This window comes from Euleptes europaea, chromosome 5, assembly GCF_029931775.1.
Source record: "Euleptes europaea isolate rEulEur1 chromosome 5, rEulEur1.hap1, whole genome shotgun sequence".
In the NCBI taxonomy this organism is placed as follows: domain Eukaryota; kingdom Metazoa; phylum Chordata; class Lepidosauria; order Squamata; family Sphaerodactylidae; genus Euleptes; species Euleptes europaea.
In genome coordinates, this window is record NC_079316.1 from 112142574 (window position 1) to 112265198 (window position 122625).

General features: G+C 45.3%; 3 protein-coding genes and 1 pseudogene across 5 annotated transcripts; 2 read left to right on the forward strand and 2 right to left on the reverse strand.

The window, feature by feature from the left end:
* The first annotated feature begins 45488 nt into the window (after nucleotides 1-45488).
* MAPK8 (mitogen-activated protein kinase 8) lies at nucleotides 45489-65206 on the forward strand. 3 transcript variants are annotated; one of them, XM_056849355.1, is made up of 11 exons: nucleotides 45489-45648; nucleotides 50144-50273; nucleotides 52631-52689; nucleotides 52799-52937; nucleotides 53932-54097; nucleotides 55128-55199; nucleotides 59575-59757; nucleotides 60895-61019; nucleotides 62578-62641; nucleotides 63772-63849; nucleotides 65061-65206. In XM_056849355.1, the coding sequence occupies exons 1-11, from the start codon at nucleotides 45527-45529 to the stop codon at nucleotides 65204-65206; spliced, it is 1284 nt and encodes a 427-aa protein (XP_056705333.1). In that variant the 5' UTR covers nucleotides 45489-45526. The 3 variants fall into 3 exon arrangements, with proteins under 3 accessions (XP_056705333.1, XP_056705332.1, XP_056705335.1); XM_056849354.1 differs by lacking the exon at nucleotides 55128-55199 and adding an exon at nucleotides 55582-55653; XM_056849357.1 differs by lacking the exon at nucleotides 55128-55199 and adding an exon at nucleotides 55582-55653 and having other exon boundaries at nucleotides 65056-65192.
* Nucleotides 65207-68008: 2802 nt separating this feature from the next.
* On the forward strand, nucleotides 68009-68200 carry LOC130477415 (small nuclear ribonucleoprotein G-like; annotated as a pseudogene).
* Nucleotides 68201-68486: 286 nt separating this feature from the next.
* Nucleotides 68487-87489, reverse strand: LOC130477412 (cytochrome P450 2J4-like). The gene is made up of 9 exons (XM_056849352.1): nucleotides 87289-87489; nucleotides 83712-83874; nucleotides 82238-82387; nucleotides 80791-80951; nucleotides 79572-79748; nucleotides 75776-75911; nucleotides 72336-72523; nucleotides 69993-70131; nucleotides 68487-68662 (listed from the first exon to the last, which is right to left on the reverse strand). Exons 1-9 carry the CDS (start codon nucleotides 87487-87489, stop codon nucleotides 68487-68489), a joined length of 1491 nt encoding a protein of 496 aa, XP_056705330.1.
* Nucleotides 87490-96570: 9081 nt separating this feature from the next.
* LOC130477410 (cytochrome P450 2J2-like) lies at nucleotides 96571-118401 on the reverse strand. Its single transcript, XM_056849350.1, has 9 exons — nucleotides 118201-118401; nucleotides 114869-115031; nucleotides 112109-112258; nucleotides 110117-110277; nucleotides 108368-108544; nucleotides 102320-102455; nucleotides 99855-100042; nucleotides 97534-97672; nucleotides 96571-96746 (listed from the first exon to the last, which is right to left on the reverse strand). Exons 1-9 carry the CDS (start codon nucleotides 118399-118401, stop codon nucleotides 96571-96573), a joined length of 1491 nt encoding a protein of 496 aa, XP_056705328.1.
* Between the last annotated feature and the right edge of the window lie 4224 nt (nucleotides 118402-122625).

Genomic DNA, 122625 nt, shown 5'->3' on the forward strand with positions numbered 1-122625 from the left:
TGGTTGCCCGGCCTTTGCTCGGTTGTGCAAAAATGTAGCCTGGGACTATACCTCAGGAGCGCAAGTCCCCATTTCTGCTTGCAAAGCTAAGGCGCCTAACCACAGAGCGATCTCGTCGCTGCAAAGCAAGCGCTCCTCCAGGAGGTCTTTCCGAAGCTGCAGGTAATACTGGTGCCTGGTCAAGCCCTGCCTGCAAAACAAAAGAGAGCCAGGAATAGCAAAAGAGACGTCCACCTCCAGTAAGGGCCGCAGGGCTGCCCAGGGTGCTGCAGAACTCACTGGATGATGCTGAAGTTATCGACGAAGAATTTTATCCTCAGGAAGAGAGTGAAATTGATGATGGACGTTTTCTTTTGGGGTTGGTCGCTCCAGCCTTCTGGAGCCACTTTGTAGAGCTTGGCGTCATCATCCAGAAAGAAAAATTCTTTCCCTAAGGAAGGAAGATTTAATGAAATGAGCAAAACTGGGAACTTTCCCCTAGAACTCTCCTTTTCCCCTTTCTTTACCCTCTCCTAGCTCTACTTTCATTCCCATCCCACCCCACTGGCCTTGTCCTGCAGGACCTTCTTTTCAACCTGTAGGTTCTACTCCCTTCCCCATGGGCTCCCCCCACCCCTACTATCTCCCCACCCCAACAGTCTTCTTCACACAACGCATTGTCAAACTGTGGAACTCCCTGCCCCAGGATGTGGTGATGGCTGCCAAACTGGAGGACTTGAAGAGGGGAGTGGACATGTTCATGGAGGATAGGGCTACTCATGGCTACTAGTCAAAATGGATACTAGTCATGATGCAAACCTATTCTCTCCAGGATCAGAGGAGCAGGCCTATTATATTAGGTGCAGTGGAACACAGGCAGGACAATGCTGCTGCAGTTGTCTTACTTATGGACCTCTTGACCTAGAAGCACCTGGTTGGCCACTGTGTGAACAGACTGCTGGACTTGATGGGCCTTGGTCTGATCTAGCATGGCTCTTCTTATACCTATTCTATATAGTCTCACAGGAGCATGCCTATTATATTGGGTCCTGTGAACATAAGAACATAAGAAAGGCCCTGCTGGATCAGACCAAGGCCCATCAAGTCCAGCAGTCTGTTCACACAGTGGCCAACCAGGTGCCTTTAGGAAGCCACAAACAAGACGACTGCAGCAGCACCATCCTGCCTGTGTTCCACAGTACCCAAAATAATAGGCATGCTCCTCGTGTCTGTTCATCCCAGTTCTTCGGAATACCCCCTCCACGTGGTCTGCCTGCCTATACATATTATCTAACAACTCCTCGTCTCTGTAGAGCTTTTTGCTTGGCTAGATTGAATGCTAACCCTTCTACGGTAATGCAGGGCAGAATTCTGAATATACCATACTCAGACAGGATCTGTCCTCGCTCTTCTGGCTCTATTGACTCATTAGCCCATGCCCTTTTGGAATGCCGTTTTTACGAGGAACTTCGATCGCACTATATTTCCCCCCTTTTAATATACAAATCCAATGCCTCTGTGACTGACATAATGCCTTTTTTACTAAGTGATAGGGACCCCAAGGCTACATTGTCAGTGGCAAGATTTGTTTCAGTCCTTATATCCCTCCAACACTAGATATATGCTGCTCAAGATCAATTGATCAACGAGCTTCTAAGGGATAAAAAGAAAGGATACTAGAGAGAATAGGTATGCAGCATGACCAGTATCCATTCTAACTAACAGCCATGAACACCCCTCTCCTCCATGAATATGTCCACTCCCCTCTTAAAGCCCTCCAAGCTGGCAGCCATCACCACATCCTGGGGCAGGGAGTTCCACAATTTAACTATGCGTTGTGTGAAAAAATACTTCCTTTTATCTGTTTTGAATCTCTCGCCCTCCAGCTTTAGCAGATGACCCCGTGTTCTAGTATTATGGGAGAGGGAGAAAAACCTCTCCCTGTCCACTCTCTCCAAACCATGCATAATTTTATGGACCTCTATCATGTCTCCCCTAAGCCACCTTCTTTCCAAGCTAAACAGCCCTAAGTGTTTCAGCTGCTCCCCATAGGACAGTTGCTCTAGGCCCCTAATCATTTTGGTTGCTCTTTTCTGCACCTTCTCAAGCTCTGCAATATCCTTCTTTAGGTGTGGTGACCAGAACTGTACACAGTATTCCAAGTGTGGTCTCACCATAGATTTGTACAAGGGAAGTATGATATCAGCAGTTTTATTCTCTATTCCTCGTCTAATTATGGCCAGCATGGAATTTGCCTTTTTTACAGCAGCCGCACACTGGGTTGACATCTTCATTGAGCTATCCACTACCACCCCAAGATCCCTTTCTTGGTCTGTCGCTGCCAGCACAGATCCCATCAGTGTATATGTGATTTTTTGCCCCAATATGCATCACTTTACACTTGCTCACATTGAATCTCATTTGCCATTTTAATGCCCATTTTTCCAGTACGCAGAGATCCTTCTGGAGCTCTTCACAGTCCGATTTTGTTTTAACCACCCTAAATAATTTGGTGTCATCTGCAAACATGGCTACTTCACTGTTTAACCCCAACTCCAGGTCATTGATGAACAGGTTGAAAAGCACCGGTCCCAACACAGATCCCTGAGGCACCCCACTGCTCACATCCCGCCATTGGGAGAACTGACCATTGATTCCTACTCTCTGCTTCCTATTTTTCAGCCAGCTCTCAATCCATAAGAGGACTTGTCCTCTTATCCCGTGACTATGAAGTTTGCTTAGCAGTCTTTGGTGGGGGACTTTGTCAAAAGCTTTTTGGAAATCCAAATACACAATATCCACAGGCTCATTCCTGTCCACATGCTAATTGACGCTATCAAAAAACTCTAATAGGTTAGTGAGACAGGACCTACCCTTACAGAAACCATGTTGGGTTTTGCCCAGCAGACCTTGCCCTTCTATATGCTTGACAATTCTATCTTTAATAATGCTTTCCACTAATTTACCCGGAACGGACGTTAAGCTAACTGGCCTGTAATTTCCTGGGTCCCCCCTGGAACCTTTTTTATAAATGGGTGTTACATTGGCCATTCTCCAGTCCTCCGGTACAGAGGCTGATCGAAGGGACATATTACATATCTTTGTTAGAAGTTCAGCAATTTCCCATTTGAGTTCTTGAAGAACTCTAGGATGAATACCGTCTGGTTCCTGTGACTTGTTAGTTTGCAGTTTATATAGACGTTCTAGGACTTCCTGCCTTGTTACCACTATTTGCCTCAGTTCCTCATTTTCCCCTCTCGAAAATCTCTGTTCAGGAGAAGGAATCTGCCCTGTATCTTCAACAGTGAAGACAGATGAGAAGAATTCATTTAGTTTTTCAGCAATCGCTTTATCCTCCCTTAGAGTTCCTTTACTCCCATTGTCATCAAATGGTCCAACCGCTTCCCTAGTTGGTTTCCTTCTCCTAATATACTTAAAGAATTTCTTGTTTGTTTTGATGTGTTTAGCAATAAGCCCCTCAAAATCTTTTTTTGCATCTCTAATTAACTGCTTGCATTTCCTTTGTGCAAGTCTGTGTTTGCTTCTGTTCGCCTCGTTTGGGCAAACCTTCCAGTCTCTGAAGGAAAACTTTTTTTCTCTAATTGCTGCCTTCACCTTACCTGTTAGCCATAGTGGTGACCTCTTGGACTTATTACTACCTTTCCTGACCTGCGGTATACAAGCTAGCTGAGCCTCTAGTAATGTGGACTTGAGTAACCCCCAAGCCTTTTCAAGAGATTTAACCCTCTTAACTGTTCCTTTCAACTTCCTCTTTACCATTTTTCTCAATTTAGAGAAGTACCCTCTTTTAAAGTCAAAGGTAATTGTACGAGATTTCCCAGTCACTTTCCCACTTACATCTAAATTAAATTTGATGCCATTGTGATCACTATTGCCAACTGGCTCAACTACATCCACATCCCGCACTAAGTCACCGGCAGCACCACAGAGTATTAAATCCAGGATCGTTTCCCCTCTGGTTGGGTCTATGACCAACTGTTCAAGGGCACAGTCATTTAGGATGTCTAAAAATTTTATCTCTTTGGCTTGTCTGGAGCATACATTTATCCATTCAATATGAGGGAAGTTGAAGTCTCCCATTATTACTACTTCGTTACCTTTACATGCTTCCCTAATTTCATTTTCCATCTCAAGATCACGCTGAGCCATTTGGTCAGGGGGCCGGTAGAACGTCCCCAGTACTAAATCTCCTTTGGGGCCTGGAATCGTCACCCATAAGGATTCTGTGGACGAGTCTGCCCTTTTTATGGTCTCTAGCTTATTAGACACTATGCCTTCCTTGATATACATAGCAACACCCCCTCTAATACGCCCTTCCCTGTCATTTCTATACAGTTTGTAACCAGGGATGACTGTATCCCATTGGTTCTCTCCCCTCCACCAGGTTTCTGTAATGCTCACTATATCTATGTTTTCTCTTAAAACCATGCACTCTAATTCCCCCATTTTTGCTTGGAGGCTTCTAGCATTAGCATAGAAACACCTCCACACTGTTTCTCTTTCGACTTGCCTGGCATGTGCCTTTGGGCATCTTTAAGTGGCTATACATCATTTTTCCCCATTCCCTTTCATGTCTAAGTAATTCCTATGTGGGCAATCTGAAGCAATTTTCCCTTTGTCCGTATGCACTGAGTTTGCTCGAACCGGATGCTTCTCAGCTCCTGTCGGCTTTCCCCCCAGGTTCAGTTTAAAAGCTTCTCTGCCACCTTTTTTATATTATGCGCCAGCAGTCTGGTTCCATCCTGGTTCAAGTGGAGCCCATCCCTTTTGTATAGGCCCGGCTTGTCCCAAAATGTTGCCCAGTTCCTTACAAATCTAAAGCCCTCTTCCCTGCACCACCGTCTCATCCACGCATTGAGACTCACCAACTGTGCCTGCCTAGCTGGTCCTGCACGTGGAACAGGTAGCATTTCTGAGAAAGCTACCTTGGAGGTCCTGCCTTTCAGTCTCCTGCCTAGCAACCTAAATTTGGATTAAAAGACCTCCGGACTACACTTCCCCACATCGTTGGTGCCAACATGCACCACAACCACTGGCTCCTCCCCAGCACTATCTACCAGACTACCTATATGACGGGTAATGTCCGCAACCTTCGCACCAGGCAGGCAAGTCACCATGCGGTGCATGCACCCGCCAGAAACCCAGCTATCTACATTCCTAAGGATTGAATCCCCCACTACAAGAAGCCCCCCTCTCCTCTGAGGCATATCCTCGGTACGAGAGGATATCTGTTCATCCACCAAGGAAAAGGTCCCTTCTAAGGAACCACATTCCCCTACCTCAGTGAGATGGCCTCCTTCCCCAAGGGCTCCATCATTTGTGACTGGCAGGTTGCGGTTGTGGCGAGAATTCTGCAAATTCTCTCCCTTGAGCTCTTTATTTTTTTTGGACTCCTCTGCCTGCTACTTACCAAGCAAAGCCAGAGTGTGTAATAGGAAAAATGTACTTAGGACAGTCTCAGATCACTCACTCATAGCAGTAAAGCATATAGGTTTATTGAACTTACAAAGGTTGTATGGCATGGAGAGGAATAATATTTAGACAGATTTAACAGCATTCCACATAGAGACTGATACACAGACAGACAGACAGACAACAGTTAGCAAAGTACTTTGGGTCACTTCCAAAGAGAGAGACAGAGATGGCAACCTTCAATGGGTCTGTGGTCTCTCTGTGGAAGGACAAAGGACTGGACATTTGGACCGCCCTTTTATAAGCTGGACCGTGAGGAGAGGGTCTCAAATGACCCCTCCCTATCACATTCTTTAGGAAATAAGTTTCCACAAATCATGACTAAAATTGTTTAGAAATATCCCCGACAGAAAAGAGGAATAATCAAAACATTAATGGAACGTGCAAGACGGATCTGTGAACCACAGTTTCTCAAGGAAGAAACTAATCATCTAAATCACGCACTGCTAGCAAACAGCTATTCCAAGAATGAAATCAGAAGGGCCATTAAACCAAATCAGAAAAATCAGAAAACTCAGGAAAAACAGTCTCCCATAGGAAAGGTATTCTTGCCATTTATTAAAGGAGTCACTGATAGGATGGAGAAACTTTTGAAAAAAACATAACCTACAAACAGTGTTTAAACCCACCAAGAAAATACAACAAATGCTACGATCAGCCAAAGACAAAAGAGACCCCCTCACCTCTGCAGGAGTATATCGTATACCTTGCAGCTGTGGACAAGTTTACATCGGGACAACAAAACGCAGCATACAAACAAGGATAAAAGAACATGAAAGATACTGCAGACTGGGCCAACCTGAGAAATCAGCAGTGGCTGAACATGGACTGACACAAACAGGACTCAGGGTCTTATTCCAAGACACTGAAAGACTGGACAATTCTACCAACTATTTTGTCAGATTGCACAGAGAAGTCATTGAAATTCATAAACATCAGCACAGCTTTAACAGAAAAGAAGAGAGTTTAAGAATGAATAAGGCTTGGCTTCCTGTCTTGAAAACCTCCAGACTAACAAAGACTACAGTCAACAATAGCCATACAGATTAGCTTTGGATTTCACACATTAACAGATCACTTCAGGATACAATGGTTCCATATTAACATACCACACCCTCATTAGCACATTATCTTGATACTTACAGGACAATGGTTAGCACATTACCTTTGTTACTTTTTGCAGGACAATGATTCAGCTCAAACCCAACCCCTTTCTGACTATATATTACTCTTCCTACACACTTGACACTGAGAGACACTGTCCTTCAGTGTTACTCCTCTGAAGATGCCTGCCACAGCTGCTGGCGAAACGTTAGGAAAGAAAATACCAAGACCACGGTTACACAGCCCGGATAACCTACAAGAACCAATGAACTCTGACCGTGAAAGCCTTCGACAATATTTCAAATCAATATTGTCTATAGACTAATATTTTCAATATAGATTAATGTTCAATACAAACTTTTTCTCACCACAGCCGTCACCTTGGGACTGGGATGTGACTATTTCATCCCCGGAGTCCTTAGTCACCTCTCTCTCTTCCTGCCTCAGCTTCTCCAGCTGAGCTACCTTGGCCTCAAGGAAGTGAACTCGCTTCCTGAGAGCCAGGAGCTCCCCTCACCGAGCACATACCCACAACTTCTGTCCAGCAGGCAGATAATCATTCATGTGACACTCCATGCAGCACACTGGATAGCCCCCCGACCCCTGCTGGCTTTCTACCTTCATAACTGGTATTTTATTTATTTATTTATTATTATATTATTCTTTGGGGTTGTAACCCTGCCTTTTACTCTCTTGCACTCTTCCTGTACCAAATAAGAACTGAGTGCCGAAGTTCCTTGCCCTGCAGCTATCTGCTACTAATTCACAGGGATATTCAAGGTGCTTGGTACTCCAACTGGATGGAGCGAGTTACTCTGCCAAGATAACAAGATTTTATACTCACCCTACAGATCCCCAGTCACGATCCACAGGCTAAGAGCCACAGGGCAAGAGCTCTGGCAAGCAGGAGCCTTGGAATTTATATGCTCACAGCCCCCACCTCTCTCACACAAGCTCCAATCACAACAGCCCCACTTAACAAGGTAACAATCAAGCTTTCAGGCAGCAATCAACCTTAATCACCCACTGGCAAAACAACCAGAATCCTCTCCCAGCAAACCTCAATTAAATTCTCAGTTTAGTTAGGCTTCCCAGCGTTTAAAAAAGGCAAAGTTTAAACTCACCCCTGCCTGTAGTCCCCAGCTCAGCTCAGCTGAATCCTGGAACACAGGCAGGATAATGTTGCAGTCGTCTTGTTTGTGGGCTTCCTAGAGGCACCTGGATGGCCACTGTGTGAACAGACTGCTGCACTGGATGGACCTTGGTCTGATCCAGCAGGGCCTTTTCTTATGTTCAGTCCCCGTCCTCCCAGCATTGGAGTCTCCGTTTGCTTCCACTGGATTAGCTACTTTCCCCCGACCTCTTTCTACTGATCATCACCAGTGTTTGCATACCATTTGAGGCTGCTATGACAACTCAAAATGCATTTGAACTCTGGTTTGTAAGTTTGTTTGTTTGTTTTTTGGTGATGTCTGCACAAAAGTTTGCTATCAACTTTCTGGTTATCCCCAAATTAGGGCTTTTGGAAAATTCAGATTTTTCTTCCAACCTGGGGATTCCAGTTGTGGCTGGCCCCATTGTTTGGATTTGTTCATCCAACACAGATGAGAATGAAAGTAACTAACAAAGCTGAACATATGGTTTTAGACTTCTGGTCCTCAAATTTTTTTTGCCATCTCAGTTTCCCCCACAAATCAATAACTGGAAAGGATGCAACTTTTATTTTATTTTATTTTAAAATTGAAATTATGAAGAAAAGTAAATTAAAGCTGTGCTAATGAGGGTGCCTATAGACATCAAATTAAAAAAAGCATTTTAAAAATCCATGTTGACTTGGTGCCACAGTAAGCGGAATTCTGCTGTTCTAAGCCCATTGACCTCAATGAATTTAGAAGGATGTAATTCTGTTTAGGATGACAGTTTTGGTCCTGCATCCTGAAGATCAGTTGGCTTGGAGTGGAGGCTGAAATTAATTTGAATCCTGAAGTCCAGGAGCAACCTATGGTTGCCACCTCCACATTTTTGTTTTTAAAATGGTATGTGACACTTGCATAATACATTAATAAAAATTTTATGTTGTTTAGCTGTCTCCTTTTGATTGCAGGAAATAATATGGTTTACAGTGGATTTCTGAGGCAGGCATGAGGGGATCGATCTCATTACTCACTGCAGCATGTTGCACATTTCTGTAATGCAGCCAGTTAAGTCTCCCCCCACCCTTTCTACATCTCCTACTTAAAATATCTGCTTAGTGAGGATCTACTCATTGTATCCGAAGTAGGCTGTGGTCCATGAAACCTTATGACGGAGAAGCACTTTGTTAGGCTTTAAGGTGTCCAAAGAATCCTGTTTATTTTTGTTTTAGTTACAGTCACACTGCTCCATAGTCTTTATAGTGTTAAGACTATGTAAACAGTTCCTGGAGTTTCCTGGGCACTTTTATCTCTTGCCTATGGACTATTGCTGGGAGGGTGGGTGAGAGAGTCTCAAGACGGTATCTTCTCATGATATGTTCTCAAGATGCTTTCTCACCAAGAGCTAACACAAAGTAATACCCCCTCCTCACCTATTCTTAGCAATGGGAGAGGGAGACTCGGTACCTACCTCTCATGTAGGCTAAGGCGAAGTAGAAAGGCTCTGCAAGGCTGGCGTAGGCCACAACTGTCTCAAAGACAACTCGCACCTTCGTTTTGATGTCACACTTCACCTCTAAGCACTGCCCATTCGGCAGAATCACGTTGACGTCTCGTTGAGAAAGGAAGGATTTCCCTTTCTTGGTCTAGAAAACATTTAAGGAGGAAAAAAAGTTGTGTATTTCTGCTCAGCTTGGGGCCGGGATGGGGGGAGATCTGGATTTATGCAGCCTGTTTCTTTCCGAAAGAAAAATCTGTCATGTTAGTGAAGCCCAAAGCTGCTCCCATGAGGTGATGATTTTCTGTAACCATCTTGGGATGGATTTTCCGGAGAATGGCTGCAACCCTTGATCCAGGGCCATGCTCACAATCTCATGTTCTGTTTTAATGCTCTTGGTTTTATAAAACATAGAAACCTGTTCCAAGGAAACCCATAAAAGCCTATTCCTATTGTGTCGCAATCTTTATTTGCGGCTTTTAGGTTAGCCTGTCTTTCTCCTGTAATAATGATCGGTTTTGCAATATAATTCTATTATCCCTTTAAAACAAAGAAAGCACCAATAACCACGAGAAAATGTGCCGCAGAGCCACTGACCAAATATTCTCTTAAAGACTTATTTATTTATTTATTTATTTAGTGATTTCTTAAAATTATACCAGCAATATTAAAACTTATAACAATAAAACCCAATTTTAAAAACAAGTGAAATCCAAAGATGGCGCAACAACTCAAACGTATTGGCCAACCCAACCGGCAGGCATCCCCTCAAGTCGATCTCATATACCCGTAGGAGGAGGGGGGAGTGTAGGGAGGCCAGCAGTTGTAATATCCGTGGCCACCCTCAACTGTAGGCCTGGCGGAAAAGCTCTGTCTTATAGGCCCTGAGGAACTCTTTAAGGTCCCGCAGGGCCCTGATGTCATCAGACAGAGCGTTCCACCAGGCCGGAGCCAGGGTCGAAAAAACCCCTGGCTCTCATTGAGGACTTCAGGTTTAACTGAACCCTAAGATTTTTAAAAAGCGTGTGCCTTCTTGAGTGATCCCTAAAACCAAACGAAAGTGGGCGCCTTTCTGAGACATCGGCCTTTTATGCATGGCTGTTTCACTCACCCCTGCCATTACTTTGGGTCTTTGTGTTGATTACGCACACGCCATTTCCGATGGTCAGAGTTAGTGTTTTCACCAAAGAATTGGGATTTGGGAGCAGAGCCCTCGGCAGAGCCAATTTGCTCCTTTGTGCTTTACCACAACTCACCCAGAGGTTGGCACAGGATTTTTTGGCCATGTACAAAAGGCGCTAATTCTGGGTTCATGCTACACTAAACCTGATGAAGTGACAATGAAGCAAAAGGATCAGGGGGCATTAAAAAAACATTAATGCCAGTGCAGCTGCATTCAGACTTACCATGATTGACCCAGGCAGCTGCAGAGCGACTGGAGGCTCACTGGACAGAATAATGAATTCTGGGCCTGCAAACTGGGAACAGAAGGAATTTAAGACCAACAGGTAAAGCAAGGAATGCCTCATCTTCATAGTAGTTCTGCATTCATAGTATCATAGGAGAATCATAGAATCACAGAGTTGGAAGGGACCACCAGGGTCATCTAGCCCAAGCCCCTGCACAATGCAGGAAATACACAGCTATCTTCCCCCCACACCCCCAGTGACCCCTACTCCATGCCCAGAAGATGGCCCAAAAAACGCCCTCCAGGATACCTGGCCAATCTCGCCTTGAGGAAAATTGCTTCCTGACCTCAAAGTGGCAACCGGCAATACCCTGGGCATGTAAGAAAGGGCCATGTGAGTCAAACGCTGACACAACCGTTCCTACCCTCCCTCTCATGGTCTGCCTAAGTTTATAGAATCAGCGTTGCTGTCAGATGGCCATCTAGCCTGTGCTTCAAAACCTCCAAAGAAGGAGAGCTGACCACCTCCCGTGGAAGCCTCTTCCACTGAGGAACCGCTCTAACTGTCAGAAAGTTCATCCTAATGTTTAGCCAGAAACTCTTTTGATTTAATTTCAACCCGTTGGCTCGGGTCCAACCTTTTGAGGCAACAGAAAACAACTCCATACCATCCTCTCTATGTCAGCCCTTCAAGTACTTGAAGATGGTTATCATATCATCTCTCAGTTTTCTCCTCTCCTGGCCAAACATACCGAGCTCCTTCAACCTTTCCTCATAGGACTTGGTCTCCAGATCCTTAACCACCTTTTTGTCCTCCTCTGGACACGCTCCAGCTTGTCTACATCCTTCCTGAATTGTGGTGACCAAAACTGAACACAATACTCTAGATGAGGTCTAACCAGAGCAGAGTAAAGTGACACCATCACTTCACATGGTCTGGCCACGATACTTCTGTTGATACTTCTTCTTATGATCTGCCTAAGTTCACTGAATCAGCATTGTTGACAGATGGCCATCTAGCCTCTGCTTAAAACCTCCAAAGAAGGAGAGCTCACCACCTCCCAAGGAAGCCTGTTCCACTGAGGACCTGCTCTGGCAGCAAGTTCTTCCTATTGTTTAGCCGGAAACGCTTTTGATTTAATTTCAACCTGTTGGTTCTGGTCTGACCTTCTGGGGCAACAGAAAACAATTTGGCACCATATGACAGCCCTTCAGATACCTGAAGATGGTTATCTTATCACCTCTCAGTCTTCTCCTCTTCAGGCTAAACATACCCTGCTCCTTCAGCCTTTCCTCATAGGACTTGGTCTCCCAACTTTGGTTGAAAGGATCTTGTGATCTTAGCAACCATTTAACAACCATCCCTCTCCTGATCTGTCTAAGGTCATAGAATTAGCATTGCTGTCAGATGGCCATCTAGCCTCTGCTTAAAAACCGCCAGGGAAGGAGGGCCCACCACCTCCCAAGGAAGCCTGTTCCACTGAGGAACCGCTCTGACTGTCAGGAAGTTCTTCCTGATGTTTAGCCAGAAACTCTGTTGATTTAATTTCCTCTCAGATCAAAGATTCTCATGGACTTAACCTGCAGACATTACCTTTGAGTGTCCTGGACCCTTGTACTTCTTTTAGCCTTTTTAATGCAGCACCAACAGGTGTAGAGGCCCAGATAGACCCCTGTCCACAATGCAGCAGCAAACACCTGCTGAGCCTTCCCCAGGCTGCACCCCCAAAAGCTCACACTGACAGACAGCAGAATCAGATCATGATGGGTAGCCATGTTAGTAGGGTTGTCAGCTCGGGACTGGGAAACACCTGGAGATTCTGGGGGTGGAGCCTGAGAAGGGCGAGGTTTGGGGAGGGACTTCAGTGGGGTACCATGCCATAGAGTCCACCTTCCAAAGTGGCCATTTTCTCCAGGGGAACTGATCTCTGTCGCCTGGGGATCAGTTGTAATAGCAGGAGATCTCCAGAACCACCTGGAGGTTGGCAACCCAGGTCAGGGTAACACCTTCTTAGGAGAACAAGCAAAGGTCCCAATTTGTCCTTTCCAAAACCTCACTTTCAATGGCTTACCTGTGAGGCATTCAGACCCATGCCCCCATGATGGTCATTTGTTTCCTCTTTCTTGCTGTTTGCACGAGGCGAGTACCATGTGTGTATTATGGACAGTTTACCTTTTCCTTTCTTTGGAACAAGTGCCTTGAAGCCGCAGGAGCTGGTAAAGGATCCTTCTGGAACAGAGAGCAGATGGAGAAGGAGCCCAATCCAGGGAATCTCTGACTGCTGTTCTTCTGGCCTCCGCTTGGGTTTCCATCCATGGCACTGACTGATCTTTTGAAAAGAGAGTGGGCAGAGAACAGGCATTCTTTAGCCTAAAGCAAGGGTGTCCAACTGAATTGTTTCGAAGGCTGGATATGACATAAATGTCACTTGGTCAGGCGGGGCCATGCCTCGCCAGCCCATATCATAAGAACATAAGAAAAGCCCTGCGAGATCAAACCAAGGCCTAACAAGTCCAGCAGTCCGTTCTCACAGTGGCCAACCAGGTGCCTCTAGGAAGCCCCCAAACAAGACGACTGCAGTAGCAGCATCCTGCCTGTGTTCCACAGCACCTAATATAATAAACATGCTCCTCTGATCCTGGAGACAATAGGTATGCATCATGACTAGTGTACATTTTGACTGGTAGCCATGGATAGCCCTCTCCTATATGAACACGTCCACTCCCCCTTTAAAGCCTTCCAAGTTGGCAGCCATCACCACATCCTGGGGCAGGGAGTTCCACAATTTAACTCTGTGCTGGGTGAAGAAATACTTCATTTTATCAATTTTGAATCTCTCACCCTCCAGCTTCAGCAGAAGACCCTGTGTTCTGGGATTATGAAAGAGGGAGAAAAGATCGAGAGTAGGGGCACTGGCTGCCTCGACTGGCTTGCAGGCTGGATAACAGCTCTTAAAGGGCTGGATCTGGCCCACAGGCCTTATGTTTGACACCTCTGGCCTAGAGCATCATAATTATGTGTCATGTTAATACTTATGCTTTGGTTCAGTTACCTTTTTCAGATTTCCATTTGGTTCAACAATAGGGCAGCCAGCTCTGGGTTGGGAAACACCTGGAGATGTTTTGGGGGTGGAGCCTGAGGGGGTGGGGTTTGGGGAGGGAGGGACTTCAATGCCATAGAGTCCAATGGCCAAAGTGGCCATTTTCTCCAGGTGAACTGATCTCTGTCAGCTGGAGATGGGTTGTTAGCAGGAGATCTCCAGCTAGTACCTGGAGGTTTGGAAATCAGTATGAGGGCAAATGACGCTCTATTACTACAAAGTGTAAATTTACTACAAAGTGCAAAATTGTATTAGGTGCTACAATGTCAAACAACAGTATGTACAAATACCAATACCCTAGTGGGAGGGGTTTATTCTTCTCTGTTTCCTTCTCAATTTATGGCAATATTTCTGCCCCGCCACTACCAGTGCACAGTTTAGGAGGAACATTTGTTCCGTTGACTGCCTTGACTGGCAGGTGGGCCGGATAAGAGCTCTCAAGGGGCCGGTTCCAGCCTGCAGGCCGTATGTTTGATACCCCTGCTCTATGGTAAAACCAATGTCACTTCCAGGTTTTCCTGGGAAGTGACATCATGGCACATGCAATGGTGACTTTTAACATTTTTTCCTCCTGCTGTCACTCAGAGGAGTGGCAGGCAACAAAGCAAGGGGGGGGGGCTCACACCATCATGGGAAGCCTAAAAAGCCTACCAATCAATAGGGTTGCCAGTTCTGGATTGGGAAATACCTGGAGCTTTGGGGGGCAGAGCCTGAGGAAGGTAGGGTTTGGGGAGGGGAAAGACTTCAATGGGGTATCATGCCATTGAATCCACCTTCCAAAGAGGCCATTTTCTCAAGGGGAACTGATCTCTATTGGCTGGAGATCAGTTGTAATAGCAGGAGATTTCCAGCCAGTACCTGGAGGTTACAGCAAAATTGCAGCACATATCTTAGTACCTGGAGGTTGGCAACTCTGTTCAACAACCCTAATTCTAGCATTGCATAATGAACGTTCCGTCCTGTCGATTGTATTGACTCACTCTATGTAATCCGCTTTGAGTTCCAGTGAGAAAGGTGGACTATAAATAATGTAATGCAATTTTTTTAAAAAATAGTGCAACGTAGCTTTGTGAGATGGCTGACTAAGTAGTTTCCAAACAGGCCAAGCTGGTACTTCTTCATACAGAGGTCTTCTGGAATTTGCTGTGGTGGAAACCACTGGCTCCGCTAATTTCAAAAATAGAGAAGACCCGCTCTCCATGCCTTTATCTGGCACCCTTTCATTAGCCATGTTAACGTCAAGCATCCTGGGGACAACATTTCCCAAGACGCAGCTGGGATGTTGGTTGCTGTGGAACAGTCCCCAAGGTGCCCAGAAGGGGTGTGTGTGGAAGAATTGGAAAGCAAATAAGCTCTCCCTTCCTCCCACCACCCTGCTTGCAACCCAGGGCCAACCACCTTCGCCTTTAAGCCAGATTTGTTTAGGATATTTAAGTCTAAATAAATCAGCCCATAGAGAAGGGGTGTCAAACACAATTGTTACGAGGGCTGGATATGACATAAATGTCACTTGTTCGGGCTGGGCTATGCCTCGCCAGCCCAGATTGGGACTGGGGGATGGGTGGCTGCCTCAGCTGGCTCGCGAACTGGATAAGAGTTCTCAAGGGGCTGGATCAGGCCCGCGGGCCGTATGTTTGACACCCCTGCCATAGGGGCTTTAAGGCAATTTAATTGTACAAATAACCGATGTTTATCTACATTATGTGGCTGATGCAACCAAAGCAGGCCTGAAATAATTATGTACCTAAGTGCAATCAAGTCACAACGGACTTATGGTAACCCCAGCAAGGGGGTTCCAAGGCAAGTGAGAAGCAGAGAGTGGGTTGGCCATTGCCTTCTTCTACAGAACCTTCCTTGGTGGTCTCCCATCCAAGAATCGACTCTGCTTAGCTTTCAAGATTGGGCGACACCCCTCCATCTTCCCTCCCCTGAATCATTACCTGTTGACTAACGGCTTGTAGCTACTGTGGGCTTTCAATCCACTGTGGTTTGAATCCCATGGCTGCGGTAGCTGTGGAATTCTGCCTAAGATGGAAAAGAGAATATTAGAACCAGTGTCCCACAAACAGTATCTGGGGGTCAGGAAAACAACTTAGCGGAAATCTGTGGGGCTCCGATTTTATATCCTTGCTTGGTTAGTCCTGTCAGATCTGTTCGTCTCTAGGAAGCTTCTGAAATTCTCCAGATACCAATTTCTCCCAAGATTTTGGGCAGCCAAATTACCTCGTCTTGTTTCTAAACTAGCACATTAAAAAATCCTCCATTTGTCTGTTTTTATTTCTGAATGGGGCACATACACAGTTTTCCACAAAGTTTCAGATCCTTCGCATGCATTTGCTTTACCAGTGGGCAGAGAGCACTGATAAAACACAGCATAAAAAAAAATCAAGATATAATTGGGTAAGTGAAGTGGGGGCATTTTTTAAAATGTGCATGAACATGGGCACATCAGCTAAACACCTATCAAAGAGCATGGTGTAGTGGTTAAGAGGGGCGGGCTCTAATCTGGAGCCCTGGGGTTGATTCCCCACTCCTCCACATGAGCGGCGGGCTCTAATCTGGAGAACCAGGTTTGATTCCTCACTCCTCCACATGAGTAGCGGACTCTAATCTGGTGGACCAGGCTGGTTTGCCCACTTCTCCACATGAAGCCTGCTGAATGACCTTGGGTTAGTCACAGTTCTCTCCGGACTCTCTCAGCCCCACCTACCTCACAAGGTGTTGGTTGTGGGAGGGGAAAGGAAGGCAATTGTGAGCCATTTGAGACTCCTTGAAGGTAGAGAAAAAGCGGGGTATAAAAACCAACTCTTCTTCTAATAGCACATACGATAATCACAAATTGATTGCTTTTTTGCAGTGTTTTATCAATGAACCCACATGCAACAATGACATAATAGGGTGGGGAAATGCCAATGGGATGAAGGAACTCAAACTGTGCCAACTGCAGCAAACTGTGCATGCGCCAATTCTAGAATTAACTTAAGAAATCCTCCTTGTTAAAAATCAAAATGAAACACAGCAGGGAGAAACTGCAGAATAACAGAAAGGGAGTAAACTGCTCACTCTCTCAGTCTAACCTACCTCACAGGGTTGGTGTGAGCAGAACAGAAGAAGCATATGGGCTGCCCTGAGCAACTTGGAGGAATGGTAGGATAAAGAAAAATGTAAGATACATGAGTAGGGTTACCAACCTCCAGGTGATGGCTGGAGATCTCCCGCTTTTACAACTGATCTCCAGGTGACAAAGATTAATTTACCTGGAGAAAACGGCCACTTTGGAAGGTGAAGTCTATGGCGTTATACCCCACTGAAGTCCCTCCTCTCCCCCAAACCTCGCCCTTTTCAGGCTCCAACCCCCAAATCTCCAGGTATTTCCCAATCTGGAGCTGGCCACCCTACACATGAACATGTTACCCAGGATGCAGAAGATTTAAAAGGCAAACAGGGCGATGTTTGAGCAGCCGCCCTTGAGGCCTTGGCCAGCAACCAAACTGGCTCTGAATTTTCTGTTCAGTCAGCATAACTTCAGAGAAATGGAAAACGGCTGAACGATGATTTAGAAATGCAGCCCTCTGAATTGAAGAATAAGTTAACAGAATATGCGACTATGGCCAAACTAATTTATTTGATACATGATAGATCAATGTCAGAATTCCAAGAAAAACTGAATATTTTTTTTAAATTATATAGTGAACCATTAAGAATAGTATTAAACTTTAAAATATGACTAAGGATATGTATGGATTTACAATAAAAATATATTAGATGTGAAAATTTATGATGATATAGAGCAGAGGTTCTCAAATTTTTTGAGTCATGAAGCACTTTTCAGGAGAGAAATTCGTCACAGAGCACTAATTTTCACCTAGCACCTATATACTAAACTGAATGACTGTAGTATTTTTCTTTCCAACCTCTTCACAGAGCACTAGGAGATGTTTCGCGGAGCACCAAGTTCTCCATGGAGCCCAATTTGGGAACCTCAGAACAGAGCATTGAGATTTAAAGAGGCTGATTATTAAGCTGTAACTTTTTTTAAAAAAAAAGTAAGCTCCATGCAAACTATAAAGTGATGATAATTGTGTATATGTCGTTAGGTAATGTTCTGTTTGCATGTTAGTTTATAAAAGAAATAAAACTATTTTTAAAAGAAAAAAAGGAAATGCTGCCCTCTGCTGGGCTGAACAAGAAAGCCAGGCGTCAACCTGAGAGACCACCCTTAGCCCAGGGTTGCCAGCAACAGGTTGGGAAACACCTGGAGATTTTAGGGGTGGAGCCTGAGGAGGGCGGGGTTTGGGAAGGGGAGGGACTTCAACGGAGTATAATGCCACAGAGTCCAATTGCCAAAGAGGCCATTATCTCCAGGGGAACTGATCTCTGTCGCCTGGAGATCGGTTGTAATATCGGGAGATCTCCAGCCACCACCTGGAGGTTGGCAACCCTACAAAGACAGTTTTATATGATGCACCACGGTGCCAACGGATACCTCCTTTCCTATATCAGATGTGGAGTGGCTGCTTCTTTCCAGCCTTTAGAGATTTATCTGTTGCAACAACGAAGCAGGGAAGCAGAGCTAAGATGCCAGAACCTTTCCCTAGCAAACATCCGAGGTGTACAGGGGTGAAAAAAGGAGGTCTTAAACTAGTCACAGGTCACTTACGCATGGGAGTTTTACCTGAGGTTTGTTGCTGGCTAGACCCACACTTTTCTGTTAGGAATCTGCATCAGCAGTATCCAAGCTAAAATCAAGTCTCTGCACCTTTAAATGCTGCTTTGTAACTGGCTTACTTGTAGTGCTTACTGTGAGAGAAAATCCCCCCCAACCCAATTGCTGCATAAAAAAGCATTTTAAGAACAACAACAACTACAACAACGGATGGGGGGAATCCAAGCCTCAGTTTTAAAAAGCTTCTCTTCTGCTCAGAAAGAGCTCCGAGAAAGCAGGAAGCATTTGAATCCCCACCTCTTTACACGCTGCTTTGTAATTGGCTGTGAATGAATCTAAGCTTGTGTGTCCCGCACTTTGCCTTATGCGTGGGGATTTCACCCGGGCTTTGCTTAGGGAAGATGGAAGAGTCGAGTTAACAGAGGAATGGGAAGACCCGGACATTGCGAGGGCTGGCAGCGAGGTAATCTCTAATGAAAGGGAAACACTTCCATAACTCCAAGGAACAACCCATTCATACTGGGGGGGGAGGGTGAATGTGAGTGAAAGTACCCATGCATAAACAACCACAGTGACACAGCGAGAAACCAAAGCCAGAAGTGGGTTCTACCTGGGTCCAGATTCAGTGGGGGAGGCAACGCTGAGGTCTCCGCTGGTTTCTCGTGGAGCCTCTTCCGGATGGCATCGCTTCTGCTAAGAGGGACGGGAACGTCGTCTTCAGGGACTCCCGCTTCTCCCTAGAAATTGTATAACGTTATCAGCCTCAGGAAGGCCAGATGAACAGAAGTGTGTTTGTTGCTACCAGACTGATGCTTTGGTCAGCAAATGTGGTTTCATTTGCCACATTCTGATAAGAACAGATTCCCAAGACAGACGTTGCTGTTTACACCCTTATTTGATTTGACTGAATCGTAGCATCAAAAAGTTGGAAGGGACCTTCAGGGTCAGCTAACCTCCTGCACAATGCAGGAAATTCACAACTGCCTCCCCCCACAACCCCAGTCACCCCTACTCCATGCCCAGAAGATGGCAAAAAAAAAAACCCAAACCCAACCTCCAGGATCTTTGGGCAATCTGGCCTGGAGGAAAACTGCTTCCTGATCCCAAAGTAGTGATCGGCATTACCCTGAACATGTAAGAAAGGGCCATAGGGTAGCCATAAGTCGGAGGCAACTTGATGGCACATAACACTTGTTTGGAAAATGTGTGTGTATAGCATGCGTTACAAATTGATTTAGAACTTTTTGAAGATGGCATTTTAAAAATGATTCACAGAAGAAGTCTGTAATTAGCAGCTTAAACACTAATTGAAAGGACACATCATTTGTCACTGCTGGTGAACCCCGAATTAAATTCTCGAGACCCAAGTTACACCCCAGCTCTGTTTGGGCTGTCTGAGCAGACTTGGAGAAGTCCTGTTTCTCTCCTGCGACTGCAAGGGAAACCTTCTGTTGAGCAGATGAAGAAGTGGGGGAAATGGTGAATTTAACCATTGGGTGGATAATAGATCAATAAATAAAACGAGTCCAACAAACAGGATGCTGTTCAAAGTCCAAAGTGCAATTTGGGCTTTCCTCAAAAGTTCTCTGAAGTCTGAAAGGTGCATTGCTGGATGTGGGAACAAATGAGGTTCCAACTTTGGGCTTCAGAACCGCAGTGCCTGAGAAGCATAGGGTTGCCAGGTCCCTCTTCACTACTGGTGGGAGGTTTTTGGGGTGGAGCCTGAGGAGGGCAGTGTTTATGGAGGGGAGGGACTTCAATGCCATAGAGTCCAATGGCCAAAGCGGCCATATTCTCCAGGTGAACTGATCTCTATTCGCTGGAGATCAGTTGTAATAGCAGGAGATCTCCAGCTAGTACCTGGAGATTGGCAACTCTAGACCGGAAGCTGACGTTTTTCTGCTCACAACTATGCTTCCTGTCAGAAAAAAGATGTGCCACACTAGCAGCCACCCTGAGCCCAGCTTGCCAGGAATGAGGGCGGGGTATAAATGTAAATAATGGAGGGAGGGAGGGAGAGAGAGAGAGAGAGAGAGAGAATGAAAATCAGACGAATGCCCAGATACAGAGGACTGGAAGAGTAAATTAGCAGAATATGCGGTGATGGCAAAATTGACAGACTTTGTGAATGGAAGGCCAATTAAAGAATTCCAAGATAGAATCATACAATCATAGAGTTGGAAGGTACCACCAGGGTCATCTAGTCCAACCCCCTGCACAATGCAGGAAACTCACAACTACCTTCCCCACACACACCCAGTGACCCCTAGAAGATGGCCAAGATGCCCTCCCTCCCATGAACTGTCCAGGGTCATAGAATCAGTATAGATAAATGGAAACTCTACTACATATATTCCTTCCAAAACATGGGTTGAGGGGGAAGATGTGACCTGAGAAATGTATGCGATCTGAGAGATAAAATTTTAGATTAAGTAAGATTATCTGTTTTGCATAATGCTCAGATATTATAAACAAGATAATTCAAATCAGATTATATAACGGGTATTACAACAGGTAGTTCAGGATTATATAACAGGTATTATGTAATAATACATTTGTATTATGGTTATAATATATTAAGAAACTAAGAGGTGGTAATTTGGGTTTATTGATGCTAAAGATGGTAATTGTCAAATACCTTTGTTAAATCATGTGAGTTCAATTTTGTGGTTGGAACAATTTTAATGGTTTTTGTAGGTTATCCGGGCTGTGTAACCGTGGTCTTGGAATTTTCTTTCCTGACGTTTCGCCAGCAACTGTGGCAGGCATCTTCAGAGTAGTAACACTGAAGGACAGTGTCTCTCTGACAAAATTCGACAAAATTTTAGTGGTATTTATCTTAACCAGCTGTTTTTGTATTTGCTGTATTTTATATTCTTTTTGTATCTATGTTTTTCTGTTTTTTCTTATTGTATCAATTGTTATTACAATATAAAATTAAATAATAATAAAAATAGGATTCAAAAGCCACCTGCCCACTCAATGAGTTGTTTCTCACAGGTTCTTCTGATGCTGAATAGTCTTCTGTTGTTTTTTATAGATTTCAGTGACCTCATAGGGTTTTCAAGGCAAGAGACGAACAGAGGTGGTTTGCCATTGCCTGCCTCTGAGCAGTGACCCTGGACTTCCTTGGTAGTCTCCCATCCAAGTATTAACCTGGGCTAACCCTGCTTGAACACATGAAGCTGCCTTATACTGAATCAGACCCTTGGTCCATCAAAATCAGTATTGTCTACTCAGACTGGCAGTGGCTCTCCAGGGTCTCAGGCAGAGGTCTTTCACATCACCAACTTGCCAGGTCCCTTTAACTGAAGATGCCGGGGACTGAACCTGGGACCTTCTGCATGCCAAGCAGAGGCTCTACCACTGAGCCAGCTCTCCCCAAAGCCACACCTTCCGAGATCTGACGTGATCAGGCTAGCCTGGCCTATCCAGCTTACCGCCTCCATAGAAGACAACAGAAGTCAGGCCGGGGACATTAGAAAAACATGAGTGATGCCCACCTCTTTGATGCTTCCTAGTGCACATTGGACCAGCTGCCGGACAAAGATATTTGCTGGCCCTGCCACCGGCGATTGCTGTTGGCGCATTTTGCAGGCTTCCAGGACAGATTCTGGGGAAGGCCTCTTATGTGCCAGATCTCCGCAAAGTGCTAGCAGCAGGGTATGTAACTGATCACTTAGCTGAAGAGGCTGAACGAACGGGAAAAACAATACTAAGTTAAATTCAAACGCTGACATAAGACTTGCACATGGGGGACAGTCTTTCCTCCAAAGATCTGTGCTGCTCGCATGCCGCTGGCACAATTCAGCCACAGTTAATTCACACACCAGATCTTTTCAGAGGGCAGCCGCGTTAATCTGCAGTAGAACAGCTAGTCCAGTAGCACCTTAGAGACCAACAAGTATAAACACCAGCACTCTGGTTTCTTACGGCTGAGAATTTTCAGCATGTGCTTACCCGGGTAGAGTGCAGAGTTTAAGAGCGGTGGTGTGGTGGTTAAGAGCAGCAGACTCTTATCTGGAGAACCGGGTTTGATTCCCCGCTCCTCCACATGAGCGGCGGACTCTAATCTGGAGAACTGGGTTTGATTCCCCACTCCTCCACATGAGTGGCGGACTCTAATCTGGAGAACTTTTTTGGACTTTAAGGTGCCACTGGACTCAAATTTTTGTTCTAGGAGCCTCAAACCCCTCCTTTTTTCCATTTGGAAAACCCATTCTGAGCTCTCTGAGAAGTTCTCAAGCCAAAATACCAGACCTGGATAATATAACAATTCAACGAATTCCTGTCCTCACTGATCACGACTCCATCTCTATCACTGGCTCAACCATTCCAGAAAGCTGTTGCAAAGTTGGCTGTCTAAACTTTAGAAAAAATTTGGAGAATACTTTTCAGTGGTTCTTGTAAGTTATCCAGGCTGTGTAACCGTGGTCTTGGAATTTTCTTTCCTGACGTTTCGCCAGCAACTGTGGCAGGCATCTTCAGAGTAGTAACACTGAAGGACAGTGTCTCTCAGTGTCAAGTGTGTAGGAAGAATAATATATAGTCAGAAAGGGGGGGGGTTAGGTTACTCTTCCTACACACTTGACACTGAGAGACACTGTCCTTCAGTGTTACTACTCTGAAGATGCCTGCCACAGTTGCTGGCGAAACGTCAGGAAAGAAAATTCCAAGACCACGGTTACACAGCCCGGATAACCTACAAGAACCAATGAACTCTGACCGTGAAAGCCTTCGACAATGTACTTTTCAGTCTTCTGAAATATTTTTTAAAAAAAGAAAAAGAAGAAAAGCCCTGTAGTTCCTTGAAGACTGACACAGTTATTGAGGGATATGCTCTGTGGAGTGTTAAATTCACTCTCTAAATTGCCTTACCTGGCTGAGAGGAACACAATAGTCTGCTGACCAGTAGAGTGTCATTCCTAAGGAGTACATCAGCATCTATGAGGGGGGAAAATATGAAATTAACTTTTCTAAAGGAGGAGGACGAGGAGGAGAAGAAGACGAAGAGTTGTTTTTTATACCCCGCTTTTCTCTACCTTTAAGTCTCAAAGCGGCTTACAATTGCCTTCCCTCCCTCTCCCCACAACAGACACCTTGTGAGGTAGGTGGGGCTGAGAGAGTTCGGAGAGAACTGTGACTAGCCCAAGATCACCCAGCAGGCTTCATGTGGAGGAACAGGAAATCGAAGCCGGTTCACCAGATTAGAGTCTGCTGCTCATGTGGAGGAGCAGGGAATCTCTATTACTAAAATTAGAGGAAGCAGAGGTGGAAGGAAGCATAGGTGACCCTGCTTGTTTCAATGCATTACGTGGAAGACATGTATGAAGGTATCAGGAAGCAACAATCTCCAGCAACTGTCTTCAGTCCAGAAGCAGTAAGTCCCAGGCAGGCCTTCCTGGTAATTCCTCCAACAGTGCAGCTGGCTTCAGCTTCCTGGTCATACTTGAACACATGAGGCTGCTTTATACAGAGCCAGACCCTCAGTCCATCAAGGTCAGTATTGTCTACACAGGCTGGCAGCAGCTCTTCGGGGTCTCAGGCGGAGGTCTTTCACATCACCAACTTGCCTGGTCCTTTTTAACTGGAGATGCCGGGGATTGAACCTGGGACCTTCTGTCTGCCAAGCAGATGCTCTACCATTGAACCACTGATGCAGGGGATATAACTATTCATTCACAATGTGGGTGGCATGGGAGGAAAATAAAACCAAACCTACCTTTGTTAGTCCATAATGCTTGCTTTTACTGTGTCCACAAAACTTCTCAGGTGCTCTAAAAGGGGCAATGTCTGCCTGGGGCACGTTGTCTCTGAAAGACAGAGTTCCTTCTGCAGACAGCACCACTGACCATGGGCAAATCATGGCGATGGGTGACTCTGAAAGAGAGGTACAGTTAGATCACCCAATTTTGGGGAAAGACGGAATCAAGAAAGGGAAGGTGCCGCTGTGGTTCTTGACTATCCTGCTGAGAAAGGGTTGCCAACCTCCAGGTACTAGGTAGAGATCTCCCGCTATTACAACTGATCTCCAGCCGACAGAGATCAGTTCACCTGGAGAAAAGGGCGGCTTTGGAAGGTGGCTCTATCGCATTGAAGTCCCTCCCCTCCCCAAACCCCACCCTCCTCAGTCTCCACCCCCTAAAACCTCCAGGTATTTCCTAACCCAGAGCTGGCAACCCAATGCTGAGACCTGTCAATGAAAGTGGAACTGTGTGTATAGGGGTGCCGGGTCCCTCTTCACCACCGGTGGGAGGTTTTTGGGGTGGAGCCTAGGAGCCAGGGTTTGGGGAGGGAATTCAATGACATAGAGTCCAATTGCCAAAGCGGCCATTTTCTCCAGGGGAACTGATCTCTATCAGCTGGAGAACAGTTGTAATAGCAGGAGATCTCCAGCTAGTACCTGGAGGTTGGTAACCCTAGTCAAGCACCACCCCCTGTGTGGCTTGTAGCCTGTGGCCCAGAAACGTTCCATCATCCATGCCAGTCTTAGACCTGGCTCTGCAAAATCCCTCGTAAGCGTGGGAGACAGCGCCAGGGCAACGACACGTCTGCTCACCTTTGCCCAAGTCCTCCAGAAGGCATTCAGTGCCCAGAAGCAAGAGTGCCCAGATCTCCTCTTCCTCCAGAGGACTGCCTTTCGCTTGTAGGGCCACCGCCAGCGTCACCGACGCATTCATCTCTACAATGAGAAAATCCAGTGGATCACATGACCATGCTGAAAGCACTGAATTCTAGCCCACAGCCCACCGGGTTTGCTTACTGGAAGGGAAAGATTCAATCACTCCCCACCAAATTTTGTTTATCATCGAGACTCCTGATTTCTCTCGGCTATTTAGCGTTGTTCCCACCCTACGCCTTGTATCAATATGTCCAACTCCTCCCTCCTGACTTGAACACATGAAGCTGCCTTATACTGAATCAGACCCTCGATCCATCAAAGTCAGTATTGCCTACTCAGACTGGCAGCGGCTCTCCAGGGTCTCAGGCAGAGGTCTTCCACATCACCTACTTGCCTAGTCCCTTTAACTGGAGATGCTAGGGATTGAGCCTGGGACCTTCTGCATGCCAAGCAGATGCTCTGCACATTGAGCCACAGCCCCTCCCCTTTACCTTTCCTGCTGAGTGTAGGGCAGAGTCAGGTTTGGGGAAACAAACATGATCATTAGGGTTGCCAGGTCCCTCTTCACAACCTGCGGGAGGTTTTTTGGGTGGAGCCTGAGGAGGGTGGGGTTTGGTGAGGGGCTTCAATGCCATAGAGTCCAGTTGCCAAAGAGGCCATTTTCTCCAGGGGAACTGATCTCTATTAGCTGGAGATCAGTTGTAATAGAAGGAGATCTCCAGCTACTAACTGGAGGTTGGCAACCCTAGTGATCATCTCAAGGAGGCCGAAAAGTAAAGTAAAAAACACATGATACAAAAATCACATTTTAAAACCATTAACATCAATTCCTGAAACACACAACATTAAAAAACAATTAAAAGACAAGTTAAAATGCATAAAAAACATTAAAAATTAATTAAAACTTGGGTTAGGAAGGAGGGATGAGTGAGGGAATCCCAAAAGAAACAAAAACGTTTACAGCCTCTGGTAAAAGACAGCGACAGAAGAACCCCCCTGCGGAGAGTTCCAAAGTTTCGGTGCCCCGACCAAGAAGGTCCTCTTCCAGGTTGCCACCCACCCAATCTCAAAAGGTGGAAGCACCTGAAGCAGGACCTCCGAAGGAGACTGTAGTGGTCATACCGTCACAGTGTCCCACTAAACCCAAGAACAAGGGGTCACCCAATGATGCTGGCTTGCAGCCAGTTCAGGATAGGCAAAAGAAAAGTCTTCAGCACGCCTCACACAATTAACTTATGAAACCTGTTTTCTTAAGATGTGATGACGGACACTGGCTTAGGGGGCTTGAAAAGGGGATTAGACAAATTCCTGGAAGAGGATATGGCTCTTAGTCAAAGGGGCTAATGGACCCCCCATGTTCAGAGACAGCCTACCACTGGATTCTCAGTGCCGATGGGCATCTGACAGGGGACAGCTCATGATCTTTGTGGAAACAATTCACAACAGTGACCCAAGTTAGTCCGGGTTTAAGAAGGGGAAGAAGAGTTGATTTTTATACTCTCCTTTTCGCTACCTTTACAGAGTCTCAAAGCGGCTTTCAACCACAATTCTTTCTGCTCTCCACAACAGGCACCTTGTGAGGTAGGTGGGGCTGAGAGAGTTCGAAGAGAACTGGGACTGGCCCAAGGTCACCCAGCAGACTTCATGTGAAGAAGTGGGGAATCAAACCCAGTTCTCCAGATTACAGTCCACCACCACTCAAGTGGAGCAGCAGGGAATCAAACTGGTTCTCCAGTTCAGAGTCTGCTGCTCTTAACCACTACACCACACTGGGTCTCCCAACTATCTGAAGTAGTCACACAGGTCTCTCTGAATGCAGGCTCTGAATATAGGGGACTTCAGTGGGGTATAATGGCATAGAGCCCACCTTCCAAAGCGGCAATTTTCTCCAGGGGAACTGATCTCTGTCGCCTGGAGGTCAGTTGCAATAGTGGGAGATCATCTCCAGCCACCCCCCGGAGGATGGCAACCCTACTCACCAAGTAAATAACCGTGAAATAATAAATTGCAACTAACTAAGGTGGTGGGAACCAATTCAGAAAACAACCCAGGGGAGAAACCGCAGCAGAGGCCATTCCGGTAGCTGACGGGTTAACTGAAAGACTGTGAACAGAGGACACCCAAGTGACTTAGATTAAGAAGCTTTGTTTGTCCATTCTAATTAAGGCCAGGTTGTTAAGCAGCTTTCCCGATCTGACCACTGGACAAGTAGTTCAGTCCATAATGGGCGTGGAAGGAAGGAGAGAAAGGACGCTTGTCTTTGGGAAGCGTGGAGATGGGTTTTGGAGGGGAACAGTCTATTTGCATTCCCTGGCTGGAGTTTGCTGGTGGACTCAATACTTAATGGGGGGGGGGTTACTTTTGTGGGAAAGCTGTTATTGCTCTGCAAACCTTGGGGTGGGGGAGAGAGAAGATTTGCCCTCATTCAGTGGTGGGGATACACTTTCCTTCTTGTTCCTGCTTAAGAATTCTGGGGCATGGGTACCTTTTTGGGCTATGTTCTCGGCAGTTGCCCTAGATTTCAGCCAGAGACTTTCTGGGTCACAATTCAGTAGGGTTGCCAGCTCCAGATTGGGAAATACCTGGAGATTTTGGGCTGGGGCCTGAGCAGGCAGGGTTTGGAGAGGGGAGGGACTTCAATGTCATAGAGTCCAATAGCCAAAGTGGCCATTTTCTTCAGGGGAACTGACCTCTATCGCCTGGATATCAGTTGTAATGGTGGGAGATCTCCAGCTGCCACCTGGAGGTTGGCAACCCTACAATTCAGCCTCTGGTGGGCTGCTTAAAAATGCACTTTCTAATGTCAGTTTGCCATCAAGGCATGCCCTTGGAGTTTTCAAAAGTGTTCATGTAGATTAACTTGCACCTTACACCATCCCTAGAAGGTAGACTGATATTGTTCCCTCAGAGGGTTGGAGGGGACATTTGACTTGCCTAAGCTGCTTCTGTGTTTGTGCAAATGCTCTAGGGTGAACTCATCATTCATCCCAGCTCACCTTCATAGGATGTTCTCTGGATTTCTCTAGGGAGTGGTGAATTTTTCCAATCTGGGATACCAGCCCTGTTCTTGTTTTCCATGACCATTCATCCTGGGATGAAACAGAGAGCGAGACATAATCATATACAAGATTTATTTCTTGAATAGGTGCGCAAACCACTGGTGGTTAATTTTGGATAAATGAAGTTTCACCTCATGGGGTTTTCAAGGCAAGAGATGAGTAGAGGTGGTTTGCCATAGCCTTCCTCCACGTAGCAGCTCCGATCTTCCTTGGCCATCTCCCTTCCAAGTACTGACCCTGCTTAGCTTCCAAGATTGCTATTGCCTTCCTCTGCAAAGCAACCCCAGTCTTCCTTGGCAGTCTCCCATCCAAGCACCAACCCCACTTAGCTTCTGATATTGCTATTGCCTTCCTCTGAGTAACAGCCCCAGTCTTTCTTGGCCATATCTCATCCAAGCACTGACTCTGCTTAGTTGCCGAAATTGCTATTCCGAGATTGCTATTGTCTTCCTCTGTGTAACAGCCCCAGTCTTTCTTGGCTCCCATCCTAGCACCGACCCTGCTTAGCTTCTGACAATGCTTTTCCCTTCCTCTGCATAGCCACCCATCTTCCTTAGCCATCTCTCATTCTAGCACTGACCCCGCTTACCTTCCAAGATTGCTATTGCCTTCCTCTGCGTAGCAACCCATCTTCCTTAGCAGTCTCCCATCCAAGCACCAACCCTGCTTAGCTTCCAAGATTGCTATTGCCTTCCTCTGCGTAGCTACCCCAGTCCTCCTTGGCCATCTCCCATCCAAACACCGACCCTGCTTAGCTCCCAAGATCTGACGAGATCGGGCTGGCGTGGGTTATTTAGGTCAGGGCAAGTATGCCGTTGAGTCACAACTGATCAGGCTAGTGTGGACTATTAGGGCTGCTACAACACCCCTTGAGTGATGCCCTAACATTCTGGGTCTCCCTGGTGAGTAGAAAGCCGGTCTACTCTAGTGGCTGTGTGAGATTTGGCAGGAGCCCTTTTCAAATAAAGCATTCCCCATGAACCCACTAGACAAACTTGAACCATATCTCGGTCTCACATCTTCAACAGAAAGGGAGCAGTGGCTTGCGCAACCCAGACCTCACGTTATGCAGATCAGAAACCAATGGGGGAGGGATGTGTGGGGCAAAACCACACATTTCCTGGGATGACAATGTAGTGGGCAAGCAGTATTTTAAATTTAATTTAGCTTAAAAGGGTGGTTTTTTATGCAACAGTTGCTAATTAACAGCTTGTTTTCATGTTAGCAGGAAGAAAAAACTCCATGCTTTCGCTTCATGGTAGGCTAGAAAGAAAAAGGGTGAGCCGTTACCGGGCGCATAGCCAACAATCTTGGTTAAAACATAAACATCCAGATAAGAACGAAATATTCTCGTCTCTTTGAATTTTGGAATGCTGCCAGAGTGGGGGTGCTTGGCTTACACTGAATTCCCTTTGAAAGAGGCTTATAACACCTTTCCTGATACTTTTCACACCTAGCATAAGTGATGGATTTGACATTGGAAATCTGATAACAGCCTTATCAGCAGCAGACATAGCCCTGGGGCATAGGACCTTCGGAGGTGGGAAAGCAGGTGGAATGGATTAAGATGTGTTTTGAGAATGTATGAGAAACCTTGGGAAAGGTGTCATAAGTAAATCCCCAAGATTACAGTTTCCCAGGGTAATTCCTATATAAGGGGCTTGGAAATTGAGAGAAATTGGGACACTAACACCCAGACATGCTGCGTGCTGTCTGTATGGGACTTAGATCCCTGGCATGATTATTGATAGGTTGATAATTGATTTATAATTGTGTTTTGTTGGATTTATATTCATTTGTTGTATTCTGTCATCTTTTCATTTCACTATTTTACTGAAGTATTTTGCAATAAATAGAATTGTTTTACAATTTGAATATGTTGCACCACCACTTCCTAAGGCAAGTTTATTAAGGTAACGTGGTTTTAAATAAATCTAACAATTTAGCCACAAAAGGTACAGTGCTGGCCACTTCAACTGGCGACCGCGAAGGGACTCGAAGGGTTAATCTTCTTTTGATCCGAAGGGTTAATCTTCTTTTGATCCAATAGCGTGAGATCTCCAACCACCACCTGGAGACTGGCAACCCTAGCCATTGCCCCTGCCAGTAGAGTGACCGATGCAGTTTTCTGTGACAAACCTAGGTTCAAGACACCAGATTAAAATTGAGCTAGAATAATCAGAGTTGTATAAAATTCTGGAATTCAGCTCCTGTCAGATCACTGCTGTCGGTGGGGAGATCTGGAATCAGCCAATAGTCAGAACAGTCCTCCAGGATCTTAGGAGTTTTGTGCATGCACGTTAGAATGCAGAAGTGAAAACCAGGAGAGCAATCCTAAACAGGTCTGCTCAGAATGCAACTCAGATCTACTCAATGGGGCTTACTCCTAAGAGTGTTCTTAGGATTGTACTGTAAATCTTACACTGTGATGTTGGTGAACAATAAGTCCAATGGCCAAGGCTTCTGTATGTAACAGGGTTGCCAGGTCAATCTTTGCCACTGGAGGAGCTTTGTGGGCTGGAGCCTGAGGAAGGCAGGGTTTGGGGAGGGGAGGGACTTCAATGCCATGGAGTCCAATGGTCGAAGCGGCCATTTTTCTCCAGGTGAACTGAACTTTATCGGCTGGAGATCAGTTGTCACAGCAGATCTCCAGCTACTACCTGGAGGTTGGCAACCCTACTATGTTACCAGTTTGAATTCCTCCATTACTCAAGGAGAATACTGGGGGGGGGGGGCGTGTTTCATTTGCAGTGGTATGCATTCATCGAAATGACCAACTTTCCTGGTTTTGAAATTGTGGTGCCTGCAGGGCCGGTGCCAGGCATTTTTGTACCCTAGACAAGACTAACTACTTGCACCCCTACATTGCAAACCAATTTTCAAAAACAAACATCTTGTAGAAAAAAATAAAAACACAAAACTTGAAACTGCAATTTTTTTAAAAAAATTGCCCCTCAGGTCAGTTTTGCACTCTTTTGAGGTCTGCGCCCTAGGCGACTGCCTAGTTCGCCTAATGGTAGCACCGGCCCTGGGTGCCAGCATGAAAGCCTCTGCCAGAATACTCAGGGTTGGTTAATGTAGTTAGGCCTTAGGCGCTTACTTCCCAAGTAAAAGAACAACTCGTTTTCTCTTCAGATCCAAACAACTGTACTCTTTAATGTTTAACATCAACTTACATACAACATATGTAATGTACAATTATATATACACATAGAATCATGGCGTTGGAAGGGTCCCTAGGGGCCTTCTAGTCCAGCCCCCTGCTCAATGCAGGATCAGCCTAGAGCATCCCTGACAAGTGTTCGTCCAGCCTCTGCTGAAAGACTGCCAGCGAGGGGGAGCTCACCACCTCCCTAGGAAGGTGATTCCACTGTCGAACAACTCAATTGTAAACATTTGTTTTCCTAATAGCCTAATAACCTTTCTGCCCACAATTTAAACCTATTGTTGCGAGTCCTTTCCTCTGCTGCCAACAGGAACAGCTCCCTGCCCTCCTCTGTGACAGCCCTTCAAATACTTAAACAGAGCAATCATGTCCCCCTTCAAACTAGTGTTGCCAGTACCAGGTTGGGATACACCTGGAGATTCTGAGGGAGGAGGGCAGGGTAAGGAGAGGGGAGGGACTTCAATGCCATAGAGTCCAATTGCCAAAAACGGCCATTTTCTCCAGGCGAACTGATCTCTATTGGCTGGATATCAGTTGTAATAGTGGAAGATCTTCAGCTACCACCTGGAGGTTAGGAAAACAGCACAGGAGAATATGTTTACAAGAGTAGCAAAAATCTTTTTGAGTGCTTAGACATAAATGACAAAACAATAATGGAATACATAAACATGAACTACTCAACTACTGATATATACTATACAAAGTATGTATGATGCAGTCTCTATGCAACAGAAGTCTTCTTGGTGTATATGCTTCTTGATATTGACAAGTTCTTAAAATAATCCAATAAATGGTATATAATCAGAGTAACCCCAATAACACAATTAATGGGAAAAGATGGGGGGATGGCCGTTTCATTCTTTTCTTCAGTCCCAAATCCAATCAACTTTTATGTTTCCATATTAATTCTCTGCCATATTAATTCATCATCAGGTTAGTTCACTGGTTCCTCGAAGGATACTCCAAAGAGGAAAAGAGGAATTTGCTGCCACACTTTGGAGTATCCTTCGAGGAACCAGTGAAATAACCTGATGATGTATTAGGCAGAGAATTAATATGGAAATATAAAAGTTAATTGGATTTGGGGCTGAAGAAAAGACTGTGAAACGGCCATCTCCCCATCTTTTCCCATTAATTGTGTTATTGGGATTACTCTGATTATACACCATTTATTGGATTATTTTAAGAACTTGTCAATATCAAGAAGAATATACACCAAGAAGACTTCTGTTGCATAGAGACTGCATCATACATACTTTGTATATATTGTATATATCAGTAGAGTAGTTCATGTTTATGTATTCCATTATTGTTTTGTCATTTATGTCTAAGCACTCAATAAGATTTTTGCCACCCTTGTAAACATATTCTCCTGTGCTGTTTTCCTAACCTATTCGGTACAGGCACGGAGGTGCCCCTTTCTTTTGACTTGTAACCACCTGGAGGTTGGCAACCCTACTAGTAGGGTTGGGTTGATGCAAACTACTTCATATAGTTATGTCTTTAAACTAAAAAACAACCACTTAAAGAAGTGCTTTCATTTAGAAGAAACTGCACTGAGGATCGTTAAGGAAGGAATAATTTCAATTAGTTAATGGACAGCTTTTTGCAGTACATTCAGAAAGCGATCTAAGCATGAGTCAAAATACCAAATGCCACACTAAGCCAGAACCAAGTCTCAGGAGGTTCCCCCGCAAGCAACAGGGTTCATTTTTCACATAACAGTGTCAGTTCTTTGCTTGACTATACCAAAAAGTAAAAAATACAGGAATCTACCTGCCAGTGCTGGTCAGACAGTGTGTTCAAAGCGCTCCGCATATTTTCCCCAGAGCCTATGTCTTCTTCATCCTTGCCAAAGCAGCAGTACAAAAAGGACAGCTGGTCGCTCCTTTTTTCCTCCTCGCCTTGTTTCGTTCACAACTTTGTTTGTGGCTGGTAGCTAAGCGCTTGACGGCCTGGGAAGAGGTTGAGCCACTTCCTGGCCCTGGCTTGGAAGCCCAGCCAAACACCTCCCGGCCCAAGCGGAGGGCAAGACCATGGTCGGGGGCTTCTCTTTCTTTTTGGACAGATTTTCTTCTTCCTCCTCCTGCGGTAGCCAATCTCCGATTTTAGCAGCTGCAGCATGAAGATTTGTGGAGCAAGAGGAAGGTAAGAACTCAATTGGATTATTTGCCACACGGAGCTGCTGCGTTGCTCTGGATGAGCGGCTCATTTGCTTGGCCAGGTGATGTCCTAGTTCTGATTCATGACCCTTTCCAACAGGGAAAGCAATGTTACAGGACCAGTTCCGGATTTGGGGGGGACCAGGGCAGAGAGCCCCAGGGCCCCCCATCCACTCCTCTGCCCACCACCAGGCACTAGCACCTTCCTTCCCTCCCACCCGCCCGCCCGCATGCCCCCACCTGCCTGCATGCCCCCACCTGCTTGTGCAATCTCCCCATATCTGCTCAGAAGAAGAGTTGGTTTTTATATGTCGATTTTCTCTACCTTTTCAAACGTTTACAATCACCTTCCCTTACCCTCCCCACAACACATGTGGAGTGGGGAATCAAACCCGGTTCTCCAGATTAGAATCTGCCGCTCATGTGGAGGAGGGGGAATCCAACCCGGTTCACCAGATTAGAGTCTGCCCCTCATGTGGAGGAATGGAGAATCAAACCCGGTTCTTCAGAGTCCACCACCCTTAGCGTGAGGCTGTATATTCATTAGAGTTGAAGCTCTGGGTTAGGAAATACCTGGATATTTTGGGGGTAGAGCCTGAGGAGGGCAGGGTTTGGAGAGGGGAGGGACTTCAATGCCAGAGTCCAATTGCCAAAGTGGCCATTTTCTCCAGGGGAACTGATCTCTTTCACCTAGAAATCAGTTGTAATAGCAGGAGATCTTCAGCCACCACCTGGATATTAGCACAGGATTATAGTACATAAATGCACATAAACAGGTAGTAAATAACAAGTGTATAATAAGTGCTGAAAGACAAGACAAGTGCAGAACACAAAAACTAAGCAATTAATTATGTACAAATTCTCAGGTAAATCTGAAACAGTCCTTGTCATGTATCTGAGAGTAACAGTCCTCTTCTGGATTTCAAGATAGTCAATTCCACAGGATATCCAATATCGGTATAAATCCAAAGAAATGTGGGACAGCCGTTTCACATAAGTTTCTTCAGTCCCAAAATACGTCCTACATTTAAACACATTATTTAAAATAGTACCAAAGTATTAACTATATTACTCAATTCATCATATAAAAGATATACTTACATCCATGTTGAAGTAAATCAATTACATAGAAAAATAATCCAATTCCAATTCGACAGTCTGCAGCAGTATTGTCAGCAAGTTCCCAACAGGATACAAGTATAATAAAATCTACAGTTCCTCACTCACAGTTAAATACAAAACAGGTGTTAGCTCACAGTTCCCGAATGCATCTCCTTCCTGGGTTACCGTATATACCCTACTAAAAGGAAACCTACTGTTACAGACTACTAACATATGTCATTAAATAAAACAAGAAATATCATTTTAAAGATTCAAACCTCTAGGTTTAACTGAATCAAAAAGGTGGATGAAAAAAGCCTCTTTCTGTCTTAAAATTCTTTCTGTATTTCTCGTCAAAACGTTTGCCTTTTAAATGCCAAACAACAAAGAAGCGCAGGTCGTTCTCAGAATGCCGAGCCGTAATGAAATGATCTACAACCGGGGCATTTAAAAGCTTCGCACGTATGCGCGCCCGATGTTCTAATATTCTACTTTTAATGGGTCTAGTACTGGATCCAAGGTACAAAAAACCACATGGGCAAAGGAGGCAATAAACAGAATGTTTTGTATTGCAATTGGTGAAGTCACGTAGTTTAAAAGTGAATTGCCTATCAGTACTGAAATCCAGAAGAGGACTGTTACTCTCAGATACATGACAAGGACTGTTTCAGATTTACCTGAGAATTTGTACATAATTAGTTGCTTAGTTTTTGTGTTCTGCACTTGTCTTGCCTTTCAGCACTTATTATACACTTGTTATTTACTACCTGTTGATGTGCATTTATGTACTATAATCCCGTGATAATTTCCAAACCTATTGGTACAAGCACGGAGGTGCCCTATGTTTTGTTGCTTACCACCTGGATATTGGCAACCCTAACATTCATGTTTAAATGTTTTGGTAAATAAATTCCATTAATCCATTCACCATGTCATGCTCTTCCAGAGGTTTCTGTAAGATTATTTTGGGCAGTTGTTCTATCTAGAAGACATTATCACAGATGCTTGGTTTTGTAGTTCTCAAAATTGTGAATTTGTGTCTGCAGAGATAACATGCCTCTTCTTCACGGCAAAAATGTTATAAACATACTGAGCTGAGAAAATGACCTTAATCCCATTGCTCCTTTGCAAACCTACGTACACATAATCAGCCCCTTACCTCTTAAGTGCTAAGTTTCAAGAAGTTCAATGAATTGTAGATTCTTTGCAGTGGAATAGATCTGCATAAGGAGCTCAGTGTGAGGAGGGAGGGGCAAGAAGTAAAAATGAAAGTGAAAGTTTTTGAGCAGAATACTCTACAAGTCTTTATGTCGAAAACCATGATTTAAATCTAGCCTTACTGACTAGTGGTTTAAATCCTAAATACGCTTAAGAAGAAACTCTTCAAAATTAGTCCCTCTGTGCATCTTGCCATCCTCCTCTGAAGCAAAAATAACAGAAATGAACCCGTGCACCAAAATAATATATATATATTTTAAAAAACCAGCTTCGAGCACACAAGGGCGAATTTGGAAAGATTTTGGTTTTGTTTTTCTCTAGTTAAACTGCCATCACAAGTCAATCATTAAATTAAAGAAAAAAAATCCAACACGAGACTTGGGAGAAGCTGCAGCCTGAAGGTTTGGACATTCATTTTATTAGTGAAGACCTCGGCTAGGGAACCCACCCGCTGCTGGGGGAGACGTTAGGACTGTTGAATTAAAAAAAATTCGGTATAGTTCGGATTCGGCTGAATTCGGCCCGTTTAGCTTCGGGATATGCCGAAGTCCGAACTCCCCCGCTTCGGGTCCGTGCAATTCGGTGGGAATTCAAAGTTCGGGGAAAAAATTCGGCCGAATAAAGCCATTAAAAACACAACCGCACCTTTCCGTGGCTCTGGGGGGGCATTTTGGGGGGTAGAGGTCCCAAACTTTCAGAGGAGCTTCAAAGGACCCTTCTTGCCAGACCCCCCAAGTTTTGTAAAGATTGGGTCAGGGGGGGCTGAGATATGGGCCCCAAAAGGGGTCCCCCCACCCTTAATGTGCATCTCTGGGCAGAGCTTGCCGCCCATGCACAAAGCTCCCAGCCCCGACAAACAGCTGATGAGAGCAAGGGCCGGGCAGGTGCTAAGAACTTTGCAAAGCAATACAACTGCAAAGCAACACCTTTGCAAACATGCAAAGGGCGGGGCAGGTGTGAAGAATTTTGCAAAACAATACAACTGCAAAGCAACACAAGCACGCAATGCAACAGTGCAAAGCAACACAATACAACTGCAAAGCAACACAAGCACGCAATGCAACAGTGCAAAGCAACACAAGCACCTTTGCAACAGTGCAAAGCAACACCTGACACCTGGGAGTTTGCAAACCATGGAAAGGGACAGAGGCAGCTAGCTATGCATAATGAGCAGGAGGGGGTGGAATTTCTCCTTTTGCATTGGACTTGGGACCAGGCAGATGCATTCTTTAAGTCACCATTTGAAAACCAGTTTTGAGCAAGCATCAAAATAACCTAACTGATCTTATGAATGAGGGAAAACCTGAAGACATAAAAATGAAGCCCCCCCTCAAACCAGGGAGAGAGAGACTGGAGGGGGAACACACACCCCAGGCAGAACCGGCAAAAGCCCCCTTTGGCTTCCCCCACCCACCCACAGAAACTGTTCCCTCCCCACACACAGACAGACTCTGCTTTCCCCCACACACACAGAGAGAGAAAAGAAAAATTACAGATTAAAGCCTCCAAAGGGGTCTTACTGTGGCTGTCTTCTGTTCCATCAGGAGCGGCTGGGAGGCTGGGTAATCCAATATGATTCCATTTGTATCCAATATGAGATCCATATGTATGCATCTCTCGAGGGTGATCCATTCATCCCAATAGGGAAAAGGGGAAAGCCCATATCTCGGGGGGCCCTGACCCAATGTTTACAAAACTTGGGTGGTCTTTTATGAAGCCTTGTCTGAAGCTCCGCTGAAAGTTTGGGATCGGCACACCCGAAAATGCACCCCCTGCAGCCACGGAAAGAGAAAAGGGGGGGAGCCGATATTTCTGCCCCCACTGAACCCATCTTTACAAAACTTGGGTGGTCTCTTAAGAAGGATTGTCTGAAGCTATGATAAAAGTTTGGGGGCTGCACCCCCCAAAAAGCGCCCCCTGCAGACACGGAAATGGAAAAGGGGGGAGAGGAAAAAGGGGTGGAGCCCATATCTCGGGACCCCCTGACCCAATGTTTACAAAACTTGGGGGGTCTCTTAAGAAGCCTTGTCTGATGCTCCGCTGAATGTTTGGGGTTGGCACACCCAAAAATGCGCCCCCTGCAGCCATGGAAAGAAAAAGGGGGGGAGCCCATATCTTGGGACCCCCTGACCCAATGTTTACAAAACTTGGGTGGTCTCTTAAGAAGGCTTGTCTGAATATCCCCTGAAAGTTTGGGGTTTGTACCCCAAAAAATGCGCCCCCTGCAGCCACGGAAAGGAGCAAATGTGCACAAGCACTCCCGCACACACACACGAAGATTTCCCTCTCTCTCTCTCTCTCACCGGCCCGGCCGCACATCAGCTGATTCCTCCAGTACTCAATCCTGACTGATTGGCTAGAAGAAGACCCAGCTTGGCCACCAATTGGCAGGGGGAGGAGAATGCTGCTTACTGACGGCCGAATTTGCCGGATTTATTCGTGAACTCCCGAACTCGCTGAATTCGGCCCCCCCGGTTGCCCGCCATTTTTGAGTTCGGTTCGTCCCGAACTAAAAACCACCGAATCAAGGGAAATTCGGCTGATTTTCAGTTCGGGCCAAACCAAATCAACAGCCCTAGGAGACGTTCCGTCTTCAGTGATGCACAAAAGAAGGGCCATTTCTTTAATTTTTTTAAAAAAAAACCTTTTTAAACTTAACATACAAATATACAAACACAAACATCAAATTGTTACATTGTATTGGAAGTTACTCTATGGTTATAATCCAATCATCCCTTTCTTTGACTTACATTTTTCTATTTTCTATTTGCATATCTAACAGGGCATTTCTAACTTAAATTCTCACGTTGTATTTCTTTTATTGGTGATCCCCTGTATATTCAAAGAATATTTTCTATGTTTTCATGGATCTCAAGAGATTGGTCTGTTTATGCACGAAATATGTTAATTTAGCCAGTTACATATTCTGCTAAATTGGTTTACCCATTCAGTTACATCTGGGTATTCCTGTGCTTGAAGGAAGGGCCGTTTGTTTGTTTTTAAAGTTTTTTAAAACTTAACACACAAACATGAACATCAAATTGTTACATTGTATCAGAACTTACTCTATGCTTATAATCCAATTATTACCTACTTTGATTTACAGTTTTCTATTTTCTGATTATATTAGCATACCTAACAGGACATTTCTGACTGAAATCCTTACATCCTATTTCTTTTACTGGTTACCAGCTGCATATCCAAAGACTATTTTCCACTGTTTCATGGAACTCGGTTGATTGATCTGTTTATGTTAAATTAAAATTTTAAAGTAATAGAATGGAGACTGATCTTGTTTATGAATCAACTTTAAAATTTTAAAGTAACAAAATGGAGAGTGATCTTGTTTATGCACTGAAGATGTTAGATTTAAAATTTAAAAGTAACAGAACGTAAGGATTTAAGTAAGAAACGTCCTGTTAGAGATGCAAACATAATCAGAAAACGGTAAAAAATTGTAAGTCAAAGAAGGTGATAATTGGGATTATAGTTGCATATTCTGCTAATTTGTTCACCCATTTAGTTACTGGTACATCTGGGTGTTCCTCTGCTTGGAAGGGTCTTAAAAAAAAATTAAACTTAACAGGAACATCAAATTGTTACATTGCAATGGAACTTACTCTATGGTTACAATCCAATTATCCCCTTACTTGACTTACAGTTTCCTATTTTCTGATTATATTTGCATATCTAAACAGTACCTTTCTTAAAGTTTTACATTCTGTTTCTCTTACTGGTTATCAGCTGCATATCCAAAGATTACTTTCCTCTTTTTTTCCCGTGGAACTCGGAGACTGATCTTGTTTATGCACCGAAGATGTTAAATTTAAAAGCAATAGAATGGAGCTTGATCTGTGCACTGAAGAAATTAGACTTAAAACTTAAAAGCAACCGAATGGAGGCTGATCTTGCTTATGCACTGAAAACGTTAGATTTAAAAGCAACAGAATGGAGATTCATCTGTGCACTGAAGATATTAGATTTAAAATGTCAAAGCAACAGAATGGAGACTGATCTCGCTTATGCACTGAAAATGTTAGATTTAAAATGTACAAGTGACAGAATGCAAGGATTTAAATAAGAAACACCCTATTAGAGATGCAAACATAATCAGAAAACAGGAAAATGTGGCCATTTCTGCGCGGGAGGTTTTGCCTGGGGTTTGCTGCTATCTAGATAGATGCGTTTCAAGGACTTGAAACGACTACTGCTGAAAGTTAAAAGAGAAAGTGCCAAAGCAGGACTGCAGCTGAACATCAAGAAGACAAAAGTAATGACTACAGGAGAATTACACAACTTTCTAAGGTTCACAACGAGGAAATTGAAATGGTTCAAGGCTTTCTATTCCTTGGCACCACCATCAACCAAAAGGGAGACGGCAGCCAAGAAATCAGGAGATGGAGACTGGGAAGGGCAGCCATGAGGGAACGAGAAAAGATTCTGAAGTGTAAAGATGTGTCACTGGCCACCAAGATCAAGTTAATTCATGCCACCGTATTTCCTATTACTATGCATTCTATGTATTCTATGTATTCCCTATTACTATGCATTACTATTCCCTTGTACTATGTACAAGAAATCAGAAGGAGATGGAGACTGGGAAGGGCAGCCATGAAGGAGCTAGGAAAGGTTCTGAAGTGTGAGGATGTCTCACTGGCCACCAAGATCAAGTTAATTCATGCCATCCTATTCCCTATTACTATGTCTGGGTGTGAAAGCTGGACAATGAAGAAAGCTGATCGGAAGAAAGCAGATTCCTTTGAGATGTGGTGTTGGAGGAGAGGGTTACGGATTCCGTGGACGGCCAAAAAATAACAACAAATCAGTGGGTTCCAGATCAAATCAAGCCTGAACTGACCCTAGAAGCTAAAACGACTAAACTGAAGTTATAGTTCTTGTAGGTTATCCGGGCTGTGTGACCGTGGTCTTGGTATTTTCTTTCCTGACGTTTCGCCAGCAGCTGTGGCAGGCATCTTCAGAGGAGTAACACTGAAGGACAGTGTCTCTCAGTGTCAAGCGTGTAGGAAGAGTAATATGTAGTCAGAAAGGGGTTGGGTTTGAACTGAATCATTGTCCTGCAAAAAGTATCAAAGGTAATGTACTAACTTTAACATACCACACCCTCATTAGCACATTATCTTGATACTTACAGGACAATGATTACCACATTACCTTGGATACTTTTTGCAGGACAATGATTCAGCTCAAACCCAACCCCTTTCTGACTATATATTACTCTTCCTACACACTTGACACTGAGAGACACTGTCCTTCAGTGTTACTCCTCTGAAGATGCCTGCCACAGCTGCTGGCGGAACGTCAGGAAAGAAAATACCAAGACCACGGTCACACAGCCCGGATAACCTACAAGAACCAAAGTGTGCTCTGTTTATGCTTTGTAATCTCCCACCGTTTTCAAGCTTTATATTGCCAACTAACGAGCAAGACCCTCATAGCTGTCATCTTATCCTTGATGCACTGTAATGCCTACTTGACCAGTAAAAGCCATCTGCTTGGATTCTGACTGTCTCTGTGGTGATTTCTGGTTCGATGGGTCAAGAGCTGACATTTATGCAAATTTATGCAAATGTGACGAGGGTCACAGGTCACTTGGCAACTGTAAAAGGGGGTCGCGACTCGAAAACGGTTGAGAACCCCTGCTGTCCAGGAAGCCGCGGCCCTCCGTTTGCAAGGTCTGAGGGAGGCTGTCAAAGGCAGGGCGTTGTGGAGGACGCGGGTTCCCGTGAGGGGCTGCTGGACTCCCGCCCTTTTCTACACGCACAGGCAGGTGCCCATCCCCCCACCCATCCCAATTCTCCTCACGCACGAGCGCCGCCTCCTGGGCCTGGGCCTAGGGACGGAGGGCGGGCCTGGTCGGGGCCTACCCGCCGGGCGGGGGTGAGGTGCGGGAGGCCGGCCTGGGGCGCCCGCCGGGCGGGGCCGGCTGCCGGGAAAGGCCGAGGCCTGCCGCCGTGAGCGGGACAGGAGGAGGAGGAGCAGCGCTGAAGGAAGGGCCGCCCGCCGTCGCTCCTCCCCGCCCGGCCCGGCAGAAAGGCGGCGGAGGCGGGCCCGGGGGTGAGTGAGCGAGCGGCGGACCGGGCCTCGGGCGCTCCCCCGCCGGCTCGCCCGGCACGAGAGGCCGCGGCGCCTGCGGGGCCTGAGGCGGGGGGGGGGCGGGCCTGGGCCTCGGGCCTGCCGGCGATCCGGGGAAGGCCCGGCGGAGGGGCCGAGCCGACAGGCGGCCACCCCCGGCAGGAACTGGGTCCCAATCCGTTGCGAGCGAGGGGGCTCCGGTTTCGCTCCGGATTGGGACCCAGTTCCTGCCGGGGGGGCTGTCCCCACCCACTCCCCCCCCCCAGTTGCAAGCAAGGGCGCTCCTGTTTGGGCTCCGGATTGGGGGGGGTCTCCTGGACCGAGGTCCTGTTGGGGTACCTGTTCCCCCACCCCACCCCCCCAGTTTCAAGCAAGGAGGCTCCTGTTTGGGCTCCGGATTGGGGGGGGTCTCCTGGACCGAGGTCCTGTTGGGGTACCTGTTCCCCCACCCCACCCCCCCAGTTGCAAGCAAGGGCGCTCCTGTTTGGGCTCCGGATTGGGGGCCCTTTCCTAGACCAGGTTCCTGTCGGGGTACCTATTCCCCACTCCCCCCCCCCAGTTGCAAGCAAGGGGGCTCCTGCTTTGCTCCGAATTGGGCGCGCTCTCTCCTGGACCAGGTTCCTATTGGTGTGCCTATCTCCCCCCCCCCCCCAGTTGCAAGCAAGGGGGCTCCTTGGCAAGCCTGTTGTGCTCCGAATTGGGGTCTCTCTCCTGGACCAGGTTCCTGTTGGGGGTCTGTCCCCCCCCCCCCAGTTGCAAGCAAGGGGGCTCCTTGGCAAGCCTGTTGTGCTCCGAATTGGGGTCTCTCTCCTGGACCAGGTTCCTGTTGGGGGTCTGTCCCACCCCTCCCCCAGTTGCAAGTCGGGGGGGGGGCATCCCAGGGGTGCATTTTTAGCAAGAAACAGGTGGCACCTGAAAGGCTTTAGTGCCATTTTTTTATTCCAGCCTCCGCTTTCTTACCCACGCCTTTGGGGGCAAGGGAAGGATCCCTCTTGAGCACTGGTTCCCAACCAGGGGTCCGTGGACCCCCAGGGGTCCGCAAGAACTAAATTAAGATCCGCAAAACAAAGTTATAAACCCATAATAAATTAATATTTTCAATTAAAACTTCTCTATTATAAAAATATATATTCAAATATTATTCTAAGCTTAATGTTTAACTAACAGTTATGATTAAAGTTTATTTTCAAATCCTCGGAATTTTTATTTTGAACCTTGGGGTCCCTGCACCGAACAAAAAAGTCCTAGTGGTCCCTGGTCAAAAAAAGGTTGGGAACCACTGCTCTTGAGGAAAGAAGCTCCTTGGCTTTTTCCTGCGATTTCTTCCTCCTCCTACATTTCATGCTTGACTACCTTAGGACTGTTAGGTTGGTTGTAGTGTGTGCCTTACTTAGCGTTTTTCTCCCCTTATAAAGAAGAGCTTCTGAATCGATTTCTCCAGGCGTTATAGTCTTTCTGTTATCTGTGGCTGGTTGCTTTTGGTGAGAAATTGCGAATTTCAAGGTTAGACTTAAGCTTTTGTGTGTTTTATTTTTTATATTTTTACTTCATTGTACCCTGCCTCTCTCCGCAGTGGGGACCGAAGGTGGCTTCCATCTTTCTTCTCGTCTCCATTTTATCCTCACAACAGTCCTGCGAGGTAGGTGAGGCTGAGCGGGTGTGATTGGCCCAAGGCAGCAAGCTTCCATGGCCGAGTGGGGATTTGAACCTGGGTCTCCCAGATCCTAGCCTGACACTCTTAACACTACACCATGCTGGTGTTGTAGGTCAGGGGATTCGAACCTGGGTCTCCCAGATCCTAGTCTGACCCTCTTAACGCTGTACCAGGCTGGTGTCATAGGTCAGGGGTGCATAACCTTATTGTATTAAGCGCTTATTGTACACGTACCATCTTTCCTGTGAAGATGTTGAGGTGTACTTGACCAGGCATGGTTTGTGCAAACCTGTGTTGACAACTCCAGGTTAGGAAATTGCTGGAGATTTGGGGATAGATCTTGGGGGTGGGGGTTAGGGAGGCAAGCGTATAATGCGATAGAGTCCACCGGAAAAAGCAGCCATTTTCTCCAAGGGAAATGATCTGTGTTGTCTGGAGTCAGGATGCCATAGATGCACTGTACACTGCATTGGTCAGGCCTGGAGTACTGTGTGCAGATCTGGAGGCCTCACTTCAAAAACGATGTGGACAGAATGGAGTGGGTCAGAGGAGAGCGGCGAGGATGATCAGGGGCCTGGAGATGAGTCCTACCAGGAAAGGCTAAGGGAGTTGGGAATGTTCAGTGGAGAAGAGGAGGTCGAGGGGGGACAGGATTGCTCTCTTGAAGTATCTGAAGGGCTGTCATTTAGAGGAGGGCAGGAAGCTGTTCCTGTTGGCAGCAGAGGATCGTAGGACTCACAATAATGGGTTTAAATTACGGGTACCGGCTGGATATTAGGAAAAAGTTTTTTACAGTAAGACCCTGGAGAGCCGCTGCTGGTCTGAGTAGACAGTACTGACTTCGATAGACCGAGGGTCTGATTCAGTATAAGGCAGTTTTGTGTGTTCATGTGTACTTGAATTTTTGGGGAGGGGCCGTGGCTCAGTGATAAGAGCATCTGCTTGGCATGAAGAAGGTCCCAGGCTCAATCCCTGGCATCTCCAGTTAAAGGGACTAGGCAAGTAGGTGATGTGAAAGACCTCTGCCTGAGACCCTGGAGAGCCGCTGCCGGTCTGAGTAGACAAGACTGACTTTGATGGACCAAGGGTCTGATTCAGTAGAAGGCCGCTTCATGTGTTAAAGAGTTGTTTGACAGTGGAATCAGCTGCCTAGGGAGGTGGTGAGCTCCCCCTCACTGGCAGTCTTTAAGCAGATGCTGGACAAGCACTTGTCAGGGATGCTCTAGGTTGATCCTGCACTGAGCAGGCAGGTTGGACTAGATAGCCTGTATGGCCCCTTCCAACTCTATGATTCTATAAGGCAGAATTCTGGGAGATCTCTAGGCTGCACCTGGATGTTGGCAGCCCTATCTATGCAAGCCAGGTTCTAGCAGCGCTGGCGGCCTCTTGTGAGTTCACTCATCCCATGCCTCAACAGTACTGCGAGTGCCCCGATTGTTTTAGCAGTAGTGTGGTCCTGGGCTCTGCGTGCCAAGCAGAGTGGTTTGGTGTGCGTCTGTCTGCACTCTTCCTGAGGCTTGCCTACCTTTGCAGCAGGTAAAAGAAGAAACAGGAAGGTGGCATTTGTTGTTCTACAAAGTCCAGTACTCCATCCTAGGAAATCTCTGTAAATCTGATCTTCCTCTTTGCAACAGCCCAGCATATACTGTAGGAAAACCCTGTTGACCCTAAACCATTTCCCCAAGGATTAGATGGTGAAACTGTGCATTTTATTTATGCACATAATCAGCCTTGAAACTTTCTGCAGATATTTGCTTCCTTGCTGAGATTGATTTCTCTCCCCAGACACCTCGTGAGGTAGGTGGGGCTGAGAGAGGTACAGGGGGGTATATCACAAAAAATTGGCTCTTTGTACTAATTTGTTTTTTAACCTGAAGCTTTATTAGGGAAATTATGTTGGGGTTAGTGTAGAAGAAAATTAACAAAACGTTAAGTGTGCAGTTCTAACCTTATTGTAAATTGAAGAGTATTGCATTTGGAAGAATTGCAATTGGAAATTCTGTGGGGTTTTTTTGTCTGTTTGGCAGGTTCATGACTTCTGCATTAGACTGTTCAACTAACTGAGCGTCATGAGCAGGAACAAGCGTGAAAACAACTTCTACAGCGTAGAGATTGCAGATTCTACCTTCACGGTGCTTAAGCGATACCAGAATTTGAAGCCTATCGGTTCAGGTGCCCAGGGCATAGTATGGTAAGGCCTTTTTCTCTCGATAAATGTAAGAGGAACGTGGCAAAAACTGTGAAAGTCGGCATGCCGCTTAGGGATTCATAATGCAGTCTGGATTGTGGAGAGGGGAGTAGACAGCTTGTAGCACGTGGGCTTTTTCTTTGTCTCCAGTGGCCGTGTCCTGGGGGCTGCCTTGCGGTGATGTGAGTCATGTGGCACGTCAGTAGTGATTTGGGCTAGTCTAGCTGGCCGGATCAACTTTACACAGGTTAGTTGTCATTGGAAAGTCGATGGAATAGGATCGTAAGAACATAGGCCCTGCTGGATCAGACCAAGGCCCATGAAGTCCAGCAGTCCGTTCACACAGTGGCCAACCAGGTGCCTCTAGGAAGCCCACAGACAAGATGACTGCAGCAGCACCATCCTGCCTGCGTTCCAGCATTGTTTGAAAAGGTCAATGAAATCTGTTGTCAGCTGGGAGCCAAAATGGCTATGTCTAAAATGACACCCCAAAATCAGTGACCAAGACTGTTGACAAAGGGGCCCTTGCCTCCTCAGTTGAGTTGAGTAAAATGAACACTTCACATTTGTGTATGTGTGTTAAGTGCTGTCAAGTCGCTTCTGACTCATGGTGACACTATGAATCACTGTCCTCCAAAATGTCCTGTCTTTGACAGCCTTGCTCAGATCTTGCACATTGAGGGCCATGGCTTCCTTTATTGAGTCAATCCATCTCTTGTTGGGTCTTCCTTTTTTCCTGCTGCCCGCAACTTTTCCTAGCATGACGGTCTCTTTTCTAAACCTCACGTTTAGGAAAGGTGAAACAAGGGCCCAAAATCCGATGATATGTGAGAGGTCTAGTAATCGTCTCGTTCTGGTGTGTTTTGTAGGAGGTGGGGCGATAAACAGTAAAGAAGCTGTGTGAGGCCTGCAGTTTTTAGCAGTGAAAGAGCGCAAGGAAACAACTTCACCACCTGTCCTCCCCTTTCTTTGTATAAAGTTTGCATCCTCTTAGGCCTGACTGCCCTTCTTTATTAACCACCCTTTTCCCTTGAGAAGCAGGCGTTGGATGGTCTCTGTTATTATTTCTGCCCCATCTGGAATGGCCTCCTCGATACCACAGACCACATCCTCTCCTTATCTAGTCTGCAGAAGAGTGAATAAGGCTTAAAAAATCCAGGGACCCTTGGTTAAAATCGGCCGTGGGGTCGAAGGCAGTCGAACTTAAATTTGTTGCAATTGCAGTTCTTGGTTGTGGTCATAGTTGGTTGGGCTCTGTCTTGGTATTGTTTTGAGTTTGTTATTATTTTTTTTGAGTTTTGAACCATTGCCAGCCCCAGTGAATCTTTTGGGGGAAGGACAGGATTAGGGTTGCCAGGTCCCTCTTCGCCACCCACAGGAGGTTTTGGAGTGGAGCCTAAAGAGGGCGGGGTTTGGAGAGGGGAGGGACTTCAATGCCATAGAGTCCAATGGCCAAAGCAGCCATTTTCTCCGGGTGAACTGATCTCTATCGGCTGGACACCAGTTGTAATAGCGGGAAATTTCCATCTAGTACCTAGAGGTTGGCAACCCTAGACAAGATAATAAATGTTCTAAATAAAATAGCTCTTCCCGTCCTAGCATTTCTTTGCTCAAAACTATTTCCTCCCTGCAGTGGCCCTATATCTTTTTCCTCAGGCCAGTAATGATGGTGGTGGTGGGGGAGACACTTTGGGTAGGAAGACAGCAGGGGAAGGATTAAATGAGCCCCATTCTTCTTGTTATTGTGCTGAAGCTGGCAACTCCCACAATTAGGGTTGCCAGGCCCCTCTTTGCCACCGGCAGGAGGTTTTTGGGGCAGAGCTTGAGGAGGGTGGGACTTAAGGAGGGGAGGGACTTCAATGCCATAGAGTCCAATGGCCAAAGGGGCTATTTTCTCCAGGGGAACTGATCTCTATCAGCTGGGGATCAGTTGTAATAGCAGGAGATCTCCAGCTAGTACCTGGAGGTTGGAGCAACCCAAAACAGCACTATAACACTATAAAGCAAATTAGTGAATTTTATAAAGTGCAAAGTGAATAAATATATACAGCATATACAAAGGGAGTACAAACAGATACAAAATTTACACTAACAATCCAATAAATATGACTTATCAAGAGGATGCCAAAGATCCTAATTCAACAGGTAAGTTCAAGTATTCAACCAATTAAGGTATCATTTGATATTAGAATTTTTTGAGTCAAATTCTTTTTAGGTTGCAGTTATTGGAACAAAGATGTCAGACGTGTCGTCTAGATCGGGACCACGTTTCGCATATGGCTTCTTCGGTGACCTGTATCAATAATAATTGAATTCTGTCCTTTTGGAGACCTGGATACAAATCTTTGCAGTCCCTATGAGACAACACCTACTAAGGCACTTATACATATATTTATTATTGATACAGGTCACCGAAGAAGCCATATGCGAAACGTGGTCCCGATCTAGACGACACGTCTGACATCTTTTTCCTGTGGCTTTGTTCCAATAACTGCAACCTAAAAAGAATTTGAAAGACTCAAAAAATTCTAATATCAAATGATACCTTAATTGGTTGAATACTTGAACTTACCTGTTGAATTAGGATCTTTGGCATCCTCTTGATAAGTCATATTTATTGGATTGTTAGTGTAAATTTTGTATCTGTTTGTACTCCCTTTGTATATGCTGTATATATTTATTCACTTTGCACTTTATAAAATTCACTTATTTGCTTTATAGTGTTATAGTGCTGTTTTGGGTTGCCCCAATTATCCTTACAGCACTGAGCCTTCTTTTCTTGTAGTACCTGGAGGTTGGCAACCCTACTCACAGTTGTTTTTTGGTAAACCTCCCCCTTCCACACACTCACACCTAGGGACAGTTCATTTTTCTTCCATGTAACATCTAGTTGGCCCAAAAGAAAAATTATATAACGATAATAATTCTTAGCATTTGTAAAGCACCTTACACTATTCAAGAAGTGGAGGAGAGTTTTCTGAAGCTAGGCAGGGCTGGCCCTGGTCTGTGTTTGGGTGGGAGACTTCCTGGTAATCCTATATAAGCTGCCTTGAGTTGCATAATCAAAGAAAAGTGGGATTAAAACATTAGAACAGATAGACAATGCTAAATGAGCTGCTGAGAGATCTGTGATTGGTCTACTGTGATTTTGTTTAGGCTAAAAATAGCCGGGGGGGGGGGGGGCAAATCCGATCAGAGCTGTAGCGAGTGTAGGGTTAATTATTTCCCTGTCCTGTGTCTTATTTCCACCAACTCACTGCTTTTTGCCTATGGGCAAAAGGATAATCAGTGGTTATTTTTTTTCTGTTAGGAGCAAAACAGCTGGGGCGGAAGTTCGGACCATGAGAATGGTACAGGGGGTTATAGTTACCCTTCCCACACCTGCCAGGCCTCTAGCTGTCTTCTGTTTTTTGTTTCCCACTGGGAGCCAGTGTGGTTTAGTGGTTAAGAGTGGTGGGCTCTCCTCTGGAAAACCGGGTTTGATTCCCCACTCCTCCACATGAGTGGTGGACTCTAATCGGAAGAAGCGGGCATGATTGCCCACTCCTCCCCATAAACAGCAGACTCTAATCTGGAGAACTGGGTTTGTTTCCCCACTCCTATGCATGAAGCCTGCTGGGTAACCTTGGGCTAGTCACAGTTTTCCGAACTCTCTCAGCCATGCCTACCTCACAAGGTGTCTGTTGTGGGGAGAAGAAGGGAAGGAGATTGCAAGCTGGTTTGATTCTCCTTAAAAGGTAGAGAAAGTCGGCATATAAAAACCAACTCTTCTTCTTTCTTCGTAACTTAACACCCCCCCCAAAAAAAACCAGATTGTGAATTTTCCACTTTCTTACCTAGTTGTGTCCTAGCTCCCAGTGGGAAACAAAAAACAGAAGAGAGCTTGAGGCCTGGAAGGTGTGGGAAGGGTAACTATAACCCCCTGTACCAAGGGGGGAGGGGTGAATCAGGTTTGTAATAATGAAAGCTGATCTAATAGGATTTTGCAATCATCCCTGAGTCTTGTCCTTTACTTGTATCTTATTTGGCTCTTGTGGTACTCATCTTTCTTTCCCAGACACTACGAAGTACTCTTTGACTGAGTACCACGTTTCAGCAGCTATAGTTTTCATAAATCTTAAATGAATTCAGAGTGAAATACATCACAGATGGTAATTTGGGCTCACACTCTCGACCGATGGTGTGGTTTCAGGATAGATCTTGACTCTGTGTCTGAAGCGAGTTTCTAAAATGATAAAGGTTGGGTATCCCTTATCCAGAATGCTTGGGACCAGAACTGGTCCATATTTTGGATCTTTCTGTATTTTGGAATATCTGCATATACATAATGGGATGGGACCCAAGTCTAAACACGGAATTCATTTTGTTTTCTATATGTTTTCTATACACTTTATACACATAGCCTGAATGTAATTTTAAACAAAGTTACAGAAACTGATGCCTTACTCTTGTAAAATGCTGCATAATTGTGCTTACTGCAGTTCACTTTTGTTTACAGTGCTGCCTATGACGCTATCCTTGAAAGAAACGTTGCAATCAAAAAGCTAAGCCGGCCGTTTCAGAACCAAACCCACGCCAAACGAGCCTACAGAGAGCTTGTTCTCATGAAGTGTGTAAACCACAAAAATGTGAGTACGCAACTTCATCATTTCAAGGTAAACAATAAGTGCCGAGCGAGAACATGATGGGAGCAGCCTTGGTCGCTGTTCATATGAACACAAGAACATAAGGAGAGCCCTGCTGGATCAGACCCAGGCCCATCGAGTCCAGCAGTCTGTTCACACAGCGGCCAACCAGGTGTCTCTGGGAAGCCCACGAACAAGGCAACCGCATCAGCACTGTCCTGCCTGTGTTCCACAGCACCTAATAGAATAGGCATGCTCCTCTGACACAGTAGAGAGTAGGTATGCATCATGACTAGTATCCATTTTTACTAGTAGCCAGGAATAGCCCTTCATGAGCATGCCCACTCCCCTCTTAAAGCTTTCCAAGATGGCAGCCATCACCACATCCTGAGGCAGGGAGTTCCACATACGACTGTCCCAAAGGCTGTGGGGGAGCTGTATCCCTCCCTCCCCCAAGCAATAAAATTATTTTTATTCTCCCAGGCCTTCTGTTGAGTGGTTGGGTTTTTTTCCTACTTCTTTTTTTAATATGTTGCTGCTAATAAAAACCTTTTTTTCCTTAGTTTGGTTTTATGCTCCTCTTCCAGTTTTTATGCTTTCTTTGCTATTACTTGATCTTATTTCTTTATGATAGTTACAGTAGTATTAACAAGAGCAATCAGCTACACAAATGACTTTGATTATTACTCAAGTTTGTTGATGTTATAAATGAGATCAAGGAAATAAAAGCCCAAATTACACAAATGAAAGAGAGTATGAACAAGATGCAACTTTCAATTAATAACAACACAGAAGATGTCAAAAGGCTTAAGAAAGATATGAACTCCCAGGCACATTTAATTGATGCTATTCAACTTCAGGAACAGCAAATGAAAGACCAACTTGCTATTTTGGACCTACAGCAAAGAGAATATAATTTACGCATACGCAACCTGCCGGAGAGACTGGGGGCCTCTAGAGATGACATCATCAAATCACTGGCTGAAATATTCTATCTAAATGCACAAGAATTGAATGCAGCAATAAATAAGATATATAGAATTCCTTTATCAACACGGGTACAAACAAAAACCAGAGAAATTTTGATCTCTTTCTTTGACATCAGGATGAAAAATATCTTCATAAAATTTCAACTGGAGCATCAACTGAGATTTGATAATATACCATTGATAATTCTCAAAGACATTCCACGTCACTTGATGGAAAAGAGGGCTGTATACAAAGATTTTACTGAATTACTCAGAAATAAAGGAATAAAATATAGCTGGTTGCTACCCCAAGGTCTTACTTTTACCTATAAACAAACTAAACATGCTATTAACTCATTGGCAGACGTGGAATTTTTTTTTACAAGAAACAGGGAGCTATCAGCTCAAATTGTTGGAAAACAAGAAGAAGATTCTATAGCTCACGAAACACAGGGTACCGACTGTTCCAGACAGGAGACAACTTCAAGCAAAAAAGTGATTAGCGACAGAAACTCCCGACAGAAGAAGAAGAATAAGAAGAAAGGCTGAGATAGCAGGAAGAATACCAACTTGATTTTTAACATGGGAAAGGTGGAGGGTAGAGGGAAAATACTATAATCATTGACTTTATATAAGATGATTTTTTTTCTTTAATCCCCTTTTCTCTTTTCTTCCGTTTTAGATTTACACATGTATTTTGAGATGAATATAGGGAGGGAAATGGGATTTCTCTCTTTTTATTCTTTTTTCTCTCTCCTTGATATTATTAATATTGAATATATTGGATAAGGGGAAAGTACAAATATAATAGGGTGACTTATAGATGAATTAGAATGCATGGATGCAAAGGTTATCTTGGATATTTTAGAGAGGGAGGAAGACGGTGGGGAAGTCAAATGTTTTTGATTGTATTTTGAAGACATCTAATAATTTTATGAATTTTTAATGATTATATTTATGGATATAGAGGGTGTATGCCTAAATCTAATGTTGGTTATTATTGAAAAATAATAAAAATATTTTTTTTAAAAAAAGATAGTTACAGTAGTATTTTGCTCTGTATTTGATTAATTAATAACTTCAAAAGAACCCTGCTGGATCAGACCAGTGATGGTCCATCTAGTCCAGCAACCTGTCCCATACGGTGGCTAGCCAGTTCCTCTGGAGGTTCGAGGACAGGGCCCAGAGGCCCAGGCCTTCCTCTTTTAGGAACGTAAGAAGGGTTTTGCTGAATCAGACCAGTGGGAGTAGTATTGTTTCAGCAGTGTTTTCTAAACACCTTGTTCCTTTTGTGAAGGTATAGAAGCCTATTACATTAACCATATAGCATGTCTCTTTTATCTGAGAGTAATCAAAATCTCTTAGCTGGCTCTCTTTGCTGTTTCCTTCTAGATAATTGGCCTGTTGAATGTCTTTACCCCGCAGAAATCACTGGAAGAATTTCAAGATGTGTAAGTGTAATTTTTGCCGCTTCCTCCGTTCTCGGGTCATTAACGTTCTCGGCTACCCCGAGAACGGAGCTGCTGCCGTCTAATTTTACCTCTCGGTTTGCCTCAAAAGTTACATAGTGATGGAGCTCATGGATGCCAATCTCTGCCAAGTGATTCAGATGGAGCTGGACCACGAAAGGATGTCCTACCTCCTCTACCAGATGCTGTGTGGCATTAAACACCTTCACTCTGCTGGAATTATACACAGGGTCAGTGATCACTCTTGCGCTGTTTGGGAACCTTCCTGTTTACTGTGTATTTTTCTTCAAGAAGCCATGTTCACTTGGGGGGGGGGGGGAATAGTGTCCTTTAAATAGTGTCCTTGGCTTGTGCCAAGCACATCATATCCTGAATTAGGTTTGTGGGCAGACCCACGGACGAGACATGATTCCAGGCAGTTCTACAGCTAAAAGTTCTCTTTAAAAATTCATGTAATGATTCTAAAGTTCTGCAGCGTGTTAAAACCCATCCCTTTGATCGCGCTGCTTCTTGTCGCTGCCGATGCTATACCTGCCCAGCTCCTGATCTCCCTGCCCCAGGATGTGGAGATGGCTTCCAACTTGGAAGGCTTTAATAATGGGGTGGACATGTTCATGGAGGAGAGGGCTATCCATGGCTACTAGTCAAAATGAATACTAGTCATGATGCATACCTATTCTCTCCAGTACCAGAGGAGCATGCCTATTATATGAGGTGCTGTGGAACACAGGCAGGATAATGCTGCTGCAGTCGTCTTGTTTATGGGCTTCCTAGAGGCACCTGGTTAGCCAGTGTATGAATAGACTGCTGGACTTGATGGGCCTTGGTCTGATCCAGCAGGGCTTTTCTGATGTTCTTGCAAGCAGGGCTATTCTATTAGGTGCTGTGGAACACAGGCAGGATAATGCTACTGCAGTTGTCTTGTTTGTGGGCTTCCTAGAGGCACTTGGTTCGCCACTGTGTGGACAGACTGCTGGACTTGATGGGCCTTGGTCCGGCAGGGCTTTCCTTAAGTTCCCTTTGCGGCTAATCCCCTTGTCCACTCTGCATGTTTCCCAGGTGGCATAAGGTCTATGGAAGGGGACTGTGAGAAGTTTTCTGCAGGTGCAGATTGATCCCATTGTATATACGATCCCTGGAGTGTAGCTTGATTTATTTTGTATTCGGGATTTTCCTGCTTCCCTTGGAATGATGTGTCTCCCCCTCTGTGTTGTCTTTTTAAAGGATTTGAAGCCAAGCAATATAGTGGTAAAATCTGACTGCACTCTGAAGATTCTTGACTTTGGACTGGCCAGAACAGCAGGAACGAGTTTCATGATGACGCCGTATGTGGTGACTCGTTACTACAGAGCGCCAGAAGTCATCCTGGGGATGGGATACAAAGAAAATGGTTAGCAGCTCTCACCTTTTCCCTTAATATCGTGCGGTTTACATCTTCTCTTCCCCTTCCCACCTTTGTGCACCGCATTTTACATTTGCCCCAACTCCTAAAATGGTTTTTTTATAAGTTTGTGATCTATATCTGTAATACATTTAATCTCAAACGGCGAGGTTGAAAACTGATATGAAATAATTATGCTGAATTGGTGGCGTTGAGACAAAATGGAAATTAATAACCTGTGGGGCGCTGTTTGGTCTACTAGTGGTAATAAGAAACTCGGTCCCCTCTGTTTTGGAAGTTTGCTCCGATCAGGTACTTACGCATTGTTTAAAATTCAGCTCAGTTAACTTGCTGCCAAAGAATAATATGGAAATATGAATTGACGTACGTGATCGGCATTCAAGAGCGCAGTCAGGGTTTTCTTGCCCCAGAAGCGTGAACAGTTACGAGTAATAGTTGAGATTTGTAGTTTTTTTAAAAAGCCAGAATGCAAGACATTTATGTCCACTCCCACCTTCAGACGTCATCAGTGAATTTTTTGAGTTTGTTAATCATATACAGCCAAGCCTCTGAAATAGTTGTCGAATTTAGACAGACTTAAATGCATTCCAGGCCAGCTGATTACAGAACAGACATATTTGCCTTCAAACCTTTTCAGAGCAGCCTTGAAGTTGCCTTACGTGCTTCTGCCAACTATGTCAGCCTTTGGAGAGCGGTTAAGCTACGGCTGCTTGTTCACCTTTCCCTTGGGAGCCAAATAAGGAAAAAATGACTCTGCTCCCAGGACTTCTCTTATGCCTGAAGCCGAAGAAATGTCTGGGAGCTATGCAAGAACACAGTTTTTTCTATGAAACGGTTCCTGTTTGCTCCCTATGGGGCTAGCAGATTGCACTTTGCACGTGTGTTCTAAAATAGATGCCATGATTCCTTGGGTGCTTTCTCCACAGTTTAATAGGATGCTATCATGTCCTGCTGCTTCTTTATTTTTAATTTCTAGTGACTGTTTGCTTTGCTTCTTTTTTTTGTGCTGCAATCATAGTGGATATATGGTCTGTTGGGTGCATTATGGGAGAAATGGTTTGCCACAAAATCCTCTTTCCAGGAAGGGACTGTATCCTTATGCTGCTGCAGCGGGCTGAATTTTTGGCGGCTCATCTTTCCTTGTGGCTTTTTTCGTTGTTGTTGTTGTTTAAAGATTCCTCCTTGTAAAAATGCTTACGGGGCACCTTTCTTACTTCCTTAAAGGGATGTGAATTATTTCCTTCTGAGAAGCATACAAATTTGATTGTACAGAGGCTGCATCTAGCAGGAGGAAATAGTCTCTGCTGGGACAGTACTGAGCGTATCTTCACCTTCAGTCATTTTCATCCTTCCATTGCTCTTTTATTATCACTGTTTTGTTCGCCTCCCCCCCCCCCCCGGCCTTCCCTCGTTCTTTAGGGTCCTTTCCGCTTTTCTTTCAATGAGTTAACATCATTGCATTTTGTTTTCAGTTGACATTTGGTCAGTGGGGTGCATCATGGGAGAAATGATCAAAGGTGGTGTATTATTTCCTGGTACAGACCGTATCCTTGCTATGAACCTAGAACGGAGATCAGAAAGCTCAAATGTGTCCAGGCATTTTCCTTTTCAAATGTAAATGTTTTCATTAGGAACATCACAGCTTTTTATAAGCCTGTTTTGTTTAAAAAAAATAAAAAGTCTGTGCTGCTTAAGGGCGCTGTTGACCAAGAACATCAATTGTACTTCTGAATGTGTTGAGCTTGAATAGATCCTTATGGGAGAAGGCGGACCAGAGCCAGCGTGGTGTAGGGGTTAAAAAGCAGTGGACTCTAATCTGGAGAACCAGGTTCTATTCCTTTCTCCTCCTCATGAGCAGCAGATTCTAATCTGGTGAACCGGGTTCGATTCCCCACTCCTCCACATGAGCAGCGGGCTGTAATCTGTTGAACCGGGTTGGTTTCCCCATTCTTCCACATGAGCAGTGGACTCTTACCTCCAGAGCCAGCGTGAAGTAGTGGTTAAGAGTGGTGGACTCTAATCTGGAGAATCAGGTTGGTTTCCCCACTCCTACACATGAAGCCAGCTGGTGACCTTGGGCTAGTCACAGTTCTCTTCAAGCTCTTTTAGCCCCACCTACCTCGCAAGGTGTCTGTTGGGAGAGGAAGGGAAATTAAATTGTGGAACTCCCGGCCTCAGGATGTGGGGATGGCTACCAACTGGGAAGGCTTTAAGAAGGGAGTGGACATGTTCATAGAGGAGAGGGGTATTCATGGCTGCTAGTAAAAATGGATACTAGTCATGATGCATACCTATTCTCCGTATATCAGAGGAGCATGCCTATAATATGAGGTTCTGTGGAGCGCAGGCAGGACAATGCTGCTGCAGTCGTCTTGTTTGTGGGCTTCCTGGAGGCACCTGGTTGGCCTCTGTGAACAGACTGCTGGACTTGATGGGCCTGGGTCTGATCCAGTAGGGCTTTTCTTATGTTCTTATGACTCCAGAGGCCGAGGGGCTAAGCAGTCAGCCCCACCCCCAGTCGTACCTACTGAAACGTCTCTCCCATTTATGACCGAAACCCAAACACAAAATGGTGCCTCCTGGTCCAAACCCCGAGAGGCAGTCCAGGAAGATACTGTAGACAAGCTGGAACATGTCCAGAGGAGGGCAACAAAGATGGTGAGGGGTCTGGACACCAAGTCCTATGAGGAAAGGTTGAAGGAGCTGGGTATGTTTAGCCTGATGAAGAGAAGACTGAGAGGGGACATGATAACCATCTTCAAGTACTTGAAAGGCTGTCATATAGAGGAAGGTGCCGAGTTGTATTCTGTTGCTCTAGAAGGTCAGACCAGAACCAACGGGTTGAAATTAAATCAAAAGAGTTTCCGTGTAGACATTAGGAAGAAATTTCTAAGAGTTAGAGCGGTTCCTCAGTGGAACAGGCTTCCTTGGGAGGTGGTAGATGCTCTTTCCCTGGAGGTTTTTAAGCAGAGGCTAGATGGCCATCTGTCAGCAATGCTGATTCTATGAACTTCAGCAGTTCATGAGGGCATCTTGGGCATCTTCTGGGCATGGAGTAGGGGTCACAGGGTGCGTATGTGGGAGGTAGTTGTGAAATTCCTGCATTGTGCAGGGGGTTGGACTAGATGACCGTGATGGTCCCTTCCAACTCTATGATTCTATGTTCTTGATGGTTCATAGAGCCACTGAGAGGCTAGGAGAATTAACAGGGCTGCGATCTTTCCATCTGCCACCACCAGGGCAACCAAGTTTGCTTCAGTCCTTTTACCAGGCCTGAAGCCATATTATTGTTATTTATTGTTTTATTAGATTTATAACCCACTCTCTTCCTGGTCAAGACCGGGCTCAGAGTGGCTAACAATCAATGGTCAAGTCAACATCATCACATAAGTTTGCAGTAAAAACACAATTAAAAAAATAATAAAATTTAACAAAGAGCCAGTAAAACCTGTTGAACCAACTGGCACACTTTACTAACACACTGTGAGCCGGGGGAGGGTGGGAAACAGCAATCGGCCCCACCGAAAGTCGATGAAATACAGTAATCAGGAAAGAGGTGGGCAGGGAGGCCAGCTAGGATGATAAATACCGTTGCTGTCCTCAATATTGGAAAGTGTCTAAACCAGGGGTGTCGAACTTGATTGTTACAAGGGCCAGATAGTGACATAAATGCCACTTGGTTGGGCCGGGCCATGCCTCGCCAGCCCAGATCGGGGGCGGGGGGGCTGGCTGCCTCACGAGCTGGGTAAGAGCTCTCAAGGGGTTGGATCCGGCCCACGGACCTTAGGTTTGACACCCCTGGTCTAAACAATCCACTTCATCCAGGAGTCCTTGAAGCCATTCAACCACTGTTTGTTCAATCCCCTTGCTCCAGGGATGTTTGAGACTGGATGATAATTATTCAAATCCTCTAAATCCGGAATAGATTTTTTTTTAAAGAGTGGACATACCACAGCCTGTTTCAAGGGTGTGTGTGTGGGGGGAACCACCCCCTCTTTTTCTGGACCCAGTCAACCTCCCCTCCCCAGCAGATTTAAGCAGCCAAGGGGGGCTAACCAGGAGCCATATGAGCAGGCGGTAGGTTTCAGGCGTCCATCCGCATCCTCAGACTGAATAAACTAAGAACTGCCCCACGTAACTTGGCAAGCTGGCACCCCAGCACCATCTGACTCGATTGCTGTGAATGCAGAGTCTGTGTCGTTACAGATGGTGGAGATTTTGTCTGCCCGGGGTCAGGCAAGCTGATCACGGAAAACCACCCAGCAGTTAACTCCTCCTGCGGGCCAGATCTCAGGAGGCATCTGACCACCTGGGACACTGTGTGGACGCAACGGTGGTAGGCAAGTACTGTTTCTTCAGTGCCATCGCCGCCACAGAGTAACTTTAAAAGCCAGCATGGTGTACTGGAGAGCCGGCGTGGTGTAGTGGTTAAGAGCGGTGGTTTGGAGTGGTGGAGTCTGATCTGGAGAACCGGGTTTGACTCACCACTCCTCCACACGAGCGGCAGACTCTAATCTGGAGAACCGGGTTTGATTCCCCACTCCTCCACGAGAGGCGGAGGCTAATCTGTTGAACTGGGTTGGTTTCCCCCACTCCTCCACATGAAGCTAGCTGGGTGACCTTGGGCTAGTCACAGTCCTCTCAGAGCTCTCTCAGCCCCACCTATCTCACAGGGTGTCTCTTGTTGGGAGGAGAAGGTGATTGTAAGCCAGTTTGGTTCTCCCTCAAGTGGTAGAGAAAGTCGGCATATAAAAACCAACTCTTCTTCTAAAATGAGTTCTATCCCATGCCTGGTCAGACTCATTGCAGTTTATTCTCCGTTGTCGCTCCAGCTGTGTCTGGACTTTTCATCTCCCGCAGTGGTCAGGGTGGTAGACTCTGATCAGGGAAGCCCAGGTTCAAACCCCCCATTCGGCCGTGAAGCTGAGGGAGTTGGGGATGTTCAGTCTGGAGAAGAGCTGGTTGAGAGGGGATATGATTGCTCTCTTTAAGTATTTGAAGAGCTGTCACTTAGAGGAGGGCAGGGAGCAGTTCCTGTTGGCAGCAAAGGATAGGACTCACAGTAATGGGTTTAAATTACTGGTGGAAAGGTACCTTAACATAGGGTGGCTTACAATTTTTTACAGTAAGAGTTGTTCAACAGTGGAATCAGCTACCTAGGGAGGTGGTGAGCTCCCCCTCACTGGCAGTCTTTAAGCAGAGGCTGGACAAACACTTGTCAGGGATGCTCTAGGCTGATCCTGCATTGAGCAGCGGGGTTGGACTAGATGGCCTCTATGGCCCCTTCCAACTCTGGATTCTATAATTCTATGATTCTATATCTGTTCAGCTGTGCATGTGTTTGTTATTTTTCTCCAATAAGGTAATTATTGACCGTAAGTGTTAGACTCATTGATTTGGCCTTGACACAGCCATTTACTCTGAACATCAGACGCATAATGTTTTCCTGAGCTGCCTGACCTCAGATATTGATCAGTGGAATAAAGTTATTGAGCAACTCGGGACCCCGTGCTCCGAATTTATGAAGAAGCTGCAGCCAACCGTCAGGACGTATGTGGAGAACCGGCCCAAGTACGCTGGCTATAGTTTCGAGAAGCTATTCCCAGATGTCCTTTTCCCAGTTGACTCGGAACACAACAAATTGAAGGGTAAGATTTCTCTGTGGTGTCAGTTTGACCGTTCTCCGATGCCTTTGGGGAGGTGGGAAAGGCGAAGCATTTTTTCCTTCTGGGAATCCTTCAGAGAGGTGTTTTGCTTGCTCTGGTAGCATCTTCGCAGCTAGAAGCAGAGGTGGGATTTGCCCCTGGGACAGTGGTCTCCTCAATATGCCTGTGAGTCTCCTACCCAGATGTGAGCACAAAGCCAAGAGGAACAGTAACTGCCAAGGCCTGGGGTGAGGAACAGGGTACATTCTCTTCCCTCCAGTGCAGGAGTGCCGAGCTCATTTGGTACAAGGGCCAGGCCATGGGTACCATAAAATTTAATGCCAGGTACCGGAGAGCCCTGTGGCGCAGAGTGGTAAGCTGCACTACTGCAGTCCAAGCTCTGCTCACGACCTGAGTTCGATCCCGACGGAAGTTGGTTTCAGGTAGCCGGCTCAAGGTTGACTCAGCCTTCCATCCTTCTGGGGTCGGTAAAATGAGTACCCAGCTTGCTGCTGGGGGTAAAGGGAAAATGACTGGGGAAGGCACGGGCAAACCACCCCGTAAACAAAGTCTGCCTAGTAAACGTCGGGATGTGTCGTCACCCCATGGGTCAGGAATGACCCAGTGCTTGCACAGGGGACCTTTACTTTTTTACCGGAGATACAGCTTTTCACGGGCCACCTTAAACCCCTGCGTGTGATTAATGCCATGAGCAGCCTTTCCTCTTTGTAGAGGTTTGAGGTTAAGAGCCGTACTGGAGTCAACTGTGGTATATCGGTTTAGAGCAGCGGGCTCTGATCTGGAGAACTGGGTTCGATTCCCCACTTCTCCACATGAGCGACGGACTCTGATCTGGAGAACTGGGTTTGATTCCCCACTCCTCCACATGAGAAGATAGTCAGGGTCCCCAGATCGCCAGTTTTTAAAACACATATATTCCTGCTTTTCTTCGTGGCTCAAGGCAGCTTACAACAATAATCGTAAGCTGCCCTATGTTAAGGTCAAACTAGTGATTTGTAAGAAGTCGCTGGTTATTCTCTATCCCCCAATGAGGTAGGCCGTTGAGTTTCCCCACCCCTGCCGATTTTTGTACCGCTTTTTTCCTTCTTAAAATACACAATTAAATGCTACCTTTTGCAGCCAGTCAAGCCAGAGATTTGTTATCCAAGATGCTGGTGATCGATGCATCGAAAAGAATCTCAGTGGATGAAGCACTGCAGCACCCCTACATCAACGTCTGGTATGACCCTTCGGAAGCAGAAGCCGTAAGTCGTGGACTTTGGATACTGTAGCCCCCCCCCCCCCCCCCGGTGCCGATCACAATGCTTAGTGTTGGAAGCGCCTTTTTCTCTGCTTCAGGCTGTTCATTTGACGGCCCTTTCTTTGCTTATTAACTGTATTTATAGCCCCCTTTCTTACTAAGACTCAAGGAGGATTGCAAAATGTAAAAACCGTCAGTATAAGACCATACAAAAACGGCAGATTACAGAATATAAAACAAGGCAGTTAGACAGAATATTATTTGTTTACCATTTAAAGTATGGGGGTTACCGCACTTGTATTCCCAGCGATGTATTAGAGTTTGAAAATGTTATAAACAATACTGTTCGCACTTTGTTTGGCCCCTTTAGCTGTGAAGACTTCTTCCAACCATTTATATGCTGTGGTATCCAAAAACCCTTTTAAAGCGATGTTTTTTATAACATTTTCAAACTTAATACATTGCTGGGAATACAAAGTGCAGTAACAGCCAATGTCCTGTTTGACTCTGGTACCCTGAGGAAAAGCAGGTTACAAATCACTGCTTTAAAATACTGATCGTATTTAAAAACAGGATATACACAGGATGGTGTAGAGTTGTTTTCTGTTGCCCCAGAAGGTGGGATCTGAACCAACGGGTTGAAATTAAATCAAAAGAGTTTCCATCTAGACATTAGGAAGGTAGTTTCTAACAGAGCGGTTCCTCAGTGGAACAGGCTTCCTCGGGAGGGGGTAAGCGCTCCTTCCCTGGAAGCTTCCATGTCACAGCAATGATGATTCTATGACCTTATGCAGATCATAAGAGGGAGGGCATCTTGGCCATCTTCTGGGCATGGAGTAGGGGGTCGGGGGGTGGGGGGTAGGCCACCCGGCTTTCCCTGCCGGTCTCACCACCAGCTTGTCAAGATTAAGCTTCAGCATGTTTTCCCTTGACCACCAGACCACAACAGCTAGGTACTGGGGAGGGGCTGTGGCTCAGTGGTAGAGCCTCTGCTTGGCATGCAGAAGATCCCAGGTTCAATCCCCGGCATCTCCAGTTCAAGGGACTAGGCAGGTAGGTGATGTGAAAGACCTCCACCTGAGACCTTGGAGAGCTGCTGCCAGTCTGAGTAGACAATACTGACTTTGATGGACTGAGGGTCTGATTCAGTATAAGGCAGCTTCACGTGTTATTCATGTGTTCATGTGTATGATTAATACGGAGACAGTGGCATCTGGTGCTGAATGAAAAATCAGGTACAGAGGTAATTCCACCTGTGCTAATCTGCTGGAACCAGTCCCTGGTTATTCATAAATCGGGAGACAGCTTCTATTTAGAGTAACACATATTCTAAATAGAAGCTAATAGAAGCTAAATAGAGTGGCCTTGGGCTAGTCACAGTTTTCTTAGAGCTCTCTCAGCCCCACCTTCCTCACAGGGTGTCTGTTGTGGGGAGGGGAAGGGAAGGTGATTGTAAGCCGGTTTGATTCTCCCTTACGTGGTGGAGAAAGTCGGCATATAAAAACCAACTCTTCTTCTGCTGCTACTTTGGTTCTGTCTGAATTGTTCTGTTCTGTTCCCAGCCTCCCCCAAAGATACCAGACAAGCAATTAGATGAACGAGAGCACACGATAGAAGAATGGAAAGGTGAGAGTAATATTTTCTCCTCCCAATGAGAGGCTAGGCAGTGCTATAGATAGACTTTGCTGTGTTGAGCGTGTTATTTTAAGATGCTAAAGAGAACTTCTCTTATCCTCATAAACTGTGTTAGAAATGGAGGTGCCCCGACACCCTGCCCTTTCTACCCACCCGATTCCTGTTTGCCAGGGGTGATCAGGCAGCCGATTAATCAATGGGCTTTTCAGCTGTGCGCAGCCTGTTTGTGTGCCTTCATAGGAACAGGCTGCTCGCATCCATCAGAAGCCAACTTCCAGCCGATGAGGGAATTTGGCTTTAGATCTGGTGCTGGGGAAATTATGTTCTGTACCCTCCAAAGGGGTTTTTTTTTTGGGGGGGGGGGTCAGGAGCAAACTCCCAGCTCATCAGCTGGAAGTCAGGTTCTTCCGATTGCCCAGTGTTGCTTACCCCTCAGACTTGCTGAGATGCAGCAAATTTGGGGGTGGGAGGGGATCAGAGGTCCAGCTTGTTGTGTTTCACATCTCTCTACCCCTAGCTTGTCAGCTTGGAGTGCAGAGAAAGGGAGAGAAACCAACTCTTTCCTTTGCATTCCACAGATTATAAGCATTGTGTCGGTCCCCACCCAGCCAGGAGAAGGGGGGGAAGAGAAAGGAGCTCTTGGTTTTGCAGTCCACACCTCTCTCTCCCTGCTCAGCTAGGAGGTGGAGAGGGAAATCAGCCCTTTTGTAATGCAGAAATCAAAAAGCCTTGCTTCCGGCCCTGCTGTGCTTGAAGGGGAGAGCTCCCTTTTTACGACTTCATTGTGTAGTTATTTTGCCAAGGGTGGAGGGTGGATAAGAACCCCACTCACAGCGGATTGGGGATCAGCTGTGAGTCGGCTTCTCTTGTCCCTAAGGAGCATGTGCAGGATAAGCCACTGAATTAACTCCCGAGGAACATCATCTTGTTTGCTGCTCAGGTTGGGTGGGTGTGAAAAAGCAGCCTTGCTTAACCCAGTGAACGTGCTTCATTCTCTGCCAGTCCCTCGGTCTCCGGAGCTGGCACGCCTTCAGAACTGGTCCCTGAGTGTTTGTCTGAGAGAGCATGTCTGGCTTGTCTGGAGTACCGTGCAAGTAATGCTGCACCTCGTGCGTTTTCAGAGTTGATCTACAAGGAAGTCATGGACCTGGAGGAGAGGACCAAGAACGGAGTTATACGTGGACAGCCGCCTCCTTTAGGTTGGTTACGATAACGGCGCTGTCGCTCTAGTTGCCGCTGACAAAAGAAACGGCGGGCAGAATTGCTCCCGTCTGTTCATTATGTTGGATTTCTCTTCAGATTGTACTTTTCATGTGGAAGCAAGAGCAGATCCAGATTTCCTTGGATGCCAGAGGGAGGAAAGACCTACCCTAAAAACAAAAGTTGGGTAGAAGAAGAAGAACTGGTTTTTATATGCCGACTTTCTCTCCCACTTAAGGAAAAATCAAACCGGCTTACAATCACCTTCACCTCCCCCACAGCAGACAACCTGTGAGATAGGTGGGGCTTAATAGAATTGTGACTCGCCCAAGGTTACCCAGCTGGCTTCATGTGTAGGAGTGGGGAAACAAATCCAGTTCACCAGATTAGCATCCCCTGCTCATGTGGAGGTGTGGGGAATTGAACTCCAGATCAGTCCACCGCTCTTAACCACCACCATGCTGGCTCTCTTTTTGGGTACCCAAAAGGGTGGGTGAAACAAGACCTAAATAAAACAATGAAATATATTTATTATAAAGCACTTCTGCATATATTAAAAACAAGCCCATATGGCGTATCGATACAGGGTTGATAATCCAAAACCACACATTTCATCCCTCAGGCCTTCCTCACTGATCTAATACAACATACTGTGTACACACAAAATTTCAAATACAAATATTATCGTTTAGTGTCAGCCCGGGTATGTATTATAAGATGTAATCCAAGCTGATTCTGTGAATTGGGCAGATCATGAGAGGGAGGGCAGGAAGGGTTGTGTCAGAGTTTGGCTCTCATGGTCCTTTCTTGCATGCCCAGGGTAGTGCCAATCACCACTTTAGGGTCGGGGGTGGGGGGGAGCTGAACCCGGTTCTGCAGATTAGAGTCTGTCACTCATGTGGAGGAGTGAGGAATCGAACCCTGTTCTCCAGATTAGAGTCCACCGTTCTTAACCCTGTCGCCAGCCCAGACTGGGGGGGGGGGGGGTGGCTGCCTTGCAGGCCGGATAAGAGCTCTCAAGGGTCTGGATCCAGCCCGTGGGCCTTGTGTTTATCAGCCCTGGGCTAATGGGACATGTAAACAGGATTAAGTTTAACCAGTGGCTTGCTAACATGAGTTGGGGCCTTTCATGGCCAAGCACAAACGCCTGATCCGTGTGAGCCCCGAATCTCTCTGTCGCTGACTCGCTCCTCTGTTTCTCATAGCACAGGTGCAGCAATGATCAGCAGCTCTCGGCACCCGTCTTCGTCGTCCTCTGTCAACGACGCGTCTTCGATGTCTACCGACCCAACGTTGGCTTCCGATACGGACAGCAGTCTGGAAACATCTGCGGGCTCTCTGGGTTGCTGTAGATGACTACTCGAGGAATTGGGGAAGGTGGGGGGGAGGATACGGCAGAGGGATGTCTTAGTTACCTAAATCAGTGGTGGTATTTTGGGGGAGTTCAAAAGAAACTGTGGGATTCATTTCAGAGTGCTTTTAAGCAAGCCGCAGCCCTTTCCTGTAATTAGGTGTACAGTATTAATTTTTATCATGGGTTTTAAAACCTGCATATGTTTTACTACTGTCAAGGCTGACATTGTTATTTTTTAAATTGCATTTGTAAGACTTTATTCAATGCAACGTTCAGTCTGTTACATCACAACTTTATTTATGGTTTTCTAGGTTTTTCAGAACTGCTTCTCCCCCCCCCCCTTTTTCTTGCAACCCATAAGCTGAAACTTTCCTTTCTAGCCATGTGGGTAATTACAACTCCAGGGACAGCACCTCTGTACGCAGAGGATTCCCATGGACGTAATGGCATTGTGAAAGGTCCGGCAGGGTTGCATCAGGAAGCGAGACATCCCTGGTAGCCAAAGGAGCTGGATCCTGTCGGTTGCTGTTTCTGACCACCTCAGGCAAGAAGGTGACACTTGAACGCACAGCCCTGCAAAGCAAATAAGCTGTTCTCTGCAAGTTGCCATTAGCTGGCCTCGTCCCCTTCTCCCCGTTAAACCACTCAGTTGTGAAAATTCAAAGGAGGGACTCAGTGACAGAGCCTCTGCTTGGCATGCAGAAGGTCCCAGGTTCAATCCCCAGCATCTCCAGTTAAAGGGACTAGGCAAGTAGGTGATGTGAAAGACCTCTGCCTGAGACCCTGGAGAGCGCTGCCGGTCTGAGTAGACAGTTCTAACTTTGACTGACCAAGGATCTGACTCAGCATAAGGCCGTTTCATGGGGAGGTGCCAGGGCTCAGAGCCTATGCTTGGCATGCAGAAGGTCCAAGGTTCAATCCCCAGCAGCATCTCCAGTTGGTGATGTGAAAGACCCCTGCCTGACACCCTGGAGAGCCGCTGCCGGTCTGAGTAGACAGTACTGACTTTGACAGACCAAGGGTCTGATTCAGTATAAGGCAGCTTCCTGTGCGTTCACATGTTCACCTTTCCTACATCTTACACAGGTCTGCGGAGTTCTCGTTTGTCAGTTAGTTCTTCTGCACGCAGACCAGGACTTTTCTTTTTTCCTCAAGCACTTTTCCCGCCCAAAGGCTCCTGCACTCTTTGGTTCCATAACGGATGCGTCCTGCTACTGGCGCAGAGTCCGTCTTGTTAGACCCTGCAGAGCTGAAATGGCAAACGCCAGCCCCGGGTCGCTCTGAAGCCGTGAGAGTGGAATAGTTTTCGACACTGAAACCCCGTTTTCTATGTGCTCCCTTTTTAGACAAAAAAGAGAGAGAGAGAGTAATAACGAACTGTGTAGAAATGTTAAATAGTAATGTAAAATGGTGCTGCTCCTTACTGAAAATATGTTAACTGTTTACAAAATGTATATTATTGAATGAATTTGTGCAGCTGACCTGTGTATGAGTAAAACAATCACTGAGAATTTATGTCCTTGAAAAAAAGACGATGTTTTGTTTATTTTTAATTTAGGCTGTACTGACTGCCTTGTGTAGATAAAAAGTATTTTGTGTAGTGAATGTAAATGTGACCGAAAATGTGTACATCGGTGCCACCTATGGAAATCAACATTAAACGAAATAGCACAAGCGTCTGGTTGAACACAGTCGCAAAGCCTGAGAGAATTGATGTTGCAGTCCTGAAACTTTTCTGGGTTTGCCCTGCTGGATGTAAGGGTTCTGTTTTTAATTTGGAAGAAGGATAAGCCCTTTCAAAAATATGTTTTGTGGCGTTGGTAGCAGTAAGAAAAGCAGCGACATTTTTTTTTTTTTAAAAAGGAGCCCCTGAAAGCAGCAATTGATTATATCACTGTTTAGTGAACTAGAAAACGGCAGCATCCTGTTAGTGAGGTTTCTGTCTTGCCTTTGTATTGGCCAAAGAGGTCTGGGCAGTGACCAACGCCTGCTACGCCTCGGGAATACCCCCCCCCCCATGTTGGCGTTGGCTTTCCCTTCCATGATTTCCCTGCCCGCATGGCAGCGTCGGCGACAGAGGCCTGCGCAGCTCCATGACTCCCTGGCGGAGGTATATTTGCCCCCACTCTGGCATCCATGCCACTTCACACCGTGGTAAAGTGGAACGGTCGCCGGCACAGGGTCACGCTGGCTGTTATGGAGCTTTGCCCCCTCCTTCAGGAATGCACAATTAAAAATCACCAATATGTAAATTAACATACGTTATGTATGATACGATATGAAAGACATGATGTATTCCATTGCAATTAAAATTATTATAAAAACTTAGCCTAAAATATGTATCATAACCAGCAATTGATGAAATAATCTTATATAGATATTACTGCTTTTATCACCAGCTTGTTTAAAATTATTATAGAAACTTAAAAGCCTTTTTGATAATTAATTCTGTTAGCAGTTGAAGACCAAGTTGATAGATATAAATCTATCTGAGTGATTTAATATCTAACCTGGGCGGGGCGGGGGTGGGAAGAGTAGATGCTCCCGTGTGTGTATATAAAGTGCCATCAAGCAGCAGCTGACTTATGGTGACCCCAGCAAGGGGCTTTCAAGGCAAATGAGAAGCAGAGGTGGCTGGTTGGCCATCCCCCTTCCTCTGCAGAGTTGTCCTTGGTGGTTCTCCCATCGAACACAGTTCTCCATAAATTTCTTCAGCTCCGTGGGGTGCGCTTTACTCATCTTGTGACCTCCAACGCAGGACCCACCACCAGCACTTCTCTCCCGCTAGCCCTTTCTTTGACGCTATGGACAAGAAGCTGTCATTGAAATTAAATGGCGGGCGACATGTCCAAGGAATATTAAGAGGGTTTGATCCATTTATGAATCTTGTAATAGATGAATGTGTGGAAATGGCGCAAAGAGGACAGCGGCACAACATTGGCGTGGTAATTTGAGGAAACAGCATCATTATGTTGAAAGCCTTGGAACGAGTATAAATCAACAATGTAGACTGCAATGGCATTTTTAAAAATTTGTTGCAGATTCTACAGGAAATGTGTATTTCTTGTTTTTCAAAAAAAAATTGTTAATGGACTAACAAAAAATACACACACGGTTCTCCAGATTAGAGTCCACCACTCACGTGGACGAGCAGGGAATCAAACCCAGTTTAGAGTGCACCACTCTTAACCACTACACCACACTGACGCTAAGAACAAGAACAGAGAGAGTGTTATCAGTCAAAGTTAATTCTATGGAGAGCCATAGCAGAAATTGCTCCTTTTAACGAGGAAGTGCACAGATGCGGTAAGGCTGGGGGTGAAGTGTGAATCCTGGTCTGAAGTCAAGGTTTAAGATCACGTCCTTTGGAGCTTGGAAGCTGAATTTCTGAAGGAGGGCAGTGAAGAAAAGAAACAGTTCCATCCTGGCCAGCTGCTCTCCGAGACACACTCGTTTTCCTGGAAGACAATGAAAAAATGGTCATGTGAACTGCAAACTCCTTAGGTTTGCTGCAGCAACAACAGTATCCAGTGTGGTGTAGTCGTTAAGAGCAGTGGACTCTAATCTGAGAACCAGGTTTGATTCCCCACTCCTCCACATGAGTGGCGTACTCCAATCTGGAAAACCGGGTTTGATTAATTTGATTAAGATGGGTAATCCATTGATTGCGAAAGATATTATATTGGGGGCATTCCAACATCATATGGGATAATGAATCCATTCTCCAGATCAGGGAGAAAGCCTATCTGAATAAGGTAAGTTGCCATATCTTCCATTTAACTGCTGAAGGGGCAGCATTCAAGCGAGCGAGCATGAATTATTAGAGCGGTTCCTCAGCGGAACAGGCTTCCTCGGGAGGTGGTCAGCTCTCCTTCCCTGGAGGTTTTTAGATGGCCATCTGTCAGCAATGCTGATTCTATGAACTTAGGCAGATGATGAAAGGGAAGGCATCTTGGCCATCTTCTGGGCATGTAATAGGGATCACTGGGGTTTGGGGGGGGGAATAGTTGCGAATAGCCTGCATTATGCAGGGGGTTGGACTAGATGACCCTGGTGGTACCTTCCAACTGATTCTATGAATGCTCTAGGGCAGCGGTTCCCAAGCTGCTCGGCGGAGCGCTTGGTGCTCCGCAAAACATCTAGTGCTCTGTGAAGTGATTGGAAAGGGAAACACCGCTGTGATTCAGTCTAGTATATAGGTGCTAGGTTAAAATTAGTACTCTGTGACAAATTTCCCTCCTGAAAAGTGCTCCCTGACTCAAAAAGTTTGGGAACTGCTGATCTACGGTAATGAGGGACTATCAAATTGCTAAAATAAGCTGAAGTTCACAAAGATGGAAGGATACCTAAAAACTGGGTACAGCATACTGTCCTAGCATGCATAATAGAGTGGGAGTTATCACTTTTTTTTAATATACTTTTTGATGGTTAGTATAGATTGACTCTTCCCCATACCTAATACGGTATGCTTAGATGGGTCTAGGATTAATAATTTCTTGTCTTTCTTGCATCCAATGGGAGCAACGCATAGACAAATATAAAATTACAAAATTAGATACTCGGCTTGCAAAAGGGTCATGTGGGGGTGGGGGTGGGTGGGGGCAGGTGGAATCTTTGTCCAGGGACCAATGGTGACTCTGGACAGCCCGGAGTATAACTGCATCAAATGGGAAAAAGCTACAACAGTTCCATGATAAGTCGCCAGGCATGCATAAAGCGAGAGCTGGGACCTCTGAATCTCTGCACTGTGCCAAATGTAACACTTCCAAGCATTTGATCGACTGTCACCTGCAGAGAAGGGCAGGAATGCTTCCCTCTTCTTGAACTGACCATTTTCCAAGAAATGGCCAGGATTAAAGACATCAGGAGTTTCCCACTCCTCCTTATCCAATAGCACTGAGGTCAAGGTGGTGAAACATACAGTTCCCTGAAAAAGAAGAAAACGGTATCAAGCAGAAAATGTATTAAAACATTGTGGCTCATTTAGGGCAATTACCTTTTAAAGTCAACATTACGATTTAACCTGGCATACGAGGATACATTTTGGCTGAATTCAGGTCCTCTGCTTATTAAGATACCCATAACATTGTGTTTTACTAAAACGTGGCTTCCCCTTTCAAAACATTCTCAAAATGTGGAAGGATTAACAATTCTGGATTTACGTATTGTGTGCGTAAAGCGCCGTCAAGTCGCAGCCGACTTAGGGGAACCCAGTAGGTTTTTCAAGGCAAGAGACTTAACAGAGGTGGTTTGCCATTGCTGTCTTCTATGATTTTTGGTTTCAACCTGCTTAAGTGGATTTTACTTCAAGTTTTTAATCATAATCTATTATATTATGAAATATCGTATTGCTATTATTGATGTGAGCTGCCCTGAGCCTAGCAAGATAGAAATCTAAGATAACAAAAATAATATCCCCGGTATTCCCTGGTGGTCTCCCATCCAGCCAGAGCCAACCCTGCGAAGCTTTTGAGATCTGACACAACCACGCTAGGCTAGGCCTTCCAGGTCAGGGTGGATTTAGGTATTACTTATTTAAAATATTTATATCTCGCATTCTCCATATTTATATGTTCGTGGTTGAGAAGAAGAAAAAGAAGAGTTGGTTTTTATATGCCGACTTTCTCTACCACTTAAGGAAGAACCAAACCAGCTTACAATCACCTTCTCTTCACCTTCCCACAACAGACACCCTGCAAGGTTGGTGGATCTGAGAGGTGTGACTAGTCCAAGGTCACCCAACTGCCTTCATGTGTAGGAGTGGGGAAACAAATCCAGTTCACCAGATTAGCCTCCGTCATTCATTTGGAGTAGTGGGGAATCAAACCCAGTTCTCCAGACCAGAGTTTACTGCTTCAAACCACCGCTCTTAACCACTACACCAAGCTGGCTCTCTTTTTGAGTACCCAAAAGGTTGGGTGAAACAAGATCTACACAAAACAATGAAATGAAAGGAGTCTCAAAGCGTCTTACAATCGCCTTCCCTTCTCCTTCTCCCAACAGACACCCTGAGAGGTAGGTGGGGCTGACAGAGTTGAGAGAGAACTGTGACTAGCCCAGGGTCACCCAACTAGCATCATGTGTAGGAGTGGGGAACCAACCCAGTTCTCCAGATTAGCCTCCACTGCTCATGTGGAGGAGTGGGGAATCAAACCCAGTTCTCGAGACCAGAGCCCTTTGCTCCAAACCACCGCTGTTAACCACTACACCAAACTGGTAATTGGAACCACGTACATTTTTGAAATGGCCAGCACTGAATATCAAAGTCACTGGTTATCAGCTGAAATTGAGACCCAGGCTCAGTTCTGCCCTTTTCAGGGAATGGGAAGAAACCCAAAGGGTCAGACTCCCTCAACCCACCAGCATTTCACAGATGAGATCAGACCCTACCATCTCCAGACTGTGATAGTCCACAATCAAGCGCATGCCAATAAATGCTTACAGAAATGGTAACGCCAGGTGCCCCACGCAAACAACACTACTAGGAAAGGCAAAGTCTCCCAGGGATATTCACCACTGCCACCTAGGAGAAGATTCTTCCACAACTCCTGATCACAGGTACAGAATCAGGTTGTTTTGGCAGATCCGAGTCTCAACTGGACCCTGACATCCTGCTGTTAAGATTCCCAGCCCAAGAAACATGCCTGTTTTTTATCTACCGCACTGAGACTGTAGTTGCAACTGTAGCATCAGGGATGGATGAATGATGGAAGGCAGTTGGAATTGTGGAACTCCCTGCCCCAGGATGGGGTGATGGCTGCCAACTTGGAAGGCTTTAAGGGGGGTGGACATGTTCGTGGAGGAGAGGGCTATCCATGACTACTTTCAAAATTGATACTAGTCATGATGCATACCTATTCTCTATGGTATCAGAGGAGCATGCCTATTATATTAGGTGCTGTGGAGCACAGGCAGGATAATGCTGCTGCAGTAGTCTTGCTTGTGGGCTTCCTAAAGGCACCTGGTTGGTCCCTGTGTGCTGCTGGACCTGATGGGCCTTGGTATGATCCAGCAGGGCTTTTCTTATGTTCTTATGTTAAGGCTATCATACCACTAAATGCTCAGGTCTTTCACGTTTAGGTTTCCTTCTCTCTTTTTTGGGAAATGGAAAACAATCATTTCTTTATTTACTTTTGGCAAATGGAATCCAGCCAGTGTGGTGTCCTGATTTGTCATCCTTGGTGCGTTGAAAGGCAAAATGTTGCTTTTTCTTTGAGTTTCATGAATAACTGCGTTGGTATAGGGCATGTGCTCTCTGTCGTCCATGGCAGGCAAGCGAGACTGGCCGATCACAGAGTCTATTTCGCCTTGCACCTTTGCTATACACAAAACAACATTTGCTGTCAGTAGAAGAAAAGCCAGTCCCTCAAATGTCAGGCTGTTACATTTTCACCAGCAAACATGGTAAAGTGTCAAGAATCATTCAGGTTGCCAACTCCGGGTTGAGAAATACCTGGAGATTTTGGGGGCAGAGCCTGAGGAGGGTGGGGTTTGGGGAGGGATTCCAATGCCATAGAGTCCAGTTGCCATAGTGGCCATTTTTTCTCTCCAAGTGAACTGATTTCTATCAGTTGTAATAGCAGGAGATCTCCAGCCACCACCTGGAGGTTGTGCAACCGAAACAAGAGCTAGTGCCCCAAATGTGACTACTTGAATTCTCAAGCATTTATGGCAAAACAGACAAAAATATGCTGATAAGGCAATCGTTATATTGTGCATACAAACCGCAAAATGCAAAACAGTGATATACACAAATAATTTCAAAGAAGAAAATACAACAGCCCATGTAGTTTAAGGTCCTTGCAGCTTGTAAAGGAGTCCTTGCAGCTGTGTAGGTGAACTCCAAGCAGCTTGTAAAGGAGTCCTTGCAGCTGTGTAGGTGAACTCCAATTGTAAAGGAGTCCTTGCAGCTGTGTAGGTGAACTCCAAGCAGCTGTGTAGGTGAACTCCAAAATAGGTTTCCGGTAAAAGTCCTATTTCGCATGAACGCTTTTTCATCATTGGCAGTTCACTATAACATTATCCACAGAACATATGTTCTGAAAAAATGCATTAATGCTCATGAGTATACATACAGGTATTTCAAAGCACATAACAACATAGAGAATCATAAAGCAATGCATACCTGGCTGAACAAGCTCTTAGCTCACTTGTAAAGGTGGATGGCGAATCTGCGTCATCTAAACCCAAATTGCATTCCCACTAATTTAAAGGGAACACTTCTAATTAGTGACAAGTGAAGCTAATCACTATAGACAGGCAAGCAAACCATATGCCATGAAATACATTACTATGACTATGTGATAAGACCAAAACATAATTTAAGATACAAATCATTATAAGAAACTGGACAAATCGAACCCAGAGTTTAAGCCGTTCGGCATGAGAGTATCAAATAAAAATATGAATCGACACTCTTGTTGGGATAATAGTTTGTCAATATCCTGATGTTGATGTATTTTACTTTGATATTGCCAGACCACGAAAAACTGCATTTCGTGGTCTGCATGTTTCGCCTGTAAGTAAAATGCAGTTTTTCGTGGTCTGGCAATATCAAAGTAAAATACATCAACATCAGGATATTGACAAACTATTATCCCAACAAGAGTGTTGATTCATATTTTTATTTGATACTCTCATGCCGAACGGCTTAAACTCTGGGTTCGATTTGTCCAGTTTCTTATAATGATTTGTATCTTAAATTATGTTTTGGTCTTTTCACATAGTCATAGGAATGTATTTCATGGCATATGGTTAGCTTGCCTGTCTATAGTGATTAGCTTCACCTGTCACTAATTAGAAGCGTTCCCTTTAAATTAGTGGGAATGCAATTTGGGTTTAGATGACGCAGATTCGCCATCCACCTTTACAAGTGAGCTAAGAGCTTGTTCAGCCAGGTATGCATTGCTTTATGATTCTCTATGTTGTTATGTGCTTTGAAATTCCTGTATGTATACTCATGAGCATTAATGCATTTTTTCAGAACATATGTTCTGTGGATAATGTTATAGTGAACTGCCAATGATGAAAAAGCGTTCATGCGAAATAGGACTTTTACCAGAAACCTATTTTGGAGTTCACCTACACAGCTGCAAGGACTCCTTTACAATTGGAGTTCACCTACACAGCTGCAAGGACTCCTTTACAAGCTGCAAGGACCTTAAACTACATGGGCTGTTGTATTTTCTTCTTTGAAATTATTTGTGTATATCACTGTTTTGCATTTTGCAGTTTGTATGCACAATATAATGATTGCCTTATCAGCATATTTTTGTCTGTTTTGCCATAAGTGCTTGAGAATTCCAGTCACCACCTGGAGGTTGGCAACCCTAAGAATAATGAATGCAATTTTCAAACAAGAAACAAACAGTATACTCTGGAAGTTGCATTTAGATTCCCTCATCAACAAATATATCCCACATTTGCTGCTTCTGGTTGGTTTGGGGATGTCTTAAACACCAATGAGATACTTAAACGTTGTGGGAATTCCAGTACTGAGGCTCCCCCCAATTTCTGGATTGCTGAAAAAGTTCGGGCCTGGATGCTCCTCTCTGCCTTGTTTTGGATTGTTTTTCATGTGTTTCCCAGGCAACGGGATGGAGAGGGGAAAGGGATGCAGGTAGGGTTGCCAGATCCAGATCGGGAAATACCTGGAGATTTTTAGGGCAGAGCCTGAGAGGGGGGGGGGTTGGGGAGGGGAGGGACTTCAATGCCATAGAGTCCAATGGCCAAAGCGGCCCTTTTCTCCAGGTGAACTGATCTCTATTGGCTGGGGATCAGTTGTAATAGCAGGAGCTCTCCAGCTAGTATCTGGAGGTTGGCAACCCTAGATACAGCTCTCCCATCCACAGGGGTCTCAGTGAGGTAGGGTTGCCAGCTCTCGACTGGAAAAATACCTGGATATTTTAGGGGTGGAGCCTGAAGAGGGTGCGGTTTGGAGAGGGGAGGGACTTCAATGCCATAGAGTTCAATTGTCAAAGCGGCCATTTTCTCCAGGGGAACTGATTTCTATCGCCTGGAGATGAGTTGTAACAGCAGATCTCTAGCCACCACTTGGAGGTTGGCATCCCTATATCTAGGGTTTCAGGTCCCTCTTCACCACGGGCGGGAGGTTTTTAGGGTGGAGCCTGAAAAGAACGGGGTTTGGGGAGGGGAAGGGAGGGACTTCAATGCCATAGAGTCCAATGGTCCAAGCAGCCATTTTCTCCAGGTGAACTGATCTCTATCAGCTGTAGATCAGTTGTAATACCAGGAGATCTCCAGCTAGTACCTGGAGGTTGGCAACCCTCCCTATATCCTACGCTTGTGGGAGGACAGCGCAGTTCAGTGGTAAAGTCCTCTGCGCTAGCTGGGCCAGCTGGCTGGACTTACCCCGAATGAACCTTGGTGGCTACACCCTTTGCTACTCTATGAATATTCACCCTTTTTAAAACTGTGATTTTAAACCATGCGTGGGATAAATGTGCCAGAATATAAGTGCCAGAATACAAGTACGGCAACTTCAGATATTAACACAGCAGAGGGTACCAATTGCATGACGGAAGTTAGAAACCCAACAATTATACTTCCACCTTGCACTTCTGGGTAAACGGCCATGTACAGCAAAGCCCACCGCAACGTTGTAGATGTAGTTTCTGTCCCAGCAAAAAACAGATCTAACGTTGACTGCAGCAGACTTTCTTCATTGAAAGTGTCAGGGGCTTCCTCCTTCCAAAGAAAAGTAAAAATTAGGGCATGATGTCCTGCTGATTCTAACTTGTAGGTGGTCCCCAGCCCTCGAAGTGTGCGGCTGTCCTTGATGAGAGCCAGGGCCTTTTCGGCTTTGGCCCCAGCCTGGGACCTTAAAGAATTCCATAGGGCTTGTAAGACGGAGCTTTTCCACCAGGCCTATAAGTGAGGGCAGCCACAGGTATCATCTGCGGGCCTCCCTACCCCCCCTTTTCTGGCTTTGCTGTGTTATACATTATGAGGGGTTGGGCTCTTTCCCATCTAGGATTGCCAAGTCCCCGGTGGCGGCGGGTAAAATCCCACCAATCCACCGGGCTGCCCACCGACTAACTGAGGGCCAGCGAGCAACGCATGCACATGCGCCCATGCGATGCACCCACGTCACTTACAGCTTTACTCGGAAGCGACACGAACACGCTAGCAACCTCTGCAGAAACTCCCACCGATGGAGCAAAGAGACCTGGTAAGCCTATTCCATCTGAGCTAGGGTTGCCAGGTCCCTCTTCGCCACTGGTGGGAGATTTTTGGGGTAGAGCCTGATGAGGGCAGGGTTTGGGGAGGGGAGAGACTTCAGTGTAGGGTTACCAACCTCCAGGTACTAGCTGGAGATCTCCTGCTATTACAACTGATCTCTAGCCGATAGAGATCAGTTCACCTGGAGAAAAGGGCCGCTTTGGCAATTGAACTCTATGGCATTGACGTCCCTCCCCTCCATAAACACTGCCCTCCTCAGGCTCCATCCCTGTTGTGATTGAGTAACCACATTGAGACACCCAAGCTACACGCACAGCCAAGAAGCCCGCTTGTCAGAGGCCCCAACCCCCCTCTTTAGCATCAAGCAAACAGGCATACACACAAACATTGCAAAGGCAGGGATGTTCCCTCTCACATAAGGAGGAACAGCCTCCCTCCCTCCCACCTATTCCCCCCTTTCTGATTCTTTCGCTTCAGCCTGCTAGGGAACAATTGAAGTCTATTGACTAGATGTAGCAATGGTCACACAGGCGGGGTAGAAACCATGACGTAGCAGTGACAAGCTATATCGGATGTTGATTGTGTTGTGATTGAGTAACCACGTTCAGACACACAGGCTACACGTGTACCTACAGAAGCAGCTTCCCAATGGCCCCTCCTTTCCTGCCTTTTGCATAGCAACCAAACATGCACACTGATTCCATTGTCTGCTAATGGAAGGCTCAGATAGCCTTCAACCTCCCCCCCCCCCCAATCCCCTTCCTTTTAGGTTTCGTTCCTCCCTTCTAGAGAACAATAGAGGTCTATCCATGAAATGTAGCAAGCCTCACGTAAGCGGCGTAGATACCAATGACGTTGTACTGACAAGCTAACATCGGCTGTTCAGAGAAAAGTATCAATGTTGTATGGGAATGTCAATTGCCTATATAACCTCTTGCATGCCTCTCCATCGGGGTGGCCAGATAGCAGAGCTCATCATGTCTGCATCTGTGATCACCCGGTTCGTTTCTTCCTTGGCCAATAAAGAAAGCCGTGAAGCTCAACCCAACCTCCTGGTCTTCATTTACTCCATTAGAATCTATGTAAATGAGGGGTCCCATCACATCAATTGGAATATCGTCTATATAACCTCTTGCATTGCCCCTCCCTCTGTGTGACCAGACTGTAGAGCTCATCAATCTGTTTTCTGGATATCACCCGGTTTTGGAATTCTTGGCCAATAAATCAAACCATGAAGCTCAACCCAACCTCCTTGTCTTCATTTACTCCATTGGACTCTATGTAAATGAGGAGTTACATCACCCCAAAAACCTCCCGCCAGTGGTGAAGAGGAACCTGGCAACCCTATACACGAAGGAGGCAACTTGTATATGAAGTGTTGTATAAAAGAAAGAAAAAGCAATATAACCTCCATTTATTTTGTATTTAGTCTAGATTAAAAGATGTTAATTTGTAAGATTTATATTACAAATGTAATATGTACCTTTGTTACTATTGAATTGACGTTCATATTTACAAATATTTGAAAACACTGTGAATCTTGAATATAATTTCATACCATAAATTGGGTACCAGTTGATAAACTGTTTGCCAAGCGTTCAGCAGCTATTAGACTTCTAATTGCGTACCATCTATTGTTTTATTCTTGGTAAGATTACTGGATTTTGTTTGAATGACTTTGGATGTTTTAATGAATATGTATTATGTTTATATTTATAGTTTTACTGTTGTTACTCACCCTGAGCCTGGCCTGGCTGGGGAGGGCAGGATAGAAATTTAATAGATAAATAAACAAAATGAAGAAAAGTGCCAAAAAAGAAAGAAAGTAGATAAAGGGGCTAAACTGATATAAATTCGTCATACTAACATCACGACGGGGTTCCAAGAGTTGCACATCTCTATTCCTGAACAGGGCTCAGGATGAAACAGGATCACAGCAACAGTCTTGAGAAGGATGGACACAATATTCAACAACAACAACAAAAACCCAATCCTGCACGGGTGCACCTGTATGAGCGCCAAAGCCTGCTGAATGCGTACTCAGTCAAAGAGCTTAAGGGTCGCTAGTGTGACAGGGACACCTCTATGGGATGAACTTTATTGGCTTTGGCCTCACTAGTCCAATTGCCAAAGCAGGCATTTTCTCCAGGTGAAAGGATCTCTATAGCAGGAAATCTTCAACTAGTATAGGGTTGCCAGGTCCTTCTTCGCCACTGGTGGGAGGATTTTGGGGCAGAGCCTGAGGAGGGGAAGGTTTGGGGAGGGGAAGGACTTCAATGCCATGGTGTCCAATGGCCAAAGAGGCCATTTTCTCCAGGTGAACTGATCTCTATCGGCTGGAGATCAGTTGTAATAGCAGATCTCCAGATAGTACCAGGAGGTTGTATTCAATATAGTAAACTCAACTGTAATTATAAGAAGTAGTCAAAAAAACACAGTTGTAGGCTAATATTAACACAATTACCAATTTCAGTATTATAATATACAAAGCATAATAAACCAGTTATTATAGACTGTTGTGTTACACTATTGCATCATAATGCAACAAGGCACAAGTATAACAAGTTACTGTGCTGAATGTATATACAATTATGTAAGTATAATGACTAATTTTTAAAATCAAAATTGTATAATTTGTAATTGTAGTTAATGGTTAATTGCAATATTTATGTCAACAGTTGAGTGTTCTGAGAGTATAAAAATATCCAGACGCTGCATCAGGCTTTTTGTCCCTTTGGGGTGGCTGAAGAAGACTTGAAACAGGCTTTGTTACCGGCATCCTGTTCTACCCCACAACACATAAGGACATAACCAAATTTCATGAAGAAGAAGGAAGAAAAATATTACAAACAAGGAATCACAAAAAATCTTTTTCTGTTGACTTTATTTGGACATTATTTATTGACCTTTATTATACTTGTGCCTTGTTGCATTATGATGCAATAGTGTAACACAACAGTCTATAACTGGTTTATTATGCTTTGTATATTATAATACAGAAATTGGTAATTATGTTAATATTAGCCTACAACTGTGTGTTTTTTTTACTAGTACCAGGAGGTTGGCAACCCTAGGCCCAACCAAGTGGCATTTCTGTCATATCCTGCCCTTGTAACAATTGAGTTTGACATCCCTGGTCTAAAAAATAGGAATTTAGTTGGTTACCTTGGCTATTTCATTGAGGTAAGCATCAATGAAGTCCCTTGTTTGAGATGGGCTCCAGTCCGCTTTGTGTTTTTCAACGTTTAATTTGACAAAGGCTTTCAATTGTTTCCAGTTTTTAAAAACTGTCTGGTGGGGTCCTGGCAAGTATCTCATTACAGTTGGAAAGGCATTGCACACCTGAAGAAGCAAAAAAAAAAAAAAAATTATAAGAGTTTGCCTGGAAAGAGTAGAGAAGTTCTTGTAGACCATTGAGAGAGTGGACAGGGAGAAGCTTTTCTCCCTCTCTCATAATACCAGAACGCGGGGTCCTTTGCTGATGCTGGAGGGTGAGAGATTCAAAACAGATTCAAAACAGATAAAAGTAATTATTTCTTCACACAATGCAGAGTTAAATTGTGGAACTCTCTCAATGCCTTAGACTAGAGATATTATTACTGATATTCTATTTTCTTTACTGTAGGCTATGTCTTGTTATTTATGTTTATTGTTTAAAACTGTGTAAACCTAAAATGGAATTTTATATATATATATATAAAAACATCTCCATGAACATTTCCCTAACTCAGCAGCAGTCCCGTATGAGTTTGATTAGCATGCAGAACATGCATTACAGGTGACACCCCTGTAGCAAGTTTTCCTTACACCCATACACACACTCCCAAAGAAATGTGATGTATGGAACCACTGATTCCCTTGCTGATTGGCATAACCAGGTATACACTTTACATCATTTCTTCCGGACCTTTCTCCCCAAAACAATTTCCATTGTTCTCCTCTCCTCCACTTTATCCTCATAACACCCCTGTGAGGTAGGTTAGGTTGAGAGTGTGTGCCTGGCCCAAGGTCACCCAGCGAGCTTCTATAGCAGAGTGGGAGATTCGAACTCAGGTCTTCCAAATCCTAATCTGACACTAAGCATGATACTACATAAAATATATGTGTAGTTTCACTGCAGCGGAGTTCAAGAACAGATCGCATACTGTCCATCAGGAAAATGAAAAGTCATGTAGATTTTCCACAATATGCAAAAAAAATGTCAAATTAAAAGAAAAGCATAGTGAATATATGATTAGGATGCCTGAATGGGAAGTTATGACAAATACAAGAGAGCTGGAGCAACAAGGTACAAACTGAGGTGGGATCGTGTCCATCTGGGTGTTTTTCCGGGACCAGAATGGGTTCTGTCTTGCCATTCTATGAGATCTCAAAGAAGACTCACCTGCATCCAAAGGCTTGCTTGAAGAACGATGGTCTCATCAAGCAAATGCAGTAACTTCCGGAATTGGTTGTCATGGTATTCATAGCGATTCCCAAAAGTGATAGAACAGATGATATTTGAAACAGCATTATTGATCTGAAATTGGGGGTTAAATGGCTGACCTGTGAGGGAGGAAAGAAGCAGTTATAGCTTCCTTACAACAAAAACAGAAGGAAGAGAAAATCGAGAGAAGTAACCTTTCACAAGAATAAATGATTTAGTGGCCAGAAGAAGAAGAGTTGGTTTTTATACCCCACTTTTCTCTACTGTTAAGGAGTCTCAAAGTGGCTTTCAATCACCTTCCCTTCCTCTCCCCCCAACAGGCACCTTGTGAGGTAGGTGGGGTATAAAATCTTCCTCCTCCTCCTCCTCCACCACCTCCTCCTCCCTATAAGACATTCAGCAATACCCTCCATATTTTTGCTGTTCTTGTGAATTAAGAGGGGGCTTATCTGTATCTGCCCTCTCAGCGAGTACTGTATTTTAGCATCCTCTGAGGTTTTTGGTTATGTTCTAAATGGAGAATTACAGTTTTGAAAATTTTAGAAATCTCCTTAGATGGTAACAGCAGTCGAAGCTGCCACATTTTAGTTGGAGGGTATATCCCTCAGGATGGGACTTGATGAGCCCAGTCTTTTTAATGACCCTTATGCTTGATCCAGATTAAGCCACTGAATGGTGATGGATGTTTGGTCAGGGCAACTGGGCTCTGATTACACAACCCCCACCTCAAAAGAGCCCCAACTACGGGGACCTAACTAAACCAGTCACAAAAAAGAAAGAAAGAAAGAAAGAAAGAAAGAAAGAAAGAAAGAAAGAAAGAAAGAAAGAAAGAAAGAAAGAAAGAAAGAAAAATGGGAGAAAGCACAGAGCCTTGTATCTGAGCAAAGGCAAATACCCGAACCCGAAAATGCTGAATATTTATTTCACTTTTTCGGGAATCGCCTATTCGGCTTCAGGGAGATCCTCAGGCTTTGCCATTCGGTAAACCCAAAGCCCAAAAATTACCAAAATGGCTAATTTCAGGTTTATTTTTGGTTCAGGTATATTGATATGCACAACTCTTGTTCTGATTTATGCAGGGATTATTGAACAGCAGAAGGGCTCCAGTGCACATACAGAGTTCTGCTCTAGCAGAAAATCCCACATGAACTTCATCGTCAACAGAAGCTCTTAGGACACCCCTCTCATCTGGCAACTTTTGCTCTGATGCCACCATATTAGTAATACGGAGAACCTCTGCTACCTGCCTGGGGGGCCTCTTTGTGCACGTAGACCTTCCTTCCAGCATCCATCTAACCTTTCCCTGGCAGGAGCATTCGTCCACACCACAAGGGGAACTCATCTGGGAAACATTCCGCTTGTCTACCTGTGTTCATGGAGTAGCGTGGCTGGCTCTAGAGCTCACCTTTTTCTTCTTCAATGGCATCCATAAGGTATCTGATCTCTTCTTGTATTCGTTCTTCTAAACTTCTCTTCCCCAAACCAAAGTTTCTGAGAGTTGATAAAGCAAATCGTCTTTGTTCTTTCCAGCTTTTTCCATTCGAGCTGATCAATCCTGTGGGGAAAGGGTCAAAACTGCATTCCTTTCCCCATTTAAAAGTAAAAAAAAAACAAGTCCTGTTCATAGGGTTGCCAGCTCCAGGTTGGGAAATACCTGAAGATTTGTGGGGGTGGAGCCTGAGGAAGGAGGGGTTTGGAGAGGGAAGGGCCTTCAATAGGGTATCATGCCATAGAGTCCACCTTCCAAAGTGGCCATTTTCTCCAGGTGAATAGATCTCTATCGGCTGGAGATCAGTTGTAATAGGAGGAGAGAGGAGGTTTAGGGGGGACATGATTGCTCTCTTGAAGTTATTTGAAGGGCTGTCACTTAGAGGAGAGCAGGGAGCTGTTCCTGTTGGCAGTAGAGGATCATAGGACCCGTAATAATGGGTTTAAATTGCGAGCAGGAAGGTACCGGCTGGATATTAGGAAAACATTTTTTTACAGTAAGAGTCGTTTGACAGTGGAATCAGCTACCTAGGGAGATGGTGAGCTCCCCCTCACTGGCAGTCTTTAAGCAGCGGGTGGACAAACACTTGTCAGGGATGCTCCAGGCTGATCCAGCATTGAGCAGGGGGTTGGACTAGATGGCCAGCATGGTCCCTTCCAACTCTGTGATTCTATGAGATCTCCAGCTAGTACCTGGAGGTCGGCAACCCTACTACTCTAGGCACTGCGTCCCACCTCACCAAATGCACACAGAAAATAACCACTCAGTATATAAACATGGACTATAAAATTGCCAGAGTATCTCTGCGCAGGTAGGGTCCCTCCACTCAGGCTTAAATCTTAGCCAGCCTTTGTATATCTGGATGGAAGAGAAAGGCTTTCTCAGACTTCTCAGTCTCTCGGCAGCAAAGGATACAGTGGCTAGGCAACACCAAGAGATTAACAAGGCTGGCAGATGAGAGGAAACTGGCTATGAAGGGGGGGACCCCACTGTGTCCAGCTCGCCCTTTTCCTGGGAAACTGCCTGAGAATGTGCAACTCCAAAATTGGGCAAATAAGTCCCTGCCGGGGACATTTTGGCTCAGGAAAACAGCGCCCCCCCCCACTGCAGTTCCAAGTTGAATTGGGCTCCCTCTGATTTTTAAAATCGTATTCCCTGCAGTTATTATCTGCCTGCAGGGAAACAAGTTAGGGCTGGGATTCCCCACTTGCCTTGCCAAAAAAGGATCATGCAGTTTGGTCTTCAGTCAATAAGCTATCAATTAATTATATGCAATCCTGATTGAAGCACCTGCTCATTAAAGTCTCATATTCTGAAACAGTGTAAGGGTCTTCCCATTATGTTTCTGCCAAAGCTGAGAAATGTAAGTTGCACAATAAAGGAAGCTCACCAGATACCCCAAAAATCTCATCGTTCATAGGAAAGCGTGGACGGTCTATGAAGTTTTCTCCTTGGTGAACGAGAGCTTCCTTCACCAGAGGTAATCCATTTATAATCACCATCCACATGCTTCCAATCTGCAGGCTGAAGATTTTGCCATATTTTTCTATAAGCTGAAGAGGGAAATACAAACAATATAAAGGAGCTGGAAATCTCTTATGAATGTTTCTTCTTCTAGCTCCTATCCCTGAATGAACTTGGGTCTGAAATTCACGGTCTGTGAAAAGACCACGACACCAACGCCGAAGATTGCACCAATTCCCGTTTCTTAGCCAAGTTACTGGCAGTTGTTTTAAGAAAGACAAAAGGAAGTATTTTTCCCCTGGAGTGGGCACATGGGAAACCGTGAACAGCAATTCATGTATCTTTTCTTCAGTAATTCTAAATGGGTGTCAGGAACAGTAAAAACAAAACTAAAGTCCCCTGGAACATTAAAGCCGACAAACTTATTGGTCGTTTATGCATGGATACGTTCACTCACAGTTTTCCCCTGTTTGTTTTGGTTGTTCCTTGGAGTTATGCATGAATTTCCCCTTGCTTAGAGATGACCTCACAGCCAGCCCTCGTAAATCCTGGGAGTCCCATTCCTCTGTTAACCCAATTCTTCCTCTCCCCTGAGCTCAGCCTGGGTGAAATTCCCATTCAAAAGGCAAAGCGCAGGACATGCAAACTTGGTTTCTCTCACAGCCAATTATAAAGCAGCATGTAAAGAGGGGGGGGATTCAAATGCTTCCTGCTTCCTGGGATCTCTTTCTGAGCAGAAGAAAGGCTTTTTAAAACTGAGGCTTGGATTTCTCTCCCCCCCTTTCAGATTGCCTTTTTTTTGTTCTTAATGCTTTTTTAATACAGCAACTGGGTTTGAGGGGGATTTTCTCTCACAGTAAACTCTACAAAGTAAGCCAATTACCAAGCAGCATTGAAAGGGGCGGGGACTTGATTTGAGCTTGGAGATTGCTGGGACATAGATTGTGTTATTAGGTCTTGGGAAAACTGAAACTTTCACCAAAATTAAAGAGCTTGATTATAACAGCACTACTTCTCGTGCTTGCCGTATTTGTTCATCTCAGTTTTTTGGAATACCACCACCACACAGGTTGCCCGCTTATACTTATTATTTGACAACTCCTCATCTTTAGATGAGCAGTGATGGCGAACCTTTTAGAGACCGAGTGCCCAAACTGTAACCCAAAACCCACTTATTTATCGCCACGTGCCAACACGGCAATTTAACCTGAATACTGAGGCTTTAGTTTAGAAAAAAATAACTCATACATTAACATCTTTTGTCTTAAAAGAAAAACACAATAACAGAGCTTTATATGCTTTGCACACTCCTTTGCACACTCGTACCCCATGCATTTGGAAAAGCAAACCTTTTTGTGGGGGGAGAGGGATAAAAACCAATACTATACAGACTTTGGGCCAAGGAAGCATCTTTAAAAGTCTCAGCAAACCCTTTTGCACACTTATACCACATGCCTTTGAAAAGCAAGCCTCTTTTTTTGGGGGGGGGGGGAGATGAAAACCAACACTAAAGAGATATAAAAACAAACATTACACAGTTTTTGGGCCAAGGAGGCGTCCTTATGGGCCAGAGCAAACCCCTTTGCACACTCCTATCACATGCATTTCAAAAACCAAACTTGGGGTGTGTGTGGAAGAGATGAAAACCACCATGTCTAAAAAAGGTGCGGGGAAGGCACCAGGCTCAGTGGGCTGGTTAACAGTGAGAGTCATTAGGCAAGAATGCAAACAGGAGCAAGAATGCAAACAGGAGCAGCGTGCGCCCCAAGAGCAACCCAGGGATTTGAGATTGCCTTTTTGCCTCTCTCCTTTCTCCTGCTGCAGCCTGGAGAAGTCGCCTGCGCTCTCCCTACGTTTGCTGCCCAAGCAGGGGAGAAAAGAGCCAGAAGGGGTGGGGTGGGGTGGGAGAAGAGCTGCTTGTTCAGCGGGCCCTTTAAGAGTGGGAAGGGCAGACAGACAGGAGCCTCTCTCCTTTCTCCTACTGCAGCCGGGACAAGTCGCCTGCGCTCTCCCTACATTTGCAGAGCAGACCTCTGTGCTGGGGCGACGGAGCGCGTGCCACAGAGAGGGCTCTGAGTGCCCGACCTGGCACACATGCCACAGGTTCGCCACCATGGTTCTAGAGCAGTGGTTCCCAACCTTTTTTTGACCAGGGACCACTAGGACTTTTTTGTTCAGTGCAGGGACCCCAAGGCTCAAAATAAAAATTCTGAGAATTTGAAAATAAACTTTAATCATAACTGTTAGTTAAACATTAAGCTTAGAATAATATTTGAATATATATATTTATAATAGAGAACTTTTAATTGAAAATATTAATTTATTATGGGTTTATAACTTTGTTTCGCAGACCTTAATTTAGTTCTCGCGGACCCCTGGGGGTCCGTGGACCCCCGGTTGGGAACCAGTGTTCTAGAGCCTTCTGTTTAGCTAGACTGAATACTAACCCCTCTATGGCCATGCAAGGCAGAATTCTGAATATACCATATACGCAGACAGGACCTGTCCTTGCTCTTCTGGCTCTGTTGGTTCACCAGCTCTTGCCCTCTTGGAATGCCGCTTTTATGAGGAACTCTGATGCCATTATATCTCTCCCCTTTTAACATATAAATCTAATGCCTCCAACATAATGCCTTTTTTATAAATTGAAAGAGATCCCAAGGCTACATTGTCAGTGGCAAGATTTATTTTAGTCCTTATATCCCTCAAACATTAGATTTACACAGCTCAAGATCAATGGATCAAGGAGCTTCTAAGGGATAAAGGAAAGGTACATAGATTCCCAACAGGAAAGTGTGGGTCCAGCCAGCAACGAACCTCAGGTAAAATTCCCATGCTTAAACAACAATTGTAGCATGAGCTATTGTGAGCTTAATTGGTGGGACGCAGTAAAATGCAAGGCATAATTCTGAATACCAGATGCTGGAGATAAACGATAAGTAGGGCTTTCCCTTCATGCATCTGGAAGATTCTTCTAAGAAGCATCTGTCTGCCTACTTACTGCTGGAAATAAAGCGTCATTGGACCGGACTAAGCTAGGGTTGCCAGCTCCGGGTTGGGAATTACCTGGGGATTTTGGGGGTGGAGCCTGTGGAGGGTGGGGTTTGGGGAGGGACTTCAATGCTATAGAGTCCAATTGCCAAAGCGGTCATTTTCTCCAGGGGAACTGATCTTTGGAGATCAGCTGTAATAGTGGAGGATCTCCAGGAAGACTGATCTTTGGAGATCAGTTGTAATAGCAGAAGATCTCCAGGCCCCATCTTCAGGCCAAATTAGCTGTTCTCATCTTATGCTCTTACGTTATCCGCTTTGATTGGCCTGCAAGCCAGGCTGCTTCATAGTGAGTGGCCCTACTCTGCAGAGACATACGATGAGCGTCTCCAGCCTGTCAGGGACCCTTTCGCCTGTGTGGACAGGAGCTCCTTGACAGGGAGGCCCCAAGGCCCGCTGCCAGGACTCTGGGCCCTCTCTGGGCTTAAATCGGCTCTTTCCCTCTTCCTTACCTTTTGCATAGATTCATGAGGCTTCTTAGGGTTGATCTGGAGCAAAGTACCCAGGAAAGGAAGGGACGGAGGCCCCGGAGGAAAACCCTTTGGGCGTCTCCTTTTCCTGCAGTCAGCAATGATCAGAAGCAGAGCCAGGAACAACAGACATGCCGGCAGGGGTACAGCCTCCCGGATGGTTGAAAGCCCCTGAAGGAGCATGTTGGAGTCCTTTCGACGGCAGAAGAGAGTGTTGCTTGTGACGGAAATCCACGTCAGATTCTGGGAAGAGCAGCTGCGCCGGCCCTGGGCGGAAGTTGCTGGGTTATTTATTTTTAAGCTCTGTTATAAAAGAGCAGGGCAAAGTTCGCAGGCTGGAGCACCACGCCCAGAGAAGGAAAGAATCAAAGAGAAATGGTTTAGGCAAAAGAACTGATTTCTGGATTGGGATGCCTCTGCTCTGCTTTTACTTCAGTGATGTTAACTTATCCTTCCTGTAGTTTGGAGTAAAGAAGACGCAGAAGATGCACTGTTTGTAGATGTATCTAGTGGTGGAAGGGCCTTGTGAACTTCAACACGGAGAGATTTAGTTGCTCTGACATTTTGCTAAGACATTGTAGCAATTCTTTTGTTTGCCCTTTTAGCCTCAGGTTGCATTTACAGCCGAGAATTGTGTCCAGCAGCATAATATGAGCCAATCGACAGTAACTCTGCTTTGTTTACTCAGGAGGAAAATGGTTTGCCAAGTCCTCCTGGGAGAGGAGAGTGAATATAAACACTCAGTCCCGGGTATTCTTCATGGATATTTGCTGCTGCTTCGACGCTGTTTTGCGTCGGAGGCAAATTTTGGTTATTCACTGCAGAGCCGTGTTTTCCCCCACTGAGCAAAATAAGCCGGTTTAAAAGAGAGGCAATCCAAACCACTTCTGAGCCGTACTTTCCAGTAAAAGAGCGTTTTGTTGCTCGGATGCCCATGAAGAAATGTTTGCTTCGCTCCCCGGGATGTCTCCTTTCTCCTCCCCCAAGAACGGTGATTGGCTGGGGGAGTTGCCACTCTAACAGCATCACACCGGCAGGAGGGAGACCCAGAGCAGACTGGCTGCCCCTCTTCAGAAGGGTGACGGGAGTTTTGGCTTGGATTTGCTGCTCTCATGGTCCCCCCCCCCCCAACAGACACACACACATAGGATCACACCGGCTGGAGGGAGACCCAGAGCAGACTGGCTGCCCCTCTTGAGAAGGGTGACGGGAGTTTTGGCTTGGATTTGCTGCTCTCGGGATGCCCCCCCCAAACACACACACACAGGATCATGGGAAGAGTGGGCGGGATTAGGCGGATTTGGAGCGGTGAGTCATGAGCAGCAGCAGACGTAAGCAGCGCAGAGAAGTGCGCTGTTTCTCCCGTGAAAAATTGGGATGGGGGGAGAATCTGCACTGCCATGAAGAAGCTATTTAAATCAGTTTATTATTTGATCCGGTTCGAAACCGAAGCAAAATCCACCGTGAAGAATACCCCTAAAGTCAAGTATAAACCGTCCATTCAACCGTCAGTGCCTTGATTGCATTAGGGCTAAACCTAGGCTCTTTGCATTTCAGCTTGGTTGTTAGGTTTTGTTGTAGGATCATGTTACCTGGCTTTACAGCTGTAGTGACATTTTTCCCCTGGGAGGGGGGGAGTTTCCTTCTCATGGAGAAATCAGCCTTTGATTTATAAGAACATTGCAGCTGATATTTGTTTAGACCGGTTGTCCTGGAGTCCAAGCTGTGTCAGCTGAATCATAAAATCATAGCGTTGGAAGTTTGATAGGGCATGCTTGGCAGCGAAAAGGTATCTTAGGGAGGCCTATAGAAATTTTATGCCAGCCCTGGTGCACTCAAAACAAGAAGCACAATATATAATGATGTCCCAGAAAAAGGCATTTAAAAATCTAATCGCACCCAAAAGAAGAGTTTTACAAGAGAGCAATGGAGGACGCTTATACAGGCAGCCAGATAAAATAACTCTTCATTATTCTGGCACTTGATGTCATCGAATAGCGGCTGATTATACCCCCCCCCCCGACTCTGTCATTCTTGCCAGTAAGTGGGTTTCTTACTTTCAGAATATGTATAATGAAGCCCATTCTCAGGTAATCCCAACAGTAGCATCAAGTGAGTTGCCAGAGTGGCCCCCCAGTTTCCTGGAGGAGCTATGTTCGCACGTAGGACGGCTTAAGAAGGGGCAGGCGCCAGGAGAGGATGGGGTCCCCCCTGAATTTCTGGAAGAAAGCAAGGATTGGCGGGCCCCCTTCCTGGCAGCCTTGTTTACATATATTGATGCTACTGGCCAAATTCCTAAAGATTGGGTTTTTTTCTCCTTTTTTCAAGAAAGGGGAGATGACCCAGCCAACCGATTAGCTTATTAAGCATTATTGGGAAGCTTTATGCCAGACGTTTATTTGAGAAATTAGTTGCGTGAAAGTTTTCTGAGTTCGCCCTGCTGGATCTAAGGGTGTTTTTTGTTGTTTTTTTTATTTGGAAGAAGGGTAAGCCCTTTCAAAAATACGTTTTGTGGTGTTGGTAGCAGTAAGAAAAGCAGTGACATTTTAAAAAACGGAGCCCCTGAAAGCAGCAATTGATTATACCACTGTTTAGTAAACTGGAAAACGGCAGTGTCCTGTTAGTGAGGTATCTCTCCTGCCTTTGCATTGGCCAAAGAGGTCTGGACAATGACCAATGCCAGCTATGCCTCGGGAATGCCCCCCCATGTCAGCGTGGGCTTTCCCTTCCAGGATTTTCCTGCAGGCATGGCGGCGTCAGTGGCAGAGGCCTACACAGTTCCATGGCTCCCCAGTGGAAGTATGGTTGCCCCCGCGCCGGCATCCATGCCACTTCACACAGTGGTAAAGTGGAACGGTTGCCAGCATGGGGGGGGGGTCACGCTGGCTGCTATGGAGCTTTGCCCCCCCATTCAGGAATGCACGATTAAAAATTTCCAATATATAAATTAATATACATTATATATGATGTGACTTATGGCGACCCCTTTTTTTGGGTTTTCATGGCAAGAGATTAACAGAGGTGGTTTGCAGTGCCTTCCTCTGCACATACGGTATGATATACATGATGTATTCCATTGCTATTTTTAAAATTATTATAACAACTTAAAAGCCTAAAATATGTATCGTAATAATCAATATTATATTGATGAAATAATCTTATATAGATATTACTGCTTTTATCGCCAACTTGTTTAAAATTATTACAGAAACATAGAAGCCTAAGATATATGTATCATAATTAACTCTGTTAACAGTTGAAGACTGAGTGGGATAGATTCATATCTATCTCAGTGATTTAATATCTAGCCCATGAAAAAGAAACATCGATGTTCCCGTGTGTGTGTGTGTTTAAAGTGCCACCAAGTCACAGCCAACTTACAGAGACCCCAGCAAGGGGCTTTCAACTAGGGCTGTTGAAAAAAAATTCGGGAAAGTTCGGCTTCGGCAAAATTTGGCCCTTTTAAATTCGGGCCGTGGCGAAGTCCGAACTCCCCCGCTTCGGATCCCCGAAATTCAGGCGAGATCCGGAGTTCAGGGGAAAATTCGTCCCCCCCCCCCGCAGGCCTTCACGGGGCTTAAAAAATTCGTCCCCCCCCCCAGGCCTTAAACAGGCCTTCACGGGGCTTAAAAAATTCGTCCCCCCCCCCCGCAGGCCTTCACGGGGCTTAAACAGATATGTGCCTCCCGGCCGGGCGACACAGATCTGTTTAAAGGGCCCCCTGCGCGCCTTCAGGGAAGCCCCTGAAGGCGCGCGGGGGGGAGCCGAACCCCGAATTTGCTGAATTTATTTCCCGAACACCCCGAAGTCGCTGAATCGGGGGAAATTCAGCGGGTTTTCGGTTTGGGACGAACCGAATCGACAGCCCTACTTTCAACACAAGTAATTAAGCAAAGGTGGCTTGCCATGGCCTTCCTCTGCAAAGCCTTCCTTGGTGGTCTCCCATCCAAGTACTGACCCTGCTTAGCTTCTGAGATTTGACAAGATTGGACTATATTATGCTGCCTTCCCTTCCAAGACAAGGAGAACATTATGTAAGTAAGTGCCACCAAGTTATAACCAACTTACAGCAACCATGGCAAGGGGCTTTCAAGGCAAGTGAGAAGCATAAGCCATTTGCCATTGCTTTCCTACGGAGAGTCTTACTCGGATGTCTCCCTTCCAAGTACTGACCCTGCATAGCCCCCAAGAACTGATGAGATCGGGCTATACCATTCCTCCTCCCCTCCCACATGCTCCCTTAGCAGAGAAATTTCCAACAAGATTTGGGAAGAAAATTTTTTTTTATTAACCGATATAATGTATGTTACTACCTGTAAATAATGTTCTAAAATCTTGTGAACAGTGTTGTGAGGGTTCCCAACCTCCCTGTGCAAACTCCATAAAATCACTTGCTCAGACGGTCATGCAGAAACAAGGAACTTTATTGGAAGCTTCAGGTAGTACAGGCCTTACACTGGTAAAGTTGCAAGTGCTCACGGTTTCACAAAGACAGAATTATAACCCCTACAGGGAAGCAGATGTCAAACGTATGTTATGGGAATCTACGAGATAATTGTGCATGGTACAAGAACATCAAAGACCTCAGGGAGCTCGTTATTGCTATCTACCCACCAAGGCCACAGCTGGCGGGAGGGAGTCAGAGAGAGCAAGGGAGGTGGACGTGGGAAGAGACATTCCAACCTGGGGCCTGTCAGACTCAGCGCCTGAACCAAGGAAAGGCAAAAGGCCTGGACTGCTTTTACGAGTCCAAGGAGGGGGGGGAACACACCAGGCAAAGGCATACAGACCCTCACAAGTGTATATAGTTCTTTACAGGCAGTTTAAACAGTAAGGATATTTGCTGGGAGCTCTGCAAGTGGGTGTGGGTGTGAGTCTGTAAGGAGAGGATTGACTTTGAGTGAGGGAGAGAAAGAGCAGGGAGTGACACATTTTGATGGGACGAAGGGCTGGGGAGAGACCAGTAGAAAAGGGTAGGGAAACTGGTTAAAGGCTAGTCATTTCTGGGAGGAGCTCACACTCCTGAGGATGAGGGAAGGCCAGTGTTCATCTGAAGGAAAAAGGCTTAGCTGTTAACTGTTCTGTGCAAACAACAAAAGGGGGGGACTTAATCCTAAAGCCCACAGAATTAAGTACCCTATGGTCAAGAGCAGACATACTTAAGGGCCCAAATTAATACTGAGTGCAAATGATCTTATGTAATTATTTATGATTATTGCCAACAAAAAAAAACAACTTGGATACAGCCCTGCTGTTATCCCTATATTTCTGTATATATACTGCTTCACTTATTCAGACTTGATGACATCTTTATGACTGGGTTACCTTGATCAGTGCGCCTTGGGTAAGATATCCAACATCTCCCCATTCAAGAGGGTTTTATAAAAGAAATTAAATTTTCAGATTTATTGAACCCTAAAATTGAAAAGGACAACCTAGATGGTGTTCATATAAATTAACTTCGTATGTTATGAACACCACTTTTATTCAGTCATAAAGATTGTTATGCTGATATTTATTGGTATAATGGTAAAATTGCATTCTGGATTTTAATGGATTTAGACCACTGAAGAAGGCCACGTGGCCGAAACGCATATGGTCTTAGTTTTGGACTAATTGTCAGGCAGTAATTTTGTGTATAATTGTGCTTTATGTTCATATTTATAATAGAAAATTATAGAGTTGTTGATTTTTGTCTAATAAATTCATCATATATAATTACATAAGATCATTTGCACTCAATATTAATTTTGGCCCTCATGTATGTCAACTGTTCTGTGCACCCTGGAGTTGACAACTGAGATACTATAACTTAATGAACCAATACTTTTATATGCTTCTTTCTCTTACGGAAATAGGGATGAAAAGGCAGATTTTACATTTTTTTGGAATATTGTGAAATGAATAAACTGACCTTAAATTTTGTTAAATCTAAAATTATTGCATTTGGGAAGAAGTGGAAACCAGCTAAATGGCATTTCAAGGGGGAGGAAATAGAGCAGGTACATTTTTGTAAATATCTGGGAGTATATTTCCATTTTAATGGCAGTTGGGTTCCTCACTACAGGGAAGTATTAAAAATGATAAATAGTAATGTTCTTGCGATTACAAGGTTTTTTTATTCTAAGGGAAACCAATTTATCCCTGCAGCCATTAGGGCAGGGGTGTCGAACTCATTTGTTAGGAGGGCCAGATATAACATAAATGTCACTTGGTCGGGCCAACTATATGTACCAAATAAATAAATAAATACCATACAATGTAATGCCAGGTACTGGAGATACAAACTTTATAGAAGACACAGGCAAAGTCAATTAATTATTTCGTTTTTTACTTAAAACACAAACAAGTTTACAAAAATAATATTCTTACAGTGTTTTCTTTTATTTGATAGTCTTACTGTTATTGTTTTAAGTATTTATTGTTTACTTTTATTGTATTTTAAGTAAAAATAAAGTAAAAAATAATATCATTAATTGGCTTTGCATGTGTCTTCTATAAAGTTAGTATCTCTAGTCCCTTGCATTAATGTTTTGTTCATTTTAAACTGGGGGTGTGTAGCTGCCTTGGCTGGCGAGCTTGCAGCGGGCTCGCCAGCCCAGACAGAAAGAGTGAAACAGGTAAGAGAGAAAGAGGAAGAAAGAGGCAGAGAGAAAGAGGAAAAGAGAGAAAGAGAGATGGAGGAAGAGAGAAAGAAACAGGGATAAAGAGAGAGTAAGAAAGAGAATGAAAGAAAGGGAGAGGGGGGGAAACAAAGATGGTGACTGGGCACGCAGGGTGCTGTGGCCCCCATTTAGCCCAGAAAGGGACAGGGTGGGCTTGCTGGCTGGTGAGTGACACCGGAGCAGTCCCGCTCAGCCTAGAATGGCAACGGGTGTGTGTGTGTGTGTGTGTGTGTGTGTGTGTGTGTGTGTGAGGAATTAGGAAGGTAAGGAGGAATTGGGAAGGCGAGCCGGCCTCAGCCTAGAATGGCAATGTGTGTGTGTTAAGTGCTGTGAAGTCGCTCCCGACTCGTGGCAACCCTATGAATCAAAGTCCTCCAAAATGTCCTACCTTTGTCAGCCTTGCTCAGATCTTGCAAGTAGCGGGTTTGGTGTCTTTTATTGAGTCAATCCATCTTTTGTTAGGTCTTCCTCTTTGGCAAGGCAGGGAGGGGGGAATTGGGAGGGCCCGCTCAGCCTATAATGGGGGGGAGGAATAGGGAAGGGCCCAGAACAGCCTGCTCTGCTTAGGATAGCAGGGGGGGAAGGAATAGGGAAGAAGAGCGGGACCAGAACAGCCCACTCTGTTTTGGATAGTGGGGGGGAGGAATTGGGAAGGAGAGTGGGCCCAATACAGCCCACTCTGCCTAGGATGGCAACGGTTGTTGCTGAGAAGGGGGGCGAGGCTGAAGTGGCCCGCTTGGGGGAGGAGGGAGGGGGCTGGCTGCCTCTGCTCGCGGGCCGGATAAAAGCCCTCCGGGGGCCGGATCCAGCCCACGGGCCGCCTCTTTGACACCCATGCATTAGGGTGTTTAACTATAAAAGAAGTGCTAAATTGCTGTATGGATGCCCAATTTGGATTTCAGCTTTTAACAAATCAGTAGAGAGGATTCAGTCTAATTTCTTAAGAAAAATATTAGGACTTCCAGCATGTGTGCCTTATGCGGCTATATGTCTGGAGACAAACCAAAGACGTCTGGAGACAAAAGCATGGATTGCAACAATTAAATTTTGGTTGCGTCTACATTTTAGGAGTAGTACTAATCCCCTTGTTGCTAATATGCTCTCTGAATCGGAAATATCTGTATGGTCTTCTTATATTGAGAAAAGAATTACTTGGTTCTTGTAGGTTATCTGGGCTGTGTGACCGTGGTCTTGGTATTTTCTTTCCTGACGTTTCGCCAGCAGCTGTGGCAGGCATCTTCAGAGGAGTAACACTGAAGGACAGTGTCTCTCCTTCAGTGTTACTCCTCTGAAGATGCCTGCCACAGCTGCTGGCAAAACGTCAGGAAAGAAAATACCAAGACCACGATCACACAGCCCGGATAACCTACAAGAACCAATGAACTCTGACCGTGAAAGCCTTTGACAAAAGAATTACTGTTTTGGGGCTCAGTGTTGAGGATATGGTGCTCCTTTCTGAGAGAGCAGCATATGCTTTGATCCAGCAAAGAATTATTGATGTTGAAATGCAAGAACTTAGAAGTCTAGCTTCTGGAAGATGCGATGGGGAATATCAAATTCCATGCCAGAGTACTTGTCCTGTCTTACTGTCCCTCATCTCCGGAGAGCATTTATGTTAGCCCGTTTTAATCTTCTGCTATTCTGTATGGGAGATATAAGAAAATTCCATACTCTGCCAGGGTGTGTAAATGTGCCCTGGGGGAGATTGAAAGTATTGACTATATGCTCTTGTATTGTCCATTTTATTGTGAAATTTGTGCGGTCCTTTTAGATCCCTTTCTCTCAAATCATGCAGATCAAGCTGATGATAGTAAGATCAAATTGTTGTGATCCTCCCGAGATTCTGAGACTATTGAATCTGTGGCTAAATTTTTTTGATGAAATTGTTAAGAGGCGGAGGTTAAATAATGCTTAGAGGGTTGGTTTTATTTGATCAACTGCTTAATGGTATGCCAGTAAAGGTATTGAAATTTGAGTGGCACATGCCAGGCGGAGAGCCTGGGCTACCACTGGTGCCCAGATGCCTTGGATGGCACGGTGGAACAGGCCCTGCCGGTCAAAGCAGGTCTGTTCTGCCACAAAGCCCCACAACAGCCATGTGTTACCTAAAAATTGGCTTAAGCCTCTTCACTGGTAGTGAATATAGGTCATTTTTTTAAATCCAGTTTCCCTACTGTCTCGTATGAAATAACTGCATTTAGAAGATCTCTTGGGTTAATCCGTCAACTGACGGTGGAAGTAAAGACCACTCTGGACTCTCCTCTGTTTAAACAGCAGTAAAACCCCTACCTTCACAGAAGAAGAGTTGGTTTTTATATGCCGATTTTCTCTACCTTTTTAAGGAGAATCAAACCGTCTTACAATCTCCTTCCCTTCCTCTGCCCACAACAGACACCTTGTGAGGTAGGTGAGGCTGAGACAGCTCTAAGAGAGCTGTGACTAGCCCAAGGTCACCCAGCTGGTGGGGAATCAAACCTGGTACTCCTGATTAGAGTCCACAGCTCCTAACCACTACACCACGCTGGCTGTAAGAACAAGGACAGAGAGTGTTATCAGTCAAAGTTAATTCTGTGGAAAGCCAAAGCAGAAATTGCTCCTTTTAACGAGGAAGTGCACAGATGCGGTAAGGTTGGGGGGAAAGTGTTAATCCTGGTCTGAAGTCAAGGTTTAAGATCACGTCCTTTGGAGCTTGGAAAGTAAATTTCTGCAGGAGGGCAGTGAAGAAAACAAACAGTTCCATCCTGGCCAGCTGCTCTCCGAGACACACTCGTTTTCCTGGAAGACAATGAAAGAAAATGGTCATGTGAACTGCAAATTCCTTGGGTTTGCTGCAGCAACAACAGTATCCAGTGGGGTGTCGTGGTTAAGAGCGGTGGACTCTAATCTGCAGAACCGGGTTTGTGTCCCCACTCCTCCACATGAAGCCTGCTGGGTGACCTTGGGCTAGTCCCAGTTCTCTCTGAACTCTCTCAGCCCCACCTACCTCACAAGGTGTCTGTTGTGGGGAGAGGAAGGAAAGGGGATTGTAAACTGGTTTGAGTCTCCTTAAAAGGTAGAGAAAGTTGGTATATAAAAACCAACTCTCCTCCTCCTCCTCTCTAGCAGCAGAAAAAGCTCTGCTTCCAGCTGTACAGAGGAAGCACAATATTCTGCCAGAACCCCCCCCCCCCCCGGGGCCCAAGGCATTCAGAACGGCCTCCTATTTTACTTCTAATGCAGTTCTGCACGGCAGCCACTAGTGGCACATGGAAGGAAGACAGCGCATGGAGCACAGCCATAGCTATGCTTTCAGCTTACTGTACTTTTCTGCAAGGGTTACTACCAGGAGGCAAACAGCTGCATATCTTGCTAAACCCGAGGCAAGCTGGGGGCAGGGGAGGTAGAATCTTAGTCCAGGGGCCAATGGTGGCTCTGGACTGCCCTGAGTATAACTGCATCGAATTGGAAAAAGCTACAACAGTTCCATGATAAGTTGCCAGGCATGCATGAAGCAACAGCTGGGAGCTGGGAATCTTTGCAGCCTGCCAAATGTAACACTTCCAAGCATTTGATCCACTGTTACCTGCAGAGAAGGGCAGGAATGCTTCCCTCTTCTTGAACTGACCGTTGTCCAAAAAATGACTAGGATTAAAGACATCAGGAGTTTCCCACTCCTCCTTATCAAACAGCACGGAGGTCAAGGAGGCCAAGAAAACAGTTCCCTGGAAAAGAAGAAAACGGTACCAAGAAGAAAATGTATTAGGGCAATTACCTTTAAAGTCTACATTACTATTTAACCTAGCATTTATACTATTTAACTCTGCATGGGGGCTTATTTTTGAGTTTTGAGAATTTGGATGGAGAAAATGAGCATCTAGAGAGCAGCAAATCCAAGGCAAAACCTCCCGTGCATACATGTCCATACTGAATGAGGATACTGAACGAGGTGACATTGTGCTTTACCAAAATGTGGGTTTCCCATTTCAAAAAAGTCTCAAATTAAGATTCAGGATTTATGTATTGTGTGTGAAAAGTGCCGTCAGGTCGCAGCCGACTTAGGACAACCCAATAGGGTTTTCAAGGCAAGAGACGTAACAGAGGTGCTTTGCCATTGCCGTCCTCTGCATGATTTTTGGTTTCAACCTGTTTAAGTGGATTTTACTTCAAGCTTTTAATCCTAATCTATTATATTTTGTTCTGTTTTATTGTATTAAATTTAAATTAAATGTATGGTTGCTATTGTTGATGTGAGCTGTCCTGAGCCCGGCTGTGGTTGGGAAAGGGTGGGATAAAAGTCTAGTATAAAAAAATTACATCCCGGGTGGTCTCCCATCCAAGTACTACCCAGGGCCAACCCTCCAATGCTTCTGAGATCTGACACGATCACGCTAGCCTGGGCCTTCCAGGTCAGGGCGGATTTATGTATTACTTATTTAAAATATTTATATCTCATGTTCTCCATATTTATATGTTCAAGGTTAAGAAGAAGAAAAAGAAAGAGTTGGTTTTTATATGCCAACTTCCTCTACCACTTAATGAAGAATCAAACCGGCTTACAATCACCTTCCCTTCCCCTCCCCACAACAGACTCCCTGTGAGGTAGGTGGGCCTGAGAGAGCTCTAAGAGCTCTAAGAGAGCTGTGACTGGCCCAAGGTCACACAGCTGGCTTCATGTGTAGGAGTGGGGACACCAACCCAGTTCACCAGATTAGAGTCCACCGCTCATGTGGAGGAGTGGGGAATCAAACCCGGGTCTCCAGATCAGAGTCCACCACTCCAAACCACCACTCTTAACCACTACACCATGCTGGCAATTGGAACCATGTACGTTTTTGAAACAGCCACTGACTATCAAAGCCACGGGTTATCAGCTGAAACTGAGACCCGAGCTCAGTTCTACCGTTTTCAGGGAACGGGAAGGAACCCAAAGGGTCAGACTCCCTCAACCCACCAGCATTTCACTGATCAGACCCAATGATCTCCAGACTGTGATAGTCCACGATCAAGCACATGCCAATAAATGCTTACAGAAATGGTAACGCCAGATGCCCCACGCAAGCAACACTACTAGGAAAGGCAAAGTCTCCCAGGGATATGCACCACTGGCGAATAGGAGAAGATTCTTCCACAACTCTAGATCACAGGTACAGAATCAGGTTGGGCGAAAACGCATGGTCGCTTTAGTCTCCTTTATTCCCTATTTCAGCCAGGACTGAACGCACGTTCGGCAAACCGCATGCATTCGATCCTGGCTGAATCCTGGCTGAAACAAGGATAAAGGAGGCTAAAGCGACCGTGCGTTTTCTCCCGTTGTTTCGGCACTCCGGGTCTCAACTGGACCCTGACATGCCTGTTTCTTATCTACCACACTGTGACTGTAGTTGTGAATGTAGTATCAGGATTGGAAGAATGATACAGCGAAGGGGCAGGGATACACAGAAGAATAAATAACACTTCTCTACCGATGGCACTTGGAATTGTGGAACTCCCTGCCCCAGGATGTGGTGATGGCTGCCAACTTGGAAGGCTTGAAGAGGGGAGTGGACATGTTCACGAAGGAGAGGGCTATCCATGGCTACTGGTCAAAATGAATACTAGCCATGATGCACACCTATTCTCTCCAGGATCAGAGGAGCAGGCCTATTATCTGAAGTGCTGTGAAGCACAGGCAGGACAATGCTGCTGCCATCATCTTGTTTGGGGGCTTCCTGGAGGCACCTGGTTGGCCACTGAGTGAACAGACTGCTGGACTTGAGGGGCCTTGGTCTGATCCAGCAGGGCCTTTTCTGATGTTCTTATGTTAAGGATATAATGCCTCTGAATGCTCAGATTTTTCACTGTAAGGTTTCCTTTGCTCTTTTTTGGGGTGGGGTGGGGATAGGAAACAAGCATTTCTGTATTTACTTTTGGCAAATGGAATCCAGCCAGTGTGGTGTCCTGACTTATGGCCCGTGGTACGTTCAAAGGCACAATGTTGCTTTTTCTTTGAATTTCATGAATTACTGCGTTGGTATAGGGCATGTGCTCTCTGTCGTCCGTGGCAGGCAAGCGAGACTGGCCGATCACAGAGTCTATTTCGCCTTGCACCTTTGCTATACACAAAACAACATTTGCTGTCAGTAGAGGAAAAGCCAGTCCCTCAAATGTCAGGCTGTTACATTTTCACCAGCAAACATGGTAAAGTGTCAAGAATCATTCGGGTTGCCAACTCCGGGTTGAGAAATACCTGGAGATTTTGGGGGTGGAGCCTGAGGAGAGCTGGGTTTGGAGAGGGACTCCAATGCCATAGAGTCCAATTGCCATAGTGGCCATTTTTTCTCTCCAAGTGAACTGATTTCTATCGGCTAGAGATCAGTTGTAATAGCAGGAGATCTCCAGTCACCACCTGGAGGTTGGCAACCCTAAGAATAATGAATGCAATTTTCAAACAAGAAACAAACAGTATACTCTGGAAGTTGCATTTAGATTCCCTCATCAAAAAATATATCCCACATTTGCTGCTTCTGGTTGGTTTGGGGGTGTCTTAAACATCAATGAGATACTTAAACGTTGTGGGAATTCCAGGACTGAGGCTCCCCCCAATTTCTGGATTGCTGAAAAGGTTCAGGGCCTGGGTGCTCCTCTCTGCCGTGTTTTGGATTGTTTTTCTTGTGTTTCCCAGGCAACAGGATGGAGAGGGGAAAGGGATGCAGGTAGGGTTGCCAGATCCAGATCGGGAAATACCTGGAGATTTTTAGGGCAGAGCCTGAGAGGGGGGGGTTGGGGAGGGGAGTGACTCCAGTGCCATAGAGTCCAATTGCCAAAGCGGCCATTTTCTCCAGGGGAACTGATCTCTATCGGCTGGAGATCAGTTGAAATAGCAGGGGACCTCCAGCTAGTACCTGGAGGTTGGCACCTGTAGATATAGCTCTCCCATTCACTGGGGTCTCAGGGAGGTAGGGTTGCCAGCTCTGGACTGGAAAATACCTGGAGATTTTGGGGGTGGAGCCTCAGGAGGGGAGGGTTTGGGGAGGGAGGGACGTCAATGCCATAGAGTCCAATTGTGGCCATTTTCTCCAGGGGAACTGATTTCTATCGGCTGGAGATCAGTTGTAATAGCGGGAGATCTCCAGCCACCACCTAGAGCTTCTGCAATGGAGTCTCCAGTACAAAAGTAGCAAAATGTTCTTATTGGTGCTTACACATATAACATCAGCAATACAAGAGTGGAAGATACATATAAGATAAAAGTTATATACAGTATGTACAATCTAAGTAAGGTGCAGTCTCAGTGCACCAATTGCCATGTTCTTTCAGGTAAATGTTGTATTTTCTTCAAAAAGTCCAATAGTAGGTACTGTCCCAAAAGCACACTTTTTGGGAAAAGGTGGGGGACGGCCGTTTCAAATCTTTTCTTCAGCCCCAAACAGTAAACATATCCAAATCGTACCCAATAGTAAAATCTTTCACTCTGTTCTCAGTTCCCAGAGGGATACTCTAAAGTGAAGCCGAGTACCAACCTAGAGTTTGGCAACCCTACAGGTAGGGATCAGAAGATCTGTCCCTGGCCAATAAGGAGGAGTCATATAGCCAGATCCAGCATGGAGAAGAGTTGTTTAATCTGGTGTTGGCCAAGGCAGGGCAGCTGTTTTCTCCCAGGTTACTGGTTTCTGGCTGCTTCTGTTGCTTCTGCGGCTGATGGCCTTGGGGACTGGCCTCTCTTGCTTGCCTCACTTCAATACTAGATAGTGTCAGAGGGGCTGCCATGTTTGGTCTGTAGCAGAACTGCTAGATTTGAGTGCAGCAGCGCCTAAGAGACCAACAAGATTTTCAAGGTATAAGCTTTGGATACAGGGTTGCCTGCTCGGGAAATACCTGGAGATTTGGCGGAGCCTGAGGGGGGCAGGGTTTGAAGAGGGGAGGAACTGCAATGCCATAGAGTCCAATTGCCAAAGCAGTCATTTTCTCCAGGTGAACTGATCTCTATCGGCTGGATTGTATTATCATGGTCTGTGTGACTGTTATATTTTTCCTAAATTTTTGTTCAGTTCTATAACAGCATGCTACTTTTTGCTCACCACCTGGAGGTTGGCAACCCTATATCCCGCGCTTGTGGGAGGACAGCGCACTTTACTGTTGAAGCCCTCTACGCTAGCCGGGCCAGCCGGCAGGACTATCCCCGAACGAGCCTCGGTGGCTATATAAATAAAAATACGTTTGCTACTCTATGAATACTCACCCTTTTAAAAACTGTGATTTTAACTCACGCGTAGGATAAATGTGCCAGGATAGAAGTGCCAGAATACAGAATACGGCAACTTCAGATATTAACACAGCAGAGGATACCAAATGCATGACTGAAGTTAGAAACCCAACAATTATACTTCCACCTTGCACTTCTGGGTAAATGGCCATGTACAGCAAAGCCCACCGCAATGTCGTAGACGTTGTTTCTGTCCCAGCAAGAAACAGATCTAATGTTGACTGCAGCAGATTTTCTTCGCTGAAACTGGCAGGGGCGTCCTCCTGCCAAAGAAAAGTAAAAATTAGGGCATGACGCTCTGCTGATTCCAATTTGTTGATGGTTCCCGACCCTAGAAGTGTGCGGCTGTCTTCAACAAGAGCCAGGGCCTTTTCAGCCTTGGCTCCGCCCTGGTGGAACTCCCTCCCCAGTAACACCAGGGCCAGCTAGTACCTGGAGGTTGGCAACCCTAATATATTATGGGTAGGGTTGCCAACCTCCAAGTAGTAGCAGGTAATCTCCTGCTATTACAACTGATCTCCAGCCGATAGAGATCAGTTCCCCTGAAAAAAACGGCCACTTTGGCCATTGGACTCTATGGCATTGAATCCCGCCCCTCCCCAAACCCCACCCACCTCAAGCTGCACCCTAAAATCCTCTTGCCAGTGATGAAGAGAGACCTAGTAACCCTAGGCAGAGCATGAGGAAGGCTGGGTTTGGGAAGGGGAGGGACTTCCATGCCATAGAGTCCAATTGCCAAAGTGGCCATTTTCTCCAGGGAAACTGATCTCTATCAGCTGGAAATCCGTTGTAAGAGCAGGAGATCTACAGCTAGTACCTGGGGGTTGGCAACCCTATACAATACTGTAATACATCATTCAGAAGTATATATAGTTTTGAAAAATTATGGAGACAAGATGGTTAAAAAGAATTCGATTTGTTTTCTGTAATTTTGTTAGAAAGAAGTTTGAGAATGCTCTGAGAAAGTTCATCCTCTATGAAACAAGTGAGACGGAGGAGCTGCTTAACACAGAATTAACCTGCTACATGAAGGAGGCAACTTGCTGCTCATAATACATGAAGAAGTGTTGTATAAAAGAAAGAAAAAGCAATATAGCTACGGTTGCCAACTGCCAGATAGTAGCAGGAGATCTGCTATTTCAACTGATCTCCAGCCAACAGAGATCAGTTCACCTGGAGAAAATAGCCGCTTTGGCCATTGGACTCTATGGCATGGAATTTCCTCCCCTTCTCAAACCCCGCCCTCCTCAGGCTCCGCCCCCAAAACTTCCCTGCCGGTTGTGAAGAGTGACCTGGCAACCCTAAATATAGGTAAGGTAAAGGTCCCCTGTGCAAGCACCGGGTCATTCCTGACCCATGGGGTGACGTCACATCCCGACATTTCCAAGGCAGACTTTGTCTGCGGGGTGGTTTGCCAGTGCCTTCCCCAGTCTTCTTCCCTTTGCCCCCAGCAAACTGGGTATTCATTTCACCGACCTCGGAAGGATGGAAGGCTGAGTCAACCTTGAGCCGGCTACCTGAAACCGACTTTTGTCAGGATCGAACTCAGGTAGTGAGCAGAGCTTTTGACTGCAGTACTGCAGCTTAATACTCTGCGCCACGGGGCTCCTAACCCTAAATATAGACTCCATTTATTTTGTATTTAGTCTGGATTAAAAGGTGCTAATTTGTAAGACTTGTATTACAAATGTAATATGTACCTTTGTTATCACTGAATTGATTTTCACATATACAAATACATGAATACATTGTGAGTCTTGAATATAATTCATACCCTAAATTGGGTACCAGTTGATAAATTGTTTGCCAAGCGTTCAGCAGCTATTAGACTTTTAATTGAGTGCCCTCTGTTTTATTCCAGGTAAGATTACTGGATTTTGTTTTAATAATGCTGGATGTTTTAATAAATATATATTATGTTAATATTTATAATTTTACTGTTGTTACCCGACCTGACTGAAGAGGGTGGGATAGCAATTTAATCAATCAATCAATAAAACAGAAAGAAAAGTAGAAAGAAAGAAAGAAAGAAAGAAAGAAAGAAAGAAAGAAAGAAAGAAAGAAAGAAAGAAAAAGAAAGAAAGAAAGAAAGAAAGAAAGAAAGAAAGAAAGAAAGAAAGAAAGAAAGAAAGAAAGAACATGAAGGGGCTAAAGTGGTATAAATATGTCATATTGATATCGTGACGGGGTTCCAAGACTTCCACTTCTCTATTCCTGAACAGGGCTCAGGATGAAACAGATCACAGCAACAGTCTTGAGGATGATGGACACAGCATTCAACGAAAAACCAAACCAACTGATTATCTGATTTTTCTGATCAGTATTCCAAAGCCACCCTGACCTGGATGGCCCAGGTTAGCCTGATCTCGTCAGATCTCAGAAGCTAAGTAAAGTCAGCCCTGGTTAGTATTTGGATGGGAGACCACCAAGGAATACCAGGGTTGCTGTGCATGCGGAGGAAGGCACTGGCAAACCACCTCTGTTAGTCTCTTGCCGTGAAAACCCCCAAAGGGGTTGCCATAAGTCGGCTGCGACTTGACGGCACTTTACACACACACACACCCCAAAGCCTGCTGAATGTGTACTCAGACAAAGAGTTCATGTGACGGGGACACCTCTCTGGGATGAATTTTATTGGCTTTGGGCTCACCAGCGTACTGCAGGAAGGATCACTGGCTACTGGAATACAAGATTTTAAACACACAGCGGCATCTTCGTCGAAAACCAGGGTGCCAAACATAAGGCCTGTGGGCCGGATCCGGCCCCTTGAGAGCTCTTATCCAGCCTGCAAGCCAGCCAAGGCAGCCACACACACACACACACACACTTGATCTGGGCTGTTGAGGCATTAGGGTTGCCAGGTCCCTCTTTTCCTCCAGCGGGAGGTGTTTGAGTTACAGGGTGCGTGTGCGCCGGCGCACGTGCGACACTTCTGGTTTAGAACTGGAAGTGCCGCCTCGCAAAGGGCCTTTACCTCTTAGTTTGAGAGGTAAAGAGGCCCTTTACCACTCAAACTAAGAGGTAAAGGCCCCTCGCGAGGCGGAATTTCTGGTTCTAAATAAATTGTTTAAAATATAATTTTTTTGTCCATCTCTTTATTTATGATAATAGTTATAAAAACCATTATTAATATGCTATGCAGTAACAAGAACCAATATAAAAATGACAAAAAGAAAGCATGTCATCTAACTCACCATTCAGAGAAATGATAATTGCACAGGAATAACATCCTCATATGTACCACGTTCCAATGGCCAAGGCTGCTCCAGGTAAATTCAAAAATCACCAAGTATGAGCTAATAGTCTCTACATTGACAGATAAATTTCTAAGTCCAGGTGTAGGTAATATAAGGAAACTAGGCTACCTGCAGGTTTCTAAGGGATCGAGTGAAAATAACTGTTACAAGAAGCAGGAAAAATCCAGTTCTGTATTCAGTCCAGTGGGGGAAAGAGTCCGGAAAAGGAACATAAATTTGGATTCCATTTGTAACAATTTTGTTTTGGATATTTTATTGGTCAAAAGATCGCCCCCAATACTGCCAAAGTACACAAAAAAGCATGTTGTCTTCAGACTGATTTTTCTCAACAAAATGAGCAGTTAAAGGCGCCTCCATCACCCGAGCGCGTAATCTGGACCTATGTTCGCAAATGCGGGTTCTGATAGTTCTAATGGTACTGCCAATGTACATAAGTTGGCATTTGCATAAAACGCAGTACACTACCTGTTTCAAAGTATTGTCGAAGGCTTTCACGGTCAGAGTTCATTGGTTCTTGTAGGTTATCTGGGCTGTGTAACCGTGGTCTTGGTATTTTCTTTCCTGACGTTTCACCAGCAGCTGTGGCCGGCATCCTCAGAGGAGTAACACTGAAGGACAGTGTCTCTCAGTGTCAAGTGTGTAGGGAGATAATATATAGTCTGAAAAGGGTTGGGTTTGAGCTGAATCATTGTCCTGTAAGTATCAAGATAATGTGCTAATGAGGGTGTGGTATGTTAATATGGAACCATTGTATCCTGAAGTGATCTGCTAATGTGTGAAATCCAAAGCTAATCTGCATGGCTATTGTTGACTGTAGTCTTTGTTAGTCCAGACTAACAATTTTTTTGCGTCCAGATTTTTTGCGACCTACGGTTCCCGCAGCAGGGGAGGGTACAACAGTAAAGAGAGAACCTAGTTTTAAATTTGTCTGACAGGCAGCTAACCTCAGATGAAATTGAAGTATTAAACTTGGGTCTGGGCTATGCCCCAACACCTAAATATTCCGTGTTGCATACCAGAGTTGACCTTTTTAAATTATTCCGTCAAATCAAACTTAAGTATCATTTCCAGGGAAGTACTTTTAATAGATCTTTATTCAGACCTACCTCCACCTTTAATCCCTATAGCCACAATCATTTTGTGCAAACATTACAACAACTTGTTCTACGTAATGTCTTTCGTATGGAGAAGAGCAAAATTCCTTCCCTTGTAAATTTCACTCTTGCACAGCATTCTATTCTTGAAGGATTAAAAAATGATAAATTTATCATAATTAAGAATGCGGATAAGGGAGGGGCCATTGTGATTATGAATTGGGAAGACTACAATAACGAAAACGTATGACAACTTAATGATACTCAATTTTATAGACCTTTGGCCATCAATCCGTGTCAATCTGTGGGTCTTATTATTAAGACTACCATATATGAGGCTCTCAGCTCAGGCTATATTAACCAACATGAAGCAGGTTTCTTAATTAATAAATACCCCAGGACTCCAGTTTTCTACACTTTACCAAAAGTCCATAAAAAAACACGACCTCTTCTTGGTCGACCCATAATTTCGGGGTCTGCTTCACAATTGGAACCAATTGCACGGTATCTTGAACATCATCTCAAATCTTTTTCTTCCTCCACCCCCTCCTTTATCTTGTGACCGAGGGGAGGGAGGGTTGTAGTTCTCCTTTCCCCTCAAACGTCACGCAGTCTGATTGGTACTTGCCACATCCATCAGAAAATTCAATTGTTTAGATCAACTTGATAGAATCCTTGCCGATTAATCCAATATCTTATCTTAACCAAAAAGGTTTTATATGATGTGTGGGGGAGAGAATGCGGAGCTCCCAGTTTCGCCACTCAAATTGAACTTCTATTCCCGGTAAGATCAAAAGTTGTTCTTGTTACTCACATAGATTTCTGAAGGGTGAGTTGTTCTTGTTACTAACATAGATTTCTGAAGGGTGAGGTTTTTCTTCATTAATAGTTCATTAGTTGGTTATAGGTAATGGAAGCCCAAGCGTAATACCAAAGAGACGCTGGAGGCGATGCCTTCTCCCCTCGATGCCTAGCGGGACAGTCATCCACACCTCCAGGGGGCTTAAAAAAGCTCCCTCAAAGAGTATTGGAGCCGCTATCTTCAGGCTGCAGAGGAATTCCTGCATCCCGGTCCACTGTTTAGGACCGGGTTGGTGTAGTAAAACCACACCAATTCAGCGTAACTTGGATTCCCTTGAGAGAGCCCTCTCAAGGGACGTCTGCTTGGAGCTAGCTCATTACCGGAGGTCCTAGCTCATTACCGGAAGTCTCTAGCTCATTACCAGATTTTTATATTGGTTCTTGTTACTGCATAGCATATTAATAATGGTTTTTATAACTATTATCATAAATAAAGAGATGGACAAAAATTATATTTTAAACAATTTATTATATATAGGAATTGATCAGCTGATGAAGCCTCCGGTGAAACGTGGATACCGATCTAGACGACACATCCTTGTATCCCCTTTTCAGCTGTTTAGCATGGACTACAATCACTTACCTGTAGCATTGCTGCACCTATATGCAATACTATACAATATTAAGGATACTTACCTGAACAGAAGAACCAATTGGATTGATTTTGTACCTTTGTATTTTGCATTTTGTAAATATTGTATATATTTGTCTCTTTGTAAGCTAAGTATTCACTTGTCACCTTGCACTTTATTATAGTTGTATTGCACTGAAATTGTGTGCTGGTTTTGCTTTCCTAAACAATATCCCACAGCACAGAGCCTTTTTGTTTTCTGGTTGTACCTGGAGGTTGGCAACCCTAAGCTAGTACCAGTAGGTTGGCAACCCTAGGCGCAACCAAATGGCATTTAGGTGATATCTGACCCTTGTTACCCTGGTCTAAAAAATAGGAATTTAGTTGGTTACCTTGGCTATTTCATTGAGATAAGCATCAATGAAGTCCCTTGTTTGAGATGGGCTCCAGTCCGCTTTGTGCTTTTCAATGCTTTCTTTGACGAAGGATTTTAATTGTTTCCAGTTTGTAATAACAGTCTGGTGGGGTCCTGGCAAGTATTTCATTATGGCTGGAAAAACATTGTACACCTGAGGAGGCAAAAAAAATTAAAATAAGAGTTTGCATGGAAAGAATAGAGAACTTTTTGTAGACCATTGAGGGAATGGACAGGGAGAAACTTTTCTCCCTCTCTCATTATACCAAAACGCAAAGTCCTCTGTTGAAGCTGGAGTGTGAGAGATTCAAAACAGACAAAAGGAAATATTTCTTCACACAATGCAGTTAAATGGTGGAACTCTCTGCCACAGGATGTGGTGATGGCTGCCAACTTGGAAAGCTTTAAGAGGAGAGTGAACATGTTCATGTAGGAGAGGGCTATCCATGGCTACTAGTCAAAGTGGATATTAGTCATGATGCATCCCTATTCTCTCCAGGATCAGAGGAGCATGCCTATTCTATTAGGTGCTGTGGAACACAGGCAGGATAAATGCTGATGCAGTCATCTTATTTGTGTGCTTCCTGGAGGCCCCCTGGTTGGCCACTGTGTGAACAGACTGCTGGACCTTGGTCTGATCCAGCAGGGCTTTTCTTATGTTCATACCATTCAGGAAAGGATGTAGAGAGAAGATAGGACCATTTTCAGCCTATTGGAGCAGAAAGGAGGAGACTGTGCTGAGATGTATGGCTGTGCTCAAAATGGCATCTTACCTGTGGCAAAGGAATTTCTTAGTCAGGAATTACTGAAGGGGTATCGTAATGCTTATGAAGGTAATGTAAGATATCTTAAAGGTATGGACAGTAAGCACATTCGGGATGGACAAGCGTCTGAATTGGAGGAACGGGCATTGGATATTTTCCCCTTGTACTTTTCCCCTCAGTGCCTTGAACTAGAGATATTTGTACTGATATTCTATTTTTTAATGAATGCTATGTATTGTTATTTATGGTTATTGTTTAAAACTGTGTAAACCTAAAATAGTATAAAAATTATTTTAAAAAAACAACATCTCCATGAACATTTCTCTAACTCAGCAGCAGTCCCGTCTGAATTTGATTAGTGTGCAGAACATGTGTTAAACATGACACCCCCGGAGCACGTTTTCCTTACACCCATACACACACTTCCAAACAAAATGTGATGTGTGGAACCACTGATTCCCATGCTGATTATCATACAAATATATACATTTTTAATTTTACGTCATTTATTCCCTGCCTTTCTCCCCAGAACTGTTTCTATTGTTCTTCTCTCCTCCACTTTACCCTAACAACACCCCTGTGAGGAAGGTTAGGTTGAGAGTGTGTGACTGGCTCACGGTCACCCAGCGAGCTTCTATAGTAGAGTGGGGATTCAAGCCTATGTCTCCCAGATCCTAAGCTGACACTCTAAATATGACACCACATAAAATATACGTGTCATTTCGCTGCAGTGGAGTTCACAGACAGATCACATACTGTCCATCAGGAAAATGAAGTCTCGTAGATTTTCCACACCACACAAAAAGTGCTAAATTAAAAGAAAAGCATAGTGGATATTTGATTAGGATGCCTGAATGGGAAGTTATGAAAAATACAAGAGGGCTGGGTGTCCATCTGGGTGTTTTTCCGAGACCAGAATGGGTTCTGTCTTGCCATTCCACGAGATCTCAAAAAAGACTCACCTGAATCCAAATGCTCGCCTGCAGACTGATGGTCTCATCAAGCAAATGCAGTAACTTCTGAAATTGACTGTCATGGTATTCGTAGCGATTCCCAAAAGTGATAGAACATATGATATTCGAAACAGTGTTATTGATCTGAAAATGGGGGTTAAATGGCTGACCTGAGAGGGGGGAAGGAAGAGAAAATAGTGACAAGTAACCTTTCACAAGAATAAATGATTTAGTGGCTATTTGAAGAAGAAGAAGAGTTGGTTTTTATACCCCACTTTTCTCTACTGTTAAGGAGTCTCAAAGTAGGCTGACCATATTTCCTTGAGACAAAAACGGGACATTGGGATGGCAAAAATGGGACAGGGGTTATGTAATATTCTTCCAAAGGAAAAAGGCTTAAATGCAAGAAAAATAATGCATGGGAAACATTTCTTTTGGTGGCAAATGTCATCCTGTGACCAGTCCTTTATTGTTATCAAAAATCTGATTTCAAGGGATGGTCGCGGTGTGGGGAAACAAAGCCTCTACTTGAAACGACCTTCTTTTGGGAAGCAGGCTTTCATGGGGGGTGTTGATATCGGAGCCAGCCAAAGTCTCAACCATGGGGGCTGTCTGAAGGAGAGTGCTCATCCAGGTGGCTGAGAAGTCTCCTTCGGAAGCCTGGTGGTAGCAGCAGTCAAAGCTGGCACTTTTTAGCTGGAGGGTATATCCCTCAGGGCGGGACTTGATGACCCCGTCTTTTAAACGACCCTTATACTTGATCCAGAGTAACCCACTGAATGGTGATGGACGGATGGTTGTGGTGATGGATGTTTGGTCAGAGCAAGTTGGCTCCTATTACACGACCCCTACCTCAAAAGGGCCCCAACTGTGGGGCCCTAACTAAACCAGCCCCCCCCCAAAGATAACAAAATGGGAGAAAGCACAGAGCAGCTAGGCAAAGGGGAATACACGAACCCCCAAAAGCCAAATATTTATTTGGCTTTTTTGGGAATTGCCTATTCGGCTTCGGGGAGATCCCCAGGCTTTGGCCTTTGGTAAAACCGAAGCCTGAAAATTACCTTAATGACTAATTTTGGGTTTATTTTCAGATCGGGTATATTGATATGCACAACCCTAGTTCTGACTTATTCGGGGATTACTGAATACCAGAAGGGCTCCAGTGCACATACAGAGTTCTGCTCTAGCACAAAATCCCACGTTGACTTCAGCGTCAACAGAAGCTCTTTGGACACCCCTAGCATCTGGCAACACCATATTAGTAATACGGAGAACCTCTGCTACCTGCCTGGGGGGCCATTTTGTGAATGTTAAGTCCGCGTGGGGAGGATTCATGAGATCAGAGACAGAGTTCAACAACACAGCTTTATTTGATTTCAGCACAGAACTAACTTACACACTGAACATGCCCTGCTTATATGCCCCCTGGCCGCCTGCGGCCACTCCCCCCCTGATCCATGATAGGGGGGAATACCCTCTCGGTGACCAATGGGACATGCTGGCTTAGGGCCAATAGGATCCGTTTGCTTGACCAATAGGGCAAGCAGGGTTTAGGATCCTTCATGCAGAACTCAAGCTCCTGAGTCCCCCTTGATTACTCCCCAACTATATACATACACGCCCTGACTTGGATGGCCCAGGCTAGCCTTATCTCATCAGATCTCAGAAGCTAAGCAGGGTCAGCCCTGGTTAGTATTTGGATGGGAGACCACCAAGGAATACCAGGGTTGCTGTGCAGAGGAAGGCACTGGCAAACCACCTCTGTTAGTCTCTTGCCATGAAAACCCCAAAAGGGGTCGCCATAAGTCGGCTGTGACTTGACGGCACTTTACACACACACACATATACATACACAACAGTGAACATAGATCTTCCTTCCAGCATCCATCTAGCCTTTCCCTGTCAGGCGCATTCGTCCACACCACAAGGGGAAGTCACCTGGGAAACATTCCGCTTGCTTGCCTGTGTTCATGGAGTAGCGTGACTGGCTCTAGAGCTCACCTTTTTCATCTTCGATGGCATCTGTAAGGTATCTGGTCTCTTCTTGTATTCGTTCTTCTAAACTCCTCTTCCCCAAACCAAAGTTTCTGAGAGTTGTTAACGCAAACCGTCTTTGTTCTTTCCAGCTATTTCCATTCGAGTTGATCAATCCTATGGGGAAAGGATCAAAACTGCATTCCTTTCCCCATTTAAAAGTAAAGAAAAACAAATCCTGTTCTTAGGGTTGCCAGCTCCGGGTTTAGAAATACCTGGAGATTTTGGGGGTGGAGCCAGAGGAGGGTGAAGTTTGGAGAGGAGAGGGACTTCAATGCCATAAAGTCCAATTGCCAATGTGGACATTTTCTCCAGGTGAACTGATTTCTATCGGCTGGAGATCAGTTGCAAAGCAGGAGATCTCCAGCCACCACCTGCAGGTTGGCGACCCTACCTTACTCCTCTCTATGGTTAGGTTTGCCTGATCCCAACTGTGTGGCATTTGGAGGTGGTTAAGAAAGCATTGGATGGGCCTGATCCTTCTTCATGCAGGCTTTGTTTGGGCTAAGCTCAGCTCTGCTTACTCTCCTACTCGCGGACAGCCACATTCTCTTTTCCTATCAACCAAAGATCCAAATGGCCAGGGTTGTGAAATACCTGTGAGATTTTTGGGGTGGAGCCTGATGAGGGCAGGTTTTGTGGAGGGGAGGGAATTCAATAGGGTATCATGCCATAGAGTCCACCTTCCAAAGCAGCCATTTTATCCAGATGAATGGATCTCTACTGGCTGGAGATCAGTTGTAGTAGCAGGAGAGAGGATGTTGAGTGGGGACATGATTGCTTTATTGAAGTATTTGAAGGGCTGTCACTTAGAGGAGGGCAGGGAGCTGTTCCTGTTGGCAGCAGAGGATGGGACTCACAATAATGGGTTTAAATTGTTGGCAGAAAGGTACCGGCTGGATATTAGGGAAAAGTCTTTTACAGTAAGAGATGTTCGACAGTGGAATCAGCTACCTAGGGAGGTGGTGACTTCCCCCTGACTGGCAGTCTTCAAGCAGAGGCTGGACAAACACTTGTCAGGGATGCTCCAGGCTGATCCTGAATTAAGCAGGGGGTTGGACTAGATGGCCTGATAAAAGCGAAAGTTTTAGTATTCCAACGCCTTATTGATATTTACTTGCAAACCAAAACAGCACTCCTTCCAAGGTTCTATAGGCCCTTAAAGTCATGGACAGGAATTTCTATTGCTCCATACTTGTCCACCATTACTTTCTCAAAGTTTAGGTGGGCCTTTTCTAGAGCACAGTTTAATGCTTTCCCATCGGCTCTACTAAAAGGAAGGTTCCAAGGGCAGCCCATGGATATGCGTTCATGCTCCTGCCCTGATAAGGTTGTTGAGTCAATGGAACACATTCTTTCGCATTGCGAAACCCATAGGGATGCCAGAAAGCAATTAATATTACCACTTACACTACACAAGTATCCCGGATATGATTGTAGCTCTAAACATGTTAATGATTCACTGGTAAAATTTCTGTTGGAAGACAGGAACTCTACTGTTTCCCTCATGGTAGCAAAGTTCTGCCACGCTGTACTCAGGAAGAAGGGAGTTTAATCACTTTTTGAGAAATCAAATTAACTGCATATTATTTAGGACTGAACCTCAATTGTAGGGTGCCGATCTTGTAACAAATATCAAAATGTCTAGATTATGTAGTCTCCAAATGTTATTGAATTAATGTAATAATGCTTGATCCCCTTTTCCTGCCTCTGTTTTAATTGTGGATGTATTGAATTGTACATGCTGGCCAATGGCTGTAAATAAAAGTATTATTTATTATTATTTACTAGATGGCCTGTATGGCCCCTTCCAACTCTATGATTCTATGAGATCTCCAGCCAGTACCTGGAGATTTGTTTGGGGTCTTGAGGAGACTCTTTGGTATGAATTGATATTGTATGTCATTTTGTGAGGCTAAGGTTGCATACTTTTTGTGATACTGCAGGTTAATGTGTAATTATATATGCTAAAATTATTATTGAGTTGTGGTCATTGTATGTTCATCTGTGTTGAATTCTTCTAGTACTTGGAGGTCGGTAACCCTACACATGATTGCTCTAGGCACTGGGTCCCACCTCACCAAATGCACATAGAAAATAACCATTCAATATATAGACATGGCCTTTAAATTGCCAGAGTATCTCTGCGCAGGTAGGGTCCATCCACCCAGGCTTAAATCTTAGCCAGCCTTTGTATATCTGGATAGAAGAGAAAGGCTTTCTCAGACTTCTCAGTCTCTCGGCAGCAAAGGATACAGTGGCTAGGCAACACCAAAGGATTAACAAGGCTGGCAGACGAGAGGAAACTGGCTATGGAGAAGGGGACCCCACTGTGTCCAGCTCGCCCTTTTCCTGGGAAACTGCCTGAGCATGTGTAGCTCCAAAATTGTGCAAATAAGTCCCTGCCGGGGACATTTTGGCTCAGGAAAACAGCGCCCCCCCCCCACTGCAGTTCCAAGTCGAATTGGGCTCCCTCTGATTTTAAAATCACATTCCCTGCAGCTATTGTGTGTCTGCAGGGAAACAAGTTAGGGCTGGGATTCCCCACTTGCCTTGCCAAAAAAGGATCATGCAGTTTGGTCTTCAGCCAATAAGCTATCAATTATATGCAATCCTGATCGAAGCACCTGCTCATTAAAGTCTCATCTTCTGAAACAGTGTAAGGGTCTTCCCATTATGTTTCTTTCAAAGCTGAGAAACGTAAGTTGCATAATAAAGGAAGCTCACCAGATAGCCCAAAAATCTCATCATTTAAAGGAAAGCGTGGACGGTCTACGAAGTTTTCTCCTTGGTGAACGAGAGCTTCCTTCACCAGAGGCAATCCATTTACAGTCACAATCCACATGCTTCCAACCTGCAGGCTGAAGATTTTGCCATATTTTTCTGCAAGCTAAAGAGGAGAGGAAAAACAATATAAAGGAACTGGAAATCCCTTACGAATGTTTCTGCCTCTAGCTCCTATCCCTGAATGGAGGGAACTTGGCTCTGAAATTCACGGTCTGTGAAAAGACCACGACACCAATGCCGAAGATTGCACCAATTCCAGTTTCTTAGCCAAGTTATTGTCAGTTGTTTTAGGAAAGAGAAAATGAAGTATTTTTCCCCTGGAGTGGGCACATGGGAAACCATGAACAGCAATTCATGTATCTTTTGTTCAGTAAGTCTAAATGGGTGTCCAGAGACTGTAAAAACAAAGCCAAAGTCCCTTGGAACATCAAAACCGACAAACATATTGGTTGTTTTTGCATGGGTACTTTCACTCACGTTCGTCCCGTCTGTCTCGGTTGTTCCTTGAAGTTATGCATGAGTTCTCCGTTCATTAGAGATGACCTTGCGGCCAGCCCTCACAAATCCCAGGACTTCCCAGTCCTCTGTTAACCCAATTCTTCCGTCTCCTCTGAGCTCAGCCCGGGTGGCATCCCCATGAATAAGGCAAAGCGTGGGATATGCAAGCTTGGGTAGGGTTGCCAACCTCCAGGTACTAGCTGGAGATCTCCTGCTATTACAACAGATCTCCAGCCAATAAAGATCAGTTCACCTGGAGAAAATGGCTTCTTTGGCAATTGGATTCTATGGCATTGAAGTCCCTCCCCTCCCCAAACCTCGCCCTCCTCAGGTTCGGCCCCCAAACCTTCCTGCCAGTGGAAAAGAGGGGCCTGACAACCCTAACTAGTAACCATGGGTAGCTTTCTCCTCCAGGAACATGTCCACTCCCCTCTTCAAGCCTTCCAAGTTGGCAGCCATCACCACATCAATGGGGCAGGGAGTCCCACAATTTCATTATGCGTTGTTATATGAAGTTATATAGAGCGTGCAAGCTTGAGGTGATTTCTTTAGTAAATAGAGGTTTAAATAAATCAATTAATCTGAAAAAAACATTTAAGACAGTAGCTGCAGACTCTTGCTCAAGGAGGGCAGCTTTCAATGAAGTCACCTCCAAAAGCTGCATTTTGCCACGCACCAAGGAATCAAGCTCAGGGCTCCAGTAAACACGAGCTAGGGCTTTTTGGGATTGGTGCAATATTTGATGGTAGGACGGTATTAAGTGTGGAACACATAATTGGTTGATTGAAAGAGAGATAGGGAGATGGTCACTGCCCATGTAATCGCAGACTTCCATATTACTGATTAGAGGTAAGAGATCTAATGAAACCAGAAAATAATCGATAACACTGGCACCATTTTGGTTAAAAAAAGTGAAATCTCCATTAGGGTCGATCTGTGATCGCCCATTTACTATTATTAGGTTCCTCTGAATAGCGAATTGGGTCAGACTTAAGCCGGAAGAATTGATTACCGAGTCCCTGGAAGTTCTAGTATACCATAGGGAACTCAGGAAAGATTCATCAAAATTCCCTATAAGATTTTGGAAGAGAGTATTATCATCCGGCCCTATTCGTGCGTTAAAATCACCAGCCATAAGAATTGGAATAGTTGGGTGATTGTTTTTGATCCCAGACGGGCCCAGTTTCGTGCAGTATTACTTGATCTAGCAGGAGGAATATAAACAGAGAATAAAATAAGTGAAGAAACGACCATTGTAGCATGATCTATTGTGAGCTTGAGTCTAATTGGTGGGATGCAGTAAAATTGGTGGGATGCAGTAAAATACACGGTATAATTCTGAATACCAGGAGATAAACAAGAAGATTCTTCTAAGAAGCATCTGTCTGCCTTCTTACTGCTTGAAACACAGCATCATTGGACCAGATTGATCCAGGGTTGCCAGCTCCGGGTTGGAAATTACCTGGAGATTTTGGGGGTGGAGCCAGGGGAGGGTGGGGTTTGTGGAGGGGAGGGACCACAACAGAGTACAATGCCATACACTCCACCTTCCAAAACAGCCATTTTTCTCCAGGGGAACTGAGCTTTGGAGATCAGTTGTAATAGCGGAAGATCTCCAGGGGAACTGGTCTTTGGACATCAGTTGCAATAGTGTTATCCGCAAAAGTGGACCCCTCCCCACCTCTGGTACTCAAGCGAGAAGGAGACAACTCGGTCTTCTGCAAAGAAGGTTTTTTTTTAATTTGCCAGAGGGGAGAAAAGAAGCATTATAGGCATTCAGTAGTTCTCCCAAGGTGCCACAAGAACAGTCTTTTTTACTTCTACCCATCTAGACAAACCATATTAAGAATACGATGTGAGTGCATCCTCTCATTGGTTGAAGACCCTAACATGTGGGTCTGAATTGCATCACTTCTATTTTCTACACATGCTCAATTTACAAGTCAGCTACAAGCTCTTTGGGTGTACGTGCCCTAGTTTTGATTGGTTGCTTACAGCGGTCATCTCCTTTTGTGATTGGTGCATTGTCTATGAGCTCACTACCTGTTCTGCGCATACCCAGCCTTACATTACTGTGCATGAGTGCCTGTCTTTGATTGGTTGCTGCTGCATACATATGTTTTTAAAGCTGATTGGTCCCTTCCTACCTGCAAGTTGCGTGATCATCCCATGCTCTTCTGTTTGATTGGTTCCCTGAGTGTGTGCACTGTTTGTGCCCAGAGAGATGTCCGGGCATGTTAGCCGGCCTATGCATCCCTCAATAGCAGAAGATCTCCAGGGGGACTGATATTTGGAAATCAGTTGTAATAGCAGAAGATCTCCAGGCCCCTCCTGGATGCCGGCAACCCTAGATCCGGCCCAACTAGCTGGTCTCTTCTTATGCTTTTACGTTATCCGCTTTCATTGGCCTGCAAGCCAGGCTGCTTCAAAGTGTGTGGCCCTGCTTTTCTCCTTAGGGTTGCCAGGTCCCTCTTCGCCATCAGCAGGAGGTTTTGGGGGCAGAGCCCGAGGAGTGCGGGGTTTGGGGAGGGGAGGGACTTCAATGCCATAGAGTCCAGTTGCCAAAGCAGCCATTTTCTCCAGGTGAACCGATCTCAATCAGCTGTAATAGCAGGAGACCTCCAGCTAGTACCTGGAGGTTGACAACCCTACCAGCCTGTCAGTGACCCTTTCACCTGTGTGGACAGGAGCTCCTTGACAGGGAGACCCCAAGGCCCGCTGCCAGGACTCTGGGCCCTCTCTGGGCTTAAATCAGCTCTTTCCCTCTTCCTTACCTTTTGCATAGATTCATGAGGCTTCTTAGGGTCGAACTGGAGCAAAGTACCCAGGAAAGGAAGGGACAGAGGCCCCGGAGGAAAACCCTTTGGGCGTCTCCTTTTCCTGCAGTCAGCAATGATCAGAAGGAGAGCCAGGAACAACAGACATGCCGGCAGGGGTACAGCCTCCCGGAGGGCTGAAAGCCCCTGAAGGAGCATGTTGGAGTCCCTTCGATGGCAGAAGAGAGTGTTGCTTGTGACGGAAACCCACGTCAGATTCTGGGAAGAGCAGCCGCGCCTGCCCTGGGCGGAAGTTGCTGGGTTATTTATTTTTTTAAGTTCTGTTATAAAAGAGCAGGGCGAAGTTCGCAGGCTGGAGCACCACGCCCAGAGAAGGAAAACGTTAAATACAAAGTGGGACTGTCCCTAGGAAAGAATCGAAGAGAAATGGTTTAGGCAAAAGAACTGATTTCTGGATTAGGATGTCTCCGCTCTGCTTTCACTTCAACAATGTAAACCTATCCTTCCTGAAGCAGCAGACCTGTAAGAGTTAAAAATTGAGAAATATTATTAAAACTCCAAAATCAGAGGGCCTCTGAAAAGATATATTTAGAAGTTAAAGACAGACAGAAGAGAATTCAAGAAAAGATAACTATACAATATTGCTTGTTCTTCCGAGGTTGGCCAGGGTTGTAATAAACAGACCCAGACGCCAGAGTGACGGGAATGTCAAGGGAGGGAAAGATTAATTGGAACTAGATAGAAATGCCAGGTGTTAAAACAATGGACTCTATACACAAGTTGATCGGACCAATCAAGTAATTTCTGTTTTATGGTTCACCGATGAAATGTCTGTATGAGTAAGCCAATTAACAAATGAATTACATATTAATCAACCAATAAGTTAACAGAAAAGTTGTAAACTAATCAGTAGTATAATGTATAAGTGATGTGTTTTAGAAAATGAACTAACCAAAGATTATAATGAATAATGAACTAACCAAAGATTATAAAAGGTCTTGCACGCCTTTGTTCAGAGCAGAGCTTTCTTTTTATTGCTCACAAGAGTAAAAGCTGGGACTAGCAATTGCTAAATAAATCTTGTTTTTCCCAGGAAAAGTGGTCTGAGGTCTTTGTGTCTTGAACTCTAAAATCCAGCTCTTAAATTTTGCTATCACATTCCTGTCGTTCGGAGTAAAGAAGACGCAGAAGATGCGCTGTTTGTAGACTTATCCAGTGGTGCAAGGACCTTGTGAACTTCAACACGGAGATATTTAGTTGCGCTAACACAGGGGTGGGGAACCTTTTTCCTGCCAAGGGCCATTTGCATATATTGGGGGGGTGGGCGGGGGAGAGGCCAGGGTTGCCAAGTTCCTTTTTCCCATGAATGGGAGGTTTTTTTAGGGGGCGCCTGAGGAGGACGGGGTTTGGGGAGGGACTTCGGTGCCCTAGAGTCCAATGGCCAAAGCGGCCGTTTTCTCCAGGGGAACTGACCTCTATCGGCTGGCGATCACTTGTAGTAGCAGGAGAGCTCCAGCTAGTACCTGGAGGTTGGCAACCCTAGTTCCTTGCTGTTTTCTCTCTACACATCAAGACAAACGGAAAGGTGTTTGGAGGGTGGCTTGTGGGCAGTTCAAAGGGGGAATAGGACTGCACGCCCCTCCACCCGAGGGTGCCGGGGAAGCCGCCGGAGGGAGGGAAAGAAGGAAGGGAGGGAGCAAGGGAGAAAAAGAAAGAAAAGTAGGGAAAGAAAAGGACAGAGGGAGACAGAAAGAGGCTGGGAGGGGGCAGCTGTCAGAGGGCCGGACGCCGAGTCTCCGTGGGAAGGGAAGGGTCTCCCGGTGCCCCCGGGGCACCGGGAGACCCTTCCCTTCCCACGGAGACTCGGCGTCCTGCCCCGCTGACAGCTGCCCCCTCCCAGCCAGGCCCACTGCCAGCAAGGGAGGGGAGGAGAGGGAGCCCAGCCCAGCGCCCCTCTCTGCCGCCCTGCCTGCCTGGCTGCCTGGCTTGCCCAGGCCCCTAAGCCCCCCACCCAGGGGGGCGGGATCTCCCACCGGCCAGCCTGCCCCAACTGGCAATTGTGTCCAGCAGCACAATAGGAGGCAATCGACAGTAACCCTGCTCTGTTTTCTCGGGAGGAAAATGATTTGCAAAGTCCACCTGGGAGAGATGTGTTATGTCTGTTGAATAACGCCTCCACACTTAAGTTCCAAGTTTCTTTAAAGTTTCTTTATTCCGGTCAGATAAGCAACCTAAAAACACATCCAAACTGCTGCGCGCCTCTCCTACAATCTACATACTTTTATATATAATTATCTTACACTTCTCTTAAAGAGACATACACATGCCTATACCACATTTCCCCCTTTCTTAACCCATAACATAGTCCTTTGTCCAAACAGGTGGTTGTCTTATCCTTTCTCTTCTCTCAACCTCTACAGTCGATGGTAGTAGTGTCTCTTGAGGCATCTCTAAAGATCTCGACTGAAGACCTTCATTGCTTCCATCGTGAGTCGGTCCAACCTCATTCTGGATTGCTGGCAACAAAAAGGAATTCTCTGACTCCGTCCCTAAACGTCAAGTATAAATAGTCCGTTCAACCATCAGTGCCTCTGTTTGCATTAGGGATAAAACTAGGCTCTTTCATTTCGGATTGGTTGTTAGATTTTGTTGTGGGATCATGTTACTTCGTTTTGCAATTGCACTGACATTTTTCCTCGGCAGGGAGGGAACTTTCCTTCTCATGGAGAAATCAGCCTTTGATTTATAAGAACATTGCAGCTGATATTTGTTTAGACCGGTTGACCTGGAGTCCAAGCTGTGTCAGTTGAATCATAGAATCATACAGTTGGAAGGGACTATCAGGGTCATCTAGTCCAACCCCTGGCCCAATGCAGGAAATTCATAATTGCCTCTACCCCCATACACCCCCAGTGACCCCCTACTCCGTGCCCAGAAGATGGCCACAAAAATCCTCCAGGATCCCTAGCCAGTCTGACGTGGATGAAAATCGCTTCCTGACCCCAAAGTGGACATCGGCATTTCCCTGGGCATGTAAGAACGGGCCATGAGAGCCAAGCACTGACACAAACCTTCCTGTCTTCCCTCTCATGATCTGCCTAAGGTGATAGAATCAGCCTTGCTGACAGATGGCCATCTAGCCTCTGCTTCAAAACCTCCAAAGAAGGAAAGCCCACCACCTCCCGAAGAAGCCTGTTCCACCGAGGAACCTCTCTAATAGTCAGGAAGTTCTTCCTAATGTTTAGTCCCCTCTGCAGAACTTCCAGCCATAAAATCATTTCCAAATTTGCTATTTTCTCAGATGCCATGCTTGGAAATCCATCTCTTTTTCAAGCAAGACATTCTGCTTCCCAGTCCATTAGCTTCCTCACTCTGCCACAGAGGCTCGCAGGGTTATCTTGGGCCAGTGACACACACTCACCCTGGCCTACCTCAGAGGGGGGTTGTGAGGATAAAATGGAGAAGGGGAGAAAGCGATAAACCCCTCTGGCTTGCCATTGGGGAGAAACAGGGGAGGGGAGTAAAAAGTGAAGGAATTCATGCTGTTCCTGAACGTGTATTTATTGGATGCTGCTGTAATGTGGATGCGATGGCCAGATTCATTCTGGAGTGAGCGGGGGGGGGGGGCGGGGGGGTCAAGAAAAAGGGGGGAAGAAACCCAACCTTTAAAAATCAAAAGCTGGGTACCCAAGGTTGGGTGGAGAAGGTAAAATGATATAATAGAGAAATATATATATATATTATGGTGCTTATATCTGGATAAAAATATTAAAAATGATAAAAACAAGGCACAACGGCAACACATACTTAAACCACACCCCATATGCGTTTTGGCCAACAGGCCTCCATCAGTGGTCAAATTAAAAAAAAAACATATAATGCACACACAAGTAATATACAAATGTATCACCATATATAGATAACTTTATAGTTAGGCGCAGCTCAGTGACCGAACATCAGCCGTGCATGCAGGCAGCCTCAGAGCCTGCACCCACACTAACTGTAGGTGATATTCTCTACCTTTAAGGAGACTCAAACCAGCTTAAAATCACCTTCCCTTGTCAGATGAGAGGTGTTATGTATGTGTAGGTCATCCACACAGCTGGAGACAGAGTTCCAACATCAACTGCTTTATTCAACTAACAGGGGAGAGGGAGAGGGGAAAAAACTGGCTAACTGCAGAACAACCCAACTTATATACAATTCCCAACCACCTGGAGCCACACCCGCAAGTCCATGGTTGGATGGCCCAAAGTGAACACTCCAATAGGAACAACAGCTGACGGAGCCCGGAGCAGGGCTTCAAGCTCAACACAGCTCAGCCCAGCCGAGTTCAACAGCACTTCAGTAGTTTGCATCGACCTTGCACCAACTAAATACATTACAGGAGAGGTGTCTGAAGAGCTTCCAGTTGGTTTTTAT

Excerpts from the sequence above, each read along its gene's own strand:
- MAPK8 (XM_056849355.1), top strand. The coding sequence starts at position 45,527 with ATGAGCAGGAACAAGCGTGAAAACAACTTCTACAGCGTAGAGATTGCA. Across the intron at positions 45,649-50,143 it reads GGTGCCCAGGGCATAGTATG|TGCTGCCTATGACGCTATCC; the intron begins GTAAGGCCTTTT and ends TTTTGTTTACAG. Across the intron at positions 54,098-55,127 it reads GATGGGATACAAAGAAAATG|TGGATATATGGTCTGTTGGG; the intron begins GTTAGCAGCTCT and ends CTGCAATCATAG.
- LOC130477412 (XM_056849352.1), bottom strand. The coding sequence starts at position 87,489 with ATGCTCCTTCAGGGGCTTTCAACCATCCGGGAGGCTGTACCCCTGCCG. Across the intron at positions 72,524-75,775 it reads CGTTTACCCAGAAGTGCAAG|CAAAGGTGCAAGGCGAAATA; the intron begins GTGGAAGTATAA and ends TTTTGTGTATAG. Across the intron at positions 68,663-69,992 it reads ATTCCTGCCCTTCTCTGCAG|GAAAACGAGTGTGTCTCGGA; the intron begins GTGACAGTCGAT and ends ATTGTCTTCCAG.
- LOC130477410 (XM_056849350.1), bottom strand. The coding sequence starts at position 118,401 with ATGCTCCTTCAGGGGCTTTCAGCCCTCCGGGAGGCTGTACCCCTGCCG. Across the intron at positions 108,545-110,116 it reads AGGCGAGCATTTGGATTCAG|GTGTACAATGTTTTTCCAGC; the intron begins GTGAGTCTTTTT and ends TTGCCTCCTCAG. Across the intron at positions 97,673-99,854 it reads CTGGATTCCATTTGCCAAAA|GGAACTGTTTTCTTGGCCTC; the intron begins GTAAATACAGAA and ends CTTCTTTTCCAG.